The sequence below is a fragment of the Bos indicus x Bos taurus genome, chromosome 11, assembly GCF_003369695.1.
Source record: "Bos indicus x Bos taurus breed Angus x Brahman F1 hybrid chromosome 11, Bos_hybrid_MaternalHap_v2.0, whole genome shotgun sequence".
NCBI lineage: Eukaryota > Metazoa > Chordata > Mammalia > Artiodactyla > Bovidae > Bos > Bos indicus x Bos taurus.
This window is the reverse complement of record NC_040086.1, coordinates 12,676,734-12,813,395: the sequence shown is the minus strand read 5'-3', so window position 1 is coordinate 12,813,395 and position 136,662 is coordinate 12,676,734. Positions and strand designations below refer to the sequence as shown.

The 136,662-nt window shown below is 47.1% G+C and overlaps 1 long non-coding RNA gene across 1 annotated transcript; it reads left to right on the top strand.

The window, feature by feature from the left end:
- Nucleotides 1-44,295: 44,295 nt before the first annotated feature.
- On the top strand, nucleotides 44,296-131,271 carry LOC113900713. Its single transcript, XR_003513226.1, has 4 exons — nucleotides 44,296-44,582; nucleotides 61,638-61,689; nucleotides 121,092-121,221; nucleotides 130,053-131,271. It is a non-coding gene; the product is annotated as an uncharacterized LOC113900713 (long non-coding RNA).
- The last annotated feature ends 5,391 nt before the right edge of the window (nucleotides 131,272-136,662 follow it).

Sequence of the window (136,662 nt, the reverse complement as noted above, 5' to 3'; positions counted from 1 at the left end):
GGGCTAGCCAGCCCTGGAGCTGGGTGGGGGCCACTGGGGCAGTGTGCCAGGTTGGCACAGAGTCCCAGATTCCCCAGCCTGAGCTTCACTCACTGGCTTTGTAACCACTTCTCCCAGCTCCTTATTTAAAGAACAACCCACTTTTCACTTCCAATGGAGGGTGACTGGACAGGCTTCCCCTATCATGTAAGTTAGCTGAAACCCTCGCTTTCTTCTTCTAATCTCCTGACTTTGATGGCCCAGAGCATCTTCAAGGACCTGGGGAGGCAGGCAGTGATCCTTGAGTAGAACTGGGCATGGGGGTGGGGACCAGACTCTGTCACTTGGCAGGGTAGGAAGGTCCCTTCTGTGCAGGCTCTCTTGTTCTTTGGCCTGAGGCGGGGGTAACTGTGGTTGCTTGGTGGGCTGCTTGGATGGTTCTCAGCTACCCTGGGCTGCCCACCCTCCTCCTTACTCCCCCACAGCTGTCCCATCCCAGGCCCTCATTGGGCCCTGTGGTGGCTTCTCTGGGACTCATTCAAAGCCACGGCTGACCTGCCTCCCCGCCAGGGTAAAAATAGATGTTTCCACCACGGCCACCTCCGCAGCCTCAACTTTCTCCCACTTGAGTTCCTGCCAGCGCTCGCTCTGCAGAGCACGAATCTGAGAGTTGAGCCTGGCCTCGGGGCCCCGTGGAGGAGCCCAGCTGCTGTGGAGGTGGTGACCCTGTGTGTCGCTCCGCCTGGCCCAGGGCCTACCCTGCTCACCTCCAGGCATCTTTCGCTTCTCATCGGCCTTCTGCCTGTCTGGCCTCTCAGTCGTCGGCCCCTTGCCTTGTCGGATGAGAGGCATCGTCTCTCCCTTACAGGGCCAACTGGCAAGGTGACCTGTGCCCTGGGCCCCGTGCTGAGAAGAACCCCAAGCTTGGTTTAGTTTTCTGCTATCACTGCCTTGAAATTCCTAAGTAAGTTTCAAATAAGGGGCTGCGCTGGTGGCTCAGTGGCAATGCAGGAGACACAGGAGATGCAGGTTCAATCCTTGGGTTGGGAAGATTCCCTGGAGGAGCGCATGGCAACCCAGCTCCAGTGTTCTTGCCTGGAGAATCCCATGGACGGAGGAACCTGGTGGGCTGCAGTCCATGGGGTCGCTAAGAGTTGGACACGACTGAGCGACTTCACTTTCACTTTTCACTTTCATGCACTGGAGAAGGAAATGGCAACCCACTCCGGTGTTCTTGCTTGGAGAATCCCAGGGACAGGGGAGCCTGGTGGGCTGCTGTCTGTGGGGTCGCACAGAGTCAGACACGACTGAAGTGACTTAGCAGCAGCAGCAGCAGCAGCAGGGTCTGGAGCACACAATAAATAAGGAGCCCTTCATTTTAATTTTGTCCTGGGCCCCGTGAATTATGTGGCCAGGCCTGTTCCTTTAGGAGACGCACTCCGATAGGGGAGCCATGGGAGAGTTCCTTCCCCATGAAAAAGGAGGCTTCCTGGAGGAGGTGACCCACTCGAGGGGTTGGGTTTACAGGGGTTCTGAGAAAGCCACTGTTTGCCCACCATAGCACCACTCCTTTGGGGGTGCACACTGGCCTCTAAGGCTCCTGGTTTAAAGTGACCCCAGGAGTCACCCAGAGGAGAGGCTTTTCTGAACAGTGTCGGGCTCCCCTGGTCCTCTGAGGAGTAAGCAGGCCCCCTGAGCAGAGACAAACGGCAGAGAAGGTGAGCCCTGGAATCTGTCCCTTCCATGTGAAGTCGACACTCTGCCCTGGAGACCACTCCCTGCATGGAGAGCCTGGGGCTGGGATGCTGGCTTGCCTCTTGCTTCCTCCTTTGGAATGGCAAGGGCACCTGGACCAGAGGCAGCCGGGACTTGGGAAGTTCTCACGGTCTTCTCAGCACACAGAATCCCAGGCTTCTGTGTGGCTGGGGCATGAAACTCTGAGTTCTCAGCGGGGTCTCTGGGATCCTGGAGGACCCTCTCAGTGGGGAGACAAGTAGACTCTTCCACCAGGAATGTAGGAGGGAGGGGGCTGTTGAGAAGGGAGGATAAAGAGATAGTGGGGAGAGGGCTTTGAGGGATAAGGGCAAGGGCTGGGCACAGATGCTTTTCCTTCTACAAAATAACTGTGTTGACCCAGGTGAGGTGGTAGGGGCCTCAGCTGTGGGGTCCACCCAGGCCTGCCTGCCCAGCAGACAGTGACCTTTAACCAGGCACCACAGGCATGGCCCCTGCCATGCTCAGGACCTGATCCCCTAGGTGTGCCGTGCACACGTGCAGCGAATGTTGGAGAGAATATTGGGAGAACTCAGTTCAGTCTACTTCTGGGCTAGGGGAAAGCCCAGCGTCTCTCCTGTGAGTCTCCTTTACTATTCACACACAACACTTCTGATACTTCCAGTCACCAAATGCGTAGAGGCTTCGCCTACACCAAGCACCGGTCTGCAGGCGGAAGTCCTGTAATTTCATTCAATTTTGATACTATCTACCTGGTTCAGTGGGTAAAGAATCCACCTGCAAGGCAGGAGACACAGGAGACAGAGTTCTGCTCCCTGGATCAGGAAGATTCCCTGGAGGAGGGCCTGACCACCTACTCCAGTATTCTTGCCTCGAGAATCCCATGGACAGAGGAGCCTAGCAGGCTACAGTCCATGGGGTTGAAAAGAGTCGGACATGCCTGAGCGACTGAACACATCACATATCACAGCGCATCTCCCTGGAGACAGTGTCACATTCCACAGATTAAGGGCTCAGTCCCACAAGACTATTCCCACCCCACTTTAGATGCCAATTATAAGTAGTAGGTCTCCAGGTTACCCACAGCTTCTGTTCACCGTGGCTACAAATTGGAGATTCCCATGATACCCCTCCTCAGGTTGGAGGTTAATTTGCTAGGGTAGCTCACAGAACTCAGGGAAATATTTTCTTATATTGACCAGTTTCTTAAAGGACATTATAAAGGATACAGATGAATAGTTGGAAGAAGAGATACTTCGAGTGAGGTCTGGGAGGGTATAGGAGTAGGTCCTCGTGCAGTTGAGGGGTGACATCCTTTCTGTATGTAGTTTTGCTTGCGAACTTGGGAGCCCTCCAAGCCCTATACTGTGGGGCTGTATGGAGGCTTCCCTGTGTAGGCATGCTCACTTGTTAACTCCGTCGCCAGCCCCTTTTCTCTTTGTGGAAGATGAGAGATGGGGCTGAAAATTCCAAGCTTCTGATCACGGTTTGGTCTTTACGGTGATCAGCCCCATCCAGAAGGCATTCAGGAGCTCACTCAGAGTTTCCTCATTAGAACAAAAGATGCAGCTAGTGCTCTAATCACTTAAGAATTTACAAGGGTTTCAGGAGCTCTAGGCCAGGAACTGGGGGCAGAAACCAGTGTATATTTTCTATTATCTCACAGACAGTGTGTGCCATGAGTTTTTACATGCCCACAGTGGCTGAGTGGTGGGATATATGTCCCTAAACACACAGTTTCTTGGATCGGGGGAAACAGAGAAGAGCAGCAGGAAGAGCAGCCTTCCTATACTCTCTGTTCTTGTCTGATCCTTTGAATTAGGTCAGACAGCAGGAGGTAATGCAGTCAGACACCAAGAACTGGATGGCCCCAGGCACCGATACATCCTGTACCAATGAGCCAGCACTTGGGGAGTTTCTCCTTCCTGGGGGTCAAGGTCAGCCTGCATATGAAGCTGTGGACATGTGTGGACTCTGCCTCAGCCCACACATGAAGCTGGATGGATCCAGCAGTAGCCTCTTCCCTGTAGCTACTCCTACAGAAGTAGCTCTGCCCTGTCCCCTCCCTTCCACCTAGGCTGCCACCTGCAGAGTCAGCTCAACCCCCTCCCAGAAGCGCCCCAACAGCTGAGTAAAGCAGTTCCTGGGCACCTTTCAGCCCCAGCACTTCAGATCCTATCATGTAGGGGAGACAGCACCCCCACTCCTAGCTCCTCCAGTCCAACCCCTCCGGAGGCCAGAGATGGCAAGGAAATTGCCTAAGTCTGCGCAGCCCAGCAGGGGAGAGCAGAGCACGGGGCTCCTCGCTGTCTCCCAGGCTGCCGGCTGCATGAGCACTGTCCTGTCATTCACTCACTCACTCAGTCAATGAGGATTTACTGAGTGCATGCTGGGCACAAGAACTTGTGCGAGGAGGGCAGAAAAAAGAGACTGATCTGCCTTCAGGGAGGCAGACACAGGGCTCTGGGTGGGCGAGCATCCTTGTGCCCTGCAGGGTGGCTTCGGTGCCCTGGTGCGGTGGGTCCTCCCAGAGGTGGGGTTCCCTTGGGTGCTTTGGGGGAGAGACTCCTGGCCCAGGGCTTGTGGCAGGTGGAGGATGGGGTGAGGCGGGAGCTGAGACCGAGGGCTGGGATGTCTTGGGATGCAAGGGACTCACTGCCCCAATTTCCCCTAGGTCTGCCCCCACCAGGACTGTGACTCTTTCCTCTGTTTGACCTGGCCTCTCACCTTTGGACCACGGCCGCTCAGCCACCTCCTTTGCTGCCCCTCGTGCCTCCTGAGGAAGCATCCCCTCTCTTCGCCAGGCTCTCCCCCTTCTCCCTCCCCTCCCTGTCACCTCCATCCCAGAAAGAAGCCTTCACTTTCTCCACCAGCCTCTCTCCCCTCAACCCCCAGCAGCTGTGGGGGAAATTGGGCCATTTGAAGAATAAAGGAGAAGGCAGGAGGGAGGAAACTCCCATCCCAGGGCCCGGTCCACAGCTGGGGTGAAAGCCTGTTCCTCGTTAACACCCTGACTCAGGGACCAGGACTGGGGTGTCGTGTCTCCTCCGCCTCCCACGGGCCGGGAGGTGAAAGGCATGCTGGGAGGTGGTAGCCGGAGTTATTGGGAGCAGATGGGAAGGGATGGTGGAGGGGCAGGGCTGTGGGGGAGGGAGGGGCAACCTAGGGGTAGGAGGAAACCGAAAAGACCCTTACCCAGACCACTGGGGTCCTGAGCCAGTTATCTGGATGTTCTCCACGGGACATTCCTTGGTCCAGGTGACAGGTAAATCCAGATTTGAGGGATGGAGAGGCTTCAGAAAGGTCAATGCTAAGGCCATGTCTGTTTGGTATGGACCCTGGGGATCCACATCACCTGACCCTCTCCTGAGTCCCTCTGGGGTCTGAGGATCTGTGTCCAGGGGCCCTGACAGGGGTGGGGTGAGAGGTGGGAGCATGTGTTACATGTAGACTGTGCTCGAGGAAGCCAGAGGCTGCTGGACTGGGAGCAGGAGGCTGGGCCCAGCGGCAGCTGACAGGAATGAGGTGGCGTCAGTCGAGGGGAAGTTCTCAAGAGCATTGAGGGCCAATGAGCCACATTTCAAAGGTTGACTGTGATGCAGACAGGGATGCTGGTGAGTGTGGTGCTGGTTGCAGTGCTGACAGAGGCGGTGTGGTGGTGGCGATGGGGCCGTGAATGTGGAGCCTGATGTCCTCTGTGCCCAGTGACTCCACTCAGTTGCCCGCCTGCTTTTATGGGAGCCACTTGGTGAAACGTCCCTTTCTGTTTGGTAAGACCCCGCCCTCTCATCTCCAGTCCTTGGAAACACCTTGGTCTTAGCTGAGCTGAGTCCTGGTCTTCATCCCTAACCGCCTCTGCAGCCCCCAGCCCTCGGCCCAGAGCTGAGTCTGCAGAGACGAGTGGACGGTGCTGAGTCCCAACCACTTAAGAATCCAAGCGGTTTAGGGTCTGGAGGAAGAGGTGGGGCCAGGGAGGGTGAGTCAGGACTGCAGTTGTGGACGCCCTTGGCCCCTGCTCCTTAGGCACTCCTCCTTCTTAGCCAGGCCAGGCAGGCCCCCGGGCCTGCACTTCCTGCCTCGCATGGCTTGGGCCCAGATTCTTCCTCCAATATTTTAATTAGATCCCAAGCTCATTAGCTGCCCAAATGCCTTCCAGACACCCTGCAGCTGCTCTGGCCCTCCCCACACCTGCCCATCCAGCTGGGCCTCCCCCACACCTGAAAGACATCGGGGCTTAGAACTCCAGCCCCTCCCTGGGGCCTCCAACAGCCAGGACCAGGAAAGGAGAAGCAGGCTCTTCGGCTGAGGGAGGGTGGGAGGCCACAGGAGGGGCCTTGCTCTGCAGGGACGCCTGGGAGGTGAGTTGTGGCACAGCCCAGGAGATAGGACGTTGGATGCCCCATCTGCCAATACCAGAGAGCCTGGGCTCTGGTCCTCTGCCACTTCACTGAGCCTAGGTCCTTCCCTCCTGGGCCCTCTCGAGAGGACTGATCAGCACCCAGGTGTTAGCCTTCTGTACAAGTGCAGTGGCCAAGAAGGGTGTGTGAGGGAGAAAGCTAGCCCAGAAAGGGGGCTTCGGGGAGCTGGACTTTGATCTCAGCAGACTTCCTTGTAGGATTTGCCAGTCCAAATCATCGCTCAATGAGTGGCAGAAAGGGTCATATCCCAGATCGTGGTAAGTGGCCCAAGCTTGAACTCGGATTCACCCCTTGTAAGTGGCCCAAGCTTGAACTCGGATTCACCCCTTGCAGTGATTCTCCTTTCTGGTCTATTGATTTCTACCAGCTCCAGGGACTCCAGCCACATAGACACAAATGAATTCATTAAACATTTGTTCATATACACTCACGAGGAGACAGACACTGCTGTAAGAACTCTAAATTCTAACTCACTTAATCTTGCAATAACGCTATGAGATAGAAATTATTTTTTATCCCCATTTAACAGAGCAGTTGTGGAGAAGGCGATGGCATCCCATTCCAGTACTCTTGCCTGGAAAATCCCATGGACGGAGGAGCCTGGTAGGCTGCAGTCCATGGGGTCCCGAAGAGTTGGACACGACTGAGCGACTTCCCTTTCACTTTTCACTTTCATGCACTGGAGAAGGAAATGGCAACCCACTCCAGTGTTCTTGCCTGGAGAATCCCAGGGATGGGGGAGCCTGGTGGGCTGCCGTCTATAGGGTTGCACAGGGTCGGACACGACTGAAGCGACTTAGCAGCAGCAGCAGGAGTAACAGAGCTGTTGAATGGCTTGTTCAAATTCATGCAGGTTGTAAGAGGCCTATGGCGACGAGACTCTAGTCCCTGAAGCCTTTGTTCTCGGCCCCTGGGCTCTGCAGCCTCTCTAGAACAGAACATGTGTGGTGTTTCCTGGTGAGGGACAGTGGTGGCCCTACTTAAATCTTCCCTCCAGTAACCAGTAGGTTCTGGAACTGCTGCTACCCCAGGAGAGATGGAAGATTTTGATTGTGAGGCCAGGGGCAGACAAGTTAGTTCCTGGCCTCCTGACTCGTTTTGTGTCCTGTGAGATGGGAAAGCCATCCTTAGCTTGTAGCATTGCCTTGAGCATTCAACAGAGTGGCAGAGGCACTCCCGCCCTGCCCTGTCTGCTCTGTGATCATTTGGATCCTGCCTGGAGTGGCGGGGAATGAAAGTATAAGTTGTTGCTCAGCACCTCTGCTCCCAAGCTGGGTTTGGATGGGAGTGATGGTGAGAGGGTGGCCCTCAGCACTCTTCTGTTCCCCTAAGACACTTTGAAGAGCCTTAGGATTCCCCAGACCTCAGAATCATTGCCCTAAAGGGGCCAACTGACTACCTTTTGGAGAGCCAGCTGGTGCCCTGTTTGGAGGCCTAGCCCGTCCCTCTGGAGTTTGCCTTGAGGCTTTCTCCCTCCCCTCACGTGATGACGATTCTGGGCTGAATGAGCTGGTCTGGGAGGATGCATGGAAATGAGCATGCTGAGCCAGGGCTCACTTACGCAGATCGGGAGAAAGCCTGCCTGCCCAGCAGCCATCCTAGCCATGTGTGTGTGTGTGTGTGTGTCTTTAGTGCCTTAACTAGTTTTTCCATCCACCCTTCACTCCTCATCGTCAGTTTCCCCAGCAGCAGTCTGGAAGGCGCTGGTTGCCAGGACCATTTCTAAATGTCAAGGCCTGGAAAATCCAACCAGCCCCTGGGCCCAGCATCCCCACCCCAGGTGGCAAGGTCATGGGGACTGGCATGGGGAGAGAATGATGAAGCTAGCAGCCCCTACCCTACTGCACGTACCACCTCTACAGAATTATTGTGCTACTGGCTGGGATCCTGGGCCTCCCAGATCCAGGCTCCTCCCTGGCCTGGACCAGGCGATGGCTTCCTACACCTGCACCAAGAAAGACCTTGTCATGGCCCGGCTGCTCAAGGTCTACAGTGGCCCTCACTGCCCGGCTGGTCCGATAGTAGGTCCTCAACTTAGTACTTAATTTCCTGCCATCAACAGTTCTCTTCAATTTGGTTGCTGGTTACTTCAAACATGACCACTCCATGCCCCCTTCTAGAATCCACCTTCTCCGAGAAATTTTCTTTGATCAAGGACTACTTTTCTTACTACCTGGTCTTAGGCTTCCAAGTGGCTCAGTGGGTAAAGAACTTTCCTTCAATGCAGGAGACGCAGGAGGCGCGAGTTCTATCCCTGGGTTGGGAAGATATCCTGGAGGAGGGCATGGTAACCTACTACAACATTCCTGCCTGGTGAGTTCCGTGGGCAGAGGAGCCTGCTGGGCTACACTCCATGGGGTCACACAGGGTCGGACACGCCTGAGGTGACTGAGCACACATGCAGTCTTGTGCTTAGGGAGAGACCCATTCGTCATGAGGGGGGAATCAAACCAGGCACATTGATGGCAGCCTCCTCAAATGGGGTCTTGTCTGCCCATTCAGTCAGAACTGAGTTTGAATTTCGTGTGCTCAGTTCTGCCCAGCTGTATGACTTTGGGCTACTCACTTTCATGCTCTTGGACTATAGTTTCTTAACCTTTAAAATGGGAATCATAGTCCATTTCCTGTCTACATGAAACTCATAATTCTCCTTGAAGATCAGGGGAATGAAGAACACAACTCACATCCTGCATTCCTAAGATGAGTTCCATGCCGCCTTGTAGGAGGATGTACTGGTTTGCTCAGAGTACCACAGACTGGGCAGCTGAAAGAACTAATATGTATTTTCTCAAAGTTCCGGAGGCGTGGAGTCCAAGACCAAGATGCTGTTAGGATTGGCTTCTGATTCGACCTTTCTTTCTGGCCTGCAGGCGGCCACCTTCTCACCATCCTCATGTGGCCCTTCCTGTGTGCAGCCAGCTGGAGAGAAAGACAGAGCGCGTGTCTTCCCCTTCTTTTAAGAACATCAGTCCCGCAGGATAACAGCTCCGTTCTTATGACCTCATTTAGCCATAGTGATCTACTGAAAGGCCCTATCTCCAAATACAGTCACACTGGGGGTTATGCGAGTTACAACAGAGAAGTTTTGTAGTGACTTAATTCAGTCCATAACAACCGGTTAAGAAAAAGTTTCAATGTTGAGTAAGTTTGGGAACTTAAATGAATTAAATAGGGTTCTTGACTGAAGGTCTTCTCACAGGCTTTCACTGTGAACAGAACTCTCCAAGATGAGACTGTGTTTCCCCAACACATGTGACCTCAAAACTCATTTTTGATTGATTTTGCCAAGCTAGGGTTTTTAGGAGCTGTATTTGCTATCCTCTGTTCTAGTCAATTGTTGCATAGTTTTTCTAACTTGAGTACCCATGGGGAAGGAAGTCGGAGAAGGCAATGGCACCCCACTCCAGTACTCTTGCCTGGAAAATCCCATGGATGGAGGAGCCTGGTGGGCTACAGTCCATGGGGTCACTAAGAGTCGGACACGACTGAGCGACTTCACTTTCACTCTTCACTTTCATGCATTGGAGAAGGAAATGACAACCCACTCCAGTGTTCTTGCTTGGAGAATCCCAGGGACGGGGAAGCCTGGTGGGCTGCCGTCTATGGGGTCACACAGAGTCGGACACGACTGAAGCGACTTAGCAGCAGCAGCAGCAGCAGGGGAAGGAAGTTCAGCATTATTTACTCTTCACCTAGAGAACAATAACCAGACAGCTTTCCTGGTGATTTTGCATCTCCAGCGAGTAATTCCAGTTTGTGATATTGCTGAGCTCACCTGTTAGAGTGCTGCATGAGGTCTCTCAAACCTACAAATTTCTTCCTTCTTTCATTTTTTGGGAGGCTCAGACTGGCAGCTGAATCTGCACGTGGTTCCAAGATCACACTAGTTCAACCTAGGTCCCTGGAAGGCAGCTCTTTGCCATCATATGCCATCAGGCCTTTGCAACATTTCAGTTATAGCCTTGTTTGGAGGCTGAGCGGTGGACAGCTCTCAGTGGGATAACCCTCTTCCCCTTTCACTCTGCATGCACCAAACTCCTCGCCTTTTTGCTGAAACGGGTGCTGTCCAGGAAGTTGTAGTCTGGAGCCTTTTACTCCCAGATCCGAGGACTATCATGGCATCATGTTGGGAGCTTGTTAGAAACGTAGCATCTCAGGACCCATTGCAGACCTATTGAACCAGAATCTGCATTTAGCAAGCTCCCAGGTGATTTATAGGCAGGCTTATTAAGGTTTCAAAAGTACCAGTCTGGAACAGTGATTTTTCAGAAACACAGGTGGTGACTATAGTGGTTTGTGAAGATGATGCCATGACTTGCAATCACCATTAAAAAAAAGAGTAGAATTGAAAATATAGGATACCCTAAGCAAGTATTTTTTGGGGGTAAACTTTGGGTCGTGACATAAAATATGTGTCACTATCAAAAAGTTTGAAGACAATGGTCTAGAGGCAATCAAGGTAGTGAGACAGGGGACTGGCTCTGGTGACCTCTGCTGGCCCCACCCATCCCTCCCCACCTGGCCTTTCCAGCTGTACTGGCTGCCTAAGGGTTTCCTGCCACCAACCACATAGACCTTGTCACCACACCCTGTGGCCCAGTGCCTGGGTTTTGGGGTGTGGTGGGGGAGAGCTGGAACCCAAAAGAGTGACTTTTAAAATAGGTTCTTCCCCAGATTTATTTTCCCCTGGCTCCTTCTCCCTCTTCCTTTTCCAGCTCCTTGCCTTGTCCTCCTTCTCCCTCTTCTGTTCCGAGATGGAAGGCGAAGCCAAATCCCGCTCATCAGAGAGTCTCCTCCTGCCACACGATACATTTCTCCTTCCCAAGGCCCCTCACCCCATGCTGAGGAGTCAAAATAACCTGACTGACCCCGCGCCTGCAGGGCCATTCCCACCTCTGGCAGTCGGCCACCAGCCCCAAGTCTGCGAGAAAATTTATCTGATCTTTGAACTTAGCACTTCCCTGGAGATAAACCTGGGCAACTGCTAAAGGTATCAGAGCTGCTGCAGAGTCTGAGAGTCAGGCATTCGAAGGTGAGCAGGGCAGGGAGAGGGCAGGAGGCCCTGGAGCAGAGATGTTGGGAGTCAGAGGGACTATCTACGAGCCCTTTCTCCCTCCCTTCATCCTCAGATTCTGGCCCATGGCCAAAATGGAATGTCTGAAAATCTACCAAGTGATCTTCTCTTTGGAAGTCCTTCACCATCACCACCTCCATCATCACTTTTATAGGCGACATAGGGTGATCCCATGTCTCCATATGCCTGGAATATTGGGGTTGGCATATTAATAGGCCCTTGTTTGACTATTAAGAGTGTTCCAATATGGATTTTAAATTATCTCGTCAATTGTTCTGGTCTATGTAGGAAAACTAAAGAAAACTTTACCAAAGGTCATAAAGATGATCAGCAGTTCATCTGGGGCTTGATGCAAATTATATGCTCCTCCCCAGATGCCTCATGCTCTTCCTAGGATGCCTCACTTCCTGCTTCTCACTCCACCTGATGGGAAGGAGAGTGTAGATTGATGTGTGAACTTGTGTGTTGGGATCCTAAACTCCTTACAGGCCTTGAGAGCTGGTTAGAGTGACCTCATTCACCCTCTAACAATCTTAGCTAGCTGCAGGGTGCAGTAGAACCGAGAGAAATTTCTGAAGCCTCAAATTCTTCTTCATGGATGGGTGGAGTTGAGACGGAAGCTGAAGTATTACCCAGGGGTGAAGGATCTTTCCTCAGGCTGCTTTTTGATTTTTCCCTTCAGGCTTGCTCAGGTGGAAGGTGGAAAGGTGAACTTTCTGAGAGTGTTCCCTCTTCCTGTTCTCTGCAAGGGTGTGCGTGGAGAGGGGAGTCGGGCAGGTGGACCTGGGAGTTAGTGGCTGGGGAGGAGGCAGGGGCTAGTGCTTTGTATGCTGAGGGACCTGGGGTCTGGAAACAGGGTTTGGGGATAGAGGGACAGCATTAGCTGTGGGTGATATGTTTTGGCAGTAACAGCCCATGAGCTTGGACTAGTTGGGGGGACAACTTAGAGGCATAAGCCTACCCAAAGGCTCCTGTTTTCCTTGTTCCTCCAAACCACCCATGGGAATTGAACTTTTGACAGGTTCCTGGGTGTGTCAAGGCTACTGGCCACAGACTCAGAGGGCTTGAAATCTTGTCCCACTGAATGCAAACCCTTGAGATTTGCTGGGGATCTGCCGTATCTAGTCCAAGGATTGTGCAGGAAACAGGTGAGCACCTTGCTAGTCGAGGGTGGAAGAGCCACATATTCTCAAAAACATACACATATACAAAAGCACACATGTAGACAAAACCCATAAGTAACACATTCACAATACTCACTTAACCCATGCACACCCATATGCATACCAAACACACATACTCACTCCTAGACACTTCTCATGTGCTCATTCATATTCATGTATATGTACACACGTACAAACATGCACGATAACACACATTCATATACACGTGTATGTACAGCCACATGTATACATACATACGGGTAGGCACACAGCTGCATAGGGGGTGCTCACATGTGCATTGTCCCCTGGCCATGGGGAACGGTTCACTGCCACGAAAGAGGGAAGGTTCAGAGCTCTCAGAATAGGAGCTGTGTGCATGGAGAACATCATGGTTCTTAGGTACTTGAGGCTCAGGAACACTGAGGACGGATGAGTGAGTGGGACTTGGAGTATAGGTGCAGCAGATGGAATGGGGAGATGTCATAACCAAAACGCCCTCAACCAGGCTCCCACCTCATTGTCCACACAGTGTCCCAAGGGATGAACTTCTCCTTGCCCCTTCTGTCCCATATCCCATCCTGACTCACTGGAAGAGAATGACTGGATTACATACAAATAGAAACCCAGATCAAATTGACATCAGACTTCTCCCCAGCAATGATGTATGCAAGGAGACAGTGAAATACTTTTATTCAAGTAATGTTGATTTACAATGTTGTGTCAATCTGTGCTGTACAGCAAAGTGCCTCAGTTATACATACACACATTCTCTTTAATATTCTTTTCTATTGTGGTTTATCATAGGATAAACTCAAATCATAGATACTATGTATTCATATCATAGAATACTGAGTACAGTTTCCTGTGCTATATAGTAGGACCTTGTTGTTTATCCATGTCTAAATGTAATACTTTGCATCTACTAACCCCGAGCTCCCAGTCTACCCCTCTGTCTTAGCCCTCCCCCTTGGTAATCACAAGTCTGTTCCCTATGAGTCTGTTTCGGTTTATAAAACAGGTTCATTTTTGCCATATTTTACATTCCATATATGTGATATCATACGGTATTTGTCTTTCTCTTTCTGACTTAATTCACTTAGTAATGATAAGTCTAATTGCATCCATGTTGCTGCAAATGGCATTATTTTATTCTTTTTTATGGCTGAGTAGTATTCCATTGTGTGTGTGTGTGTGTGTGTGTGTATATATATATATATATATATATACACACACCACATCTTGTTTATCCATTCATCTGTTAATGAACATTTAGTTTGTTTCCATGTTTTGGCTACTGTGAACAGTGCTTCTGTGAATATAGGGGTACATGTATCATTTTGAATTATAGTTTTATCTGGGCATATTCCTAGTAAACTGTGGAAAATTCTGAAAGAGATGGGAATACCAGACCACCTGACCTGCCTCTTGAGAAACCTGTACGCAGGTCAGGAAGCAACAGTTAGAACTGGACGTGGAACAACAGACTGGTTCCAAATAGGAAAAGGAGTTCGTCAAGGCTGTATATTGTCGCCCTGCTTATTTAACTTATATGCAGAGTACATCATGAGAAATGGTGGGCTGGAGGAACCACAAGCTGGAATCAAGATTGCTGGGAGAAATATCAATAACCTCAGATATGCAGATGACACCACCCTTATAGCAGAAAGTGAAGAATAAAGAGCCTCTTGATGAGAGTGAAAGAGGAGAGTGAAAAAGTTGGCTTAAAGCTCAACATTCAGAAAACGAAGATCATGGCATCCGGTCCCATCACTTCATGGCAAATAGATGGGGAAACAGTGGAAACAGTGGCTGACTTTATTTTTCTGGGCTCCAAAATCACTGCAGATGGTGATTGCAGCCATGAAATTAAAAGATGCTTACTCCTTGGAAGGAAATTTATGACCAACCTAGACAGCACATTAAAAAGCAGAGACATTACTTTGTCGACAAAGGTCCGTCTAGTTAAGGCTATGGTTTTTCCAGTGGTCATGTATGGATGTGAGAGTTTGACTATAAAGAAAGCTGAGTGCAGAAGAATAGATGCTTTTGAACTGTAGTGTTGGAGAAGATTCTTGAGAGTCCCTTGGACTGCAAGGAGGTCCAACCAGTCCATCCTAAAGGAGATCAGTCCTGGGTGTTCATTGGCAGGACTGATTCTGAAGCTGAAACTCCATTACTTTGGCCACTTGATGTAAAGAGCTGACTCATTGGAAAAGACCCTGATGCTGGGAAAGATTGGGGGCAGGAGGAGAAGGGGACGACAGAGGATGAGATGGTTGGATGGCATTACTGACTTGATGAACATGGGTTTGGGTGAACTCCGGGAGCTGGTGATGGACAGGGGGGACTGGTGTGCTGCGGTTCATGGGGTCACAAAGAGTCGGACACGACTGAGCAACTGACTGATCTGAACTGATTCTCAGTAGTGGGCTTGCTGGATTGTATGGTAATTCTATTTTTAGTTTTCTGAGGAAACTCCATTCTGTTTTTCATAGTGGCTGTTATCAACTTACATTCCCACCAACAATGTAGGAGGGTTCCTTTTTCTCCACACCCTCTCCAGCATTTGTTATTTGTAGACTTTTTAAGGATGGCCATTCTGACTGGTGTGAGACGGTACCTCGTTTTGAGTGCACTTCTCTAATAATTAGCAATGTTGAGCATCTTTTCATATGCCTACTGGTCCACTGTATGTTTTAAGTGATCTTTTTCCCCCCCTCACTGTGTGGCATGTGGGATCTTTGTTTTCTGACCAGGGAACAAACTTGTGACCAGCTGCAGTGGAAGTGTGGATTCTTAACCACTGAACCACCAGTGAAGTCCCAAAGACAGTGGAATTCCAAACTGGTTTCCACTGAATTTGTTGGGGGAAGCAAAACATAGCTCCTGTGTCTACTCTTAGAAAAAGAAGCTCCCCAGGGACCCTTTTAGAGGACATTTCCCATGAGGATCATATGTGTCAAAGCTGTTTGAAAATCTGTGTGAACAGTCAGACTAGCCTACTCGGGCAGGTGGACTGGACATAGCAGGATTAGAGTAAGCAGAAAGGAGAAGAAGGCCTGTCTGGTGGGGAACTACAGGATAAGGTCCAGAGGCCATCAGGCATTCCAGAAAGTGCTTCTGAGCTGTCTTGCCTGGGAGCAGTCACTCAGGACCTGTTTGCTGCAAGGACTCTGAGTTTATATAGGACAGACCCTCCTCCTCCTGACCTGTCACTCAAGTACAGTCGGATGCTACACCTGTGAGGCTGTGCTATGGTTTGGTATATTCCACTAATGTTATTAATAGATCAAAGGTCAGTCAGTGGTCAGGGTCAGCATTGGTTTTGCAGCTGGGGTCAAGGCTAGTCTTAGGCCAGGGTCAGTTTGGTGGCCATTGTCAGAGGTTGGTCATGGCCAAGGCTGGAATCAGTATGAGTCAGTGTCAGGGTCAGTCTGTGGTCAGTGTGAGGTTACATTGATGTGACCAGAATTAGGGCTGAGTGTGACTGGGAAGCAATTTATCCTCAATGTAATTGATGTGGATGAGACTTGCAGGGAGTCCTGTGACCTCCCAAAGCCCCAGCTGTTGAAAGGTTGCCTGGCCCCTCCTCCAGTGGAGACATACACTGTCTCGACGTTGGTAGCTCTGAGTTCCCAAGTCTGTGGCGAGGCCTAGGGTGGGAACAGCATACCTGTCAATCCATGTGCTCCGCAGCTAGAAGGCCCCCGCTCCCCCACTGACAGCACTCCTGCACATGGCCTCAGTCTGGGAGGTCTCATGGGGGCCATGCAGATGGTGGCCCTGACTGTGGAGCTTGGCATCTGGAGGCCAGGCTTTGACATGGAATGTGGCCCATGGCAAGGGCTCTTCATATGTGTCACAGCTGGTCATGGGCTTCGTGGGGCCTCCAGCAAGTCTGAGTGACAACCTTCATCCCATTCAGACCCATTCTTCATCTGCAAAAATAACCAGCGATCCCACTTAATTCTGCTACTATGCCCATGGAAAGGGGCAGCAAGCAGTTTCTTTGCCCTGAGTTTATGCCTCTTTCAGTGTTTTGTCCTGGAAGCCGACCATTCCAGAAGGAGAAGCAAGGAAAGGAAGGGGATAGGAAAGCTAGGAAATGGCCAGGCAGTTGGCAAACTTATTCTGTAAAGGACAAGATAGTAAATGTTTTAGGCTCTGTAGGCCATTAAGGCTCTGCTGCAACAATTCTACTCTGTTGTCCTGCAAAAGCAGCCACAGGCAATACATAAATGAATGCATGTGGCTGTGTTCCAATAAAACTTTATTTTTCTTTTGATATTTTCTCAACTCTTTAAAAATATAAGGAACTGTTCTCAGCCTTTAGACTGTGCAAAAACAGGAAGTGGGCCATGGTTTGCCGACCCCTGTTTCAAGCCATTGGGATTGAGGTGGTCTGTTATGCAGCAATAGATAACTGGAATACTAACCCGGCCTTATAGATGGTTCAGTGAAATTGATGTGAAATTGAGGCACAGGCACTGAGAAACTCCTTTGAATTCACAGCCAGTCAATGTGTACTTAGCACATTGGTGCGTAGCTCATTTACAGGAGGGTGGGTGGGTTGGAATGGTGAGATTAGAATGAAAAAGACTGGAGGAATAAGAGCTGTTTGTTGCTTTCCAGCCGTGTTCAGGGAAGAGAGGCTCAGGAAACGGGGGAGGGCTCTCTTTTGTGGAGTTAAGATATTTTATTAGGCTTCCCCAGAGCACAGTAAACTTTCCCTCCAAGCCATTCCACACCCCTTTCTAGTTCCACATTCACAAGGCAATCATCTGAATAAGAATTTGTCTTCTTAGGCAGTCGAGTTGTTATTATTAACATTTATCTGGGTGCTTACTGTATTCCAAGTACTGTTCTAAGTTCTTTAGGTGCATTAACTCATTATCTTCACCATGATCAGTTATTACCCCAAATTTATAAATGAGGAAACTGAAATTCAGAGAGTTTAAATGTAGGGCTAGGACTTGAACTCAGGCAGCTTGGGTACTGACCCTGTGTACTTAACTATTCTGGTATTCTCTTCCTTATCCCAACCCTGGAAAAGGATGCCCTGGAGTGGAGGGCATATATTAGGCCTGAAGAAGGAACAGTCCCTGTTACAGAAGAATGAACTGACGTCTTGTTTGAACTCTGGCTTGTGTGAATTGAGTTAATGCACTGTGATTGTGGATTTTTCAGTTTTTTGGAAGTTCTGATAATTTTTACTTTGTATACTTTTGAGGCTATGTTATTATGTACACAGAGTTTAAACTTGCTATACCTTTCTGGTGAATTAAATCTTTTTTGATTGTGACCAGATTCTTGGTAATGCCTTTTTCTTAAAGTCTCTTTTTCGTTACTGCAGCTTTTCTTTGGTAAGCATCCTTAGGTTTTTGATATCTTATGTAAATATTTAATTAGATTAAAGTGTTATATTTTAAATAATATGATAGTGAAAAACTGATTAAAGTTATGATCGCAATTACATAAAATCTCATAGCTCGAGATTCCTTGGACTCCCCCAGTGATATAGATTTGGTCAGTGATTCCAGTGAATGACCTGTAATTGTTCTGTAAACTCTCAGTGATGGGTATCCTTGTCCTCTCTTTCTTCTCCTTTCTTCCTCCCCTCCCTCCCCTCTTCTTTTCCTTTCTTTTTCTTCTTCCCAGATCTGTTCTGCATCAAGCTAACTTTTGTATAATCCTGGGAGGCAGGATTATGTATGTGCTTGTGTGATTCCCAGGTGGTGCTAGTGGTAAAGAACCCCGCTGGCAATGCAGGAGACATAAGAGACAAAGGTTCTACCCCTGGGTTGGGAAAATGCCCCGAAGGAGGGCATGGCAACCCACTCCAGTACTCTTGCCCGGAGAATCCCATGGACAGAGGAGCCTGGCAGGCTACAGTCCACAGCGTAGCAAAGAGTCAGACAGGACTGAAGTGACTTGGTGTGCGCTCGTGTGTGTGTGTACATGCACCTGTGCGAGGATGCTGGGGAAGAGAAAGTGAGAGGCCATTTTACTCTTAATTCACCCTGGAGAGTGCAATTCTTTATAATTCCAGTTTACTGTGGGAGAGGACTGTCCGAACTTGGGAAAGCCCTGGGCTTTCTATTCTCTTCTCCTCTTCCTGAGAGGTGTGAAAAATCACAGCTTGGTTTTGAGGCTTCGTCTTACAGATTGGCAAGTGCCTTCAGGGTTAAGGTGCTCCTTTACCTTTCTGAGCAATCTCCTCCTTCTAGATTTAGCCTGCTAATTTCCATTTCCGTATGATCTCTTCTATGCTCTAAAGATTATGTTTTTAAAAGTAATCCCCTGTCGCTTTCAATTGTTCTCAGTAAGAGGACTGAGTCAAATAACTTAGCCCACCAGTACCAGAAGCAGAAGTCAATTTGCTCCTTTTTGAAACTCTGCCTTCCCCTGGCTCACGTGGTACCACTCTTTCCCACCCAATTTCCCACCTGGCTCTGCTGCCCCTTTTCAGTCTACTATGGGCTCAGGCCTAAAATGTCAGTGTTCCTTAGCAAAGAGCCCCCACATGTTGGCTTTATCTTCCCTCTACACGTTTCCTGGGGACTTCACGTATTTCCTTGACTTTACTGCCTGAGATACTCATGAACTGCAAACTGACGCCTCTAGGCCCACCTCCTCTCCTGTGCGCCACAACATATGCCTACTGGATATTCCCTAATCTTTTGGAGACACCTCAAAATCATCATGTTGAAAGCTGAACTTCTCGTTGCCTCCCACATGGGGTCTTCAGGATAACCACCTCAAGGAAGAGCATCACTGCCCACTAGTTCTTCACTAGATACTCACTGGGGTAATTACCTAAGATCTCTAGTATCAAATTATACTTACCAAGCCTAGGAGTGAATGCCAACATTTTGTGTTGAACTGTGTCTATCTCCAAATCCATATGTTGAACTCCTAACACCAGTACCTCAGAATGTGACCTCATTTGGAAGTAGAATCCTTGCAATGTAATTAATTAGGGTAAGATGAGGTCTCTAGGGTGGGTTCTATTCCAATATGACTGATATCCTTAATAAAAAGGGGAAATCAGGGCAAAGACACACACATAGGGAGACTGTCTTGTGAAGATGAAGGCAGAGATGAAGGTGATGTTGCTACAAACCAAGGAAAGCTCCAAATTACCAGCAACCCACTATGGGAAAGCCATGGAACAGATTTTCTCTCATGCTCTCAGAATGAGAGTCAGCTCTGCTGACTCCTTGATCTCAGACTTTTAGCCTCCAGAACTGTGAGACAATCAATTTATATACTAGAAGCCACTTAGTTTGTGTTTTTTGTTATAGCATCCCTAGAAAACTAATATGGCCATAGTTTTCTTTTTCATAAAGCAGTTAATCTTTTGAAAAAGTATAGATCAGATCATGTCCCTCCCCTGTTTAATTAAAAACCCTCCAGTGACTCCCCAGTTCACTTAGAATAAAATGGAAATGCCTCACCATGGCCTACAAGATCTGGGAGCTGCCCAACCCTCCACCTCATTTTCTCCAAGCTTCTCCTCATTTACTACACCCCAGTTACACTGGTCTTTCTTCTGTTCCTCAAAAACTGCAAATTCTTTCCCACTCTGAGCCTTGACTTTTGAGTCTGTCCTCTGGAAAAGGCTTCAAAGAACATTTAATCTAAGGCAGGCCCTTTCCCAAAACCACCCTATTATTTACCCTGTTTTATTAGCATCATAGTGTTTGCATGTGCTCTCAGTCATGTCTGACTCTCTGCGACCCCACGGACTGTAGTCTGCCAGGCTCCTCTGTCCATGGCATTTCCCAGGCAAGAATACTGGAGTGGGTTGCCATTTCCATCTCCAGGAGCTCTTCCCAACCCAGTGATCAAACCCACGTCTCAAGACCCTCCTGCATTGGCAGACAGATTCTTTACCTTGCCTATCATAGCGTTTGCCACTACCCAACAATGATCTTGAATTTGTTTATGTGTTTATTTTACATCATCCCTGTGTAGCTAGAATGTGAACCCTGAGAGAAGAAACCTGCTGTCTCACTTTCTGTATCCCCAGGGCTTAGCAAAGAACTTCCTGTGTTAGGTGTTCATTGTGGAGCTGATAAGTGAATATGTGAATGAATGAACGAATGAGTAAATGTTTTACCTCTTTCTGTCTCTTCTTCCCACATCCAAGTATTTACCATGTCTTATGGTGTCTATTTCCTAAATACATCTCAGGACTTCCCAGCTTTCTCCACCCACTTCCCCCATTATCTAGGTTCAGGCTACAACCATTGCTCCCCTGGGCATCTGCTAGTGTCTCCTAATTGGTCTGCCCACATCCTGTCTAGGCTTCCCCTCTGCATCCACTCTATACTTTGGTCAAAGTACCCTTCTGATCTAGAAACAGATCAGGTTACCCCCTCTTACAACCCTTCAATGGCTCCCTATTGCCCTCAGGAGGATTTCCCTGAATGGGGTCCAAGGCATGATCTGGCCCCTTCTCCTTCCTCCAGCATCCTGTACCTCCTCTCTCTCTTCCCTTTATTCTCAGCACCAGCCATACCACCCATCTCCCATGCCCTCCTCTCACTCTGGGCCTTTACACATAGGATCCTTGTTTGGAATCCCTTGCTTCACTGCCTCCAAGGCCTCCAGAGGCCTTCCTGATCCCTGTCCCCACTGGCTCAGCTTCCTGCCAGCTTCTGTCATCACTTCCAGCACATACCTGACTGTGTGACTGTGAGCAGTTGCTGGAGCAGCTCTTGGGCCTCATTTACTCGTGGCCATGGTAATTAGCATATGGTGGGCTCTTGGGCATCTTTGTGAAATGCAGGGCCAGTGCTCTGCATGGGGGCCCCAGAGTCAGCTGCACCAGGCCTGCATGACCAGCCCCTTCCCACACAGCTGTCACTGCCCCCACCCCCTTCCCCCCTGCCCTATGGCTGCAGCCTGTGGAGACTGGGGCTTCCTCCTGGTGTGCTCCCTGCTTAGTTGCATGGAGTCCTTGGACCTGACACCCTCATCTCCTGAAGTGGGGAGTGTGGCATTGCTACCCTAAGACCACACTCGAGGCGCATTGCCCCAGCTTGGAAGGATGTTGAAGGAAGAGCAAGCAAAATGTGCCAAGGGTGCACCCACACCCTTGACAGAGAGAAAACTGATGAGCTTGTGGGATCTGAGACGTAGGCAGTGATACTTGGGGGTCCACAGCGTAGGAACAGGGACACGGATGTTCTTTTTGTTTCTCCTTTCCCTGATGACACATTCTGAGGATGATCAGAAGGAAAGCAATATGGTTTGGCCCTCTGCAGGCTTGGTGACTGCCGGACATGGAGGGGTTTTCAGGGGACAGCAGCGGCAGGGGCCGAGGTGAGACTCCTTCAGGGGGCTTACAGTGACATGTAAGGTGACGAGGCTTATCCCCAACCCTGAGTGAGACACGGCCTGGGACCTCCCAGAATATCAGTGACACTGACAGGGGGGCAGGGGGGCCTCAGATCTGGCTTTGTGACCCTATTTACTATTATCAGTAACTCTTGAAAGGGGGGCACACTGACTCCCCCACATTCAGAGCAGATCCTGCTCCAGTGGAACAACTGAAGGGTGGGAGGACACTGTTAGGAGCAAAGAAACGTTTGCCCAAATTGTCACCCCTGCAAGCCCCTTGGCATCAACCTGGTGTCTGCTGGTCCAAAATTCTGCTCTAGGGGAACCCTGAGAGAAGGAGCAGCCATGGTTGCTTTTCTGAGGCCTCTAGACTCCAAAACTTTCCATATCTCTTGCTCCCATTTACACCCTGGCCTGAGTCTTCTGGAAGAAGAGGCTTCAGCATCAGTCCTGGAGCTGGCAGGGGCCTCGGGTCTTAGTCAGCTGGTTTGGGGAATGAGATATCCTTTGTTATCTGCCTCAGGGAATGGCTACTCCTCCCCATCAGAGTGGTAATTCCAGAAGATGCCAGCAGGGCCGCTGCTCTGGGTCCCCAGTTTATTTCCAATTTCTCCAGTGCCTTCAGCCCCATCACCATCAAGGTCCTTCCAGCCCCTCCCCGCCAGGCCTCTGGCTCTCACTTCCTTTGGGAAAAGGAGATCCAAGCCGATTTGGGAAACACTGCCTGCAGAGGAGGCTGGCCCCATGTCCAGGTCGGCAAGGCTATATTTAACTGGCTATATTTGCAGTCCCACTCACTTGTCCCAACCCTGGCCCCGCCTGCCACCCCTCTCCCCCCTCAGTAGCCTGTCCTGCACCATCCAGCCCCACGTCGCCCCTGCTCACCCTGCTCCAGCTGTGCAATTGTGGTCTGGGCCACAGGCTATTTTTTGCTTGGTGCCAAAGATTATTCAGTTATCAGGAATGTGTGTTTAAGTGGCCGTCTCCGGAACAAAGACTATAAATAGGAACTTGGGGTCAAGGCCTGGGCCCCAGTGTCCTCCTCTTTGTCCCAGTTCCTGTCCCGGCTCCTGGATTTTTCTTGGGGTGAACACCAGGAGGCCATGGTGAGGTTGTCTGGGGGAAAGGACCCCAGACTGGGAGGCCAGAGGTCCAGAACTGAATATTTCCTGACAGGCCAGTCTCCCAACCTCTCTGAGACTTGCTTTCTCCATCTGGGAAATGGGGAGACTCAGGTCCATTCCCTGCTTTACAAGCACAGGGTGAATCTCCATCCATCTATGGAGGAAAATCCAAGTTAGACAGATGGATGTCTGGGAGGAAACAGTTATCAATCAGTTTTTGTGAGAAGATAGAAGGGTCCTGGGGCTTCCTTGATGGCTCAGTGGTAAAGAATCTGCCTGCAACGCAGGAGACACAGGAGAGGAGGCTTTGATCCCTGGGTTGGGAAGATCCCCCAGAGAAGGAAATAGCTACCTACTTCAGTATTCTTGCCTTGGAAATCCCATGGACAGAGAAGCCTGGTGGGCTACAGTTCAAAGGGTCGCAAAGAGTTGGACATGACTGAGCGGCCAAGCAAGCAAGCAAATAGCAGAATATTGAAAAGAAAAAGCAAGAAACAGTCTTGGGAGTAAATATATAGAAGTAGAGGGGAGGGAGACCCAGAATTTGCCTTTAGGGAACTCTCTAAGGGTAGAGGCTGGGCCCAGGCATGGTTCCAGGACAAAACATAAACAGACTCAAGTGGGCAAGTGGGGGCACAAATACTTGAGATGAGGCTAATTGCTCTCTGACAGAATGAGGGCTGATCCCCAAGGTGCCAGTTCTCCCAGACAATGGGTCCAGGTCAGAGGCCCTGGCCTAGGAAGTTTAGCTGGTGAGTGTGGGAGAGGGCACCTGGCCAAGGGGGCTGGGCTACCTCCTGGCGACCAGTGGCCTTCTTGTCCTGTTGAGAGCTGCCCTCTTTGACCTGGCTCTGGCAGCTCTGACTCTCTTCACCCCAGTCAGTGTGGGCAGGGGCAAAGATGGGGCTCCACCAAAATGCGAGGCTGGAACCAGCCCCTGCAGGCTCCATGGAGGGGGTCAGCAAGGAAGGACACAATGCCATCTCTCCTCCTCAGCTACTCTACCTGTAAAATGGCAGAAATAACGCACAGCCTGCGTCCCTGGAGCTGGTGGTCATGAGAGTGACTAAAAGGAGATGGTTAATAAACGACAATGATACTCTGAGCAGAAGGGCGTTGTTGGATCTGAGTGGTGTCGCCTCATGATGTCACCAAACAGGCCAAGGCCCGCTGGTGCTCAGACTTGGACCTCCGTCTTCCCTTCACATGCGGCACTTTCATCTATCCTGGTTTCTTAGTGGTCTTTTCCCACACTTGCCCCACTTTGATAAATCTCGGGCCTAAATGACATCTGGAGCATGATTATGGAGGCCCCTTCCTCCCTTCCTGCAGATCTCTGGCCCTGGCAGGCACTGAGCTCCTCTAATTCGGGGGGCGGGGGGCAGAACCTGTGCTGCATTCTGTCACCAGGGTGGGACTGTGTTGCCAGACATGGCATTGCATCCATGGCTTCAGCTCTCCTTGTAGATCCATCAAAGAACATGACAGTCTCTTCTTTCTTATGTTGGCTCATTACATGTGCATTGTAATTAAATGTAATTGATTTCTGTATCTTTGTATGACTTTTCCTTTAAACTTGCACATAAGAAAACAAAATCTTTTGATAGACTGCAGCTGGCTTCTAAAAAAGTAGCTGTAGATGGGAGGAGGGAGGCACTCCCAGGTGGAGGTGGGGGTTGGGCAGGGGCTGCCTCCCAGGATTCACAGGGCTCTGCAGTGAGTAGAGTGGCAGGCTAGCCACCTGGCAGGATAGAGTTCTGGGTATGGCAAGCTCATGGAGCGTCTTCAGGACAGGCTCCTGTGGAGCCCTTGCTGGGTCATTGCCAAGTGTTCCCTCGCCTTTACCTTTGGGGGCTGTCCTAGCTTGGGTTGTGCTGAGTGTCCTAGGGGACCTCAGTCTGGCTCCATAGTTAACAAAACGTGACACCAAGGGGATTTTCCAGGAGGCCACTTAGTGTAGTATTCTGAGGAGGGAGGGCAAGCAGGAGATGCAGAGGGAATCAGAGAGAGGGCAAGCTTAGCCTAGTCAAGCCCTGATCCTCACCTCTCACTTATCTCCAGACCATGGCTGCTCCTCAGCTGGCTCAGCAGGTGCTTTGGGGATGGGAATGTGGACGCGTACTAGGCAGCCGCCAGGGTTCCATCGCACATACACTGAATCAAAAGGGAGCCTTGAATATGTTTCTCTGAGGGCTCAGCTGCCACCTTCTCTCCTTACAACAAGACCAGAATGACTCTCTGCCCAAAGACTTCCTGAGATCATCACTGTGTAGCCCCCAGTTGGAAGAGTCCATCCCTTCACCTTTCCCAGGATGGATGCTGTCCACATTCTTTGGCTCATGGCTGCGACGTTGCAGTCTTTATTTTGATTGTCATTCTACCTTCTTTTATTTCATCTGTTCCTTTCAGTCCAAGCTGGTAGTGTCTCTGCTGGCATCACATTCTCAAGATCCTCTCTTGGGTGATCCAGCCTGGGCTTTCCTCTCCTCCTGTCAGGCCTGCAGCTTGAACCCTGCTGACCTTGACTGCCTGTTTTGGATAATAGATCTGTAACTCAGCCTTCTGCCCTCCCCTCCAGGAGCCTGGCCTAGAGACCCCTCTTCTTAAGAGAAGATGAGCTCCTCCCCAGGGCTAGTGACTGAGACACGTAGAAACGATGTTGGCCAGCACAGCCCACCTTGGAGATGCTGGAAGTCAGGGCCAAGATTCTAGACCTGAACCACACTGCCCACAGGCAACTCCACACTTTGCAGGCAGAGGCAGGACCCGGATGCTGGCCATTATGCTTACAACAGCCCTATAGGGTAGGCATTGCCATTACTGGTTTATGAATGAGGAACTTGAGGTTAGAGAGGAAACAGAGGCTTCACTGAGGTCACATAACTAGTAAAAAACAGTTTGCCCCTCCAGAACCACCCCTCCCTGCCAGAAGTACAAGGTGTCCTGCTGAGATGTCACTGTCTCTAGCCCCAGTACCATCCTTACACCCGGGAGAGAAAGACCCTGTCCTTGAAGTGCATTTCTTAAAACTTTTAGATCCTCTTCTGTGGTTAGGACAGACAAGGTCTGGCACTGCCATCTGAGTGGGGCACCCTGAGTTTTAACCTGGACCTGTGTGGGCCCCAGGCCTTTCTCCTCCCTCAACTGCCCTCCAACCCTCTACCCTATGTGTGGGGTTGACCAGATGCTCCAATAAGCAATGCAACTTCTGCCTATGCAGTCATCCCAGGGCTTCAAAGCAGGCAGTCTGGTGAGTGGATTGCTCCTCTGGCTGGTGAAGGATTTTTCATGTGGGATCACATGAGACTGGGCTTTCAGAATGGTGCTGACATGCTGATTTTGAATGACTCAAATTGTTTACATAGATAGGAGCCTGACAAAAATATATTTTCCAAGGGTCCCACACAGCCTAGGGACAGCTCTGCATTCCCCTGACATTAAACCTTCCTGCTGTATTGTTGCTTATTGTATTCATTGATTTTCCCTTTGTTGCTTTGAAACCTCCTTTAAAAGACCTACACCAAGGGATATTTCCCAAATTCCCTTTATTACCCCCTCCTCACCATGTTTCACAATCCTTAGATTTTAAAATTGGATCCAGATATGACTTCCAGGCCCCAGTTCTTCAGCTCAAACAATCTCCCTTTGTCCTGGTCTCTGTGGACAGTGCTCAGCCCCACCCGACCCCTAGCCTTCTCGCAAAAAAGCAGGAGGCCCTCTCACACCCTGGGATTTCCAGGAGCCCAAACATGTGATAAAACCTGCTAAGGATCACAGGGCTGTCCAAAGGGGTATGGAATTGTCTCAGCTTATGCTTTCATCCTGAAATGGGGCCCTCTGGGTTGTCAGTGGAGACTGTGGCCTAAAGGGCCCCATTGGGCAGACATCTTTTGTGCTTGGCACCTGCTCCCCTTGTCCTCTCTTTTTAGTCTGCTTGCCCAGGTCCTGAGCCCCTGGGTTTCCTTCTAATGCATGCTCTGGCCTGTTCTCTCCAGTTAAGTTGGGATGAAAGGTTGGAATAAAACAGCCACAGTCCAGGGAGCAATTGTCCCTTGGCAGATAGAGGTGAACGGACCATCCCTCACCCCAGGAGGTCAATGCTGTGAACCACATTTCCTTCCCAGCAGCATCTGCCCATGGGCCCCTCTCTGAGCCTCTTTGTCTCTTTCTTCTCAGTGGGGCTGTCAAAAGCTGAGCCTCACAGGTTGTGACTAATCACTAGCAGATTTTTTTTCCATCCAAGAAGAAGAAAAAGCTGAAGGAGATGAAGAAAAACCCCAACAGTGAATAACTCGGAAGAGTTTCCAACATGTGGGTGTTTTTCTGGGACCAAAAATCAGGAAGATTCCAAATGTAAACAATCCCAAAATAGCTCAGCTCTCCCAACCCCAGGCATTCCCAGGACTGGATGTCCACACTCCCTCCCTTTTCCCTCTGGGAACCCAAGGTCAGGGAGAGGTGGCAGGATTTGGGCATTGTGAAGAATTGTTTGAGTGAGCCTAGGCAAAGCATAGGCTCTGTGAATCTGGGATTTAATCTTGTTCATTAATAACAGTCTTCTTTCTGAGAGAGGGGCGTCTTCCTGCCTCATCAGATCAGATCTCCCTGAGATCAGGGACCATGACAATGGCTTTCTTTACTCAGAGTCATAACCCATTGTGCTTAAACCAAGCTCTTGAGATTTCTTGCCAGCATAGTGTAATGGAAAGAATATGGACTTTGAAGTCACACAGGGTTGGAATCTTGGCTCCAACACTTATTAATTGTGTGGCCTTGAGTATGTTATTTAGCATCTGGGAATCTCAGTTTCCTCCTTGTAAAACTAGGGCAGTGATTCTTACCAGAGAAAATCCTCTAACTCGTGTGCCTAGTATGATGTCTATTACCTAGAAAGGGCTCAATGAATGTTCCCTTTCCACCCCACCCCTTCCTATGTATGTAGCTTGAGCTGGAGAAACCAGTATGTTCTTTTCTACCCCTCCACCCACGCAGAGAATTCTGTGTGTTGAAATGTAGATATTACTCCTTTTCTGTGTACTAAAAAATCACTGTTGTAACCCAAAAGGAAGAATATACTAAATGTATAATTTAAATGAAATTTCTGGAGGTGATAATACAGTACCTGAGGAGATAATGAAAATTTTGGTGAAAATCATGGAACTGGTAACAGTGGAGTTGATGGTGCTCGTGGCAATGAAATGATGGTGGAGGGTGTGGTGGTATTTTCAGAAGTAATGGTGGGCATGGACGCCAAGGAGTATGGATGGAGACAGTAGCGATGGTGATGGTGGGGGCGGTAGTGGAGATGGAAATGGAGGTTATGATGACGTCAAGGAAAGGATAACAGTGATGATTACTCTGGTAATAAAGGCTCTGACAGAGGTGAAGATGGTTGTGTTGTGTGGGATAATTGTGTTACACTTGACTTGGAGTCACGGTGAGTTATGGTGATTAGTGACCAGGATTACCTCCAACCAGTTATTCACTCCAGGAGATAAAGGCACAGAGGAAGCAGGCACAGCAAGGTGGAAGAAGGCTATGTGATTAACTGTTACTTTCACCCTAAACTCCAATGGAGAACATTTGACTTCTTAATCACTGCTGATTAAATGCTTATGTTTATCTTGGCTACTTCCAGAAGCCTCACTAAAGTGCTATTTTAGTGGAATTTTTTTTTTTAAATTAATAAACCCACAAGGAAAAGGAGAATGGGAGAGGAAATGGCAGCAGGCAAGAGAAGTCAAGAATTTGGAAATTAGAAAGTGGATGGATGAGTGGTACCTGACATAGCAGACCACAGAAAACTGAAACCCAAGCCTGCAACGTTGTGGGGGTAGATGGCAGAAGCAAATATGTAGCAAAACGTTTCTAGTCACAGAATCCCAGAAAAGCTTGGGAATTGGAAGTACCAGTTACTTCTGAAGGCAGGGATTGAGAATGAGGGTGAAAAACTGGGAGGGTTGGTTACAAGTTTTTTTTTTTTTTAAAAGACCTGTAAGAACCTCCCCATCTCAGACTTATTCCCTACCCCATGCAACCAGGTAATCATCCCCTCCCATGCTGGCAGAGGACAGAAGGTTTATGTTCTGAGATGTTGAACCTGGAAGGTTCTAAACACAGAGGCATCAGGCAGAGCATGTGGAGGGGTGAGGAGCCAATCTGAAAATAGGATATGTCTGTTTCCTGAAAGGTGAGGATTTCTGCTCTCTTCATCATCAATTCCCAGGTAACTGAAGTCAGGTAAATATCATGCAGGAAGGCTATTTGAAGAGACTTTCCAGAGGAAACTGGTTTTCTGTGGGAAAAAGTTCTATAGGTTCTGGTATTTGGTCTTTCAGATCAGATCAGATCAGTCGCTCAGTCGTGTCTGACTCTTTGCGACCCCATGAATCGCAGCACGCCAGGCCTCCCTGTCCATCACCAAAAGCCCACATGTCAACAACTTTATCTCTTCTTCCAACATTTTTATCAAAATTTTAGTGCCTCACACTTCAGTATGAATGGACAGCTAAGAACTACTTGATATTTCAGGAAGTTCTTCAACATGAAAGGTAGATATCAAGACAAACTAAGAGGAAAAAGGAACATAAACGAAACAAAGAAGAAGAAAGCACAGATATTATGATTGACATTTTAAGAACTATATTAAAAAGGCGATGCTTCCTTTAAAAGAGAACTGGAGGTGATTTTTTAAAAGTATCAGAGAAAACAAAGCTCTTGGGAATAAAAATATAATATTTTTATTTTATTAAAAGTAAAATTAAGGCTGGAAGATAAAGTAAGGACAAATTCCCAAAAAAGAACAAAATACCAAAGAGACGAAAATCAACAGAAATGGTGATCAGTCTAGGAGCATCCTCTAAAAAATAAGTTCTAGAGAATAAAAAATAAAGGAAGGAGGTAAAATCACCAAAGAAGCAATATAAGAAAACTTCTCCAAACTTCAGAACATGAATTTATAGATTGAAAATTTGCTATGAGTACATGGCAAACTGAATTTAAAAACAAAAACAATTTCCCTCAAGGCACAAACACCGGAAATAAAAATGTAAAAGTTTCCAGGGAAAAAAGATTACTTACAAATTGCTGAGAATCAGCATTGTATCAAAGATATCAACAACTACTACTATACAAAGTAGAAGGAAACGAATAATGCTTCTAAATTCTGAGGGAAATAGTTTCCACACTAGATTCTATACCCAGTTAAACTAGCAATTGAGTATGATGAAAAAGAAAGATATTTTGGGGGCATGAATGGTGTTTAAAAATTAGGTCCCAAGCACTATTTCCAGGAAGATATTGAAGAATGTTGTCCAACTTAATTAAGGAGTAAACCAAGGAAAGGGAAGGAGACAAAGGATGTAGCAATCAAGGTAGAGACAAAGGAAGTCTGAGGATGATGGTGAAGTAGAGTCAGGATGAAAGTTGTACAAAATATGCAGAGGACAGTAAGTCCATGTTGGCCATGAGGATGAAGGACTCCAGGTGAGAGTTCTCCAAGAAGAAAATAAAAAATGTACAGTTATGTACATTCAAAGGAAAATTTCAGTTCCACTGGAAATTTCAGGGATGAATTAGTAAATGACACATAGAAAATTAAGCAAAACAGGTAATTATTAATACCAAGAGAACCAAAAAGTCATACAAGAAAGGAAAAGTGGTGCAACTGTGAAGATAGTAATTTAGTAATAGTAATGCAAAGCCTGGATATGGCTGTGATCAAAATCAATATTGCTGTGCAAATGTGCGTGTGTGGTGTGTGTGCGCACACATGCGTATGTGGGTGGCCGTGTTGTAAGAGAGCTGACTCCTCATCTTCTATAGTAAAATGGCAGTAAATAAAACTGGAAATGGAAAAATGCAAGATATATCAGTATTACCTTTATAGGCATGGAAATAAACACTAGAAGAAAGAGTTAAAGCAATTCAACGTACTTGCCTCAGGAAAGGAGGACTCAGAAGTAAGCAGGATTGGAGCAGAAGTCTTATGGTTTTCATTACAAACCTTGTAGAACATTTTACTTTCAAAAATATGTACATGTATGACTTTGATAAAAAAAATAAAGATTTAAATAGAATATAAAAATCAAAACTCGAGTGAGCTGTGCTAGATTATGCGGAGAACTTCTTGACCAAATAAGTCAATCCAAATGGCTTGGAACCAAGATCAGCTGAAAGACCTGCTCCATCTATCGCCTCTAGGTCCAAACCCAAGTCTTGGACATGTCCACACTCACCAGAAAGCCACAAAAGGGAGCTCAAGAAACACGGAAATATCTTGCATTTGCTCCATTGCTTAGGCCCTTCCAGGACCATGTGGCTGCCATATGGGAGAGAAAGAGAGGAGTGGGGAGAAAAGGTTCAAGGCGAAAAGGAGAGATGACTGGGCTTTCTCCCCGGGGGAGCAGGCTGTAACCTCATACTGCACCCATGTGGGCCAGAAGGTAGTCTGGCATACTACCTCCTGAACTAACACAGCACATCGTAAGATATTCTTAGACCTAAATAACATTGCAACACTCCTTGATGCAGGAAGCTGGAAGAGGAGAGCTGTGAATGACCTTTAGAATCCACCAGTGAAGATGGCAGTGAAGCTGGAGGTGATAGCATGATGATGGGGCTGATAGAGATAGAGAAATTGGTAGTGACAATGGGAATTTTGTGATGAACAGAATAAAGGAAGTGACAGGAGAAGCGATAGAGGCAGTGAGGATGCCAGGGACAGTGAAAGTGATATTGATGATGATCTTGGAAGTCATGGCCAATATTCTTATAGAGGAACGATGGAAGTGGTTGTATTAATGATGACAGGGGTGACGAGATAGAAATATTAGAGGAGAGACATTAGCAGTGATAGTAAAGTGATATGGTAGTGAGACAGGTGGTAATAATGGGGTTCATGTGATGGGAGTGATACAGAGAGAGGTGAGAGTAATGCGGTTGACATTGACAATTATACCAATGAAGGTGGAAGTGATAGTGACTCTGCTTGGTGGTGAGAATGGTGAGCGTGATGGGAGTGCTGGTGGATTTGGTGTTGGAGGTGGCATTGGTGGGAACATTGGTGGGGATGATGGATTCATAGTTGTGGGGATGTTGGAGGGATTATGGCCAAGATGTCAAGTTTCATAATGGTGAGGACAGTGGTATTCATAAGAGATGCAGTGATGCTGGACATGGCAATGACAGACACAGTATTATCAGTATAGGAGTATTAATCAAGATCGTAGGACAGATACATATGTAGGGCATCTAAAGACAATAGTCAGAATAGGCTGGGTTATGCTGTAATAACGAACAGCCCCTATACCTTAGAGAGTGTACACAGCATAAGTTTAATTCTAATACTATATGTTAGAAAGTGGTTCTGTGCACTTGGTCACCCGTGGACTATGCTGATGGAGAATCCAATTCTATGTGCTTTTAGGATCACTGTGGCTATAAGAGAACGTGGAGAATCTTACACTGTTTCTGTATTGGTCAGCTTAGGCTAGGTTGTGTGTGTGCGTGTCAAGCTGCTTCAGTCCTGTCTGACTCATGTCATCTCTTAAGTCTCCTGCACTGGTAGGCAGGTTCTTTACCACTAGCACCACCTGGGAAACCCTTAGGCTAGGTTGAGAGCATGCTAAACTGCTTTGGTCGTGTCCATTATGGACTGTAGCCTGCCAGGCTCCTCTGTCCGTGGGATTCTCCAGGCGAGAATACTGGAGTGCGTTTCCGTACCCGGCTCCGGGGGATCTTCCTGACCCAGGGATTGAACCCATGTCTCCTGAATTTCCTGTATTGCAGGCAGATTCTTTACCACTGAGCCACTGGGGAAGCCCTAGGCTAGTTTAGGGGGTGGTAATGAGAGACTCCAAAATTTCTCTGGCTTTCCACAACAGGCTTTCTCACTTACTTTTATGTACATTGCAGGTTGGCTGTGGCTTTGCCCCACATCAGTTTCACTCTGAGATCCAGGCTGATGGGGCAGCCTCAAGACACCTATAACTTTGCAGTCTTGTGGCAGAAGGAAAATAGAGTATGGTGAAGCATGTTTTGGGTTTTCAAGCTTCTGCTCAGAAATGCCACCTATTATAGTCTGCCTATATTTTATTGGCTAAAGGATGACTAATTTCCAAAGAGGCAGGAAAGTGCAATCTTCTGAGGAGGTTGGAAAGAGGAGAGCTGGAATACTGGTGAATTCTTTAGTGACTTACAGCAGCTGTTTGTTCATAGAGTACAGGAGGTACTAGGGGAACGGAAGAATCCTGAGTGGCTGGTATGGTCATGGAGGAAGGACTTGGTCAATCTGGAGGGGCTCTGGGATAAGAGGAAAGCAATTTAAAGGCAGAGGGGGCAACACCAGGAGCTAGAGGCAGGACACAGCATGGTAAAGTGCTCAAACCTGCTAGCCATTGCTCCTTGATTCCCAGGGTATTTCTGGCTTCCCAGAAATTCAACAAAATCTGGGAAAGTTGTTTGGAGCGCAAGATTCATAGAGAGAGGCAGCAGAATATACGGACTGAAATGCTGGCTAGTCAGAGCAGGGAGGACTTTGAATGCCTTGCTGAGGTATTTTGCAACCTAAACCACAGATAAAATCTTCAGCCAGATAAGTTTACTGGGATGCTGCATGCTCTATCCCCTTCTTGTACATTAACTCTCTTCACACCAGGAAACCCATTGCCATTTTCAACACGTGGCTTGAACATCCCTCCCAACTCCATCCCCATCCCACCCCTCTAGATCATTACTGAGCCCAGTTTGAGTTCCTTGAGTCATAACAGCAAATTCTTGTTGGCTATCTATCTTACATACGATAGTATATGTTTCCATGTTACTCTCTGCATACATCCCACCCTCTCCTTCCTCCCCCATCAGTTGTGTTCATAAGTCTGTTCTCAACATCTGTGTCTCCATTGCTGCTCTGCAAATAAGTTTATCAGCACCATCTTTCTAGCTTTCATATATATGCGTTAGTATAAAGTATTTATTATCCTCTTTCTGACTTACTTCACTCGGTATAACAGGCTCTATGTTCATCCACCTCATTAGAACTGACTCAAATGCTTTTTTAATGGCTAATATTCCATTGTATATATGTACCACAGCTTCTGTACCCATCCATCGGTCAGTGGACATATAGGTGGCTTCTATGTCCTAGCTATTGTAAATAGAGCTGCAATGAACATTGGGGTACATGTGCCTTTTTCAATACAGCTGTCAATTTTTTGTTTTCCTGTAATGAGCAAATGACTTCCTTTGGCCAGTTTTGCAAACCACATATCTCTTTAAGGGACTTTGCGTCACACCAAAGCATCTACTTAGAAGAGGCAGATGTTACATCACTGTATCACTTCCTTAGGAGTCAGAATCACTGAAGTTAATCAGGGTGTCAGATGTTTTAGGCTTTTCCCTCCGCTGTCCATCCATTTGTCCAATCATTCAGTACCTTATCCATTGAGTTCCTACAATATATCTGACACATGGCAGGTAACGTCCTAGTATAGACCAAGGACTCAGTAACTAACAACTCCTTTCCTCCCTTCCCTTGGAAAATTCTCCCTGTAGGTAAAATGACACTTCTACCACAAGGCATCCAGTTCTGGATGCCAGGGACAGCTGTCCATCTGTGGAACTGGCTGCCCCTGAACATAGGGCCCCCTCTGAGTGTTCAACCTCCAAGGCCACTCTGGCCTATTACATCTTTGATTGAAAAAGACAGTGACCCTGACAGTCTTATGTTCCCTATACAGACAGGAAATCTAGGCCTCATTGTTGATAAACTAACAGGGTTTCTGGGTAGCTCTCTAGGGAAGTCTGATCTAGTCTCACAGGTGTCAGAGCCATTCTTATCTCTTCTGTAGTCTCACTATCTAATTAACTGAAATCTGTCTGATCTTGTCCTAATTTTGTGAGATGCAATGGGCCAGTTTCCTTCTGTAGCCTCCCTATGGGAAGCATGACCTTGTTTAGACTAGAATGTCCTAAGCAGGGAGGACATCTAGGTGTTCCCAGAGAGACCCCCAATTGTCAGGTGACCAGGGTAGCCCCACTCTCCAAGCACGGAAACTTTTGGACAGCCATTCCATCGAGTTGGGGCTGCACCACTCCCAAGAACTCCATTCACAGCACAGGGAGAACCAGGCTTATAGGCTACAGGGTGAATAGTGGCCCAGGGGTTTGGGCAGTGTGACTGCTTTGAGAACAGTACATTTTTTACCTGCATCAATAATATGCTCCCTGTGAGTGCAAAGAGCTATGAGGTTTCAAAGCCCACTTCTGTGCTTCCAAATGATCCTCAAAACCCTCTAAGGTCATATGGGAAAACTGAGGCCCTGAGGCAGAAAGTGACTTCACTTGAGTCATAGGACTATGAAGTGCTGAAGCGGGAGCCAGGGAAAGATGCTCTGGCTCTTGCGACCGTGCTCTGTCTGCAGTGTCACGTGGCAGCTCCTTGCCTCCTCCCAGGACGCCCCAGCCCCACAAGTCTCCTGCCTCCCTGACTACCTCTTCTACCCTGCTTCCTATTCCTTTTAGGTCCAGGACCCTTGTTTCCAAAGCAAATATGTGATAAGTAGTCTGGACTGATGAGAGAGGACAGAGGTGCTGTTGGTCCTCCGGGTAACACAGGTGCGTTTTCTTAGGTGCCTGATCATTAGGGCTCCTTAGGTGCCTTAAAAGGAAATGAGGAGGAAAGGTCACCCCTTTGGATCTGGTCTAGGATAGAGCCAGGCAGGCAAGAGCAGCACTGGAGTGGAGGGGAACACTGCTGGGCCCTATATCCCACCTTGGGTCTATATCCCAGTTGCCTTCTTGTTCTCTCCTCCTGTCTGTCAGATGTGCCTGACATCCAGAAATCTGAGATGCCTGGAAAAGAAGGGAAGAGGCGCAAGCAGCTATGAGCTCATCTTTGCCGGCCGGCGCCGGGCGCCCCTGCGGGACCCTTTTTCCATGGCGGGGTCCAGGCTCTTCGGGTGGTGATGACTTCAGGGCTGGAGATTCCCTACTGGCTGCCCCGGGGGATAGACACTGGCTTCTGGTGCATTCCAGCCATGCTCCCCTCAGCCCTGGAGACGTGAGAACCAGAGCTTGAGACCCTCTGTCTCCCGGCTACTCTCCAGGGGAGCCTTAGGCCCAGAATGTCCCCAGACGTCTACTTGTCACCTCCTTCTGACCCAGACCTTTCCATTCCCCACTCTTCCTGTTCCAGGGATGGAAAGTCCAGGACCAAGAGATGGGTCCCTCCTTCTTTCTTTTGGCCTGGTTTCCCTTCTGCCTTCCTCCCTCCTCCATCAGGCACCCAGTTGGCCCTGAACCCTTGACCCTGCTTGCCCAGCAGACATCAGACCAGATGGAGCCAGAGACTGGACACTGACTAATGGCTCCATGAAGGCTGTGACCTGAGAGAGGCAGTTGTGGGCAGACCTTGGATCTGCCCTTCATGTTGAGAATGGGAACTTGGCTTACCCTTCTCCTTCCCAAACCCACCATGAAATACTCCAGTCCCAGCCTTATGCAGGCATCTCTGTTGTCTAGCCTCTAGAGGGCTTTGATTCTCCCACCTCACATTGCCTTGGCATTTCTTTCCTTTCTCCCTAACCCAGCCAGCACGCTCTAGCCTAAAGGGTTTAAGGGGCTTCCTTGGACCCTTTCCCTCACTGCTGCTGCTGCTGCTAAGTTGCTTCAGTTGTGTCCAACTCTGTGCGACCCCATAGACAGCAGCCCACCAGGCTCCACCATCCCTGGGATTCTCCAGGCAAGAACACAGGAGTGGGTTGCCATTTCCTTCTCCAATCCATGAAAGTGAAGTGAAAGTGAAGTTGCTCAGTCGTGTCCTACTCTTTGAGACCCCATGGACTGCAGCCTACCAGGCTCCTCTGTCCATGGGATTTTCCAGGCAAGAGTACTGGAGTGGGGTGCCATTGCCTTCTCCGACTACCCACCCTCTACTAGCCCTTTCTCCACACTGCTGGTAATCTCGGCTCTCCCTCTCGATCTAGCCTCTTGAACTTGTCTATATCTGCTTCTCCACTATGCTTGACGTTCACAACTCAGCCCACTCCACTTGGACTTAGGCTTCTCCACCCCAATGAGTCTGTGTTCACCATGGGCACCAGTGGCTTCATGACCAAGTTCTTCTCTGACCTCTCTCCTTTAACTTCTATGGAGTCTGATTACACTGACAACCTTCCTCTTTGACTACCCTTTGAGACAAAGAATCCCCATATCCCCACATGTGGCTTAGGCCATGGAAATTTACTCTCCTCTCAAGGAAAGGGCTGGGTGCATGGTGGGGGTGGCAGTGTGAAGGCTTCAAGACCCAGTTCCTATTTGTTCTGCCATCTTCTATGTGGCATTTCCATTTCTTGGCCCCAGATGGATGCTCCAGATCCTGCCATCTGTGGGAAATATGATGTCACTTCAGCTCATAATTCACTGGCCAGAACATAGCACATGGCCATACCAAGCTGGAGACTGTGATCTCTAGCCAGGTATATTTTCCCCTTCCCATGTAAGATAGGGAGAACAGATACTGGAGGATGACTACCTGTGATGGGTCCTTGTTAATATATTTCATGGGCGGTTTTCCTCCGTCTGTCCCTTTAAATGTTGGTGCTAGCTTTTCAAGCCCACTTTCTTCGTTCTGTGTGTGTTTTCCATAGAGATCCAAAGCACCCCACAGATTCAAATATTGCCTTCCCAAAGAGCTCCCACACCTCTATCTTTAGTGCAGAAGTATCTCTGGAGAAGGCAATGGCACCCCACTCCAGTACTCTTGCCTGGAAAATCCCATGGATGGAGGAGCCTGGAAGGCTGCAGTCCATGGGGTCGCTGAGGGTCAGACACAACTGAGCGACTTCACTTTTGCTTTTCACATTCATGCATTGGAGAAGGAAATGGCAACCCACTCCAGTGTTCTGGAGATCCCAGGGATGGGGAAGCCTGGTGGGCTGCCGTCTATGGGGTCGCACAGAGTCGGACACGACTGAAGTGACTTAGCATAGCATAGCATAGCATCTTCTGACTCTACACCTCACAATGGGGTAATTCCTTTAGGAGGTCCCACTAACATCTTAAAATCAAACCTAACTCATGGTTTTCTTCCCCAACTTTCTTTTTCTTATGGGACCCTTGCTCCTGTGTGTGCCCTGACTCTTCCCCAGGCTCTATCAGTCCCCATGTAATTCAACCCTTGAACTCCCCCAAAGCCATCTCTTCTGCTTCATCTCCCTGCCTCAGTCCAGGTCTCATCACTTCTGTCCTGGTCTCACAGCTGTCTGCTAGCTGTCTCTTGTCTCCCACTTGAACTTGCCTCTCCAGGTCTATGGTGCAGCCAGATTCTTCCATACATGAACATCCCCTGCTTACACATCTTCCCTGGCTCCCTACTGCCCACAGTGCACACCCAACGGCCTGCTCCTTCTCATTCCAACCCCTCTTCTTCTTCTTGCTTTGCTTTTCCAAATGGCTCATGACCTCTGAAAACTGTACATCCTGTTTCTCAGCCTGGGTTTCCCACCCATCTCACTTTTGCCATCTCCCCGACCATGTGGCAGACACCTACTCAGTCTCCAGGACTTGGCTCAACTGTCTACCCCTTAACTGTCAACTGTGGAGATTTTTATTGCCTCTTTAATGCCTTTTAGGGGCTACTATGCCATGATTCCAGCCATGACCTCTAAGGCATAGCTGCTGTCTGTCCAAGGGCCAGCACCATAACCATCCATTTATGCATCTCTTTCTCACCTGTTCAGGAAGTGTTTGAGGGCAGGACCAAGACTTTCCTTCTCTCTGTCCCCAGCACCCAGCACAAGATCTGGAAAACAGCAAACATCCAGAAAGTGTTTCTTGTGTGAATGAATAATCATGTCACCTTGGCCCAAACATCATCAGGGGCTCCTCAATGACTCATAATAAAGTCAAAGGGCCATCAGGTCCAACGCTGACCCCATCATCCAGACATACCATAGCCACATACTCTCAGGCTCCCACATCTTTCGCAATTTGCTCCTCTTGTGTGGACTGACTTCCTATTTTTCTTCACTCACTGCAGTGCCACCTTCTTTGATCTACCCAACTCAGTCACATAATCTTTGCTCTGCACTCGTGTGGCTCATGCTGCCGTTATGGTTCTTTATTGTGACTGTCAACAGACTGCAGTGACCAGCCGTGGTGTTAATATCCAGCCTCCCTCACTCCACCTGGAGTTCTTTCCCTTCCCTGCTGTCCCCAGCACCGACATGGCTGAAGAGAGGGTACTGGCCTGGTCTTTGGCAACCCTGCCTTTGTGGTCACCATTGGGACTTCCCCAAGCTGGGTCAATCATAGCTCCTTATCCACCTGGTTCTGGTTCACTGGTTCAAGACCAGCTACCTCATTCAATTTCATATACCTGATATGCTTTTAAAAAACAGAAACTGAGGAGAATGAGGTAGAAGTGGTATGATGGAAAATTTGGAAGCTATTGGATGCTGTTTCTCTGTGTGAAAGAAGTCACTGTGCATTAAGAGAAGGAAGCTACTACCCAGACAGCCATCGATGAGAGACAGAGATGGAGATGGAGGTGGAGATGGAGATGGAGATGAAGGTGAAGATGGAGATGGAGAGATGGAGATGAGAGATGAAAGACAGAGATGGAGATGGAAATGAGATGCAGATGAGAGAAAGATGAAAGATGGAGATGAAGATGGAGATGGAGAGATGGAGACAGAGATGGAGATGAGAGATCAAAGACAGAGATGGAGATGGAAATGAGATGTGGATGAGAGAAAGATGAAAGATGGAGATGAAGATGAGAGCTGGAGATGGAAGTGAGAGAGCAAGACAGACGCACACACAGAGAAATCTGGGGGCACCTGAAGCCCAGTTGTATTCTTGCTCTTGCCATTACTTGACTGAATTCTGTGAGGCAATACTCATCTTTTTTCCTAAACTTGTTCAAGGTGTAACCAAAAGTCTTGACCCATACATATACTTGTCTGGTTCTACTTATTACTGGAGTTGTCTGGGTGCAAATTTGCCCGCTCCCCATCTGTCTCCCAGTCTGTAGAGGGCATATCCCTCTTTGGGTGCCCCCATGATGGCAGAGCCCCCACTCAGGCCTACAGCCCTAGATCAGGACTGGTCCACCTTGGTATTTCAATGACTAAATGCTCCCATACAGGGTGACTGGGCTGCTGCCTGACCATGGCTTTCTTCTCATTTTAGGCTGTGTAAACCCATCAACAATCAGCAAATTAATAGTCTGTGAGCCAAGGTCGCTCGTGGTTTGTTTACTGCAGCCGCTGTTCCCCTAGGCTGAGGCGTTCTTTCCACAGGTGTTTCTTCAGCCTGGGCTTGATTTATTCCTTTTCCCTTTCCTCCCTCACCCAGGCTAATTATTGCTTTTGTTTATAACCAAGTTAAGTAAACTGACCTCCATCTTGCCCAGCAGAAGTCTCCATGCCTACATGGTCCATTAACGCTGCTGTGGTGTGGCTGGACACTGGCCAGACTGCAGGACACCAAACATCTGGATCCTGAGGAGGTTTCAAGGTTCACTGCCAGAGGGCAAGTGTCGGGGCTCAGGGAAAGGGATGCTGCAGCAGACTTTTGTTGCCAGTGACCCAAGACTTTGCCTGGCATTCACACCAAACCATTCCTCAAACAAAGTGGAGAGGTCAGCCTGGGTGTACATTCTGAGCCATGGGCCAGGCCTGGGAGGAGAGCAACATGTCTCCCTGGGAAGAGACCATGGAGCAGATTGGTAGAAAGGGATGGCCAAATAGTTGAAAAGGGGCTGCTTTGGTGGGGGCAAGGGAGGCTCTGTGCTCTGCTTTGCTGGGAGTGCTGGGATGGCTAGTGACTTGGGTCCTTTCTGCACTGGAGCTGCCTACACTGGAATTGGAACTGCAAGGATTGAGTCCAAAGCCTCCCACTGCCCAACTAGGGCCCAGAAATTGTGGGCTGGTTTTGGTGTATAAAGACAAGCCCCAGGCACATTGGCAGGGTGTCCTCAGCAGGGAGGAGCAGGCACACTTCTTTACTCTGGCTCCCATGTGGTTTAGCACATGGGGAGCTGTCTAGGCAGGGGGCTACCAGCCAGAACTTGGCTGTCCCCCAGTCCCTTGCCTTAGGCCCTGATGTCACCAGCCTAGACGTCTGGCTGTTGGGTTTGATTGGCTCATGCTTGGAGGGAGCTGTGGGCCAGGGAGCTTAACTCCATGCACAGCCATGCCACCCAGCCATGACCACTCGCAGACATGAACCACACTGAGCCTGAGGTCCTCATATGTTCCATGAGGATAATAATAGCATCAGCCTGGTAAGGTTGTTCTGAGGATTAATAAAGATCATGAACAGAATATATTCAGCATGCAAGAACTGGAAGACTGTAAATACCCAGCTAGTGATAGCTACTACTTACAAGTTGCTCCTCTTATTCTCTGTAACACCAGCATGTTCTGTGACCTTTGGCAAGCCAGTGTCTCTGAGTCTCAGTCTTCTTATCTATAAACTAAGAGAATTTCCATTAATTTTCCTTTTACAAGCCAAAGTTTCATTATTTGTAAAATGAGGATGATATTATTTTAAAATTTATATTAATGGGGACTCGGGGGAAGAAGAGTCTCAAATGACATATGGTCAAAGTGATAAAGCTTTGAAAAGTTAAAGAGCTGTTCTCACTTGAGGGATAATAATGATAATAAGCAATAATGATAAGTACTAATTAATTCTGTGGGAAAGGGCATGGCAGCCCACTTCAGTAGTCTTATCTGGAGAACCACATGGACAGAAGAGCCTGGTGGGCTACTGTCCGAGGGGTCACACAGAGTTGGACAGGATTGAATTGACTTTGCACAGAACAATTAATGCTAGTAGTTTCCTCATGGGTTTCTATCCACTTGTCAAGGGTTGTTGGGGAGAATTTCCAGTGTCTGTGTTGAAGAGGAAGTCTGGCAAGTGGTCCTGAGCAGAATGGAAATTCTGCAGGGATGTGGCTGAACTGGAGACTTTCAGCCCACTCTTGGGATGTTTCCAAATTATTAAGTGTGTGGTTTGGACAAGCTCCCCACGTTGTGCTGATGCTCTTGACTCCCACTCTATTGCCCTTCTTGGGTATTCCTCACTTTAGCTCAAGGCTTTGAGGCTTGTTGTAAAGTCGGTACCCCAGGGATCCCATTCACAGCTATTCTCAGATCCTCACACTTGTGAGTGATTGAGATTCCTATAAGGGAAGAGTCTGGACTAAGAAGCAGTAGACTTGGGGTTGGATAATGTGGGGAGAGCTCACAGAAGGGAAGACTACAGGCAAATACCTCTCTGGCCAATAATGCTTACGTGTCTCCCTTTTGTATTATCTGAGGTTGGTTCAGTTGCTCTGTTCTCAGGGCCTAGATTCGGTTATCTTGGCCTCTTTAATACAATGTTCCCCTTCTCTCCATTGATCTGCTGCTCTCTCCAAGAAATTGTTGCATGTCTCCAGGAGTCAAGTTGAGTGTGGTAAGCTTAATTTCTTTACTTGTGCCTTGTATTGTGAGGACAATATGTTTCATTTTTTTGAATAAGAGTGCATTATAATGTTAATTAAGTATCTTTGGTTAGGGTACCCTAGAAGCAGTCCTGAGACAAGGATTTGAGTGGAAGTAGAGAAGCGATCCCAGAAAGTACTGGGAGGGCAAGAATGAGCCAGAACAGGGGAGAATCCCAGGGTGTGCCATCAAGTAGCTCTCCATGTGGGCAACTGGGGCTCAGTTCCACTGGGAACTTGGGAGACAGTCATCTCGAGCAAAGGGAAGGAAGCTGGGGTGTCTATCCACCACCTCCTCATCTTTCTTTGACTGAGGACTACTTCCAGGAGCGCTAAGCCTCCAGCACCACAGGCTTGTCCTGTGTGTAGGCTAAGTACCTGTAATACTAACAGTCTTCAGTTTGTCAAGTTGACTGCTGAGGATGATGGCCGGGCACCAAAGAGCCTGCTGCAGCGTGCTTCTATAAATGGGGCACAACCTCACCAAGACTCTGAGTGTACTTCAGAGCTGGAGATCACAGGGTTTGAGGACAATGCTAGCCAGAGATGGTCACTATAAGCTTCCTATTAGGAGATAACGTTCCATGGGTCTCTCCTGTACTCCTTGCCAGCACAAGCCAGGGCTTGCTTTGTTCTTGATGACCTTTTCAAGGTTGTTTGCATGGTTAACAGTCTATGAAGACAGAGAAGGTGTCTCCCTCTGCAGCAGAGGGCAGCTTTGTTTACTATTGAGTACAACAAAGAGAATGTCTTCCTCTGGGTCAAGTTTATACATGCTTACTGCCTATTATAAAACAGTCAGGCTCCCTAACTCAGGGATCCACCCCTGTAATTCAGCCTATGATATATGCAAGCATCTCATGGCCCTTGTTGCCTCACCCTGTAGGGATGATGACTCCCTGCACTGGTTCAAATGCTGGTGATCTGGATATTACCATCATGTTAGTAGGAAACTGTCCTTTGTCTCTGAGCCAGGAATCCTGTGTCTTTTGCCAGCATCTCTGAAGCAGTGTCAGGCAAACTTGCTAGCTTGCAAGCAGGGTAAAACATCTCTGTTCCTTCTACAGTTCTTGAACCTCTCCCACCCACACCCCAGATCAAGTGCCTAGTCATGGTGTAAGTGATGAAAAGAGAGCTTAAAATCGAACAGTAAGTCAAACAAATGGAAAGTAAGAAATCATCACATGGTCTGATGGCTTGAGCATAGTACCTGGCTAGGGGCTCTGAGGGGAGGGGTTGGGGGAAGGAAGAAGAGCTGGAGCAAATGGGGAAGTGGGAGTAAACCCAGAATGTCCATGCAGGCCTGGGAGAGGTGCCGGTCAAGCCTAATACAGAGTCAGAAGTGAGTGAGGAATGCAGACTGGGCTGGGGGGCGCTGGGAAAACCTTAAACCCTTTCCCTCCTGGGGCCTGTTTCTCCCATACTGTACTCTTACCTTCTCTGGGACCCGCTGTCCTGACCCCTTCATCTTCTTCCACTCACAGTGCCCAGGGTGCCTTGAAACCACCCCCGCCCCGAATCTGTGGCACTTTTTGAGGCATGTAGTTGTGTGGCCTGGGAGCTGGGGTGGGAGCTGAGCCCAGAGTCCACAAGCACCCCCACCCACTTTTCCTGTGGCAGCCAAAGACCACCAGGAACATCCACCAAGTAGAAGATTTACGGTCGAGCCAGGAGGAGTATCCTTGTGAAGATACCTACACAGTCGTTTCAATGGGAGAATTTACAAGCATCTTCCTTCTCTTGCTACCGAGTGGAAAAATACACTGGGCCCAGAGCTGTGAGTTCCTTGCCAAGGCCTGTGACTCATCCTCAAGTCATAAATAACGGGTCCCTCATGACAAAGCAGAGAAGAGAGCTGGGCCCAGGGCCACATATTTATTAGAAAAGAGAGTAGAACCATTATTTGGGGGGCTTGGCTTCCGGAAAACTCAAACCACGTCACATTAGAAAAGGTCAGGAGGCATTTCCACAGGGATGCAGACCTGACATTTTTTCTCATGTTCTCAACCTTTCATCTGGAGCAGAGACCACCCCCTCCCTGCTGACCCAATGCATCCACCAGAGGCATCCCTGGCCACCTAGTTCCCTGGACCAAGATGAGGCCTTGCTATGTCCCAGGCCCTGCTGGGATCCCCCTCCACCTCCTGATGCTGCTGATAGCCACAAAGGGAAGCAGAGAAGTGAACCCCAGTGGCCACCACACTGCAAGCATCAGGAAACATTTACTGCCTAGAAGGATGACCTCTGGTAAGTTACAGTCCCTCCTGGGGCCTCCATTTCGCAAGGCTTCAAGGACTGCTGTCAGAATGAGGTGAAGGAGTGGATGCAGGCCCCGTGCAGGCCCCAGGACTGGCCACCCTCGTGAGAGGCAGAGACCAGGGGCAGGAGGAGAGAGAAAGACAGACTCAGTCCTCTCTGATCACTCTCTCTCGGGCTCTCTCCCCTTCTCTGTGCCTCTCTCTGTCTCTGTGTATAGGACTCAGAATCCAAAGGATAATGAATGCAGACAGGGAGGAGCAATAAATCATTTATGAATTGCCGACAGAACCTTTTATGCTTGAAGGAAACATGGCTGTGTGTGATTCAGGGAAAGCTGAACTTGGCATCTTCTCCTAAACCCACTCTGATGTGTTCAACGTCGCCTCCTTCGTTGCTCAGATGGGAAAACCAGGTGTGTAGGATGATATCCCGCTTTCCCCAGTCCTTGCAGCAGTGGTCCAGGCCAGTGCATGCTCCCTCTACCCTTTCTTCCCTCCTCACTGCACCTGCTCAGGGCCCTGCCGTCCTTAACCTGATGGCACAAACTGGAGCAAGTTGCACTTCCAGCCCTTCTGTGGCCTCTGGCTAAAGTCCATTCCCTGCAGCGTGGCTCCCAGCCCCCTGGGATGCAGGCCTGGGGGTGCTGGGCCATTGAGGCCTCTGGTCCTTGATCACCAGCCCAGCACCTACCCACACAGCAAGGTCCAGGGCTGGCCCCTCCTTCTGCATGCTGCTCCCTCAGAGCCACCCCTGCCAGGCAGACACCAGACTCGGCCTCATGAAGCTCTCATGGCCCTTAACTTGTATTACCCATCTGTGTTCCTAGCCTGGTCATGCACTCCTCTGGGTAGAGATGGTCTTACTCACTTAATCTTCACAGATCCTGGCATATAACTGCAGCCAGGGGAAAATTCAAAGAATGAATAATGGATGGTTGATGAGCTGAATGGAGTGATGGATCAGTGCTGCCTTTATGATCACTCTTGGCCGACACAGGCATTCATGCTGAGTCTACTTCCCCGCTCTGAGCTGTGCCCTACTTCCATGGGGTTCTTCTGGCCTTCAAAGCCCATGGCCTTAACTACAACTGGCCTTGAGCACAGATGACTAACAGAAGCTCTGTGTGTGGTTTGGCTGTTTGATCTCTACCTTGGCTGTAAGGGACATGCCACTCTTCTACCCTGAGCTGCACTGGTCATTTCAGACACTGCACAAGGGCCATGAGCATTTACTAATGTGGGCTTCCAGGGCTCTGCTTTAGAGATACTGAGGTTGGAAACACATTCCACCACTGTGCACTGCAATCACAGAGCACGGGATTAAAACAAAACAGAATCCTGACGGTCAGATCTGGGAAGCCTTGTAGGAATCTTCTGGACCACCCAACACCTTCATCATCCAGATGAGGCCCTTGGAGCCAAGGGTTTGGCCCACAGGCCACAGTGCTGTTGGGAAAGGCAGCCCCGCAAGCCCAGGGCTCACCGGTGAACTCTGGCTTGGGCGGTTGTCCAGTCATCACATCTTGTTGCCCTCTTCCTCATGTCTCAGTAGCCCTGGGCTGGTCTGGCTCCCTCTCATGCAGCAGATGCCCCCAAGTCCTCCTAGACTCACACCCCAATCCTTGTTTCTTTTCTGCCTCCCTTCAAGCGCTTGGTACTCAGGGTCTGGGGAGGGGGTGGGGGGGTACAATAAGACCTCAACCCTGAAGACAATGGATTTGGGTCTCAACCCTGAGGCTTAGAGGCAGCTTCTTGGGACTAGTTCATGGCAGAAGGTCATCAAGTGCCTCCTCGATACTGTCCCAGTTTCTGGCAGGCTCAGCAAGGCCCGGAAAGAGCCCGGAGTGGATTAATACAGACCCATCCTTCTCAGAGGGAAGAACATAATCAGCCAGAGGCTATAAGAAAAGGGAAATGAGTGTGGACTAACACAGGGCAACTCGTGGGCTGAAGTCTTGAGTCCCCAGCTCCCAAGTGTTCTTGGAATCAGGAAGGGTATTTGGGGAGGACAGTCTGGAGGGGAAAACTCTGGGAAGGCTCACGGCAGAAACGGCCTGGGAGGACAAAGGCCAAGAGGGTGCTCTTTCCTCCCTGGACGGTGCTCAGCACTGGCCTGGAGCGGCAGCACACTGGGCCCAGGCTGGGCAATGGCCCACTCCTTGGAGTCCCAGGTGGAGGGAGCGGGGTTAGATATAGCCTAAAGGGGCTGTTCAAGCTGGGATCCTGGCTGGAGGCCTCAGCCTCGCTGCCTTAGTCTCCAGAGGGACATTACCACCTACAAAGAGGGCCCCCGTGTGGTCCTCAAGGGCTAGTTCTCATCAACCCCTTCTTTCTGGACGCGGAGTCTCCCGGTGAGCAGAGGAAACTGGATTCACAGCTTCCCTCCCTGCCCCAGTCTAGTTCAGCTGCGTTTGTGGGCAGTGAGAATCTGAGGGATGCTGGCCTAATGGTGGAGTTGGAGGCAGTGGGGATGAGCTTGAGCATTACTTGGAGGCATAAGGGCAGCTGGCTCCTCTGACCCCACATGGGAAACTTCTCAGGGAGAGAAGTCAGCCCCGTTGGTTTCTTCAGCTGCGTTTCCTGCCTTGGCCCACCTCCCTCCATGTGCTAGGCACATCCAGCTCCAGAACCATTGCTATGTTCCAGGTTCTTACCCAAACTGTTTTCTCTACTCAGAGTACCCTTCCTACCCACTTTCTCGCCCCATCTCAGCTGTCCCCACCATACCTCCTGGATAATAAGAGCCTTTTCACACAACAGGCATGTGGTAAGTGTTTGTTGAATGAGACACCAAGGTCAGATGCAGGGTCTTAGGGACAGAGAGATCTGAATTCACATTCAGTTCTCTTTTGCAGACAATCTTCGTACTGAATTTGCTTGTGACCTTGAGCAAATGTCTCCTAGTCTCTGGTCTCCACTTCTTTATCTGTCAATGAGAAAGCCGAACTGGCCGAGCTGTGAGCCTCCCGGCTCTGACACAAATCCTGGGTGGCAGTGAAGCCAAGGTCCTGTCCCTGTGCTCCCCGCTGGCCTGCCTCACCCTCCCCAGCTGGGAGGAACATCCTGAGCAGCGTTAAGAATAATAAACACGGGCTGATAAACATCAATAGGCCCCCTCGGTGCCAAAAGGGGAAGAGGGAAGACTATGCTTTGCTGGCTCGGCCTCCCTGGACCAAGGGAGCCACTGCCAGCTCCTTAATCATCTGGAGACAGCCGGCCGGCTCCCCTGGTCCCGCCCCGGGCCCAGGGCAAGTGGAGGCCAGGCCAGGCTCTGGGGAGTTGGCCGTTAGGTCTTCAGCCACAGGCGGGCCCCAGATGGCCCCCATCCCCTGTGCCAGGGCTTTCCTCTGGATGGGACTTATGTTCCTGCCCTACTTGAAACCTTTAGTGGCCCCCCAGTGCCCACAAGACAGAGCTTGCTTGCCCTGGCCTGGCACGAACGGCCCCTCAGACGCTGGCCTCAACCTGCCTCTCCAGCCCCGTGGCTCACAGCTGTGGAGTGTCTTGCTATTTTCTGGAAATGCCAAGCTCTTATTCCTCTGGGATGGTTCATAGACTGATCCCTTCAGGAGAAGGCAGAATCTTACTTTGATGTCCAGTTAAGGCACTAGGGCCCTGCTGAATTAGCAACCTTGGCTCAGAGTGCTCCATGTTCTGATTACTTGGTTCCTTACCCTACTCTCCCCTAGATGGTGAGCTGTTGAAAGAGACCTGTTAGTGGAGGAATAGGGTCAGCTGCTACCTGGAGAATCCCAGGGACAGGGGAGCCTGGTGGGCTGCCGTCTATGGGGTCACACAGAGTCGGACATGACTGAAGTGACTTAGCAGCAGCAACAGCAGAGTCAGCTGCTACCCAGAGCTTGAGTCCTGGAATCAGGTGGTCTGGATTTGAAATCTGTTCTCTCACTTTGCAGTATGGCCTTGGGTAAATTACTTAATGTGTTTGTGCCTCAGTTTCCAGTAAAATAAAGTTGATACGAAAGGCTGTTGTCAGGCTTACTTGACCTGACACATGCAGAGTGCTTAAGACAGTACCTGGAACCCAGCAATGCTCGCCAAGTTGTAGACTGTATTATTAACCCATTCACACTATGGCCTACCGGTGCCCAGCACACAGATTTCAGCTGTATGTGTTGAATGACTACCTGACTGTTCGACTCAGAGGAAAGACCATAGGTATGGCTCCTGTGTTGTATCCTGGTCTGTTGCGGTTACATAAACGATGTGTGTTGAGTGCCTAGCTGCGGTGACCACCGGCATGGCCAAGGACAGGGCCCTCCTAAGGGGAAGGGTTGCATTTTCTCCATCAGGGCAGGGGGATCATTTCATATGGAGCCCATAGATGCTAGTAAACTTGGGGACTTCTGGTTGCCTGGGCCTCTCCAACAGGGATGATGAACTCAGTGGTTGGTGGCTCTGGGTGCTGAGTCATGTAACACTTAGAGTCAGTGGTGACTGGGGATGGGAGTGTGGCCAAGACAGGAAGTGGGCTACTGTGGTCAGGGTGGGCTGCCCCTGTGACCTATAAGACCTCAGGGGCTCCTCCCAGAGCAGGTGACCTGGCTCATTTATTAAACCGCAAGTTCAAGGGCACCACCATTCCCAGGGAGGTTCAGTTTGCCGACTTCAGCCTTCCCGCCTCCCTGGGGAAGCTGTGTCTCCCTGCTTCGGTCCAATTTTCCATGTGGGATTTCCGGAGACACCAAATGGGTCATGTGACAGGAGACATGGTTTGGGAACTTCATACATTTCTAAAATTCCTAATCCTATTTTCAGATGACTGCTCCCCTGTGCATACCCCTCCCCAAACATACCCTTTTATTGTGAGCAATATCCTCCTCTCTGCTGGAGAATAAGCATCATTAAAAGATTCATGAATCAGAGTTCCAGTGGGTTGAAAATCGTCCCTTAGTTTGAGAAGGTCTCCCTGCTAGATTATGGCTCAGGCTTGACTGAGGGGTCCTGGTAGGAAATGTACATCAAATTTGGAATGCAAATACACTGAAGGGAACCCAAACAATTTGCTTTTGCTGGGGATCATCTACGTATGGTTATTCACAACAAGGAGCTGTCCTGCCCTGTCCTTCAGGGAACTTGGGTATGACCCCACTTAAGGCTGTCTCAGGGAAAGTTCTGTCCCAGCTCCTTGTATCTGTACTACAGCAGTGTGCGGGCACCTGTAGCTGTGGGCTTCCCATTCTGAGTAGCACAGAGCTGGGGAGTGCAGGGCAGATAGCAGGAAGAACTCAACACCTGGAAAGGGTGAGTCCTGAGGGGGTGGGGCCTCACCTAGGCAGGGGTTGGGAAGCAGCTGGGGAGACTGGGGTTCTAGGAAGAGGCAGGGCCAGTGTTGTGACCTAGGGAAAGTGGGATTAGAAAGGAAGTGGGAACCCAGGTGTATGCCCAGAGCTGCAGCAGAGACCATAACTTTGAGCAAATCAGAAAAAGATACCAGAGCACAGCCCTGAGCCAGCACGCAGGGCTCAGTGGGCAAAGCTGGGCTGGATTTCAGCCTTGTGTGTGTGTCCCTCCTGCTGGGGCCTTTCTACAATGAATGCCTGGCATATACAACGTCGCACTGTGGCCCAGAGCTCTAGGGCAGAAGTGCTCTGTGTGTGCGCATGCTGGAGCTTCCAGTGTCAAGGGCTGCATCTCTTCTCTCACCTATGTCCTTCTGTTGTTCCTTCTAGGGAAGTCGCTCCTCTATGGGCCACACTTCGGGAACTGTGAGGCTGGCAGGGAGGGTAGCCTGTTGGCTGCTGTAGCCTGGGGTCTTGTTAACCAGGCTACTGAATGCAGCTAGGGTGCCCTCTTTCCCTCTGCTGAGGTGCCCTGGGGACAGCTGATTAAGCAGGCTGGCACAGTGTCTGGGTGATTTACAGCTACCCAGAAGCTTCTGCCTGAAGAGCTGGGCTGCTGCATTATTCATGGCTGTGAGCTGTAAATCTGCTCCTGGCGCTGTCTCGGCTCTCCCCTGGAGGATGAAGATGAAGGGAAGGGTGGTGGGGGGAAGAGGGCTGAGGTTCTCAGAGCGCCAGGCCCTTCTGAAAAAGGACCTGACCTTCTCCGTCTTCCTTTGGTTACTCTGGCCCAGCCACCCTCCTCTCAGCTAGCCTGGATACCTTTTACTGTAGTTGAAGCCCAGTGCTCCTGCCTGAGGTGATTCTTAACAGGACTTTAAAGATTCAGGTCACCTTTCTTTAGACTAAACAGTCTGCCTAAAGTCCTGCCACTGGGCAGCAGGGGCCTCCATCACTCCAGAGGCTTCTGCTGGTCTTACTGCTGGCTGTGGTTACTGGCCTAGCATGCCAATACCTTTATGTGAGTAAAGACAGGGCAAGATATAGCCTTCAGCAGGAGAGGAAATATTGGTGCAGCGCTCCTCAAACCTTAACTTGCACCAGCATTACCTGAAGGGGTTGTCAGAACACAGGCTGCCCTGTCTCCAGTGTTTCTAATTCAGGAGGTCCCAGGTGGGGTTTGAGGATTTTCATTTCTCACAGGTTCCCAGGTTATGTGATGTTGCTCTTCCAGGGATCACACGTTGAGAACCACGGTCTCAGTGCAATTTAACCCAGCTTTCCTGTGCTAACATCACCTAAGGAAGGCAGGAACCAGAAGTAAAAAATGCGATTATTAAATTCATTCATTCAATAAATATTTTTTGATACCTACTAAAAACAGACATGAAGAGTCGGACACTGGCCTCCATACCAGTTCATACAGGAAGAGAAGAAAATGTGAACAGGCTCTAGGCATTTGTTGAGAGTTGAATCAAGCAATTTAACAAATTCAGCCCCTGTAGGGGGCCTATAAGCGCTTTGCTCCTGGCTCTTGCTGCTGCTGCTGCTGCCGCTAAGTCACTTCAGTCGTGTCTGACTCTGTGCGACCCCATAGACGGCAGCCCGCCAGGCTCCCCCGTCCCTGGGATTCTCCAGGCAAGAACACTGGAGTGGGTTGCCAGTTCCTTCTCCAATGCAAGAAAGTGAAAAGTGAAAGTGAAGTCGCTCAGTCGTGTCCGACTCGTAGCGACCCCATGGACTGCAACCTTCCAGGCTCCCCCATCCATGGAATTTTCCAGGCAAGAGTACTGGAGTGGGGTGCCATTGCCTTCTCCGCCTGGCTCTTGACTGTGATCTAAATACATGGAGAAGACGTATTTGTATGGTGCTTGCTCTCCTGTAGCTGACTCGAGAAATATTTCAAGATGTATGTGATGAGCTGGGAGTTGGTAAGTTTGAAGGTACCACTGTCCTAAAAAGGAGAGATCCTTGAAGATTGGGGAATTGGGAGGATTTCATGGAGGAGGTGAGACTTGAAGGATGGATTTGGGAAGGAGGCGGGCTGGTAAACATGGCTATCCAAGCTAGACCTACAATCTTCAAAAGTTAAAGACAACATGACTATCCACTTGCTTTCTGAGCTTTAGACTGAAAACTTTTTCCTCTGACCTTATTGATCCCAGATCCTTAGTTTTTATATAATTTCTCATTTTTTAATAAGTAAACTTGGGAAGTTTATTTGTTTTTTTATTCATTTATTTGTCTATACCAGTTGTGGCATGTGGGATCTAGTTCTCCGACTAGGGACTGAACCCAGGCCCTCTGCTTTGGGAGCACAGAGTCTTAGCTACTGGACTACCAGAGAAGTCCCTCTCATTTGCATTTTTTTCCCTCGGGACTTGCAGACAGCAAACATGCTGTCTCAAAGACTTAATTATAAGTATAAACAGAGAGTAAAGAGTAAAGGAGATTGTCTGGGGAGTGTTTGAGCCTGGCCAGGGGGTGAGGGGGAAGATAGTATTAATAAGGAAGGGGATTTATGACCGAGTAGAAGTGTGTTGCAAGGCAATGCCTGGCTGGGAAAGGGATGTTGCATGGGGTAAGGAGCGGATTATTTGGATGCTGTAGTAGGTAGTTTTACTGAGACACCTCACAACTGTATTCATCACCCTCCTCCCATCCTACTCCCCAGAAGGAAGCATTTTAAGCTCTTACAGTGCTTCTTTGGTATTTATATCCATGTTTCTAACTAAAATAACATATGGATTTTTCTTTATCCATTAACTTCAAACATTATTCACTTTCTATTATGACAGATACAAATATACACTCATTTATATACTCTCTTCTGTAGCCCATATTCTTTTACTATTATATCTTGATTCTTAATTAAAATCATTTTCAGAGTTTCATTATTATGACTATAAATTTTGCTTACTGTTGACACAAGTGGTATACTCTGGTTATATCTCCATTATTGTTCAACTTTTCGTTTTTCCTGGAGTTAATAATTGCCTCAGTTTTCCATCTGTTTTGTTTTCTTTGATCCTCTGCCTAAGGAATTTCACACCATTTCATAGCTCTGTAAAATACCTCTCAATACAATTTTCCAAGTAGTCAAACCTACCAGATAATTGACCACTTTCATTTCCTCCCCTTTAGAGTCTCGTCTGCTTGTGCTCCGAGATCTGCTCTCTGTCCTGACTCACATCTCTCCATGGTTGCTGCATAGCCTCAACCTGCCTCCTCCCTACCATTCTTGCATTCCTTTTATCCCCCATTTATGTTTAGTCTTTGTTGATTTGATCTCATGTCGTGTCTCCTCTCTCTTGATTTACTTCCTTGGTTTTAACTGGGTTTTAATCTGGAGGCCCTTGAGTTTCAATTCTGGAAAAATTTTGTGTGGCCCTCTTTTCCTTCCCCTTCCTTCCTGGCTTCCCTGATAGCTCAGTTAGTAAAGAATCCGCCTTCCTTCCCCTTTCTCTCTCCCTCTCTTTATCTCTCTTTCTTTCAACTTTCTTTCTGCAGTTACTTTGGTGCCATCTTCTTTTTTCACCTTGGGAACACCTAGAGGTTGGAAACTGGAACTCCTGTATTTATTCTATAATATTTGAATATCCATTATATTGTCTACATCCTTGTTATTTTGTGTATTTATCTTTGTTAATGTTATCCTCTAATTCCTCTATTCATTTTTTTGGCTCATATGCTTAATTTTCAAGAGTTCTTTGCTACTGTCTGATTGTTCTTTTTTATATATTATCTTCTTATTTCTTGGATGAAATATTTAAAAATCTCCCTGAAAATATTAATTACCTATTTTGTTATCCCTTTCACTGCTTTTCTTTTCATCTCTGTTTCTTTTGAGTTTTCGCTTTGTCTATCATGTGTGCAGTTTACTTCGGATGTCTACCAATCCTTGATTATCCATTCATATGTAGAGGTGTGGACTGAAAAGCAGATCAAAAGCTGGGAAAGGAGGAGGGGCTTGTAGACAGGTAGCTCAGAGTCCTGTTGTGAACCTCCAGAAAATGTGTGTATCTTTTCTTTAAGGTGATTCAGTTTCTCCACTGGAAAAAGTCCTCCATGCCCCTCTCTCCATTCTCTATACAGTGTGAGTATAGCCTCAGTTGCATTATATAATGGCTGCTAGTGTTCTGGACCTAGGTGAGTATGGTGCACTAAAGAAGGTCATTGAGTTTTTTTTTCCATTTTTCTCTCAGAAAGTGATATTTTTTCCCCTTAAATCTGAATTGGCTTTGTGACTACTTTAACCAGTAAAATATAGTGGAAATGATGCTGTGACAATTCTAAGGTTAGCCTTCAGAAGGCTTGGATGTGTCCACTTTTGTACTCTTAGGAGCCCTGAGATACCATGTAATAAGGCTAGCTATCTTGCTGGGGAGGCCGTGAAGAAAGGCCACAATCAGAGGACAAGCATAGAGAAGGCGGCCCTGAAACACGGGTAAAGAGAGGCCCCAACATCCCAGCAGCCCAGCTTATCCCAGCCTTCTAGCATGAACAACCAAGGCACCAGATAGGTGAGTGAGCCATTTTGGATGTTGCAGGCCAGATGAACCCTCAGATGACTATAACACCCAGTCAACTTCCTATGCTGTAGAAGAACTAGCTAGATAGTTCTTCTAGCTGGATACAGTCAACCTCCAGAATTGTAAACAATAAAAGCTTGTATTGCTTACAGTTGTAAGCATTTGTAAGCTTGTTGTCTTAAGATAGTACATTTTGGGGTGGTTATTATGTGACAGTGGAGAACCAAAACAGTGGGGAAAGAGAGCTTGGGGCTACACTGCATGATTCAGTCTGCACATTTTCACTCAATGCCCCATATTAGCTGACTCCTTACTTCTACCATCTCTATGCTGCTGCTAAGTCACTTCAGTCATGTCTGACTCTGTGCGACCCCATAGATGGCAGCCCACCAGGCTCCCCCGTCCCTGGGATTCTCCAGGCAAGAACACTGGAGTGGGTTGCCATTTCCTTCTCCAATGCATGAAAGTGAAAACTGAAAGTGAAGTTGCTCAGTCGTGTCCGACTCGTAGCGACCCCATGGACCGCAGCCTACCAGGCTCCTCTCCGTCCATGGGATTTTCCAGGCAAGAGTACTGGAGTGGGGTGCCATTGCCTTCTCTATACTTGGATTCAAAAGCATATATAATTTGGAGATTTAACTACTGATATGACCTTAACATTAAAATTGTAGCATTCAAGATCTCTGCTCATATGTTGGTCAGGCCTAAATTTGGCACTATGATGATCTCTAAATTTTTGAGGATCCAATATCCTGACTGCAGCTAGCAAAACTTTTTCATCAAATCCGCTTCTCTCTCTAATCTAGGGCATTTTCCTTAACAATCCTTTTCTTCATAGTCCACCTGCTTCCTTTGAGAAAATGGAATTAGAATTCCTTTTGCACAACATCTTCCTAGAATTACTCCCACTCATGACCTTCCTTCAGCAGGTGTGATATGGGCTTCTATCAGATACTCTATAAGATATTCTAGACTGCTAAAGGTTTTAATGGAGGCAGGGTTTGCAGTCCCTGATGTGGCCTCTATGATTTCCTTTCTAAAAGTCTTACAAAAACTTAGAAAGAGATGAAAATATATAACATCACTGAAAACTGAAGCTGATAAACAACGTATTATCAGATTATGGAAGGAATGTTTATTAAACATAATACTGATAAAGTTGTATTGAAACCCAGACAAGTGACATACTCTTGCTTCTCTTAAAATAAAGCAGGATACTTCTTTTTTCTTACTCTGGTTGCCCTAAAATATTCTGATGTGAGGTTAATAAAAACCTAGGAAGCTGCCCCACTACTCTGTGATGCCGCTTGTTCTGCCTTCCTACAAGCATTTCTACACTCGTTTGGAGACTGAAACCATGCAAACAACAGGGCAATATAGGGGAGCTCAGTGGAGGTGCTTTGCTTTCAAGGAGAACATACATGTAGGTGAAGACAGAGACTTAACATACCTGGTAACAAGACATGCTAGAAAGCATAGTTTCAAAGTTCCAGGAAGCTAGGTAGGAGGATGAGACTTCACCTTGCAACACAGCAACCACATATTACAAGAAAGCCTGGGAAACAGACCCTGGGAGTTGGGCTGAGATCTCTTTAGTATACAGAGTCCTTGAAAGTCCTGTTGCTATTAAGCCAGAAAGGAGACCCAGCTAACTTCAAAGTAGGAGGACCAGGGGAGATCTACACAATCTGTTGGTTGTTAAAACAATTTATTTAAAAAAAACCCAAAAATTTAATATATCTTTTATTTACAGAAATGAATAAAAAAGGAAAGCAGTCAACTTGATCTATTTAAAAAAGATGAACTGCAGAACATTAGAAAGAAAAATTCATCTTGATGACTCATAAGTACATAGAGTAACTAAAATTCAATTTTAGGAAATTGTTTGGAAACTGCATTAAGTTGCAAAGAAATGTGGCTTCTCAGTTCAGTTCAGTTAATGTGGCTTCTACGAACAGCTAAAGACAATCATAAGAAGAGAGAAGATCAAGAGGAAATAAGATGAGATGAACAAATGACAAAGTAAAATGAAAAGAGAACCATGTAAGATGTAGGAGTGTGTCAAGTTACCTATTGCTCAATAAAATCACACCATTTTATTTGCTTACAATTCTGTCGGAAGAAATTAAGGCAGGGTCAGCTAGACAATTCTTCCCCACGTGATGTGGAGTCTGCTTCATGAGGTGGTGGCATTCAGCTGGGAAGTAGGCCAAAGCTGGAATGTTCAAGGTGGCTTCATTTCATATCTGGCACTTGATGACTGGAGAACTGTGGGACCCTTTGCTCTCTCATGTGGCTTGAGTTTCATCATATGGCAGCTGGATTGTCAAACTGGAAAAGTGGAAGCTGTCAATCCTCTTAAGAATGAAAACTGGAAGTCTTATAATAGCACTCCTGCTGCATTCTATTGGTTATGTCAAGTCACAAGACATCCCACCCCTTGATTCAGTTTCAATTCAGTCGCTCAGTTGTGTCCGACTCTTTGTGACCCCATGAACAGCAGCACACCAGGCCTCCTTGTCCATCACCAACTCCTGGAGTTTACTCAAACCCATGTCCATTGCTTCGGTGATGCCATCCAACCACCTCATCCTCTGTCATCCCCTTCTCCTGCCTTCAATATTTCCCAACATCAGGGTCTTTTCAAATGAATCAGCTCTTTGCATCAGGTGGCCAAAATATTGGAGTTTCAGCTTCAACATCAGTCCTTCCAATGAACATCCAGGACTGATATCCTTTAGGATGGACTGGTTGGATCTCCTTGCAGTCCAAGGGACTCTCAAGAATCTTCTCCAACACCACCATTCAAAAGCATCAAATCTTCGGCGCTCAGCTTTCCTTATAGTCCAACTCTCACATCCATACAAGACCACTGGAAAAACCATAGCCTTGACTAGATGGGCCTTTGTTGACAAAGTAATGTCTCTGCTTTTAATATGCTGTCTAGGTTAGTGATAACTTTCCTTCCAAGGAGTAAGCTTTTTTTAATTTCATGGCTGCAATCACCATCTGCAGTGAATTTCGAGCCCCCAAAATAAAGTCAGCCACTGTTTCCCCATCTATTTCCCATGAAGTGATAGGACCAGATGCCATGATCTTTGTTTTCTGAATGTTGAGCTTTAAGCAAACTTTTTCACTCTCCACTTTCACTTTCATCAAGAGGCTTTTTAGTTCTTCTTCACTTTCTGCCATAAGGGTGGTGTCATCTGCATATCTGAGGTTATTGATATTTCTCCTGGCAATCTTGATTCCAGCTTTTGCTTCTTCCAGCCCAGCGTTTCTCATGATGTACTCTGCATATAAGTTTAGTAAGCAGGGTAACAATATACAGCCTTGATGTACTCCTTTTCCTATTTGGAACCAGTCTGTTGTTCCATGTCCAGTTCTAACTGTTGCTTCCTGACCTGCATACAAATTTCTCAAGAGGCAGGTCAGGTGGTCTGGTATTCCCATCTCTTTAAGAATTTTCCACAGTTTATTGTGATCCACACAGTCAAAGGCTTTGGCATAATCAATAAAGCAGAAACAGATGTTTTTCTGGAACTCTCTTGCTTTCTTGATAATCCAGTGGATGTTGGCAACTTGATCTCTGGTTCCTCTGGCTTTTCTGAAACCAGCTTGAACATCTGGAATTTCGTAGTTCACATATTGCTGAAGCCTGGCTTGGAGAATTTTGAGCATTACTTTACTAGCGTGTGAGATGAGTGCAATTGTGCGGTAGTTTGAGCATTCTTTGGCATTGCCTTTCTTTGGGATTGGAATGAAAACTGACCTTTTCTAGTCCTGTGGCCACTGCTGAATTTTCCAAATTTGCTGGCATATTGAGTGCAGCACTTTCACAGCATCATCTTTCAGGATGTGAAATAGCTCAACTGGAGTTCCATCACCTCCACTAGCTTTGTTCTTAGTGATATTTCCTGAGACCCACTTGATTTCACATTCCAGGATGTCTGACTCTAGATGAGTGATCACATCATCGTGATTATCTGGGTCGTGAAGATCTTTTTTGTATAGTTTTTCTGTGTATTCTTGCCACCTCTTCTTAATATCATCTGCTGTTGTCTTCCAACAACACAAGAGAAGACTGTACATAAGGATATCATCAGATGGTCAACACTGAAATCAGATTGATTATATCCTTTGCAGCCAAATAGGGGGAAGCTCTATACAGTCAGCAAAAATAAGACTGGGACTGACTGTGGCTCAGATCATGAACTCCTTATTGCCAAATTCAGACTTAAATTGAAGAAAGTAGGGAAAACCACTAGACTGTTCAGGTATGACCTAAATCAAATCCCTTATGATTATACAGTGGAAGTGAGAAGTAGATTTAACTGACTAGATCTGATAGATAGAGTGCCTGATGAACTATGGACGGAGGTTTGTGACATTGTACAGGAGAAAGGGATCAAGACCATCCCCAAGAAAAAGAAATGCAGAAAGCAAAATGGGTGTCTGAGGAGGCCTTACAAATAGCTGTGAAAAGAAGAGAAGTGAAAAACAAAGGAGAAAAGGAAAGATATAAGCATATGAATGCAGAGTTCCAAAGACTAGCAAGGAGAGATAAAAAAAAGCCTTCCTCAGCAATCAATGAAAGAAATGGAGGAAAGCAATAGAATAGGAAAGACTAGAGATCTCTTCAAAAAAATTAGAGATACCAAGGGAAAATTTCACCCCTTGATGGAGGGGGATAATTGTGCAAACAGGTTCAGGAGGAATTGTTGACATCTATTTTTGCAGTCAACACTCCCATGAATTTCAAGTTCAAAGGAAGGATGAGAACAAAATTTAAATATACATATATGGTTTATATAAATATATTGTATAAATATAAATTTACATGCATATAAATTATATATATATATATATATAATTTAAATATTTATATAGAGAAGACTCTTGAGAGTCCCTTGGACTGAAAAGAGATCGAACCGGTCAATCCTAAAGAAAATCAGCCTTGAATATTCATTGGAAGGACTGATGCTGAAGCTGAAACTCCAATACTTTGGCCACCTGATGTGAAGAACTGACTCAATGGAAGAGACCCCGATGCTGGGAAAGATTGAAGGCGGGAGGAGAAGGGGACAACAGAGGATGAGATGGTTGGATGGCATCACTAACTCAACGGACATGAGTTTGAGCAAGCTCTGGGAGTTGGTGATGGACAGGAAAGCCTGGTGTGTTGCCAGCCATGGGGTTGCAAACAGTCAGACACGACTGAGCGACTGAACTGAACTGATAAATAAATATATATCTATATATAAATATATATATTGCTTCTCTCGTGGCTCAGACATCTGGTAAAGAATCTGCCTGCAATGTGGGACACCCAGGTTCTATCCTTGGGTCGGGAAAATCCCCTGGGGAAGGGAATGGCTAACCACTTCTTGGAGAATTCCATGGGCAGAGGAGAGACTAGCAGGCTTACAGTCCATGGTATGGCAAAGAGTCAGACATAAGTGCATGACTAATAGTTTTCACTTTCACACACACACACACACATATATTTATACCCACACTAAGGCAGGTGAGGAGCAGCACTGACACAATGGAAAACTGTAATAGTGATGTGGAAAACAAACTTGAGTGTTTCTCCCCAAAATGTGAGTGGATACAGAGATGAAAATGATGAGCGAGAAGAGGGAGGACAGAGAAGCAAGGTCCTAGTGGAACTTCCTTTCTCTGCTTGTGAAATTTCTCATGTTAGATATCTTTACTGTCTGACACATAGAATCAGAAAAGGCCGGAATCCCATTTTCTCAGGCTGCTCGCTAGGGTACCAGCATGTGACCTGTGCCAGCCAGTCAGGCTCAGGCAGATGGAACTTTGAAAAGGGGGCTTGTAGCACAATGATGAAAGGATTGAGGAGATGTCATTCTGAGGGTGGCAGTACTGGTCCAGGACAGTGGAAGCCACGGCACAAACTGCAGTGTCTGGGGTCCAGTGCTCAAGCGGTAATGCTGTGAGCAGCCCCCAGCGTTCAGTGGTGGCATCGCTGGAGTCCTCACTGGTTGATATTTTGGTTAGATTCTCAATATCTGTTTAATAAATTAATTCATGACTAAAGCAGCAAGAGTTAGTATGGGTGCTTGCAATTAAGATCTTAGACTTGCACAGGATAGGAGCAAAGAACAAGAGGTGTTGGGTGGGAGGTAAACCAGAATAGCTGGAGGAGGCAATGGTCAGTCAGAACAAAAAAAAGTTTTCTTTTGATTTCTTAGAAGCCAAAAGGGAAACCACGTATGTGTCCATAAGTGTTTTACTATATTTTAGGCATGATAGTAAAAAGAGATCTCATCTAGACATATCATGGAAGTAATTATATTTAATAAGAAAAAGATATTCGAGAATCAAAAACTTAAAAAAAACATTATCCACAAGTTAGGATGACTTCAGATTTCCCATCTGCAACATTGACTGCCAAAAGAAAGCATGGAAATGTTTCCATTTTTCAGTTTTGTGGGTAAGAGTGTATGATCCACATTCTTCCTTTAAAAAGAATTATTTGAAGATGTTTAGCCCAGAACAGAGTGAGTGATTCTCACACTTCATTCTTCTTTCTGAAGGTTGTTTTAGCTGTTCTAGGGCCTATGTCTTCCACACAAACTTTAGAATAAGCTTGTGTATGTCTACAAAAAATCTTGCTGGGATTTCGGTAGGAATTGCATTAAATCTAAAAATCAACTTGAATAGAGCTGACATCTTTATTGTGTTGAATCATTCAATTCATGAGTTCAGTATGTCTTTGAACTGATTTAGATTTTCCTTTTTCAAATTTCATTTTAATTTTTTAACACCAACAACATTTTGTATGCTGTACAGCTGTTTAGCAAAGTTGTGATAGTCGCAGGTGAACAGTGAAGGGCTCAGCCATGCAGAAACATGTATCCACTCTCCCCCAAACTCCCTCCCATCCAGGCTGCCACATAATGTTGAGCAGAGTTCCATGTGCTATACAATACGTTTTGTTGGTTATCCGTTTTAAATACAGAAGTGTGCACATGACCTTTCAAAAGTCCTTAACTATCCCTCCCCATGCCCACCCCTGCCAGCAACCATGAGTTTGTTTTCTAAGTCTGTGAGTCTCTTTCTGCTTTGTAAGTTCACTTGTATAATTTCTTTTAGATCCCACATATAAGGGAAGTCATGTGACATTTCCCCTTCTCTGTCTGACTTACTTCTCTCAGTATGACACTCTCTATGTCCATCCAGGTTGCTGCAGATGGTCTTGGCTACTGGAAGCAGGGCTGCACTGAACTTTCAGGTATGTGTATCTTTTGTGGCCGTGTTTTTCTCGGATTCTTTACCACTGAGCCAGTGGGTAAGCCCCTGGTAAATGCATGCCTAAGCATTTAACTTTATTTGGAATCATTGTAAATGCTACTATGCTTTTAATTTCAGTTCCCATAGGTTCATTATTAGTACATAGATAAGCAATTGATTTTTTTGTGTGTGTTGAATTTGTATCCAACAAAAACAGAGAGAAAAACAGAGAGAAAGTAAGAATAGTAAGAAAAAATGTATCTTACTCCTGGATATATGCCCAGGAATAAGACTGCAGAATCATATGGTAGCTCTATTTTTAGTTTTTTAAGGAACCTCCATACCGTTCTCCATAGTGGGTGTAACAATTTACATTCCCACCAACAGTGCAGGAGGGTTCCCTTCTCTGCACACCGTCTCCAGAATTTTTTCTTTGTGGATTTTTTGATGATAGCCACTCTGGTTGGTGTGAGGCTATTTTTTTTGATTTAGTTCATCAGCATTTTGTAATATTTAGCATATAGATCCTGTACATGTTTTGGTAAATGTATGCATCTGGGCTCAGTCACTCAGTCATGTCTGACTCTTTGCGACTCCTGTAGCCCACCAAACTCCTCTGTCCATGGGATTTTTCAGGCAAGAATAGAATGGGTTGCCATTTCCTACTCCAGAGGATCTTCCTGACCCAGGGTTTGAACCTGCGTCTCCTGTACCTCCTGAACTGACAGGTGGACTCTTTACCACTGTGCCACCCGGGAAGCCCTGGTAAATGTATGTGCTGTGCTGTGCTCAGTTGCTTCAGTCGTTTCTGACTCTTTGTGACCCTATGGACTGTAGTCGGCCAGGCTCCTCTGTCCATGGGGTTCTCCGGGCAAGAATACTGGAGTGGGTGCCAGGCCCTCCTCCAGGGGATCTTCCCACCCAGGGATCAAACCCGTATTTCCTGCATTGTAGGCGGATTCTTTACCATTGAGCCAGTGGGTAAGCCCCTGGTAAATGCATACCTAAGTATTTAACTTTATTTGGAATCATTGTAAATGCTACTATGCTTTTAATTTCAGTTTCCATAGGTTCATTATTAGTACATAGATAAGCAATCGATTTTTTGTGTGTTGAATTTGTATCCAGAAACATTACTTAACTCATATATTATCGGTTTTTTGGTAGATTCCATGTAATTTTCTATATGGACAATTATATCATCTTCGAATAAAGACAATTTTATTTCTAAACAACATGCCTTATATTCCTTTATTTTGCCTTATTGCAGGGGCCAGGACTTCTAGCACCACATTGAACAAAAGCAGTGAGTGCAGACATACTTGCCTTGTTTCTGATCCTAGGCAAAAAGCATTTAGTCTTTCACCATTAAGCACATTAGCTGTAGTTTTTTTTCTTTTTTTGTAAATGCTCTTTATCAATTTGAGATAATTCCCTTCTATTCCTAATTTACTGAGTTTTAATAATGAATGAGTGTTGGGCTTTGACAAATACTTTATCACAGACTTAAGTATAAAACAAACTATAAAACATTTAGAAAAAATAGAAGATCTTGGGATTTGGGTCTAGACGAAGGGTTCTTAAATTTGACGTGAAACCATTATCTATACCAGAAAGCCACAATATATTGGACTTCATCAAAATTAAAAGCTTTTTATCCATGGGAGCTATTTGAAGGGAATAAGAGGAGCCACAAAGAGGAAATATTTGCAAATCACATCTTTGACGATGACTAGCACCGAGAATCGGAGAAGGCAATGGCAACCCACTCCAGTACTCTTGTCTGGAAAATCCCATGGACGGAGAAGCCTGGTGGGCTGCAGTCCATGGGGTCGCGAAGAGTCGGGCACGACTGAGCAACTTCACTTTCTCTTTTCACTTTCATGCTTTGGAGAAGGAAATGGCAACCCATTCCAGTGTTCTTGCCTGGAGAATCCCAGGGACGGGGGAGCCTGGTGGGCTGCCGTCCATGGGGTCGCACAGAGTCGGACACGACTAAAGTGACAGCAGCAGCAGCAGCAGCACCAAGAATATATAAAAGTCACTCAAAACTCAGTAGTAAAAAAAAAAAATCCAATTAGAAAAAGACACGTACAGATATTTTGTAATAAGCAGAACATACAGATAGCAAATAAGCTCATGAGAAGATGTTCAACATATATATTCATAATACCCCCAACTGGAAACAATTCAGAAATCTTCCAGAGAGTGAATGGTGACACCAGTTGTGGTGTACCCTGACTGTGGAATACACTCAGCAAAACAGAAACAAAAACAGCTATTGATGCACACAGCAACTTGGATGAATTGCCAGGGGATTATGGTGAAGCTGTTAAAGCCAATCTCAAAATATCACATACTGTATATATAAGTTTATTTCAAGGAAGTATAGAGAACGGAGAACAAATGAGGAAATGAGAAATGAGAAAAGTATAGGAATGGAGCACAAATGAGTGATTTTCAGGAGTCAGGGATGGGGTGTGAGGGTTGGTAAGGGGGCAGAGGCTATTGTGGCTATCGAAGAGCAATACAAGGGATCCTTGTGGTGGTGGAACTGTCCTGTGTCTTGACTGTGCTAGTGGTTACAAGAACATGATGAAATTCCTCAGAGTTAAAACACATACACATGCACACACACAAATACAAGCAGACCTGGGAAAATCTGAATAAGATGTAAATTGGATTAATATTAATATCCTGATTATACTTTTGCAAGCTATAACTTTATGGGAAGCTGGGTAAAGGATACATGAGGTCTCTTTGCGACTTATGACTGCATGTGAATCTATAATTATCTCAGAACAAATAGTGTAACGAAAAAATAAGACATTTTCCTTAAAGTCAGAATCAGCACAAATATGCTAACAATTACCATTATTAGTTGACATTGTTCTCAAAGCTTGAGCTAAGGCAATTGTTTAAGAAACTGAAAGAAGAAACTAAGAAGTAGAAAATGAAATTATCTTAATTTCATATAATAATTTTTTTTCTTTCTTGAAAATCCTAGGGAAGCTATAGAATAGGATTTATAGGGGAACCAGCTACAAGATGAATTCAGTTAACAAAATCAAGAGCTTTCTAATAAAATAGCAATAGCTAATTATGAAGGAAAAAAATTTCCCTGGCATGAACTCTTGAAAGCTGTGCAGAACCCATAGGAATGAAACTCTGAAACAGTACTGAAATTCACAAAAGAAGACTTGAATAAATGGAAGGACATGCTTCTTGTTGAGAAGATTCAATGTGTAAAAATGTTGTTTCACCACATATTAATTTATACCTTTAATAAAATTCTGATAAACATTCTCATAGCAGTTTTTCAGAACTTTAAGAGAACGCAAAGTTCAGTTGGAAAAATGAATAGGCAAGAATGCTTCATTATTAAATAAAAACATTAGCATTCAGCTCAAAAAACTCAAAAAAGAACAAAACACACCAAAGGAAATAGGAGGGAAAAGTTATAAAGAAAAGATGAATTACAAAAAGAAAAATAGAATTGATAAATATATTCAATAACACTTTCTATGAAAAATGTAATACAATAAACAAGTTCTCCCTTATATTGTTCATCATAATAAATCATGGAAGAAATAAAGTGAAACAAAAAACCTGTAATTCTTTTCTTATGTTAGGAATAAGATAGGTATATATATTTCTTCCTATTAATTTGTTCAATTGAGCCCTCTTTCTGTACCAGGTTGTTTAAATTACTCTAAGCTTTGTAAGATATTTAATCAGTATAGTAGTTAAACTTTTAAGCCCTGAAGTAATGAGTTTTGGCTTCAAATAAAACTCCTGACATTTATAATAGTGCCTCTGTGTTACTGGCAAACTTTTTAAACATCTCGAAGTTGCAGGTAATTGTACTTTGAGTTTTGAGGAGGAGAAAATAGAATCCATAGTGCATGTGAAACACTTAATTCAGTACAATGTAAGCACTCAATAGATGTAAAGGTTTTAGTATGTGATACACACACACACACACACACACACACACACACACAGGCAATATCCCAAGATTTTCCTGACTTTTATTAAGCGTTCCACCTCAATTTTAGGATTGTATCGTTAAATTCTGAAAACAACACCATTGGGATTGATTTGAATTTATAGATTTATTTAAGGCAGTTGGACATTTTTACAACATGCGTCTTCTTACCCACGAACATGCCTCTATTTTCACCAAATTTCCTTTTTATATCATCACATAAAATATTCTACATTTCTTCAATATTTGTACATAACTAGCATCAATCCTCTAGGTTTGTTATAGTCTTTCATTGATATCGTTGTTGTTGTTCAGTCACTCAGTCATGTCTGACTCTTTGTACACCAGGCTTCCCTGTCCTTCTCTACCTCCTGGAGTTTGCTCAAACTCATGTCCATTGAATCGGTGATGCCATCCAACCATCTCATCCAATATTAAGCCCTTCTCCTACTACCTTCAATCTTTCCCAGCATCAGGGTCTTTTCAATGAGTCGGCTCTTCTTATCAGGTGGCCAAAGTATCGGAGCTTCAACTTCAGCATCAGTCCTTCCAATGAATATTCAGGGTTGCTTGCCTTTAGGATTATCTGGTTTGATGCTGTCCAAGGAACTCTCAAGAATCTTCTCCAGCACCACAGTTCAAAAGCATCAATTTTTGGCACTCATCTTTCTTTATGGTCCAACTCTCACATCTGTATAAGACTAATGGAAAAACCATAGCTTTGACTATATGGACCTTTGTCAGCAAAGTAATGTCTCTGCTTTTTAATATGCTGTCTAGGTTTGTCATAGCTCTTCTTCCAAGGAGCAAACTTCTTTTAATTTCATGGCTGCAGTCAACATCAGCAGTCACATTGGGGCCCAAGAAAATAAAGTCACTGTTTCTATTTTCCCCCCATCTATCTTCCATGAAGTGATGGGACCAGGTGCCATGATCTTAGTTTTTTGAATGTTGAGTTTTAAGCCAGCTTTTTCACTCTCCTCTTTCACCTTCATCAAAAGGCTCTTTAGTTCTTCTTCACTTTCAGACATTAGGGTGGTGTCATCTGCATATCTGAAGTTATTGATATTTCTCCAGGCAATCTTGATTTCAGCTTGTGCTTCATCCAGCCCAGCATTTCACATGATGTACTCTGCATGTAAGTTAAATAAACAGGGTGACAATATACAGCCTTGATGTACTCCTTTCCCAATTTGGAACCAGTCCACTGTTCTAAGTCTGGTTCTAACTGCTGCTTCTTGTCCTGTATATAGGTTTCTCAGGAGGTAGGTAAGGTGGTCTGGTATTCCCATCTCTTGAAGAATTTTCCAGTTTGTTGTGATCCACACAGTCAAATGCTTTAGCTTAGTCAATGAAGCAGAAGTAGACGTTTTTTTTGGATTCTCTTGCTTTTTCTATGATCCAATGGATATTGGCAATTTGATCTGTGGTTCTGGAATTTTTCCCCATTGGTTTTTCGAGACAGCTGTTATTGATTTATAAGAAATTTATTGATTTTAGAATATTTATTCTTAATGGACAGATATAAAAGACAACTTTTTCCTTTTCCTCTCCAGCAATTCTTTTTGGTTCTGATTCATTGCCTTTCATGAGATAGATCTATGTGTGCAAACTTGACTTGGATTCTGTTACCTGCAACCAAAAATGACTTGACTTTCTAGAAAAGAATCTTAATCAAAGAAAAATTAATTTACTAATTTGGTTGTGTCCAGGTCTTTGTTGTGCCATGTGGGCTCTTTGTAGTGGCTCATGGACTTCTCTCTAGTCGTGGCTCATGGGCTCAGTAGTAGCAGTGTATGGGCTTAGCTGCCCTGTGGCATGTGGAATCCTAGTTCCATGACTAGAGATTGAACCCATGTCCCATGAATTTCAAGGTGGATTTTTTTTTTTATTCAACAGTAAATTTATTTCTCTTTTCCAAATTAGAACAGTCTTTTCATGTGGATAATGTTTAAAAAATACTTTATAATTTATATATTAAGAGCTTAAGTACATTTTAGTTTGGTCTTTAGTATGTCCCATATTCCAACTAATGATTTCTTTCTTGGGTTAGATTTAAAAAAAAGTTAATTTATTTTTTATTGGAGGATAATTGGCTTACAGAATTTTGCCATTTTCTGTTAAACCTCAACATGAATCAGCCATAGGTATACATATATCCCCTCCCTTTTGAACATCTGTCCCAACTCCCTCCCCATCCCACCCCTCTAAGTTGATCCAGAGCCCCTGTTTGAGTTTCCTGAGCCATACAGCTCAGGAAATTCCCATTGGCTGTCTATTTTACACATGGTAATGAAAGTTTCCATGTTACTCTTTCCATACATCTCACCCTTCCCTCCTCTCTCCCCATGTCTGTAACCATTGGACCACCAGGGAAGTCCCAATAATCTGAATTTTTTAAAAATCCATTTGATGTCAACTGGTGTCTCCATATAGTTCCTTTTACCTATTAGAGTGAAGAGACTTCCTAGCATTGAGCCATCCCTGGATTTCTGGAGTTAAATCTAGTTGCTCATACACTACTTTTAAAATGTATTGCTGAATTCAGCCTATTATTATTTATGTGAAGTTTTAATTTCTTTAATCAGATTTTGATATCAGAGTTTTACTGGGTTAGTAAAGTGATTTGAGACACTACCTAATTTTTTCTCTGGTCTTGGAACAGTTTGTGTAGCACAGGAATGATCTACTCCTTGAGAACTGGGAATAGTAATACTTCTGGGCCTAACACCTTTAGGTGGGTAAGGCCTTAATAGTTTTTCAGGTTTTTTGAAGCTTATTTCTCTATTTAAAAATATATATTTTGGTATTCTATATTGCTTGCTTTCTAGTCTGTCTCTTTACCTTTCTCCCTTCTTGAACAATTCTTTCAGAAGTCATTGGGGGATGGCTGGACAAGGTTGGGATCCAAACAAAGTAGGTGGTGTCCATAAATCTAAGTTGGGGTGTTGGGGTCTGAGTAGATAGAGAAAGCGTACATTGGGTGGCAAGGGCAATGAGAGGAAATTGGTTATAAATGGAGGGTGGGGAATTGACCTAATAAATAACTATATATTAAAGAATACTGTGAGTCAGTTTCTCACTGTCTGAGAAGGGAGTCACAGTTATGGGAAGGAAGAAAACTAGAATTAATCCCATGGTGTTGAACTGGAATTGGAAGTGTGGTGTGAGTTCATGGTTTTCAATACATAGAATAGATACAGAAATAAGTGTATGTATGTGGTTTTCTTTTGTTGTGTAATAAATTACCTCAAACCTTAGTGACTTAAAACGATAGGTCATATTTATTATCTCATAATTTCTGTGCATCAGGAATCCAGAGTGACTTAGCTGAGTGCTTCTGCCTCAAGTATGCACAAGGCTGCCAGGATTGTAGTCTCATCTGAAGTCTCTGTCAGCAGAAGCTCTGCTTCCAAGTTCACTCATGTGGTTGTTGGAAGTGTTCACTTCCTCACTGGCAGATGACCAGAAGCACCCTCAGTCCCTTGCCATGTGGGCCTCTCAATTAGGGAAGCTCATAGCAGGGCAACTGGCTTCCTTCAGAATGAGCGAATGAGAGAGAATGCCCAAGATAAAAGTCAGTCTTTTTGTAATGTAAAGTTGAACTTGAACTTCTGCCATATTCTGTTGGTTATAAATGAGTTCCTAGGTCCAGTCTATGTTTGGAAGGAGGGGATTTCATAAGTACTTGAATACCTGGGGACAATCTTGGAACTACCGACCACAGAGAGATAGATGGTAGATAGAGCGATAGATGGTACAGATATTGGTGGATTTCTCAACTCTGTTATCATTGTGCCCTAATAGCAATGAACACACCTCATACCTAGATCTTTGTTTTTAAGTACCTTTTTGCACCAAAAATAAACAGGGATTTTGAAAGAAATGGTGGATTCCTGGACTGGGGCAGGAAAATTACAAGATGAGACTGGAACATCTTGTTGTGCCAGAAAAGAAGTACTCAGAGAATGATGAGTACAGGTCAAAAGGATATAGAAAATAGTCTGAAGGGACTCCTACTAGATCTGGAATAATTTGAAAAAAATATAAGGGAATAGTAACAGAATTTTAGATTTCCCAGGCAGCACTACTGATCAAGAACACACCTGCCAGTGCAGGAGACCTAAGAGACATGAGTTCAGTCCCTGGGTCTGGAAAACCCCCTGGATGAGGGCACGGCAACCCACTCCAGTATTCTTGCCTGGAGAAACCCATGGACAGAGGAGCCTGGTGGGCTACAGTCCATAGGGTCACACAGTGTCAGACACGACTGAAGCAACTGAGCACACACAACAGATGTTTACCATTGAATAAAATAGGAATCCAAAAGTCCACATTGATATAAATAATTAAATGAATATGTAAGAAAAGAAAAGAACCTTTCCTTAAGAGCAGAATGTCAACTAATTTATAGTAGAAGGAATGGTGGGGGTTCAAAATTACCATTTGATAAAACCAATGTCCTACTGTGTAGAACAACGAACCACAATCAGTATCCTGTGATAAGCCATAAGAGGAAAAATATGAAAAAGTGTATATAAATATATGTACATGCATATATATATAATTGAATCACTTTGCTATATAGCAAAAATGAACACATTATAAATCAACTATTGAACAACAACAAAATCAACTATACTCCAATAAAATTTTTAAAAACACAAAAATTACAATTTGAAAATCATCAAGGTAATGATTGATTCATCCAAGAAACATCATTGTATGTTTGGATGTGGATGAGGAACTTGTTAGTTATATAATCTCAAAGTACTTCCCCAGTAAGTACCTATTGATTACAAAGGGTAGAAGGGTCCCTTGACATTGGAAGATATTTCCTTAATTCAGTGATCGAGGTTAAACTGAAATCATGTGACTCCTGAGAGGATGCAATGGGGAGTCAGCAAGTGATGTTCTTATTCAAAATATGAAACATGAGGAAACATCATACAAGTCCGAATTGAGAGACTTTCAACAAAATAGCTGGCCTTTATCTTCAAAAGTGTCAAGGTCAAGAGAGTCAAGAAAAGATTGAAGAATTGTTTCAGACTGAAGGAAACTAAAGAGAAATGACAACTAAAATGTAACACGTGATCCTGGATTGAATCTACTTGCCTATGGACATTGAGACAGTTGGCAAAACTTGAAAGATGTCTGTGGATTAGGTGGTAATAATATAGTGATATTATTCTCCTGGTTCCAATGGGAGTATCTATACTTCCCACCTCATGGTTGATTGTGAGATGAATGTGTGGCATGTTTAAAGTGCTCAGTGTGATACTTGGTCATCAGCTGAATACCCAGTAAAGATTCACTATTCTTCTCGTTGTTATTCAGTTGCTAAGTCGTATCTGACTCTTTGCAGCCCCATAGACTGCAGCACACTAGGATTCCCTGTCTTTCACTATCTTCTGGAGTTTGCTCTTTCTCATGTCCATTGAGTCAGTGATGCCATCCAACCATCTCATCTTCTGTCACCCCCTTCTCCTCCTTCCCTCATTTCTTTCCCAGCATCAGTCTTTTCCAATGAGTTGGCTCTTCCCTTCAGGTGGCCAAAGTATTGGAGCTTCAGCATCAGTCCTTCCAATGAATATTCAGTGTTGATTTGCTTTAGGATTGACTGGTTTGATCTCCTTGCTGTCCAAGGAACTCTCAAGAGTCTTCTCCAGCACCATAATTCAAAAGCATCAGTTCCCTTCTTTATGGTCCAACTCTCATATCCATTTTTCTGGAATTCCTTTGCTTTTTCTATGATCCAACAGATTTTGGCAATTTGATCTTTCATCCCTCTACCTCTTCTAAATCCAGCTTGTACATCTGGAAGTTCTCAGTTCACATACTGTTGCAGCCTACCTTGAAGGATTTTGAGCATTACCTTGGTTGCATGTGAAATGAGTGCAATTGTATGTTAGTCTGAACATTCTTTGGCATTGCCCTTCTTTTGGATTGTAGTGAAAATTGGCCTTTTCCAGTCCTGTGGCCTTTGGTGAGTTTTCCAAATTTGCTGCCATATTGAATGCAGCACTTTCACAGCATCATTGTTTAGGATTTGAAATGGCTCAACTAGAATTCCATCACCTCCACTAGCTTTGCTCACACTGATGATTCCGAAGGCCCACTTGACTTCACACTCTGGGATGTCTGGCTCTAAGTGAGTAACCACACCACTGTGGTTATCTGGGTCATTAAGAACTTTTCTGTATAGTTCTTTTGTGTATTCTTGCCACCTCTTCTTCTTTTTTAAATATAAATTTATTTTAATTGGAGGCTAATTACTTTACAATACTGTATTGGTTTCGCCATAGATCAACACGAATCCGCCATGGGTGTACACATGTTCTCCATCCTGAACCCCCCTCCCACCTCCCTCCCAATACCATCCCTCTGGGTCATCCCAGTGCACCAGCCACAAGCATCCTGTATCCTGTATCAAACCTGGACTGGAGATTTGTTTCACATATGATATTATACCTGTTTCAATGCCATTCTCCCAAATCATCCCACCCTCGCCCTCTCCCACAGAGTCCAAAAACTGTTCTATATATCTATGTCTCTTTTGCTGTCTCGCACATAGGGTTATCATTACCATCTTTCTAAATTCCATATATATGCATTAGTATACTATATTGGTGTTTTTCCTTCTGGCTTACTTCACTCTGTATAATAGGCTCCAGTTTCATCCACTTTATTAGAACTGATTCAAATGTATTCTTTTTAATGGCTGAGAATTGATGCTTTTAAACTGTGGTGTTGGAGAAGACTCTCGAGAGTCCCTTGGACTGCAAGGAGATCCAACCAGTCCATTCTGAAGGAGATCAGCCCTGGGATTTCTTTGGAAGGAATGATGCTAAAGCTGAAACTCCAGTACTTTGGCCACCTCATGCGAAGAGTTGACTCATTGGAAAAGACTCTGATGCTGGGAGGGATTGGGGGCAAGAGGAGAAGGGGATGACAGAGGATGAGATGGCTGGATGGCATCACTGACTAGATGGACGTGAGTCTCAGTGAACTCCGGGAGTTGGTGATGGACAGGGAGGCCTGGTGAGCTGCGATTCATGGAGTCGCAAAGAGTCGGACATGACTGAGCGACTGATCTGATCTGAATACTCCATTGTGTATATGTACCACAGCTTTCTTATCCATTCATCTGCTGATGGACATCTAGGTTGCTTCCATATCCTGGCTATTATAAACAGTGCTGCGATGAACATTGGGGTACATGTGTCTCTTTCAATTCTGGTTTCCTCGGTGTGTATGCCCAGCAGTGGGATTGCTGGGTCGTATGGCAGTTCTATTTCCAGTTTTTTAAGGAATCTCCACACTGTTCTCCATAGTGGCTGTACTAGTTTGCATTCCCACCAGCAGTGTAAGAGGGTTCCCTTTTCTCATCCTCTCCAGCATTTATTGTTTGTAGACTTTTGGGTAGCAGCCGTTCTGACTGGCATGAAATGGTACCTCATTGTGGTTTTGATTTGCATTTCTCTGATAATGAATGATGTTGAGCATCTTTTCATGTGTTTGTTAGCCATCTGTATGTCTTCTTTGGAGAAATGTCTGTTTAGTTCTTTGGCCCATTTTTTGATTGGGTCTTTTATTTTTCTGGAATTGAGCTGCAGGAGTTGCTTGTATATTTTTGAGATTAGTTGTTTGTCAGTTGCTTCATTTGCTATTATTTTCTCCCATTCTGAAGGCTGTCTTTTCACCTTGCTTATAGTTTCCTTTGTTGTGCAGAAGCTTTTAATTTTAATTAGGTCCCATTTGTTTATTTTTGCTTTTATTTCCAACATTCTGGGAGGTGGGTCATAGAGGATCCTGCTGTGATTTATGTCGGAGAGTGTTCTGTCTATGTTCTCCTCTAGGAGTTTTATAGTTTCTGGTCTTACATTTAAATCTTTAATCCATTTTGAGTTTATTTTTGTGTATGGTGTTAGAAAGTATTCTAGTTTCATTCTTTTACAAGTGGTTGACCAGTTTTCCCAGCACCACTTCTTAAAGAGATTGTCTTTCCTTCATTGTATATTCTTGCCTCCTTTGTCAAAGATAAGGTGTCCATAGGTGCATGGATTTATCTCTGGGCTTTCTATTTTGTTCCATTGATCTATATTTCTGTCTTTGTGTCAGTACCATACTGTCTTGATGACTGTGGCTTTGTAGTAGAGACTGAAGTCAGGCAGGTTGATTCATCCAGTTCCATTCTTCTTTCTCAAGATTGCTTTGGCTATTTGAGGTTTTTTGTATTTCCATACAAATTGTGAAATTATTTGTTCTAGCTCTGTGAAAAATACCATTGGCAGCTTGATAGGGATTGCATTGAATCTATAGATTGCTTTGTGTAGTATACTCATTTTCACTATATTGATTCTTCTGATCCATGAACATGGTATATTTCTCCATCTATTAGTGTCCTTTTTGATTTCTTTCACCAGTGTTTTATAGTTTTCTATATATAGGTCTTTAGTTTCTTTAGGTAGATATATTCCTAAGTATTTTATTCTTTTCATTGCAATGGTGAATGGGATTGTTTCCTTAATTTCTCTTTCTATTTTCTCATTATTAGTGTATAGGAATGCAAGGGATTTCTGTGTGTTGATTTTACATCCTGCAACTTTACTATATTCATTGATTAGCTCTAGTAATTTTCTGGTGGAGTCTTTAGGGTTTTCTATGTAGAGGATGTCATCTGCAAACGGTGAGAGTTTTACTTTTTCCTTTCCAATTTGGATTCCTTTTATTTCTTTTTCTGCTCTGATTGCTGTTGCCACCTCTTCTTAGTCGTTTCTGCTTCTGTTTGGTCTTTGCTGTTTCTGTCTTTTATTGTTCCCATCTTTGTATGAAATGTTCCCTTGTCTGTTTAGTTGCTCAGTTGTGTCTGACTCTTTGCGACACTGTGGACTGTAGCCTGCAAGGCTCTTCTGTCCATGGGATTCTTCAGGCAAGAGTACTGGAGTGGGTTGCCATTTCCTTCTCCAGGGGACCTTCCTGACTGAGGGATTGAACCTATGTCTTCTGCATCATAGGCGGGTTTTTTTTTTTGTTTTGTTAGTTTTGTTTTTTTTCCTTACCACTGAGCCATCAGGGAAGCCCAAACATTCCCTTGATAACTCCAGTTTTCTTGAAGAGATCTCTAGTCTTTCCCATTCTATTGTTTTCCTCTATTTCTTTGCATTGTTCAGTTAGGAACATTTTCTTATCTCTCCTTGCTATTCTCTGGAACTCTGCATTCAGTTGGGTATATTTTCCCCATTCTCCTTTGTCTTTAACTTCCCTTCTTTTCTCAGGTGTTTGTAATGGCTTTTCGGACAATCATTTTGCCTTCTTGCATTTCTTTTTCTTTATGGTGATTTTGGTCACTCCTCTTGTACAATGTTACAAACCTCTGTCAATAGTTCTTCAGGCACTCTGTCTACCAGATCTAATAACTTGAATCTGTTGTTATCCTAATTACAGTCTTTTCAAAGATCCAGCCCATGAATTTCTCAGATATATAGTTTTTATTTGTAATTTATTATATTCTTTTTAAAAATTTTTTATTTTATTTTTAAACTTTACAATATTGTATTGGTTTTGCCAAATATCGAAATGAATCCACCACAGGTATACATGTGTTCCCCATCCTGAACCCTCCTCCCTCCTCCCTCCCCATACTATCCCTCTGGGTCGTCCCAGTGAACCAGCCCCAAGCATCCAGTATCGTGCATCGAACCTGGACTGGTGACTCATTTCATATATGATATTATACGTATTTCAATGCCATTCTCCCAAATCATCCCACCCTCTCCCTCTCCCACAGAGTCCAAAAGACTGTTCTATACATCAGTGTCTGTTTTGCTGTCTCGTATACAGGGTCATTGTTACCATCTTTCTAAATTCCATATATATGCGTTAGTATACTGTATTGGTATTTTTCTTTCTGGCTTACTTCACTCTGTATAATAGGCTCCAGTTTCATCCACCTCATTAGAACTGATTCAAATGTATTCTTTTTAATGTTCTAATTCATTATCTTTAAATTCTTCTCTAGCATTTCATAGGTTTGCTTTCTTGCTCTTTTGCTTGCATTTTGAGTTGAATACATTGTTCAGTAAATTTCTTTCTTCCGTTTAATGAGAAAAATATAAAACTATATGCATTCTGTTCTTTAGAGTTTTGTGTTTCTTCTTTGCTATAGTTCTCCATTGTTTCTGAAACAAACATTAATTGTAATTTTGATTTCTTCTTTCACTCTAGGGCTATTAAGACAAGTTTTACTCCCTCCAGAGGAACTTCATATTTCTTTGTTTTTTTCTGTTGCTATTAACTTCTAGCATTGTTAAATTGTGGTTTGAGTTTGTGTATTATACTATTTCTGCTTTTGAAACTTTAATGAGATTATCCTTGTGGCCTAAGTTATGATCAAATTTGCAACTATTCCTTAGCAATTTGAAATGACTGTGTATTTTCTGTTTCTAGGAAACATATTTTGATATAAATCTATTAATTTAATAATGTTTAACTCTTCTATTAATATATTCTTATTAATTTATGTCTACTTGATCTCACAGAAATGGTGAAGAATATTAAGCCTTCTAACTATGACTGTGGTTTTTTTCAATTTCTCCTTAATTTCTAAACTTTTTAGCTATGTATATTTGATACTATATTCAGTACACACAGATTCCTGGTTCTTATATTCTCATTTTGTTGTTCAGTTGCTAAGTCATGTTTGGCTGTTTGCAACTCCATGGACCAGAGCACTCCAGGCTTCCTGTCTTTCACTATCTCCCAGAGTTTTCTCACACTCATGTCTGTTTGAGTCAGTGATGCCATCGAACCATCTCATCCTTGTTGCCCCCTTCTCCTCCTACTCTCATTCTTCCTGGCATCAGGGTCTTTTCCAATGAATTGGTTCTTTGCATCAGGTGGCCAAAATACTGGAGCTTCAGCTTCAGCATCAGTCCTTCCAAAGATTATTCAGGGTTGATTTCCTTTAAGATTGACTGTTTTGATTTCCTTGCTGTCCAAGGAATTCTTAAGAGTCTTCTCCAGGACCACAGTTCAAAAGCATCAATTCTTTGGCACTCAGCCTTCTTTATGATCTAACTCTCACATCCATATACAACTACTGGAAAAACCATAGCTTTGACTACATAGACCTGTGTTGGCAAAGACACATCTCTGCCTTTTAATATGCTGTCTAGGTTTATCATAACTCTTCTTCCAAGAAGCAAGCATCTTTTAATTTCATGGCTGCAGTCACCATCTGCAGTGATTTTGGAGCCCAAGAAAATAAAATCTGTCACTGTTTCCATCCACTCCCCCCACATCTCTTCACCATGAAGTGAGGGGACCAGATGCCATGATCTTAGTTGTTTGAATGTTGAGTTTTAAGCCAGCTTTTTCACTCTCTTTCACCTTCATCAAAAGGCTCTTTAGTTTCTCTTCACTCTCTGCCATTAGGGTGGCATCATCTGCATATCTGAGATTATTGATATTTCTCCTGATAATCTGGATTTTAGTTGGTGCTTCATCTAGCCCAGAATTTTGCATGATGTACTCTGCATATAAGTTAAATAAGCAGGGTGACAATATACAGCCTTGATGTACTTCTTTCCCAATTTTGAAACAGTCCATTGCTCCATGTCCCTTTCTAACCATTGCTTCTTAACCTGCATACAGGTTTCTCAGGAGGTAGGTGAGGTGGTCTGGCATTCCCATTTTTTTAAAAGAATTGTCCACAGTTTGTTATTATTCACATAGTCATAGGCTTTAGCTTAGTCAATGAAGCAGAAGTAGATGCTTTTTTTCCTGGAATTCCCTTGCTTTTTGTATGATCCAATGGATATTGGCCGTTTGATCTCTGGTTCGTCTGTATTTTCTAAATCCATCTTGTACATTTGGAAGTTCTCAGTTCATGTACTATTGAAGCCTAGATTGTAGGATTTTGAGCATCATCTTGCTAGCATGTGAAATAGCGCAGTGTTACTGTTTGAATGTTCCTTGTCATTGGCCTTCTTTGGGATATTCTCATTTAGTTTGTATAATTTACTATATATAGGATAACATTTTCCCTTACTTTAGGGTTTTTGTTTTGGCTTTTTTCTGTGTGTTCTACATTTTCTAATATGAATATTGCTATCTTTTTGTTTGTCCTTGAGTAGTGTACACCTAGCAGATTTTCTAACCTTCTCCTGGAAGGTGGTACACTTTGTGTGGAGCTCTTTAAGACCCTGTCCCTGGCTACACTTGTTTGCTTGCTGTAAGGGGGCATCTGATCCATGCTGGGCCAATGAGAATCATCCCTGAGTGGTGGAAACTAGGGTTAAGGGTATTCACTCAGCTTCACCACTCTAAAGATCAAAGGGGACATATACACTGGATTTGCTTGCTGTCCTTGCAACAGCTATCTTCCTACAGGTACTCTGAGAAACAGAGGGCATGGATTATTGCAAATGGGGAAATTAAAGTAGACCTAACAGGTCCGTCTAGTCAAGGCTATGGTTTTTCCCGTAGTCATATATGGATGTGAGAGTTGGACTGTGAAGAAAGCTGAGCTGAATTGATGCTTTTGAACTGTGGTGTTGGAGAAGACTCTTGAGAGTCCCTTGGACTGCAAGGAGATCCAACCAGTCCATTCTAAAGGAGATCAGTCCTGGGTGTTCTTTGGAAGGACTGATGCTAAAGCTGAAACTCCAGTACTTTGGCCACCTCATGTGAAGAGTTGACTCATTGGAAAAGACTCTGATGCTGGGAGGGATTGGGGGCAGGAGGAGAAGGGGATGACAGAGGATGAGATGGCTGGATGGCATCACCAACTCGATAGATGTGAGTTTGAGTGAACTCCGGGAGATGATGATGGACAGGGAGGCCTGGGGTGCTGTGGTTCATGGGGTCGCAAAGAGTCGGACACAACTGAGCGACTGAACTGAACTGAACTGAGACTCTCCTCAGCATGAAGTTCCCAGTGTCATTTTAGTCCTGGGTCATTGGAGACAGGATATTTGACCATTTATCTTGCATGATTTAATACTTTCTACTCTTCATGCTTCCTTATATTTCCTTTTTCATTTTCCCATTTGCTTAAGCTTGCTTTGCAAGTGTCTTTATATTTAGAGATTAGAAAGTCATGTTTTACATTTTGATTTCATCTCTAGCTCCCTTAACAGGGAGGGACAGGGAAGCCTGGAGTGCTGCAATCATTAGGGTTGCAAAGAGACACGACAGAGTGACTGAACTGAGTGAACTGCGCTCCTTTAATCTCACATACACACACACTATATATATACTATCTGTTTTCCAACCTCAAAAAGAACATAGTATATGTTTATTTGTGTAAGATTATTTCATGCTTTTCAAGCTTCTACCTCCTGTTTTTCCTGATACAATGACATTTTAGATTAATGTCATTATTATTATTATTATTATTATTATTATGACTTTATTTCTTATATTTATGTACCTTCTTTTTCAGTGATTATTTTGAACATTTCTATTTTAAAAATTATGTTAATATTGATTTTAACTTAATTAACCGTCAGTTCAGTTCAGTTGCTCAGTTGTGTCTGACTTTTACTAATTATCCTTTTTGTTTCTTGCTTAGCTGAACCATTATTTTGAACAAATTTTTCTTGATGGTTGAGTGTGTGGTATACATTTGAATGCTTAAATGTTTGAAAAATATTCTTTTAATTGATCTCACAAATGAGTTATAGCTTTCTTGTCTTAGATTGCAGGTTTCCCCCCCCCAGAACTTTGTAGATATTATTATATTTATCATATTTCTTTTTATTTTTAGATTTATAGAGGAGAAGTCTGATTCCAGTTCAATCCTCTCCACACTGACATTAACCTTATTTCCCTCAAATACTTCAAGGATTTTGAACTTTCTCCCTGACATCTAAAATATCACCAGGAGATATTTAAATGTGGTTCCTCTTTTACTAATAATCCTTGGTCCTCCCTGGGACCTTTTGTTTCTAAGGTTAGAGAGATTGTTTATATCTTACATTTCCCACTTTATCTATTTCCTTCTCTTTCTCCTTCTGGATTAGTGGTGAGGAACTTGGTTTACAATGCAAGTTTTATTGCTATGCAGGTGTAGTAAGGTCCAGATCTGAAGACGATTGTCACTGAAAAGGTAGTTTGTTCCTCACAGTTTCCAAGAGGAGGGAAAATGCTGCACCATCAGGCCCACATGGGGAAGCACCAGGGTCAGTCAGAAGGCAGTATGGGTGAAGGGAAAATATGAGCAAGGGACTTTTTTGTGGTTTCTGAGAGAATGGATAAGGTAGAGTAAAGAGGCTTAGGATTTTCTAGTTTGAATAACTTCAGCAGGCTCTGGGACACACCTAGCTGTCTGGTACCTGCCCTGAGATGATTAGGGCAAGGGGCAGGTGGATAAAGGAAGAAGATGGAGTATGGGCACTGGATTGGTTGGTTTGCATATGAAGGGTGCCTGCAGGTGAGTCCTTCACTATATCTAGGAATTCTGAGGGGGTCACCATGGCTTCAGATATTAAAGCATCAGGAAATATTTTAAAAAGACATGATTATTATACAGAGTAGCTACTGGAAGCCCCCCAAATAACTCTACTGTATCTATAATTATGTTTGGTTGATTGTAAGAATATTGCAATATTGAAATAATATTATTACTATTTTAACGTATTATATTATTAAAACTTACTAGAGATTTTCTTTTTTCTCAAGCAAACACTTTTTATTTCATTGATTCTATTTTTTATTTTTATTTTACTATTTTGGCTTTCATCTTTGCTATTCTCTTTTTTCTGCCTTTTGGTTTGCCCCATTATCCTAGTTTCAACCTCTTGATGTTACTCCTCAGTCTATTTATTTTAAATCTTTCTTGATTTCTGATAAATACAGATTGATCTAGACATTTCTCTCTAGGGGCAACTTCACAAATTTTGATATACTATGCTCTTGTTATTATTGTTCATTTCTAAAATTTTCACAATTTTTATTATGATTTCCTCTTTAACCTATAAATTATTTGGCAGTGGGATTGTTTTGCTTGTTCATTCCTAAATATATGGGCTTTGGGGGTGACCTCCTTTAATGGTTATTTTGAGCTTTATTATGTGGCAGTCAGAACATGTGTTCTCTATCATGCTGAGTCTTTGGAATTTGGTGAGACTAGCTTTGACATGCAGTTTCAGATCAAATATCACAAATGACCCATGTGTACTTGAGAGATATGTGTGTTTTCTATTTATTGGGTGCAAAGTACTACATGGTTTTATTATATCAAATCTATACTTTTATTATTCAGATCTTTAATAATCTTGGCAATTTTTGACTGTATGATCTATTCATTTCTGAGAGGTGGTCTATTCTGATTGTGGATTTGTCAACTTCTTTTAATACTGTCAAATTACATACTTTGAGTCTGCACTGTTAGTTGTATACCAACATTATAGTTATATCATTTTAACGAATAATACTTTTTAAGACTAGAAAGTGTTCCAGAATGTTCTTTTTTATTTCCATAAAATTAATGTTTTCTTTTATTAATTAATATTTTACCAGTTACCTTTTGGATAGCATTTTATGTGTATGTGTTTTGCCTATCTTCATTTCCATCCCTTCTGTCTCAATTTTATACAGTTCTTTCATAAATAACATGTAATGAATTAAAGTGAAAACACTGTGAAATTTGCCTTTTAATAAAGGTTTAAGCCATTTAGGTTTATTTATTAAGAATATAAAATATAATTATGTCTGCAATATCATTTTTATTTCACTTAGCATGATTTGTCTTTGCCTCCTTACCTCCCCTTCATTTATACTTTCTGTTGAATCAATTTTTGTTCATTTTTTTCTCTTCATGTTTGAAAATTACACTTTCAAATTCTATTCTTTGGGTGAACAATCTTTTTTGGGAATTGGTATTTCATGGGTGTGTTCTCCCAAATGCCCTTCCCTATAGGGCAACTTCATGGTTATTGTTCAGTTGCCCAGTCATATCTGACTCTTTGCGACCCCATGGACTGCAAGACGCCAGGCCTCTCTGTCCCTCACCATCTCTCAAAGTTTGCCCAAAGTTTGCATCAGTGATGCCATTCAGCCATCTCATCCTCTGACACCCTCTTCTCCTTCTGCCCTCTATCTTTCCCAGCATCAGGGACTTTTCCAATAAATCAGCTGTTCACATCAGACAACCAAAACACTGGAGCTTCAGCTGCAGCATCAGTCCTTTCAACAAGTATTCAGGGTTGATTTCCCTTAAGATTGACTGGTTTGATCTCTTTGCTGTCCAGGGGACTCTTGGGAGTCTTCTCCAGCACCACAGTTCGAAGACATCAATTCTTTGGCATTCTGCCTTCTTTATAGTCCAGCTCTCACAACCACACATGACCACTGGGAAGACCATAGTCTCGACTATACGGACCTTTGCTGACAGAGTAATGTGTCTGCTTTTAAACACACTGTCTAGGTTTGTCATTGCTTTCCTGCCAAGAAGCAATTGCCTTCTGATTTCATGGCTGCAGTCACCATCCCCAGTGATTTTAGAGCCCAAGAAGAGGAAAATTGTCACTACTTCCACCTTTTCCCTTTCTACTTGCCTTGAAGTAATGGGGCCTGATGCCATGATCTTCATTTTTTTTAATATTTAGTTTTAAGCTGGTTCTTTCACTCTCCTCCTTCACCATCATCAAGAGGCTCTTTAGTTCCTCTTCACTTTCTACCATTAGAGTGGTATCACCTGCATATCTGAGGTTGTTGATGTTTCTCCCGCCTATCTTGATACCAGCTTGTAACTCATCCAGCCTGGCATTTCTCATGATGAGATCAGCATATAGGTTAAACAAACAGAGTGACATCAGACAGCCCTGTCATACTCCTTTCTCAATCTTGAACCAGTCAGTAGTTCCATACAGGGTTCTAACTTTGCTTACTGACCTGTATACAGGTTTCTCGGGAGACAGGTAATATGGTCTGGTATTCCCATTCTTTAAGAGCTTTCCATAGTTTATTATGATCCACACACACAAAGGCTTTGGTATGGTTGATGAAACAGAGATAGATTTTTTTTTTGGAATTTCCTAGCTTTCTCTATGATCCATAGAATGTTGGCAATTTGATCTCTGGTTCCTCTTCCTTTTCTAAACCCAATTTGGACATCTGGAAGTTCTTGGTTCGATAATGCTGAAGTCTAGCATGCGAGATTTTAAGCGTAACCTTACTAGCATGGGTGTGTGTTAGTCGCTCAGTCATGTCTGACCCTTTGTAACCTATGGACTGTAGCCCACCAGGCTCCTCTGTCCATGAGATTTTCCAGGCAAGAATACTGGAGTGGGTTGCCATTTCCTCCTCCAGGGGATCTTCCCAACCGATGAATCCAACCTATCTCTCCTGTTTCTCCTGCATTGCAGGCAGATTCTTTACCTGCTGAGCCATCGGGGAGGCTAAAAGCTAGCACAAGGAGCTGGGCGTGTGTGGCCTGGGGCATAGGGCAACAGGAGGCAGAGGAAATCCATGAAGTGAGGAAGAGGGGAGGCGATCACCCGGCCAGACCACCTGCTCCGCCCCCGCTGTGGCTAGGATGGGCTGACTGCCCATGCTGGGTCCATGAGGGCCACAGCATGCTAACCTGGCAGTGTGGAGGAAGGAGAGGGGTCCACCAGTCGTGGGCCACATTGAGTATGGCCTCACGTTCGCATGGGAGATGAGTGCAATTGTCCAATGGTTAGCACATTCTTTACTACTACCCTTCTTGGGAACTGGAATGAGGATTGGCCTTTTCCAGTCCTGTGGCCATTGCTGGGTCTTCCAGATTTGCTGACATACTGAATGCAAAACCTTGATGGCATCATCCTTTAGGGCTTTGAATAGTTCTATTGGAATTCCATTGCCTCCACTAGCTTTATTAACAGCAGTGTTTCCTAAGGCCCCATTGACTTCATTCTCCAGAATGTCTTGCTCTGGGTGGCTGACCACACCATGCTCATCATCCATTCATCTGGATATTTTATATACAGTTCTTCTGTGTATTCTTTCCATCTCTTCTTGAATTCTTCAGTGTGTACTAGGTCTCTACCATTTGTGTCCTTTATTGTGCCCATCTTTGGACAAGATATTCCCTTCATAGCTCCAGTTTCCCTGAAGAGATCTCTAGTCTTCCCCCTTCTGTTGTTTTCTTCTAGTTTTATGCACTGTTCATTGAAGAAGACCTTCCTGTCTCTCCGTGCTCTTCCTTGGAAATCTGCATTTAGTTGGATATACCTTTCCCTCTCTCCCTTATTTTTTGCTTCTATTCTTTCTTTATCTATTTGTAAGGCCTCCTCAGATAATCATTTTGCCTCCTTGCTTTTCTTTTTCTTTGGGATGGTTTTGTTCTCTGCCTCCTGTATGACACTACGGACCTCCATCCACAGTTCTTCAGGCACACTGTTTACAAGTTCTAATCCCTTGAATCTATTCGTTACCTCCACTGCATATTCATAGGGAATTTGATTTAAGTAATACCTGGCTGACCTAGTGTTCCCCCAACCCCAACTTTCTTTAATTTAAGCCTGAATTTTGCTATGAGAAGCTGATGATCTGAGACACAGTCAGTGCCAGGTCTTGTTTTTGCTGACAGTGATAGCTTCTCCATCTTCAGCTACAAAGAATGTAATCAATTTGATTTTGGTATTGGCCATTTGGTGATGTCCATATGTAAAGCCGTCTCTTGTGTTGTTGAAAAAGGGTATTTGCTATGACCAATGCATACTCTTGGCAGCATTCAGTTAGCCTCTGCCCTGCTTCAATTTGAACTCCAAGGCCAAACTTGCCTGTTACTCCTGGTATCTCTTGACTGTTTACTTTTGCATTCCAATCCCCAATGATGAATAGAACATCTTCTTTGAGTGTTAGTTCTAGGAGATCTTCTAGGTCTTCATAGAACTGATCAACTTCAGCTTCTTTGGCATTGGTAATAGGGGCATGTGAAGTGAAGTTGCTTGGTTGTGTCCGACTCTTTGTGACCTGTGGACTGTAGCTCACCAAGCTCCTCCATCCATGGGATTCTCCAGGCAAGAATACTGGAGTGGGTTTCCATTTCCTTCTCCAGGGGATCTTCCTGACTCAGGGATCGAACCCAGGTCTCCCTCACTACAGGCAGACACTTTAACCTCTGAGCCACGGTGGCATAGGGGCATAGACTTGGATTACTATGATGTTGAATGACTTGCTTTGGAAACAAACCAAGATCATTCAGTCATTTTTGAGGTTGCACCCAAGTACTGCATTTCAGAGTCTTTTGTGGACTATAAGGGCTACTCCATTTCTTCTATGGAATTCTTGTCCACAGTACTAAATACAATGGTCATCTGAATTAAATTCGCCCATTCCAGTCCATTTTAGTTCACTGATTCCTTAGATGTTGATGCTTATTCTTGCCATCTCCTGCTTGACCACGTCCAATTTACCTTGACTGATGGACCTAACATTCCATGTTCCTGTGCAATACTGTTCTTTGCAGCATCAGATTTTACTTTCATCACCAGACACATCCACAACTGAGTATCCTTTCCGCTTTGGCCCAGCTGCTTCATTCTTCCTGGGGCTTTAGTAGTTTTCCTCCACTCTTCCCCAGTAGCATATTGGACACCTTCAGACCTGGGGGACTCATGTTTTGGTGTCATATCTTTTTGTTCTTTTATACAGTTCAGGAGGTTCAGTGTTTGTTCATTTCTTTCTCTTCATGTTTGAAAGTTACAGCCTTAACTTCTGTTCTTTGGGTGAATAATCTTTTTGAGAGTTGCTATTTCATGGGGGTGTTCTCCCAAATGCCCTTCCCTATAGGGCAGCTTTCTGGTTACCTTATCCCTAGCTCTGAACCATGGGATTCAGAGTTGTGAATAAGAGATTATGTGAACAACTTTGTCTAGGAGTCTTCTGCATGTGGATGGGGTAGTTCTGAACTTCATATCTACATAGGGAACATGGAAGAGCTTGGTTTTGTTATTGGGCTTCATCTCTATTTCTGGCCTTGGATAGACAGCATGTTTCCAGAGCCCTGCTCAAGGCTGATCAGAGTCAGTCCATCTCCCCGGTGGATGGGCTGTATGTTCATGGCTCCCTCTATGGGCTGCACAGAGGAGCCCAGTCCTGGCATAGCGGCCCAATCCCCAATGACTGGTCTTTGTACCCAGTTTTCAGCTGCACTTCAGCTCCTGTTCACCACTTTGGTTTCCTTCTCCATCATTTGCCTGTGAAGGTCTTCCTTTTTATATTCTTTTTAACATACACATATATTCTGAATTAACAAACATATCTGTTCTTCTTATATAGAGAGATGGAGGTAGACAGTTTGATGTCTTGAGCCAAAAGTCTCATATTAATTATTCATATATAAATTATAATGAGTGACTAAATGTGCTAAATGACTGACACATTTTGGAACATGTTAGGGTGAAATTCCCCTCTGGGCAGCCATCATCTGGGAAGCAGGCCCCTGTCCTTTTCAAGCAGCCCTAAAGGCCACATCTTCATTGTAGTTCATCCTGTGCCTTCTTTGGTCTCTCTGGGCTCTTAATGCGTCGTGGTGGTCCTTACTGCCTCACTCCTATTCTCACTGGCCCAGACAGTGAAACTTGACAATGTCTTCTGAAATACCCACAAGCAACTTGAAGGTCAAAGAAGGTAACTCAACAATGCAATAGCAGAGACAAACTGTGCTGACAGAGATGGATGAAGTGGAGCTTCATGAATTCTGGATGAATGCTAAACAACTCTGTTCAGATGTTTGCCCGCGGTAGTGCTGGGCTGGCTCCAGAGCTGCTGACTGGGCAGATCTGGTCCTGGAACCTCTTCCTCATCTGTGGGCACTGGCATCAGAGTGCCCAGGTCATGGGTGTTGCTGTTGACCAGGCTCCTGGGGTCCCCCCAAAACCTCTTACATGGTTCCCCAACACTTCTTCCTGCCTTTTTGAGTCAAACAAACTCACTGACTGCTTGATGAGACTGGCGCAAGCCTCTCCATTCTCACCCCTCAGGGTAGCACTTTAATGCTAAATATCATTTATTGAGCACTGACATGTGCTTCACATCAGACAGACCCTGTGCTGAGGGCTGTGTCTTCTTTCACCCTCGGCGGAATCTTACATGCTCTCATGATGTGGGGACTAACGTTATCACCATCGTAAACTCTTTTACATGAAATTGAGGATTATAGAATTTAAGCTCATGCCCAAGTTCATACACCTTGCACATGGCAGAGTTGGGGACGAAATCCAGATCTGTCTGATCTCAAAAGCTGAGCTGTTTTCTCCATGCTCTTATGCTGACCCACACAATAGGAGTCAGAATTAACGTCAAGATTCGCCTCCAGGGTAACCTCCGAGGCAGCTTCCAAATGGCCAGTCTTGGCTGGGGGAAGAGCTAGAGGGGCTCCCCAATTGCCTGCTTCTCTAGGAAATAACATAGCCCTTCCAGGGTCTTCGGGAAGGAACTCAACACATTCTATAGGATGATGAGCTCTTTCAGGCCACTCTGGCCAGGTGGGGGAGATTCTGGACAGCTGTGAGTAGGTAGATGTCAGGGAAAGAATGAGCCAAGGCTGGCCGTGACTGGAGGGAAAGGAGAAAGTGGTGAGAAGATACTTGGGGGTCACACATGCCTGGTGAGTAGCATCCCTCTACTCACCCTAACCCAGCAGTTGCCACTTAAGGGAAATTCTTTCTACCCTCCTCCCTGCTTCTACAGGCATTCCCTTTGAGCATGCAGTTCCAGTTCTAGAATCTCTCCCAGATCAAGTCCAGTTTCAGAACCACCTGATCCAGAAGGGTCTGTTCTGCAGTCTAGCCACTTTCCCTTCAGCTGTCTCTTGGAACTGTGGGATGGGGTTGCTCTGTTTGTGCTAGAGGAGGGGAAGAAATAATCTGACAGAAGGTTAGAGCTACACTCCTCCACAGGGTCTCCCAACTTCCAGGAGATCCTCTGGTGTCCTGTAGCCCAGTCCCACTGCAGCAGTTACTGTTCCACAACTCATGCCCATGGAGGACCCTGTCGACTGTTTGCAGAGTCTGCCTGGGCAGGGGAGACTGCATTCAGGTGGCGGGGCCCCAGTGCCCAGGGCCTGTCTGCCAAAGTAAGCATCCGCAGTGATGTCCATTGCTCGTCTGCCACTGTGAGAGGCCCTGCTGGCGCTTGGCCTGGCAGTGAGCCAGTTCCTCCCAAGGCCAAATTCTGACTCCTCTTCCAGGAGGCCTGGACAGCAGGGACAAGGGCCGTGTGAAATAAGACTTCCCTAACCCAGCCCTCCTAACCTCAAGTGGGCCAGATGACCCTCCTCTAGTCTGAAAGCTCTGTGGCTCAGGGCTGTTGGAATCCTTGTCTTCCCTAAGGCTTGTTTCTCCTGGGCCTTGACGTCTCTGAAACATGATGGTGTGGTGGATGGAAATGTGCCCCTGTCCTTTCCCTTTGCTGGACATTACTGCCTACATCTAAAAGGATTCACTGATTCATCCTCCCAGGAAGAGAAAAGTTTCATTCAGGATGGGATACGTTCTACTTCAGTGCTGTATGTGCTCAGGTGCTTCAGTCGTGTCCGACTCTTTGTGACCCTGTGGACTGTAGCCCGCCAGGCTCTTCTGTGCATGGGGATTCTCCAGGCAAGAATACTGGAGCAGGTTGCTGTGCCCTCTGCCAGGGGATCTTCCTGACCCAGGGATCAAACCTGGGTCAAGATGTCAAACTGTCTACCTTCATCTCAATATATAGGAAGAACAGATATGTTAATTAATTTAGAATATATGTGTATGTTAAAAAGAATATAAAAAGGAAGACCTTCACAGGCAAATGATGGAGAAGGAAACCAAAGTGGTGAACAGGAGCTGAAGTGCAGCTGAAAACTGGGTACAAAGACCAGTCATTGGGGATTGGACCGCTATGCCAGGACTGGGCTCCTCCGTGAAGCCCATAGAGGGAGCCATGAACATACAGCCCATCCACCGGGGAGATGGACTGACTCTGATCAGCCTTGAGCAGGGCTCTGGAAACATGCTGTCTATCCAAGGCCAGAAATAGAGATGAAGCCCAATAACAAAACCAAGCTCTTCCATGTTCCCTATGTAGATATGAAGTTCAGAACTACCCCATCCACATGCAGAAGACTCCTAGACAAAGTTGTTCACATAATCTCTTATTCACAACTCTGAATCCCATGGTTCAGAGCTAGGGATAAGGTAACCAGAAAGCTGCCCTATAGGGAAGGGCATTTGGGAGAACACCCCCATGAAATAGCAACTCTCAAAAAGATTATTCACCCAAAGAACAGAAGTTAAGGCTGTAACTTTCAAACATGAAGAGAAAGAAATGAACAAACACTGAACCTCCTGAACTGTATAAAAGAACAAAAAGATATGACACCAAAACATGAGTCCCCCAGGTCTGAAGGTGTCCAATATGCTACTGGGGAAGAGTGGAGGAAAACTACTAAAGCCCCAGGAAGAATGAAGCAGCTGGGCCAAAGCGGAAAGGATACTCAGTTGTGGATGTGTCTGGTGATGAAAGTAAAATCTGATGCTGCAAAGAACAGTATTGCACAGGAACATGGAATGTTAGGTCCATCAGTCAAGGTAAATTGGACGTGGTCAAGCAGGAGATGGCAAGAATAAGCATCAACATCTAAGGAATCAGTGAACTAAAATGGACTGGAATGGGCGAATTTAATTCAGATGACCATTGTATTTAGTACTGTGGACAAGAATTCCATAGAAGAAATGGAGTAGCCCTTATAATCCACAAAAGACTCTGAAATGCAGTACTTGGGTGCAACCTCAAAAATGACTGAATGATCTTGGTTTGTTTCCAAAGCAAGTCATTCAGCATCATAGTAATCCAAGTCTATGTGTTTCCTGAATTGGCAGGCAGGTTCCTTACCACTAGTGCCACCTGGGAAGCCCCAAGCAAACCTCCAATCTCACTTGTTTAAAGACTGCGTGCATGCTTGGTCATTTGGTAATGTCTGACTCTGCAATCCCATGGACTGTAGCCCACCAGGTTTCTCTGTCCATGGGATCTGCAGGCAAGAATACTGGAGTGGATAGCCATTCCCGTCTCCAGGTATCTTCTTGACTGAGGAATTAAACCCAGGTCTCTTATACTGTAGGCAGATTTTTTACCATCTGAGTCACTAGGGAAGCCCAGGTTTAAAGCAGTGAAGTTTTATTTCTCACTCATGCTTCATTGTCCACTGTGGGTTTACAGGAGGCCCATCCACATGGTCCTAATGTAGGATGCAGGCTGATGGAGCAGCCTGTTTGGAACAGTGCTGGTTGCTGTGACAGAGTGCAAGGGCTCTGAAGGGCTTCATACTGACAATGAAATGCTCCATCCTGGAAGTGACCCATGGTCCACCAACCACAAGGACACTGAGAAGTGTGTTCAGAAAGCAGAGGGGTGGAAGTATAAACCACAGGACTTGCAGTGTGGCAAAACAAGGGCATATTTCTGGAAGGGTGAGGGCTGGTGTTTCACAAATCAGTAGGCACCTGGGGAAACTGATTTCCCCAAGTGCCTCTTTATTCAACGCTATTGGCTTCGGAGCTAGACCATCCTGGTTGAAGTTTGGATACTGCCATGAGCTAGATGTGTGACTTTGGGCAAATTGCTTAGCCAATCTAAGCCTCAGTTTCTTCATCTATAAAATGGTGCAATACCACCCAAGATGCCACAGCCAGTAAATGATAGGGCTGTGATTCCCAACCACCTGGGTCTGGGTCCATAGCCAATTCTTTCAAAATCCGGAGTCTTCACTGGTTGCTGCTGCTGCTAAGTCGCTTCAGTCGTGTCCAACTTTGTGCGACCCCATAGACGGCAGCCCACCAGGCTCCTCTGTCCATAGGATTCTCCAGGCCAAGAACACTGGAGTGGGTTGCCATTTCCTCCTCCAATGCATGAAAGTGAAAAGTCAAAGTGAAGTCGCTCAGTCGTGTCCGACTCCTAGCGACCCCATGGACTGCAGCCTACCAGGCTCCTCCGTCCGTGGGATTTTCCAGGCAAGAGTACTGGAGTGGGGTGCCATTGCCATCATTGGTTAAACAACAACAAAAAAACAAAGTCCAGGTGGCTTAATAATACTCAAGTGGCACAAGATGGGAGTGTAACCTCTTCCTTGTTCTACTAGCTCATTCTTCTTCCCCTCGCCCTTCTTGTCCCAGTTTTCTCCCCAGTAATCCTGGGTGCTCCTGAGCCTCCCTCCAGCCCCAGCTCCAGTCTGCCTGAGGGTAGAGCTTGTTCCCAGCTACTAGAGAGTCGTTTGCAGGGGACTGATGATGGACCTGCTTCAGATCCACAAAGCCCAGGTTCTCACCTGGGCCTGCCTCTCATTGTACATGGAGTGACCCCCACCTAGCCAGAGGCCCTGACCTCAGCCTTCCTTAGCCCTGGGTGCACTTGTGAGGGATGTGGGGGGTCCCCTTTGCAGATAGGAGAGACATGGGGGATCCCCTTTGCAGAAAGAAGGGAAAGGTTACAGAATCACTCTAAACAAGGCAAAACAAAGCCATTTATCTTAGGACATTAGTCACTGAGCTGCTGACGCAGGAAAACATGCTGTACTCTTGGCAATTGCCATTTATGTTAGAACAGGATGATTTGTGGACTTGGAGGCCTCAGACCCTTCCAGATTCCCTCACCCACTTCTGTCTGTCCCTGCAAGTGCCAGTAGCTTCTCCTTGGGGAAGAGGGGCTGGCCTGGGCCTTGGCCTATCAGGTGCCAAAGTCCCAGCCCCATTCTCTTCCATGTAGACACGGGCCGCGGGATTACAAGAGGTGCCCCAGGCTCCCAGAGCTGCACTCGCTGGCTTCAGTGTCAGCATCACATCGCATGTGTGGTCTTTCTTTCTTGGCTATAACTGTTTAGTGTTTGGGAGGAAGGCTTTTCAATCCCCACATCTGCCTATATTCTAAAAGATGACATCACCACACACACACACACACACACACACACACACATTGCCCCAAAGAGGAATGGAAGTTGCACTCTTCAGAGATAATGCTCTCTCGTACCAGCTGAAGTGATGAAAGTGAGAGTCATCACCTCAGTCACTCAGTTGTGTCTGGCTCTTTGTGAGTCCGTGGATTGCAGCCCACCAGGCTGCTCTGTCCATGGAATTCTCCAGGCAAGAATACTAGAGTGGTTTGCCATTTCCTTCTCCAGGAGCTTAGGTGATATGAAAAAGTAAATCAGGGGAAAGGAACTTGAGGGAAGTTGGGGGCCCACTATTTCATCCAGAGTCTTCTTTTCAAGGTGAGTTGATATTTGGTTTGAAGTAAATCCTGGGTGGTGCTCTTGCCCACTTTCATCTACAGGACAGGCACTCCCCAGCCTTAGGTTCATCCATCCTCTGCCCTCCTGGCCATGGCGTCTTTCACGCCCACTCTCTGCCTATATGCTCGAGGGTGGAGCATAGGGCCTGGCCCAAGCCAATCAGATCAGATCAGATCAGTCGCTCAGTCGTGTCCGACTCTTTGTGACCCCATGAATCGCAGCACGCCAGGCCTTCCCTGCCCAAGCCAATAGGATGATCAAATTCTCCCAGTCTCAGCAACTGGTTCACAGATGGATTTTTAACCTAGTCAGAGTCAATGAGTTCCAAGAAAACATTCACTGTATTTCTGAGGGAGTGAAGCTCTAGCAAGGAAGGAAGAGAGAGTGAAAGTGAGTATGTCATTGGCACAGGATTTCTTCTCCTGCACAAGGTGATGTGTGGGGCTCGGGCACTGCTCTCTGGAAGGGGGAGCTGGGAGGTGCTGGAGGGCCACCTTGTAGAGCTGAGGATGAAGTGAAGACACAGAGAGAAACTGAGTCTCTGGTGATGTCCTTTAAGCACCTGGGTTGAACTTCTCTGGCTCAATCTGTTGAGTTTGGGGTGAAAATCAACACGTTCTTTTTGTTGCTGAGGTCAGTCTGAGGCGTCCTTTGGGACATGTGTGATGAGTAAGTGTGCACAGGGCACAGAAGACTGTGAAATCGGCCTCAAATCCTTTGCCCAGCGCATCCCACCACTGAGAACACCACTGTGGCCTAGAGGGGCTCTTGCCCTTTTTGTGCACCCACCCTCCTTAGAAGCACTCCATGACCCTGGGACCCAGCCTGCACCTGGGGCAGACTCTGTGCTGCAGCAGGACACTGCCACACTGATTGAGTCTTGTCCATCTTCTCCACCGAAAGACAAGCCTGTCCTTGCCTCCAGTTTCTGTGGCCCCAGCACATAGTGGGTAGGCATTCAGTAAGAGGCTGCCCTCCTGGGCAGCTATGCTGGTGGGAAGGCGGGGTTAGGGGGGCTGGGAGAGCAGGCAGGCCTCAGGGGTAGGACTGCAGGAGTCCAGATCAGAAGCTGTGATGACCTCAACTGGGCAGCAGAAGAGAGCAGATCTGGGACAAGCAGAGAAGATGCTTTTAAAACGTGGTGGAGGGGGGGAATCCTTGCAAGCTAGAGCCAAGAACAGTCCATGTTTGACACGGGAGGTGTGGTGAGTGGTATGGAAGTCCTAGGACTGAATCACAGAGAACAGCTTCAAAATGGAGTGTGGTCGGGGTAGGGGGCCATCTCTTGGTCTTGGTTGGGAAGTGTGTTACTCTGCACTCTCCTAGCAGGACAGACAAATTAGCAGGTGACCCTGATCCCTGCCCATACCCTGTGCTGACCTAAGTCATTAGAATGAGGGGTGGCAGAAAGTAAACATTCCTGACTAACTTTGGAACACATTTTACACTTCAAATGACAAAGAGGTTCCTGAAATCCAGGCTGTAACCTGGAACTGAAAATGAACATTGGGCTGGGAGTGGGGAATCAGTGTGTCTCCCCCACTTCAGGTCTCCTTCCACTCCCGAGCTCTTCTTCGGGGCTAATACCATTTTGAGGATGCATGGAACTAGCTCAAGTGGCATTGTCTTTTCTCTCTGAGCTATGGATGTCCTGGTCTTCCATCCTGGCTGCTGCCCAGTGGGGATAAAGAGCAGCCAGGGTGGAGTTCTCGGGGTGAGGGCAGGGGCTGGAGTAGTAACCTGGAGCAGAATGTTTGAGGCTCTAGTCCCAGCAGGGAGCAGAAATGAAAGTAGGGAACCAGAGGCACAGGCAGAAGATGGCAGGGTGAGGAGGAAGCTACCTCCAGATGTCCTTGAGGGTACTTGGGGTCTGCCCACCTGAGGCTGCCAGACAAGGCTGTGCAGATTCTGGTTGCCAGAAGAGGAAGAAACTACCAATGTCTCCCTGGGCCAGTCTTCTGATTCAGAGCCTGGCATGGCTAAAGCTGAGGCTCACAGGCTAGTACTGCTTTTCATGACCAGTGTAGGCACAGAAGTCAGGGTGGTGGAGTGTGACCTAGCCAGGAGCGGAGTCGATCTTAGCCTGGCCTCACCCAGCAGCAGCTTGCTGAAACTTTCGGCCTAGAAGCTTGATGCCACCATCCCTAGGGAAAATCCAGCCAGATTTACCCTGGCTGGAGCCCTTCAGAAGCATCGCAAGTGCAAGTGCTGAAGCTTTGAGCACTCACAGAGCTGCCGTGCTGAGGGCCTCTGGCTAATACTGGCATTGTGGGCTCCTAACCTCTGTGCTCAGCTGGCCTTAGTTCTACTGTCTGCCCAGTGCTTGGCCGTGCTGCTCTTCATTTGGGCGGGGGCCACTCCTCCCTCTCCCCTGTCCTTGCCTCCCAGCCAGCCCAACCCAGACCAGACCAGCCCTTCCCATCAGCGGGGGCCCTGCTTCACACCCATGACAGGTCAGAGTTGGGACTCAGTCACTAGCAGGCCCTCTGAGCACTGTCCAGAGCCCCGTGGCCTCCCCCTCCCGCCAGCTTCTCCCCACGAGGTTGGCATGGAGCTCCTGAGAGCTTTCGACTTGAATGAAGGAGGAAGGGAGGACAGTGAGGCAGCCCAGGGGTGCCAAGCTCTCCAGCCCATCCTGACTCTGCTTTCCCTTCCCTTGTTCTCTGCCCAGCCCCATTCATGCAAGAGTCTTTATATAGACACAGTATTTCATTTCTTTTGGGTGTATGTCTAGGAGTGGAATGGTTGAATCATATGGTAGGTGTATATTGAACTTTGGAATAAATTCTGTGAGCTTAAATGTGACAGTTATTCAAAGTACCTTTCCCACTGCATGCTCCCTCCAGCAATGTGACAAGGACTGGATGTTCCACCTGTGTGCCAACACTTGGTATGTTAGTCACGTTAGATGAGGGCTGAGGTTATGTGGGTTATAACAGCACCAAGAAAGGGACAGAGTACAAGTAGAGAGTAAACCAAGAAGAGAAATTGGATTTGGGGATGCTGTTTGCATCTTGCCTTCATTGGTTATCTGCCCTGTGACCTTGGGCAAGTACTTGAACTTGGCTATGCTTCCATTGTCTCACCTGGAAAACAAGAACATCACACCTACCTATGTTGAGATTAAATGAGGTAATGGATGTAAACGTATTTTCACAGTACTTGGCATTGGGGTTCCTGTTAGTCTACAGGGTCTTTGCATGAATGGGATAAAGCTGTCCCCTTTCCAGGTTGATACAGTCCAGGGCCATGATGCAGGAGTTGTACTTGTATACTGCTGTTCCCTAGACAAGAAGCCTTAGGCAGCACACCAACAGCACAATTATTTGCAGTGATTCTATCTGACCCACACATTCTCAGCAAAAGTGCGATGAACAAATGAAGTTGAAAGGAGGAGGTGAGTGTATTTGTCAGGGGGTCCTGTGTGTGTTGACCTCTCCCTGGCAGCCCTCTCACTTGCTCTGGTGGCTTCCCCTACCCTCCATCACCTGCTCTTTTGAGTCTCTGAGACCTTGGGCACCAATCTCCAGGCCAAATCTCCCAGCGGGGAATGTCTATGGAGTTTGGTATTTGTGTTGAGTCATACAGAGTGAGTTGTGTGTTAGTCGCTCAGTCATGTTTGACTCTTTGCAACCCCATGAACTGTAGCCTGCCAGGCTTCCCTGTCCATGGAATTCTTCAGGCAAGAATACTGGAGTGGATTGCCATTCCCTTCTCCAGAGGAACTTCCTGACCCAGGGATTGAACCCTGGTCTCCTGCATCACAGACAGATTCTTTACTGTTTGAGCTACAGGGAAGTCCGGTCATACAGAACCTTGCCTCAATTCATAGTTTGGTTCTCAGAAGAAAGCCAACATCACAGAGATATGCTTGAGGCAACAGCACTTGTGGTAACTGGACTTGGTCTTTGGAGGGGGACAGAAGCGGAGAATAATTGGGATCCCCAGGAAACACGGCCAGAGTTGACTGCAGCAGAGAGATGCTGAGGAGTGGAGACAAAGTTGAAGGATCCCAGCCTTACTTGGAAGGTTTCTGGGTTTCTGAGGTGAGGCATTGGGTAGGAAAGCAGGCATTCCTGCTGCTCTCTCTGGCCCGAACACCCAGAAGCCCGGGCCATATTTGCCTAACTTGAACTTAAGGGAGGCATGCTTCACTTAGAACACAGAACTCAGTAGATGAGCAACTCAGCTGAAGCAGGCTTTTTGCTTTATGTATTTATATCCCCGAAAGGAGCCCTTCTTTACCTGAGGGACTTAGGTCCCCTTACCTGGGCTGGCCTCCTTTAATTATGAGAACCGAACACGGGAAACTGTTTACAGAGAGGCTGTGGTGGGCCGGGAGGGAGAGGCCCTAAGAGCTGGAGGCTGGGCGGTCCTGAGGACCGCCTGGTGGAGAGTTTTGCCTCTGAGACTTCCTGTTCTCCAGCCTCACCCCGGCACACAGTAGGACTTCCTGGCGGAGTGACACATGAGTCATTTCTGAGACAGTGGTGAGTCACTGGAGAGGCAGTGTCACCACGCTGTAATGTACCAGCGACAGGGGATTTCAGGGGGTGCAGGGTGGGCGGGGCCTGCGGTTTCCTGTGTCCCACCCACAGCCCAGGGCGTCCACCTGCTTGCTGGCCAGGAAGAAGCTGGAAAGGAGCGGACAAAGCAAACACCTTCCAGCCAGGTGAAGAGGAGAGAGATAACTTCCTCTTTATGGTCTCCCCAAATAGATCACAGTGTGATCTTTCCCTTTCCAGCCTAAGCATTAGGTTAGACTCTAGGCCAGCTCTGATGAGGGAAGGAAATGCAATGGAACCCACTTTCCTCCTCTTCCTGGACAGAAAGTTTCCAAGCTTAGAAGAGCTGGCCAGACACAGATAGGACCCCAGGGAAGAAGGTGACAGTTGGGGTTAGGTGGCCTGGGTGAAGGGAGTCAAGCTTAGCGTGAAAAGGCCACCGAGAAGAGACCACGTGGGAAGGCCTGGGCAGGGGTCGGGCTGGTAGCGCTCCCTCCGTCCTTCCCTCTTCTGTGCATCGGGGATGGACACCAGGCTGCTCTGTCCCATACCGCGGCTTCTGAAGGTGAAAGTCACCTTCCGCCGTTCTCCCCACTGCCTGCCGCCGGGCTGGGGAAGCAGGCGCCATAAATCCTTCCTCGTCCCTGTCTCGTGGCGCTTGCCTGCGTGGCCGCGGGGAGGAGACTTTCGCGGCTGTAAATCAGCGTCCCCTCCGCGGGCCGCCTGCCCTTCATCACGGTGCTTTACGGCGCTGACACCGCCAGGATTTAGTGGGCCAGCCGGGCTGAGGCCGCCTCATTGAAATGCCTCCTCTACCCTCCCACCTCCTCCCTCAGAACGGAGGCCGCCCGTAAATCCTGGAGATGGCTATTTGCATATCCGTCTGCATACATTTGCCCCTCAAATTGCCTGCATCAGAACTCACAGCATCACCGGAGGAGCCAGAGTTTCTGTTGTCCGAGCTCTTGTAGAGGAAGGGGAAACTGAGGCTGGGGAGGGATGGGGCCCTGTGAGGCAGGTCCGGAGTCGGGGTTCAGTGTAGAAGGGATTTAGCAGAGACTTTTGTTGTTGTTCAGTTGCTCTGCTGCTGCTGCTGCTAAGTTGCTTCAGTCGTGTCCGACTCTGTGCGACCCCAGAGACGGCAGCCCACCAGGCTCCCCCGTCCCTGGGATTCTCCAGGCAAGAACACTGGAGTGGGTTGCCATTTCCTTCTCCAATGCATGAAAGTGAAAAGTGAAAGTGAAGTCCTCAGTCCTGCCTGACTCTTAGCGGCCCCATGGACAGCAGCCTACCAGGCTCCTCTGTCCATGGATTTTCCAGGTAAGAGTACTGGAGTGGGGTGCCATTGCCTTCTCCGGTTCAGTTGCTCAGTCATGTCCAACTCTTTGCGACCTCATGGACTGCAGCATGCCCTGTCCTTCACCATCTCCTGGAGCTTGCTCAAACTCATGTCCATTGAGTCGGTGATGCCTTCCAAATGTCTCGTCCTCTGTCCTCCCCTTCTCCCCCTGGCTTCAATCTTTCCCAGAATCAAAGCCTGGGGACATATAAACCAGGGTCCCCTCTGGCTCCTTCTGGCTCAAACTGGGCTCAGCCAAGACCAGGCCCCAGTCTGGACGTGAGTAATCTGTTGCGAAGGGTGAGGGCCTGGTGCAGCCGGATTCTTCTATCTGCATGAGCCCCCTTGCCCTACACCTCAACACCAATCTATTGACCCTCGGCCCAAGAGCATCACTCATTGGTTCAGGGATGGCATCCCTGGGCTCCTTTGCCTGGGCCTCTTCAAGGGTAGGTGAGCCCTGAGCCCTCCCTCAAGCTCCCTTCTGCTCAGGAAGGCTCAGAACTTTCTGGGCTCTCAGGGAGAGGAAGGGCCATGGCAAGGTCAACCCGTCTTTCTTCTCTTGATCCCAGGCCCCATTCAGTCTTCCAAGTAGAAGCCCCATGGGTGGGGCCCAGCACCCCGAGCTGGGCCCAGGGCTGGCTGGAGACCAGGTCAGGGAGGTTTCCTCTGGTGGCACATGTCTGCCCCCTGCCCTGTCCCTGCTCCTCTATTGCTCACCCCCGTGGTGTGTGCTTCATGTGTTTCTGATTGACTCATAAAAAATGCCTTCTCATCAGAAGCCTGTATTGCAACAGTCTGAGGAGGCGCAGGCTTTGGGGGAAACCTACTGCTCCTTCTGAGACCCAGAGTCCTAACAGGACTGATGTGGGCTCTTCCTTGACCTAGGCTGGGGGGCTCACCCCCTCCTTCCCCCAGGATAGCACCCAGAGGGGCAGCTGTCCTGGGCCCCACATGTGGCGCCCTTCACTGCCCAGCTCTCCTCTCCACCCCACCTGCCCTGTACTACCACCTGGGGGCTAGTGAACAAACCCCAGGACCGGACAGAGCTGTGGGTTGGGGACCCTGCTGGGCTGGGCCCAGCCACCCTTGTCTCTGCAGATCCTTCCTGGATCTCTCCAGAGCTCTCTGCTGGGAGCCCTGTATGTCCACATCACCCCAGCTCAAGGAGGGTATAAGTGAGCACTGGAGCCAGGATGTCCTGAGTGGGGAGAGGCAGGAAGGGGATGTCCCTGAGCACGGGCACCACCTGGCTTCCCTGAGAAATAACCCCAGGAGAAGCATGGGAGCCCACCCCGGCAGCCCTGGCTGTGTGCTGGGGGAGGGGTGGACCCTAATGCCCCTCCTTTCCGTTCTCCTTCTCCCCAGCCCCTGCCTCTCCTCTCCACAGAGATCCTGGGTTGTTCCGTTTTCTCTTCTCTGTTGAACGTCCAACAGCCTCCCCTGGTTAGGGGAGAGTCAGGTCCTTCCCTCCAACCCCTGTCTTCAGGGCAGACTGGTCCAGATGGGGTGGACAGAGAGTGTGTCAGGATGCTGAGATCCTGGACAAGGAGGAGGGTGACAAAGATGAGTCCAAATTCCCTGTCTCTGCAGCTTTTTAATAAAAATAAATAAATAAACAAAGAATAATAGTAAAGAATGAAATATGGCCTGCTATTGGGTCCAGGATAGTGGGGAGCACAGAGTCAGAGGGATGGCTTGGAAGACCTCCCCAGAGCCACCCTGGCTAACATTTGCTGGGATTCTTAGAAAGCACTGCATAGACTTTGTGGCGGCATGGCAGCAGAAGGGACCCCCATCTGGAAGCCTTTAAAGTCTCCCTCCCCCTCTTCTCCAAACAGCTTGTTCCCAGAAAACAGGAGGAGAAGTTACCCAACAACAAGCTGGGGCTTCCTGTGGGGCTGGCGGCCCCCTCCCTGCCTCTGTCGTAGCACACCAGGCCCTCACCCGCCCCCCAGGCTCTGCTCAGCGGGGCCCCTGCCTGTTACACGTCACGGAGTTGGTTCCTGACACCTCCTTGACCAGCTGGGTGCACAGCTCACTTCCCCCAGGAAGCCCTCTGGAACCGCCTCTTGGCATTCTGGGAACTGCTCCTACTCCCTGTGAACACACACACCCAGCCTTTGTGTGTGCCTTTGTTCTGGCTCAGGCCTGCCAGCCTATTTTCTATGTTGTCTCTCTTCATCCCGTCTGGGCTGGAAGAGTATTTAGGGCTTCCTGAGCCCTCCCTTTTTATTTTACATAATGGAAAATTGAGGCCCAGAGAGGCCAAATGACTTGTCCCAACGCGAACAGAGCCAGATATAGACCTCAGCTCTCTCTCTCCCAGTCCAGGGGTCCATTGCCCGCCCAGCATGTCCATTCGGTTGTGCTTGTCTCCCCAGGATGACAGCACGGCCCCAAAGGGAGCTCGTAAGTTCTGACTTGATGTGTGGTTGGGCACAGCCGAGGTATAGAAGCTGCCAGAAACTGAGGGGCAGAGACCTCAGAGAGGTGGCAGGACTGGCCAGTGACTGGGGAGCTGTGGTGTTCAGAAGGAAGAGCTGTGGCCCACCGATGCTGACCCAGAGAGCTTGGCAGCCTGGCTTGCATGCTGACTGGCCGATCTGGCTCCTGACCTTGGCATTGAGGGAATCACCTTGAAATGAAAAATCTCCAACCAAAAGAGGTTTTTAATTTTTAGATAATCAGAGAGTTCAGTTTTAAATGAGACTCTGGTCCTTGTAAAATCTTTCCAGAAATACAGTGACTGCTGGGTCTCAGTTTCCTTCTTTTTAAAATGGGGACAAAAGCACGGAGGCTTCAGGAGGAAGATGGAAATGGGCTTTGAAGGATGGCAATAGGCAGGAGAGCCTTCTAGAGCAGGCGTGAGCAGAGACTCAGGAGGAAGATGGAAATGGGCTTTGAAGGATGGGAATAGGCAGGAGAGCCTTCTAGAGCAGGCATGAGCAGAGACTCAGGAGGAAGATGGAAATGGGCTTTGAAGGATGGGAATAGGCAGGAGAGCCTTCTAGAGCAGGCATGAGCAGAGACTCAGGAGGAAGATGGAAATGGGCTTTGAAGGATGGCAATAGGCAGGAGAGCCTTCTAGAGCAGGCGTGAGCAGAGACTCAGGAGGAAGATGGAAATGGGCTTTGAAGGATGGGAATAGGCAGGAGAGCCTTCTAGAGCAGGCGTGAGCAGAGACTCAGGAGGAAGATGGAAATGGGCTTTGAAGGATGGCAATAAGCAGGAGAGCCTTCTAGAGCAGGCGTGAGCAGAGACTCAGGAGGAAGATGGAAATGGGCTTTGAAGGATGGGAATAGGCAGGAGAGCCTTCTAGAGCAGGCGTGAGCAGAGACTCAGGAGGAAGATGGAAATGGGCTTTGAAGGATGGGAATAGGCAGGAGAGCCTTCTAGAGCAGGCGTGAGCAGAGACTCAGGAGGAAGATGGAAACGGGCTTTGAAGGATGGCAATAGGCAGGAGAGCCTTCTAGAGCAGGCGTGAGCAGAGACTCAGGAGGAAGATGGAAATGGGCTTTGAAGGATGGCAATAGGCAGGAGAGCCTTCTAGAGCAGGCATGAGCAGAGACTCAGGAGGAAGATGGAAATGGGCTTTGAAGGATGGGAATAGGCAGGAGAGCCTTCTAGAGCAGGCGTGAGCAGAGACTCAGGAGGAAGATGGAAATGGGCTTTGAAGGATGGGAATAGGCAGGAGAGCCTTCTAGAGCAGGCGTGAGCAGAGACTCAGGAGGAAGATGGAAACGGGCTTTGAAGGATGGCAATAGGCAGGAGAGCCTTCTAGAGCAGGCGTGAGCAGAGACTCAGGAGGAAGATGGAAATGGGCTTTGAAGGATGGGAATAGGCAGGAGAGCCTTCTAGAGCAGGCGTGAGCAGAGACTCAGGAGGAAGATGGAAATGGGCTTTGAAGGATGGGAATAGGCAGGAGAGCCTTCTAGAGCAGGCGTGAGCAGAGACTCAGGAGGAAGATGGAAATGGGCTTTGAAGGATGGGAATAGGCAGGAGAGCCTTCTAGAGCAGGCGTGAGCAGAGACTCAGGAGGAAGATGGAAATGGGCTTTGAAGGATGGGAATAGGCAGGAGAGCCTTCTAGAGCAGGCGTGAGCAGAGACTCAGGAGGAAGATGGAAACGGGCTTTGAAGGATGGCAATAGGCAGGAGAGCCTTCTAGAGCAGGCATGAGCAGAGACTCAGGAGGAAGATGGAAATGGGCTTTGAAGGATGGGAATAGGCAGGAGAGCCTTCTAGAGCAGGCGTGAGCAGAGACTCAGGAGGAAGATGGAAATGGGCTTTGAAGGATGGCAATAGGCAGAAGAGCCTTCTAGAGCAGGCGTGAGCAGAGACTCAGGAGGAAGATGGAAATGGGCTTTGAAAGATGGGAATAGGCAGGAGAGCCTTCTAGAGCAGGCGTGAGCAGAGACTCAGGAGGAAGATGGAAATGGGCTTTGAAGGATGGCAATAGGCAGGAGAGCCTTCTAGAGCAGGCATGAGCAGAGACTCAGGAGGAAGATGGAAATGGGCTTTGAAGGATGGCAATAGGCAGAAGAGCCTTCTAGAGCAGGCGTGAGCAGAGACTCAGGAGGAAGATGGAAATGGGCTTTGAAGGATGGGAATAGGCAGAAGAGCCTTCTAGAGCAGGCGTGAGCAGAGACTCAGGAGGAAGATGGAAATGGGCTTTGAAGGATGGCAATAGGCAGAAGAGCCTTCTAGAGCAGGCGTGAGCAGAGACTCAGGAGGAAGATGGAAATGGGCTTTGAAGGATGGCAATAGGCAGAAGAGCCTTCTAGAGCAGGCGTGAGCAGAGACTCAGGAGGAAGATGGAAATGGGCTTTGAAGGATGGCAATAGGCAGGAGAGCCTTCTAGAGCAGGCATGAGCAGAGACTCAGGAGGAAGATGGAAATGGGCTTTGAAGGATGGCAATAGGCAGGAGAGCCTTCTAGAGCAGGCGTGAGCAGAGACTCAGGAGGAAGATGGAAATGGGCTTTGAAGGATGGCAATAGGCAGGAGAGCCTTCTAGAGCAGGCGTGAGCAGAGACTCAGGAGGAAGATGGAAATGGGCTTTGAAGGATGGGAATAGGCAGGAGAGCCTTCTAGAGCAGGCGTGAGCAGAGACTCAGGAGGAAGATGGAAATGGGCTTTGAAGGATGGCAATAGGCAGGAGAGCCTTCTAGAGCAGGCGTGAGCAGAGACTCAGGAGGAAGATGGAAATGGGCTTTGAAGGATGGGAATAGGCAGGAGAGCCTTCTAGAGCAGGCATGAGCAGAGACTCAGGAGGAAGATGGAAATGGGCTTTGAAGGATGGGAATAGGCAGGAGAGCCTTCTAGAGCAGGCGTGAGCAGAGACTCAGGAGGAAGATGGAAATGGGCTTTGAAGGATGGGAATAGGCAGAAGAGCCTTCTAGAGCAGGCGTGAGCAGAGACTCAGGAGGAAGATGGAAATGGGCTTTGAAGGATGGGAATAGGCAGAAGAGCCTTCTAGAGCAGGCTTGAGCAGAGACTCAGGAGGAAGATGGAAATGGGCTTTGAAGGATGGGAATAGGCAGAAGAGCCTTCTAGAGCAGGCGTGAGCAGAGACTCAGAGGGTGAGTGAGCACCAACTGCTCTCAGTCACTCTGACCAGGTGTGTGGCCTGGGACAAGCTCCTTAATTAGTCTCTGCCCTGGTTTCTCACCTGGATGAAGAGGATTACAGTAGCACCTCCCTGAGGACGCTGAGGCCATATTTGTAAACATGAGGTAATATTTATAAAATTCTTCATAGTAAGTGCCCTCTGAGAGGCGCACTTATTTAGTCATTTACTTAACAACATCGCTTTCCTTGTACTATCCATTGTGGTTCCTATAAGCAACACAAGATGGTATTTACTGGAGCTTATGACTCATGGATACTGGGCCTGGGGGCCTTTCAGGGAGAGAGATCCTGAGACTTATACACCCCGGCCTCCTCATACAAAATGTTGTCCACTTCTGGGCCACTCTCTCTCAGGACGCACCAATCTGTGCCAAGGACCAGAAACCCCACAAGCCCTGACTCTGGGGGCAGCCTGGGTAGAGGCAGAGAGGGTGTGGGGAGGGGGCATGTGTGACCATGGATTTCAGTTCCAAGTGAGAAATAAGCAGGAGCAGATGGAGCCCAGAGCACAAAGTTCCTGTTCTCATGCAAATGTCTGGGACAATAAAAGTCAGGGGGGTAGGCATTGTGGGGGGCAGGGAGGAGGTGGAGGGAAGCAGGGTAGGGGGCACAGAAGGAAGACGCCATGCTGGCAGAGTTAGCTCTTATTCAGAGTTGCCGTTGAATTGCTTGGGGATGGGGGTGGCCTTTCCAGTCTGCTGCCCAGGGCCCTTGGCCAGCCTACTAGGGCCCAGGCGGGGCCTGGGAGAGTGGGGAGGGGTCTGGGCCTGTGCCTGCTGGGGATGGCTTGACAGCAAGTGCTCTTCAGAGCTGATTGCATTTCCTGGCCTTTGATGCCCGAGATCAAAGCAGTGCCAAGCCCTCCCCGCCTCCCAGCTCCTGGCAGCTCCTCCCTGCCCTGGGGGTCCAGGCTGTGTGGTTGACATAGTGGCTGGAGGGGGCAGGCCAACCTGGCATTAGTGGCAGGCCCCAAGTGACTTAGAGCAATTGACATGTGAGCTCCTTCCCACTCTGGGGTTGCCAGGAGCTCCAGCTGTGGGTGGGTGCAGCCCACATCCACTCTCTGTGCTTGTCACACTGGCTCTGTATCCTCAGACACCCTGGAGTTAGACATGCAGGTCACCAAAAGCCAGGCCACGGGGGTTGGGTTTGGGGGTGAGGTCCACGTGGCCAGGATCAACCACAAGAGCCAAGACTGGAAACCAAGATTGGAAACCATATGGAGATGGCACGAGGTCTGTTTTGCTGTAGCAAGAAAGGATTGTACCATCGGTCATGCAAACTGACCTTTCACAGGATCCTAGCTGGGAGAGGCTTGGTGCTAGTTTAGACGAGGGCCCCTACACAGACCTTCCTTCCTCTGATGGATCCTCTAGCCTCCTACTGACCATTCGGACTCCATCCTGGAGGATCTTCCACTTCCTCGTTTCTACCTGACCTGAGCAACCCATGGGGAACTGGCCCCGGGGGCATCGGCTGCTGGGATCCTACCCTGAATGTCTAGGGATGCACTGTGTAGGTTTGTAAGGGTCCTGCACCCAACTGGGAAGCTCTCCTGGATCTTTTTGCCTGTAGTGCTCTTGGGAGGGCTTCAAGTTCAAATAGCTGCTCAGGGCAAACCACTTCTTGCCTGACTCCTTCCACCCAGGTGTCTATCAGCCTGTTTCCCTTTGGCAGAAGTATGCAAGGCCTGCTAGGCAGAGGACGGGCTGAGAGTAGAAGGTGGTCCATGTGGAAGCTCTGGAAGGAAGGCAGGAGCTTCTGTGGTTACAAACCTGCAGGTCCTAGGGGAGGGGTCCTTGGCCAGAATGATGGTGGGACTCTGGTGGTCTGCGTGCCTGCAGTGGGGCCCTGGCTCTCCATGGTGCCCACCCATGTGGAGAGGATTAGGGCCTGGAAAGACATGTTTTCCCGCTTTCCTTCTTGGAAGGAGGATCAAGGGGACCTGGTGACAGCCCAGAGATTCTGGGCATGTGGACAGGCCCACTTTCCTTCCTGTCCGTCTCCCAGGCAGCCTGAGAGATGCACACCATCTGCTGGCAGCCCCGAGCCTCGAGACCCCAGCCAGCCTGGGGAAGAAGCAGCAGGCAGACCCGCATTTCCATTCCCAGAGCCCCACCCCCAACCCCACCCGCTGAGAGGAAGCACTGGGCTGGGGCCCCGTGTAAATAAGACAGCAGGTATTATGCACAATGATTATTGGGCTTAGTGGACCTGAGCAAAGTTGGTCAGGGTTGCAAAGATGTAGGGGCTCCTTCCACCCCGAATTCCCTCTGCTCTAATGAGACAGGAGACAAAACTGCTTCAGGAGAAGGAATTACAGGACCCTGGAGGGTGGGTTTGGGTTTGGGGCTGGGACTGAGGGTGATTGTGGCATCCTGTGCTTGTCTGGGTTTGTATATGGCAAGTGGCGGAGCAATTCTTAAACCCAGATGCATGCACTCACATGTACACACATGCCCAGACACACACTCACACTCCTATGAAGACAGTATCCAGCATTGCAGTGCTTGCATTTGGTGAGTGAGTGAGAGTCGCTCAGTCATGTCGGACTCCTTGCAACCCCATGGACGATGCATTTGGTAGGTACACAAATCCCAGCTCCCCCATCGCTGGGATTCTCCAGGCAAGAACACTGGAGTGGGTTGCCATTGCCTTCTCTGAAATATTTGATGAATGGATGGCTAAATTAGAGAATGAATGGCCCCCAAGGTTCTAGCCCACTGGGCTTCTCCTCCTCTACTCAGAACCTTAGTTTTTGAGGCTTTTTCATTCTTTATTTCTGGCTGGTGACTCGGTTATCTGGAGTGGTCACTTCTCACTGGCTGGTTGTTCTCTAGTTCTTAGCATAAGAATTAAATTGTGGGTTTCTGGGATAGAAGCTTGGATCTCACACCCTCAAAATTCCCTTACACTGGGTTTGGTCTTCATCAGTCCCTGTTACTGATTTCTTGGGGCATCTGTAGGGTTGTGCAAGGTTCAGAGTTGGGCTAATCTGAGCTGTGCCTCTGGAGCATGGTTTAGGTGACCAGGAAAGGTCTGGGACTCAGGGGCCCGTCAGAATTAAGACTGGAACAGGAATTTCTAACCTGGGATTATATGTGGGGCCAGGCGCCCCACCCCTTACCCCCCAAGCTCTCATTGCCACGTGTGATCCGTGTGAATGTGCTCAAGAGTACATTCTAGAATGAAGTGAAAGATATTTAACTTTGTCCCCCACAGGGATGGAGCAGTCAGAATGGACACCAAACAGGAATAGCTGCAGGTCAGCCCTGTAGCATCCGTTGGCCTCTCCTCTCCCCTCCCAGTCTCTCCCTTCCCTGCCCCTCTCCTCCCCTCCTCTTCCCTTCCCTTGACTCTCTCTCCTTCCGTCTCCCCCATTGCTACCACGGATTGGGTGGTACTCCTTCTGTGTTCTGTGTCGAAATGGCCCTCCTAGAGCCACGCCTGTTACTAAGGGACTAGAAGCTTCCATGCTGGCCCTGGCTTCATGGGATGACCGTGTCTGCCCCTATCCTCTGAGACCTAAGCACAGGTGGACATGGCAGGATTGATCACGTGGGGGAGGAGGAGATGGAGACCTTGGTCACCCGTGAGCTGTGGGGTTGGAGACTTTCAACTTGGCTTTTGTGTGTGACTCCGTAGGAACCCTCCCTGGAAGTGACTCAGTGTGACTGAAGCCACTCTGCCACACACCCAGCAGGACTCTGAAGGGTCCCTCTTGCCAAGCTGCGAGCTTCCAGGTCACTGAGCAGGAGGGGGCACCCGCCCCCTGGCAGGCTGGCACCTCATCTGAGCCCCTCTGTGCTCCCTGTGTGCCTGGGAGTGTACGCACATTTGTGTGCACTGGAGTCAGCCTGTGTGGGCCCACGTGTGCCTGTGCACACATGCCCAGAGTGAGCGCGGGCACAATGTGCTGTGTGTGCACGTGTGCACGGGTACACGCAAGCACGTGAATCTGTGTGGGGATGACGTGCCAGTGTGTGCACGCTCACAAACGGAAGGCTTGGCTGGGAAACCCGAGTCTCCCCGTCCGAGGCCTCAACCCTGCTCCCTGGGGCCCTGGTGGAGGAGAACATAGAGTCCCCAAACCCCGCGATCTGGGACGGTGGCTTCTGTTGGATCCCGCCCCCTCCCTCTCTCTCGACACAAATAGCTTGTGGAACAAAGGGAGCTGGGGATTTGGATTATTTATACAGTCAACATTAAGCAACTTGCGGTCTATTTAAATTCTTCTTTATTAGGCCGGGAAATTCCATGGCAAACACTCAGGCGGTAAGGAAACCTCCAACAAGGCAGCTCCCAGCTCCACACTGCCCTTTGCTTCCTCATCATCTTTCCTGCTTCTGACCTCTGACCCCTGCTTCTTCCATCCAGGCTTCCCCAGGCCATGCCCAACCCTGTCTCCCCACCTGCACGCCCTCCGGATTCTCCCTCTGTCCTTCAACCTTCATCTCTCAAACCTTCACCCAGGCCCCCACCCAACACCTACCCATGCTTTCTGTGACTTGGGAGGGTCGGCCAGACACCAAGCCTTACGCTTCAGAGACAGCTCTGCGGGAGCAGCGTGGGGCCACAGGGAGGGGGAGTCAGGCTTGGGAGAAGGTGGGGAGGGGCAGGCTGTGGGCCTGTGCTCACCATCAGTGTGCTCTGAAGGCTCAGGGGACCTCTGCTCCCAGAAGTGCCTTTAGTAGACAGCTTAGGCAGCAAAAGAAGGGGTCTTACCAATAGGCGGGCCACCAGCCTCTCCCCACCCTTGGCTGCTGGGGTTGTACTTGGGGCCACACAGGGTCTGGGGCTGAGGAGGGGCCAAGGGTGGCGGAGCTCAGGGACTGCAAGAGCCCTTCGGAGGGGGCAGCCTCTGGGCTGAGGGTCCACAGGGCAGGTCTCTTCTCCCGACAGTGTGCACTCCCTCTTCTCTCCCTAGGCTGTGGCCCTGAGGGCTCACCCCGAGGCAGATGTTGCTGAGGGCAGAAGGACAGCTTGGGAAGTGGGAGGGAAGTGGGGAGGAGAACCAGCGGAGCATCCTGGGGTCTGAAGGATCTACCATTTCTGGGCAGGTGTGGGAGCCCCTCTTCTAGCCCTCGACTCCCAGGGGCCTTCCTGGCCCTGCTCTTACCTCGAGTGAAAGCTCCTCTCTCCCTGTTTCTCTCTCCAGCTAGACTGTGAGCCCCTGAGGACAGAGAATGCAGACATTCACCTTGTAGCCCAGGGCCTGGCATGCAGGTAATAGCAGGAACTTCATCTATGTTCCTTGAACTCAAAGAAATGGCACTTTGAGGGCTTGTGGCCCAGTCCAGTCTTCCACGTTCTCCCCTAACATAACCTCGGCCCAGAATCCTGTTCCGTTCCTGCCTTTCCCAGGGGACAGGGCCTTGCCCAGATGGAGAGGAGTCCACTGAGGGCTCAAGGCTCATTTTGAACCTGTCCTGATGGCGGGCTGTGCTGGGAGAAGGGGGACAGGCTGTGCCTCCCGGACTTGGGGGGCATCACCAGGGAAGGAAAGAGGTGAATGTCACCATGCCGACTCCATTCTCTGGAGATCTGACGAAGGCTCAGCTATTGTTTGAGCTGATGTTTGGGCTATGGGTAAGCAATGCGTCCAGATCGCAGTGTGACAACCTCTGTCTCTAAACGGCAGCCGGCGGAGAGGGTGGGGAGACCGACCTAGAGCTTGCTGCCGATTATCACCTCGCTGTCAGCCCTGCCCTCTGGGCCTGTCCCTGCTGCCACCTCTGGGCCCGTGTTTCTGATTAGTGGGCCCCAGCTGTGTAGCATTAGTTGCATTTTTCCAGGATGAATCTTGGTTGTGACTTCCTGCCACGGGTCTGAACCAGCTGCCTGCTTTTGCCTCCTGCTTCTCATCCCCATCCCCTAGGCTGCCCCAAATGCCCTCACTCCCAGGGGGCTCCTCCCCGAGGGGACAGTGAGGCCGCCCCTGTCTCAGGGTTTTTTTCTCCTAGGTCGGCGGAGATGTCCTTTTGCCTGCCTGGGGATGCTCAGGGCACAGCTGTTGCTCACAAGCAGAATCCAGGCAGCTTCTTAGATGTGTGGCCTTCAGTGGGTGACAGAGCCCCAGACCTTCACAGATGGTCAGATGCCACCAGACAAGGGCTGAGCAGGTCAAGATCAGGGAGGTGTTTGTACAGGGCTGAGGAAGTTGCTCAGGGAAGTCTCCAAAGACCAGAAGCATCACCTTCTGGCTTTCTGGGGTCCGTCTTCTGTGCAGTTGTGGTCTTGATGTGGTCGAGCCAGTCTCCAACTGAAGCCTTGAGCTGCATTAGCCCTTTTCCCTCTGGATTTGCAGTGTGCTTCCTGTGAGTTACTCAGTGAAGACACCAGCTCAACAGAGCATCCGCCTGAGAGGTAGTGAGTTCCCTGTTCTCTAGGTGTGTAAGTATGAGCAGTAGAATCAAATCCTTTATGTTCACAGTGGCCTTTATATTGCATGTGATCTTCATTGCATCCCTGTAACGGGGCAAGGCAGGGGCGGGAGTGATCCTTACAATCTTCAGAGAAGGAAACAGGCTGGAAGGAGGGGGTGAGTATGTGTTGAAGCCTGCATTAGAACCCAGAAGGGAGACCCACGCTAGGTCAGCATGAGTTTAATCAATATGCCTCTTCTCTGGGCCCAACCTGACTCCCAAAGACTATAAGCCCGGAGCCCAGCCTGGCTGTTGGTATGTCCCCTTCCATCTCTCCCTGCCTCCCAGTTTCCTGATGGATACCCCAAAACAGTCTGACAGCCCTGTCCCAGGCATGCCTGCCTGATTCTGACTGTCCCTCCTTGTCCCAATGGCCAGCCTGCAGCCATAGCCGCTAGTCTCTGCCAGGATCATGACCTGAGTCCAGTCTCTGGAAAGCAAAGCTCTAGAGGATTCTTGAGGCTGTCAGCATCCTGAATAGGAGTTCCATGGAGGGCAGGCTTGCTCCTGTGTCCCCAGGGCCCAGAGCAGGCCTGACACACAAGATGACTCAGGCTGGACAGTGGGTCCAGCAGGTCTGAGATTTGGAGTCCAGAGTGACCTAGAGAAGTGGCTACAGCTGGCACTGGGGACCCCGGGGAGTCAGGGAGACCTGCTCACTCTGGGAAGGAGGCAGAGGCTGGAGGCAGGAGGTGTGAGCTGTCCTTAGGGAGAGGGGACTTGTGTTCCAAGAGCATGGGGCTCTTGAAAACACTGATCAGAGAAGGGCTGAGGGCAGCACTGGGTGCCAGACACTCTGGGTGGGATGATGTTCTCTTGTGGCCTTGGGCAGGGCTGCTGAGAGGGGACCAGATGCTGCTGGGAGCTGGGGGCTGCCAACGGGCTGCTTCTTTTCTGGACCACTGCAGGGGTGCTGCATTACAGCCCAGAACCCATTCCAGGAGCCCCAGTCAGCAGCAAGGCCCCGGAGAGATGGGCCCATCAGTTCTCTCAAACACCCTTAGAGAGTGTTCTGGACTAATGTGTTGGGTGGTGTCAGGCAGGGGACAAAGGCTCTGCCCTGGGGAAGCCTCTGTCCCAACCAGGGAGACGCTGCCTCTGCCCTCGGGCTCCTCTTCAGTTTATGATGTGTTGACATATCATAACCCCCAGGTTTCCTTTGCCCTGGAACTAAAGGTTTTATTCCTTCAATTCTTTAGTTATTTTAGGCAAATGTGAGCTGTCTCTCTAATTACTGCAAGGAACTGCCAACAGCTACATTTGGCTAGATTGAGACTATGAATGAAACTTGTGTTTGTCTCTCACGGGCTTGGTTGGTTTTAGCCTTCTCTGTCTCTTGGATGGCTGGTGGCAGAGTGCTGTGTGTGCCGATCAGCTAATGGAAACACAGTGTCGGTTTGCCTGGGCCATGTCAACAGGATCTTGGAGCAGGGTGGACCCGTGTCAGACTTTTGCATGAGAAACGAATTCCCTTGTTGAAGGATGACTCCTTTAGCCTCCATCCCATACCTGTGGAGACAGGGAGCGCTCTCTCTACTAGCTGATTTTAGGTTCTGTCATTTGCTCTAGGGCTCCAGGCCAGGCAGGGGGGTCACTGAAATTTCTCTTCCAGAAGTAGCTCTTGCGGGGTCCCCCAGAGCCCCCTGGTGGTCACTGTGAAGGTGTGCTGCTCTCCCCAGGGGTTCTCTTACAGCCTCAAGTGGACAAAGGGAGCCTCTTCCTTTGGCAAGGGCTCCCTGTGCTGGCCCTGCGACTGGCAAAAAGCCCCGAGTTAGAGTTTCCTTGCTGTTCGCCAGGCATAAGGTCAAGGCCCATCCCCCACTCCATGCAGTGACCCTCTTTGGGTACCTCTTCCTGGACATTCTTACCCCACCCAGCCAAGTCCTGGCACACCCAGAACCAGACTGCAGAGTGCTCAGGGTAGACCTGAGCTTCCCTGTGCTGAAAGGCCCTCACCTCCTAAGAGAGGCTCAGCCATCATTACAGGGAAGAAGTGACCATGGACTGGGGAAAGACAGAGCGAAAGCAGGAAGCAAGGCAAGGTCATCCTCACCTGCCATCAGGCCAGGGCCTCTTTCACTGTCTAACTAGATAGCTCTGCCTAGAAGCAAACCTCTCCTGGGCTGAAGTGTCCTGGTCTTTGTGGGTTCAAAAGAGAAGAGGCCTTTATCATACCTAAGAGACCAGGGGAAAGGGTATAATTCTCCTGATGTCTTGCTTTGGAAAATGGCTACCTGTAGCCCCAGTGATGGGGATTCTGAAGAAGGACCCTCCATCTTCCCCCTCACCAACCGTATCACCATGGCCATATCCATCTTTCAAATCTAAGTCTTTGAAAGCCATGTCTTGATAGGAAGAGCAGGAGGTGGCTCTTCTATAACAGTAGAGTCTAGGCTGTGATTTTAGACTCATCGAAGAGTTGAGGATAATGGAAGGGAAGTAAGGGGCCAGTGGGGGTCCAGTCAGCCCTTTGGCCAATTCCATTAGACCAGGGTGATCTAGCCCAGCAGCAGGCCTGGGAGCACAGGTGGTCTCCAGACTTCCCTCATAGTCTATGCTCTGTCCCACCATAGACAACAGGCAGTGTGGGCTTGTCCCATGGCCCTTGCATGGCAAGAGAGCATCACAGAGCACCATAGCAGGAAGCTGTGGGCCTGTCCAGTTACTTTATACAGCCTCCCCTAGCCTGAGCTGAAACCCATGCCTGCAAGTCTTTCCTGCAGCCCTTGGGGTTTCCTCTTCAGCCTTCTGGCAAAAAAACCATTCCAACAAAAACCTCCATAGTCCCTCAAGAACTTGCTATAATTTATAGGCATAAGGCAGCCCAAATCCATGCAGAGAAAAGTAACATTCTTCCCCAAGAAGCAACTCAGCCAGTTGAGAGAGAGAGGGAGGAAGAGGGAGCATGGAGAGAGAGAGAGAGATTTTGCTAAAAGATTAACTCACTTACAAAATAAATTGGTGAAAGACAAAGAGGAAAGCTGAAAGTGAGCATATCTCATCCTCACAGCATTCAGTCTAAGGATGACCAGTTGTCTCCAAGGACAGAGGGTGTCTTAGGACAATGAATGGCTACTAGTTTTTATTTGCCAAATGGTGTTTTTTTTTTTTTTCCTAGAACAAAGGGACACTTTTTCTCAAAGGTAATCAAGCCACTTCCTTTAGAGAAGCCCAGAAAGATTTGCAACTTTTTAACGAGTTTTTCCAGCATTTACGCCATCATACAATTTAACTTTTACAATAAACTGGGGAGATTCGGTTTTATCATCCCCAGTTTATGAATGAAGAAACTAAGGTTCAGGAGGTTATGTGGCTTCTACTCTGATGAGGTAACAAAAGGAGGCAGAAGGCAGAGCTAGGTTTGCAGCCTCCAGAGCCCACACTGGGGAAGGGGATACCAGAACTTAGAGGATGTCAAGTCAAGAGAAAAGGCCACTTGGACTGCACAGGGATGGGAGGGGTTAAGTGCCATACTGTGGAGGTAGTCTTTTCAACACCACCCCCTCCCCCTTTTTTCTCTTCCTTTTCCACTGAGTTGACCTTTAAATTATGGCATCAGCTGCCGTGCCAGACAGGCTGCGATTTCCCCTCTCTCCATCTGCCTAGGCTTCCTCCTGGCGCAGTCTCTCCTCTTGCTGTGCTCCCCTCCCTCTTTCCCGCTCAATCCTTCTCTCTCCTCTGCCCATCCCATTCACAAAATCCCAGGATCACAGGAGCCCTGCTGCAGGTGGGCAATACCGCCCCTCTGACTTCCCACTCCCTGGCCCTGCTCAGGGGTTGCCATCAAGAGTTTCTCCTCTGCACAGACCTGTTTCCACCTCCCCATGCTCTGGCCCCCAAACCTTCACGCCAGCCCCTCCCCGCCATTTCCCCATCCCCAGCTCTTTCTGCTCCCCCATCTGCCCCAGCCTAACCCCTCCAAAAAGCCTCACTGCAGGGATGTACCCTCTGCTTAATGTTCATTTGCATTTGGCCCAAGGCCTGAGCGATATTTTTTACCATGACTGTAGAATATAGCAGACATTAAATCTTATCGGTTTAATTTTCTTCCAGATAATAGTATAGCCTTTGATTTTTTTCCCCCAAACTATGGAAAAAGTGTCAAAGAGAAGTGGAACATTAATCAATGCACTTTGATGAAAAGAATGAACGTGTTTTCCTAAGAGCCCAACATGTGGTGCAGCTGCTGGTGGATATTTAAATGACATTTTTCATATGTTGCTGTAAAAAAAAAAATCTCTTTGAGTCGATTCTGGAAATATATTCCAATTTGCTACAAGGCCAGTGGTTTTAAAATTATTTAGAAATAAAACGTGTTTATGATTTCTGCTCTACTTTGTATATTTGTCTGCTGCAGGCCTCTTTCCTTTGAGGAGGGCCTTGCCTGTTTCTCCCAGAAGCTGCTGGCCTCTTAAAGGCAGCAACATTCAGCTTTGGCCTAGCACGTCGCTCAGCCCCAGAGGCTTAAACTGTGATGGGAGGGATTTAGATGAGGAAGAAAAAGAAGGTGATGGGAGAATGTCATTATGCTTTGAAAGGTCTGGGGAAACTTTTATAAAAGGCATGATTTCTCCCATAAAAGAGAAAATTATTAACTCATTCAACTCCTAGGTTCCCTTAGAACCTGAACACCTACCTGAGTGAGGGAAAGCCAGGAGCTGGAAAACCTTGGCCTCCAGACTCTCATGTGTGGAGGGAGCCCCAGTCTCACCTGTACTGGGGAGACCTGAGTTTTCACTTTATTTTTGTGCCCACTGGGCTAGGAAATCCTTGGGACGATGCTTCCCTCTCACCCTGTTGGGATTCCTCCCTTGCAAGATCCTTTAGAGCTTTCCAGACTCCTGATTGCTGAAGGACCAGTTTCTTCTCTCTGAACTGAGCCATATTTGGGAACTTCACCAACCCTGATATCAGGGGAGGGAGAGAGACCTCTGAGAGACCCTCTTTGGAGTGGGACAAGGTGGTTCTGTCCCCAGCGCTCTGATCACACAGGCAAGGCCTGGCCTGCAGCAGTGGGAGACCATAAATGAAGTTCCAGATAGGGAGTAGCCCACAGACCCTCCCCAGGGCCAGGAAGGCACGTGACCGGGAGGTTTGCTGACTTTCCCGAGGCAGGGTGGCTCCTGGGTGAGATGAAGAAAGGCCCAAGACTTTCTCTGGCCTGGCCTGGGCTCTGCACTCCCAGTGGCCCTGTCCTGGCTGGCCAGTTGGGGGCACACTCTCCCTAGTTTTCCTGTCTCCATGGAAGTTATGATGGACCCGAAGGGATGTGCAGGGGTGCTGGGGCTCTCCCTTGCTGGAAGCCTCCTGGGGGCGGGGTGTTCACTGTCTGCCGGGGCCATCTCCACACTCCCAGCTGCCCCGTCCTCCTGTACCAGCCTTTGGCTTCCCTGCCCTGTCCTCACAGGGTCTTATCCGGAGAAAACCTTTTCTGGGATATCTGTGGTTTGGGCAAGGGTACATGTCTGCCCAGACCCAGGGCCGAGAGGGCAGTGGCTGAGTTTCTTCAACTCTGAGCTCAAACCCGAACTCAAGCCTCCCCTCCTTTCAGATCTGCCCCTCCTTCCATCCCAATCTTTTGTCCTCCTCTTCCTACTCCACTTGCTCAGTTCCATAAGGTCCCTCTTCTCCAGCCCAATCCCATCGCTGTGTCTCGGTCCCATTGAAAGGCCTCTGGCAGGCCCAGCAGAGGCCCCACCTTCTCTCTAGGGCCTCTATGTCCAGTTCCTAAGCACTCACTGAGTGAAGCTGGGAAGGAAGGATCGGAGTTGGGCTAGGCCACTTACCCATCTGTGTTGTCTCATCTTGCATTCTTGTTGGACATGAACTCCCAAGACAGACCATGGGGGCCCTTCCTTTGTTTTCCCAAACACTGTTAGGTGTGAGCTGAGACTTAGAGGAGCTGTTCTAGGAGGGTTTGGAGGCGCCTCTTAAAAAAAGCCTACAGTATCAAAGAGCCCGATTCTAGCTGTTGCTCTAACTTAGCTGTCACGCTAGTTTCATTATGTAAGAATGGGTTATGAAGGATGTCTGTTGGGGGCTTCCAGGAAATGATTCCTCACTCTTAAGACAGAGGAACAGGAAGACAGGTCCTTTGCCTTCCTCTGGGCATAGCCATACCTGGATGGGGTGCCAGGAATTTCCAAGCATCTGGGCATGACACTGAGACATGGAAGAGAAGATCAAAGGCATCACATAAACAGGGAGCAGGAGCCCTGGTGAGCCTCCTTAGAATAGGAGACAATCAATTTCTCTCTCCGCTTGGAGGCGGGATGCCATGTTATTTACAGCTATAAGGCAGTCTGCTGGGTAGGGCGAGCATTGGGGTGGTGTCTGGGGAAAACCCTACTGCTGCCACTGAACTGGGACTCCTTGATACCAAAGGTTTCCCCTCTCTGGGGATGGCCAGCCTGCCTCATCAGGCCATTCTGAATATTCTCTAGGATAACATACTTACCAAAGGCTCATTAGATGGTCCTTCCCTTCCCCTTTCCCCTGCTGTCTTACCTGCAAAGACGAAGGTCTTCACTTGTCTTCCTTGCTGCTTGCTAAAGGTAGTCATTAGACTGGAAAGGGGAGCTGAGGGCTCTAAAGTGGAAGAATCCTGTGTCTGCGCTTGAGCCCAAACCAATCAGATCCAAGTATTTTCAATAGGGACAGGGCATTGCAGAATCCCACCTTGCCCTGAGCTCTGTATTTTATAACTTAATACCATCGGGCGATGGACTGCATTTAACAAAGGACCTGAGAACACAAGAGTTGCCCCTTGTGCTGCATGACCTTGGTTGGTCCCAAGGAGCCCATACCCTGCTGGTCTCATCAGCCCAAGCCATACCCTAGCAGCTGCCCTTGAGGATACTGGGAACCAAAGACCTGGCTGAGAGCATGCCAAGCAGGAGAAAGGACAGAACCTGGCCTCTCCTGGCCAGTGCTCTTCGACTTTTGAGTGTTAAGTAAAACTCAGTGTTAACCAGAGCTCCAAGGAGTCAGCTAAATCCTGTGTCCCTGCAAAACAGAGCCAATGAATGAAGCATGGCAGCAGAGTGCCAAGTTTCACTATGAATTGGCAGGTAGAAACAGGCTTGAAATGCAGCCAGCAGGGTGTGGGTGAGCTGCAAGGAGAACTCCTGAAAAAGTGGCTGGGCCATGGGTAAAACAGGCAAGGAGTGATATTTACTCTCTTTACTGTTTTAGACCCAGGTGTCTTCATAGACAGGAGAGTTGTTCAAGAGACAGGTGTAGAGTTTATGCTGCCCTAAGTTAGAGACCAGGGCCGAGTGACCACCCATCCCTCTCCATGCATGGGCTTAGTCTCAGTCCTGCAACACAAGGATTGAAACATTACACAGCCTGTCTCTGGTTTGCTGGAACTTTAGGAAAACCCAAATTCAAAGTAATGAGTTGGGTTGGGGGAAAGGTTAAATGTCTTCAAACAAATAGCATATTTTCCTACTATTTCCCCTTTGGGGATTACTTGCTTTCCCTGTTTTGTCTCCAACCTTGTTGAAAACTCATTCATCCAGTTTCATGAACACACAGAGAGAAGGACAAAGTGGGCCACAATTCCATGTACACGACTAAATCTCAGACCACGAAGACTGAGGAGAGGTTGGTGGTGAGCTCTCTAATGAGAGCTGGGCCCTGGGAAGGAGAGAGGAGGCCAGGACACAGTCGGGGAAGTGAGATGATCAGAGGAGAGAGGAGCAGACAGTGTCCACCTCAGCTTCATGGCTGGGCTCTGTTCTTGTGACCAATTGAGTCATCTTGGGCTGGATTTCAGGAGAGCCACATATTTCCTGCCTTTGGGAAACCCTAGACTGATGAGGGAGTCAAAGTTCTGGTCTGCAAGGAACTGGGAGGTGATCTCTGGATGTAGGAAGCTTCATGCTCATTGGCTGAGATAGAAAGCAGAGACTAGTCCTAATACTTAGCACAACTAAGAATCTTTGAACCTGATTCTGAATACTTATGGAAGGGCAAAGGGAAAAAAAGGAAACCCTTTCTCTGGGGAACTGGGACAGTAGGGACTTGAATTCCTAGACCCTCATCCCCAAGCCCTAGCTTCCTAGAAATGGGCTACTTTTTTTTTTTTTTTTGATGAGGGGGACACAGATGTCCCACTACTCCCACTGTCTAACACCACAAAAAAATCTGTCAATTTTACAGTCTTCTTTGGCTAGAAGGCATAACTACTTAGCCCCCTGATGTCCTTGGCTTCCTCTTAAAACATCCTGGTTATGAACTCCTTTAAGATGATGTCTTTGTTTGGGTTCCCTAGAAAGCAGAGCCTGAGGCAAGGCTTAAGTGCTAATGTTTTATTTGGGAGGTGCAAATTCAGCAGCAAGAGTGAAGCAAAGTGGAAGTGAAGCATAAAGGCTGGGAACCAATGCAAGACAACAGTTATCACATTGACCCTTGCTTCCTGACGAGTTACAAAGAGACACAGCTCATCAAGATATAAGTGCATCAGCCAGGCAGGACATCTTTGGACAGACTGTACAGAAAAAAATGTGTCTTAGAACAATTCATTAGAAAGGAAAAGCAGACTGTTATCTGAAGTTCTCTCCCATCTTCTCTCTGCCAAAATCCATTTCATAGGGAGTTGTCTAACCTGAGCTTCCTGACTGTGTCACTCAGCTCCTTCAGTAACTGCTTATGAATTCAGAGCCCAGACTCTGTGCACTGATGTTTCTTCTAAGAATGGAAGTATAGCAGGAGCCTGAAACTGGCAGGGCAACTGGTCAACCTCAGATGGCAGAGCTGCACAAGCATGTGTGGAGTCGGCTGACTATTTCCCAGGTGGTGCTACCCCCCTGCCAGTGCAGGAGACATAAGAGACTCGGGTTTGATCCCTGGGTTGGGAAGATCCCCTGGCGGAGGGCATGACAACCCACTCCAGTGTTCTTGCCTGGAGAATCCTACAGACAGAGAAGCCTGGAAGGCTACAGTCCACAGAGTCACCAAGAGTTGGACACAACTGAAGCGACTTAGCACGCATGCACAAACGCAATGGAGACTAAGTGGCTGAGGGTCTGATGGAATCAGAAGTTTCATAAGCCGTGTCCAGCAGGAATCGAGAGAGTCCCTGGAAAAGGAGGATAAAAAGGGGTCCACGAGGACCATCAGGCCAGTTTACAGTATGGTAAAGTGTAAAGTGGCTATAAATTCTTCCCTTCCTTGAGTTCCTGACCTTGCAAAGTGATTTTGTAGATACTCTCATCAGGAGGTGGTCTCTTTCTCCATCTCTAGAGTCTGTGCCAACCTTGTGAGTTACTTTAGACAATGGGATATTAGCAAGCGTGATATAAGTAATGGCTTGGAAACCACCCTTGTGCATGGGGGCTTGCCTTTTTGCTAAACTTAGAACCCCAAGACCACTGTGTGTATGAGCCTGAGCGAGCCCACTGGAGAGTGAGAAGACACATGAGGCGGAGCTAAGGGGCCCCATCGATGTGAGTCGGACCACCCTTCATCTGGTTGCTGCCTGACCTATCAGCTGATTGGGGACACATAGCAGCAGCAGCAAGGAAGCCTAGTGGCTTCCATCCCAGACTGGAAGGACTACCCAACCGACCCATGACTCATACACTAAGTAATTAAATATTTGTTATTTCAAACCACTTATTTTGGGGTTTCTCATTATACCTCGAAAGCCAACTAATTCAACCTGAATAACCCATTGTGTGTTACACGCACAGGTTGTGTTTAGTATAGATTTTTAGAATAAAGAAGAATTTCATAGAATCTATTACAGAGAAAAATCATCTGAATAAAGAAGGACATGGACAAGGACGAGGACAGTGATGCTTGGTGGTGATAATGGGTGTTGATGATGGCTGGCGATGATGGGTATGAATACCATCATAATGGTATTGATGTTGGCGGGTGATAACAGTGCCCACGGAGGGGATGGCAGTGGGTAATGGTGTTTGTGAAGGTAAGAGTGATGAGATGCTGGTGATGCCTGATGATAGCAGTGCTGACGTGCCGTGAAGGAGATGGTGAGTGTGTAATTGTTGTGGTGTTGTGCTAAAACTGACGGGGATGATAATCTAGAAGTTGGTGAGGATGTTTGTGAAAGTGGAGCAGCAGTGACAGTGGTGGACATGCTAATCATAGCAGTAATGTTAAGTGGGATGATTGCGCGGCGGTGGCGGGGGGTGGTCATGGGTCTTGGTGACGGTGATAATAACCATGGTGAAAATAATGGAGACGGTGATAACGATCAGGGTGATGAGGAGGGCGACAGTGTTCGTTGGATGGTGGTAATGATGTAATGGTCGTCATGACTGTATTACTCATGGTGGTGATGATCACAGTGTTGAAGATTATGGTTTTGATGGCAGTAAGTTGATGTTGCTAGCTATGTCCAGATCTTTATGGTGAGGAAGTCTCTTGGCCTGGATTTCTCAACACCAAAACCTAGCTGTCAAGGAAAGAGGGGTTTTCTGAGCAAATTATTCTCAGAGCTGGGAAGATTAGAACCCCTGGCTTCAGTTCCTTTCTTGACAAGAACTGATGAGCTTGAACCAGGATAAAGTGGAAGAAGAATGAGAGGCCTCTGCTGTTAGCACCGGCTGCCTCTGTAAAGGCAGAATGGAGAAAAGGCCCAGGAAAGGCTGGGCAGCTGGTGCAGGGAAGAGGAGAAGGAAGTTATCACACCACCTCAGGCCAGAAGCCATAGATCTGGGTCTCCAGGACCTCCAAGAACATGCCCCTTCAGTCCTGTAGAGAGCCAGCAGCCAGGGAGCAGGACACAGACAGGGAGGTGTCCCCAGCCTCATGTGGCCAGACTGAATACCTATGGCATGTGTGGGAAAGGCCTCAAGGGGTCAAAGGCTCAGTTTTGTTGGGGCTTGGAGTGCTTATCACCTGCCACCTGAGTTGGGAGGAGCCCGTGGTACCCTTGCTGTTTCCCAGACACCCTGGGAATATGAGCTGTGGCGTGCACACTGGAGGAAGGGGAGGCGGGGAATAAGACGCTGATGACAGGCTCCTGGCCTGGGAGGCAGTGTGATCCTTGGAGCCATGCAGAAATCAGATGAGCGGAGGACAGGGAGGGCCAGAGCTGTCCCAGCTGCAGCGCAGCTGCTCACTGACTGGTCAGCCAGACCTTGCCGAGGGCTGGGGATGCTACAGTGGTTTTATCACCCAACGTGGGCTCTCCTGGTGGTCAGCTGGATGTGGTACTGGCTTCTCTACTACCTCCCAGAGCCCTGCTCTCAGAACTCATACCTATGTCTGTTTTCCCCCTAGCAGAATGGAGACCCCCCGTTACCCCTGCCACCTGCTATCACTAATCACAGAAGCATAAGCTCAGTGGAGTTTCATGATGATAAGGGTGATGATGAGAATGTACAGCAGGGCACTGACTTCAGCTGAAGGTCAGGTAAGATGTTCCTTTCTGAAGAAGTGCCACTTACAGTGAAATGTGAACGTTGGCAAGAAGCAGAGAGTGAGGGTGAGGACAAGTGTGGTGGGCTCGAGGGGCATGTGTGTAAGTTGTGAGGGAGGCATGTGCAAGCTGACACAAAGCCAGTCTTGAAGAAAACCAATGTGTCTGTAGCAAGCAAGGGGACACACAAACTTAAGATGGGATGAGGGGGACATTGAGGTCCAGATCAGGCAGGAGTTTGTAACCCTTGAAGGATGTGATCTGAGGTGTGTTCTGGAGACTCTCCCTGGCTTCTGAATAGAAGTGGACTGGGGGCAGGGGGTGGTGGCTGCTGCTTGATGATAGCTTCTTCAGTGAGCCAAGGGGGGGCAGGTGCCCCTGGGGTCCTCACTCAAAAGAGGTTCTTGGGATTTACTCTCTGCTCTGCACACCAAGTCCTGTGCCTCACTCAGTCCTGGGATGGACCACCTATATCCTTGTTTAGACTTTATCTTGGCCTGGGATCCCTGGCTCTACTTCATAAATTATTTTTTTTAATGGAAAAGAAGAAAGAAGATAGAAAGTGCCCATTACTTTGTATATTGCGGAGTCTTGATTAATATTTGGCAAATGACGGACCAGTGAGAGAAACATAAGGAGGAGCTGGTGAAAAACAGCAATAGAGACACCCCATCTCTGTGCAGTTTAATCAAGTTCTGTGAAGGTTAGAGGGCAGAAATGTGAGGTCAATATAAGGAAGGGAAGGAAGGGCCTAGACTTTGCAGAAGAGCTTACATTTTAAAAAGAAAATTATTATTCAAACAAATCCATAAGAGGCACGTTTTTTTTAGGCAGTTGGGAAAAGGGAAGGTAAAGAATTGAGGCTAGAAGTGAGGTATTTTGGACTCTGGCCAACTCTGGGATCACCTTCTACAGTGTTCATGCCATGCAGGACCCATCAGAAACCAGATATATTTAGAAGGACAGGCCATGACAGCGAGTGGTGTTTCAGGAGCAATATGCTCCAGGGATGAAATGAGTATGAAAGAAGCAGGGACATCCACACTTAAGAGAGACTTGGCATGCTGGTGGGATCCAGGCGAGGGTCAAGAGAGCTCATGGAGACCTCAGGAACACTGAATGTGAGCAGAGGCCTGAGAGAGGAGCACAGCTGCAGAAGGGATACTGCTTGAATACACCCAGTGGTAAGGCCAGGGGACTAACTGGGGACATGGTAAATAAATCACCCTCCAAACATTGACACTGTTAGGCTACCATCTTAGGCTTCTAGCTTCATACTTGGAGCCAGTGGGACAGAGAGAAATGGACAAAGGATGAGAGTAAGCCTCGAAGGGCTCTGGGCCAGAGAGCTCTTCCTGATGGCAGAAGAGTATCTACGAAGCAGTGAACTGTGGGTGACCAGCCCCTCCCCACCCAAGGTGGGCTGTGAGGAGGGTCTCCAAAAGCCTCTAACATCAGCTCCCTCAAGTGCTTCATGTCCCATTCTTGAGAGTTGGCTGGAGGGGCCTGGGGTCGTTGTGAAGGGACTGCTGCTGCTGCTGCTAAGTCGCTTCAGTCGTGTCCAACTCTGTGCGACCCCAGAGACAGCAGCCCACCAGGCTCCCCCGTCCCTGGGATTCTCCAGGCAAGAACACTGGAGTGGGTTGCCATTTCCTTCTCCAATGCATGAAAGTGAAAAGTGAAAGGGAAGTCGCTCAGTCGTGTCCGACTCTTCGCGACCCCATGGACTGCAGCCTACCAGGCTCCTCCATCCATGGGATTTTCCAGGCAAGAGTACTGGAGTGGGGTGCCATTACCTTCTCCTGTGAAGGGACAGATGATGTCAAATGAGGACCAGAGTTAGAGACCTATCTGTGTCTAGGGCAGGACAGTCTGAGGCTAAGGAGACAGCCCGAGGGAGAGTCTCTCACTGGAGTATGGTCTCCACACTGGCTTACTGTCTGTGGCAGGATGAAGGGAACAGTGCCAGCTTGAAATCCCTCATATGGCAGGGATGATGTAGAGCCCCAAATTCATTAGAACTTTTCTAAGATCTCTCGGCCAGCAGGGACAAAGGAAAGGGATGGCAGGTTCATGGGGAGCCTGCTGTGTTAGTGAGGTCCTCAGGGTGAGGTCCTCAGGGCCTACCAGCAGGGAGAGGACGAGGCGACCTTGGAGGAGGCTAAAGGAGGGGCTGTAAAGATTTGAGCCAAGATTCCTTCAGGCAGCTTAGAGCCAGAAAGCTTGAGAGGGGATGGGAAGGCAGAGTGGAGTGGAGGGAAGAAGCCGGGCTGTTCCCGGGAGCTCAGACCACCTTGGTGTCCTCCCTGTCTCTCCCACCAGAGTCTCGCCTGGAATGTAGCAGAGGAACACAAGGCCCTGGGATCTGGAGGCCCAGGAGGGAGAGATAGCGGCCTTCCTGCGGTCTGGGTGCTGGCAGTGGGAAATGGCCTTGAGTCTGGACCCCTGGGAAGCCAGCAAGCGGAAGAAGATGCTAAAAACATGGAAAGAGAGGCAGGGGCGTGGAGCTGGGGATGCATATGTGAGAGAGGATGAAGAAACTTGCTTTCTCGATGATCCAATAGGTTTTGGGAGCTGGGTCCAGCCAGGACTCCCACCCTAGACAACCTCCAAGACAGGGGTGAGCTCTGAGCATGCACAGACCAGGCTGGGAGGATAGACCCGCCAAATGGGACCTGGTGAGCTCCATATGGATGCTGAGCCGGCAACCTGATGGCTTAGGGACTGTCCTGGGGCTACTGTGACACTGAGCATTGAGGAAGAAAGAAGAAGGCTGGAAGAGTCCACCAGGCAATGGAGAGCTATAGGACCTGAGCTGGTGGAGGGAGGTGGTCCTCTCTGGAGGGACTGATACATTTTGAGAGGTGGCAAATAGTGGTGGGGCTTCCCTGGTGGCTCAGATGTTAAAGAATCCACCTGCAACGCAGGAGACCTGGGTTCAATCCCTGAGTTTGCATGGCAGCCCACTCCAGTATTCTTGCCTGGAGAATCCCCATGGACAGAGGAGCCTGGTGGGCTACAGTCTATGGGGGTGCAAAGAGTCAGACACAACTGAGTGACTGAGCATAGCACACAAACTGTGGTGAGGGGCAAGTGAGGTGAGATGCATGTGGCCACCCCAGAGTGTCTTTCCTGATGGGTTTCCCTTTAATCTGTGGGCTGGATTTTCCCACCAATTCTTTTATAGTAGGTTCTGGCCTCTGCACATTCAACAAATACTGGTGTCTCCATTGTGCTATGTTCTAGGGGCTTTGGATTCATCAGTGAACAGGAGACCTAAGGTCCCTGCTCACAGAGTGTTTACATCCTAGTGAAAGCCCAGCTAGCCAGGAGGCGGGAGGTGTCAGGGATCTGGGAGCAGTGCTTGGGCACTGGCTCTTGGGCTGGAGATTCAGAGGGAACTTGAGCCTCTGGGAGGAGAAGCAAAAGCAAGCCCCAGGTCTGGGCTTCCAAACGGTGCTAAGACTATCTCAGGATGGAGGTTCAGAAATGGGGAAAGGGTTGAGGTGGCTCCTGGGTCTCAGGCACAAGGTAGACCCCATTTATCAGAATCCAGGCATAAGGTCGGGGCTGCTAGGGGACGGGGCTTCCTCTCCCCTGCTCTCCTTTCTCTGGCCTGCCTAAGGGGTCTGTGAGCCAGGTGGGCCTCCGTCCTCCCAATTGCACACAGGGATGCTGGAGCAGACGCTCTCACGGGTACATTTCAGGCTGTGGACGGAGTCAGCATCTTCAGCAGAAAATTACCAAAGAGATTTTTCAAGGTCAGCTGTAATTCCAAGTTCAGTAACTCAACATTCAGTGTCACTACATAATACATGCCATCTTACTTGATTCTGTTTTTCAGACTTCCTTCCAGAGAACATTGTTGAAAGTGTCTCAGAGATAATGTGTGCTTTAAACACTCATTAACAAAATTCAAAATTCAGAAAAAATATAAGATTTTGTTTTTGCCCAAAAAACAAAGGTGTTTGTGAATGTAAGTTAAAAATTATATTTGATTTAAATCCAAATATTTATAGATTTACACTGTATCTATTTTGTCAAAATGTACTGTACAATATTTAATAAAATCAAATACATAAAATAAAGTTTTCAGTACTATCTATACAAACCCCCAAACAAAAAGAAAATTCCCAAAGAGAGACCTCTCTCCTGGAATACTTTAGATGTGTTAGTTTGCTTCCTGGGTGCTCTGGCCACTCTGGTTTCTTGTTAACCCTCAACTGTGAGTGAGGTGAGGTGAGGGGAGGTCAGGATATACCTCCATTTTTCAGAATGGGGATATTGAGTCCTGACCATTTACAGTGATCCCAATGCTACAAAGGGAGTTGCTGGGAAAACTGGACCTGGCTGGCATAGCCCAGCTTTCCCACACAGCTGGGAGCCAGAGCAGAGAACATCTCAGACTCTGTCAGACACACAGGGAGAAGGAGGAGCAGGTGAGCTGCACCTGTGCTCTCAAGGTCATGGAGGTGGCTTGGAGGAGGAAACCCCACACCTTCCCCTCAGGCCCTCCCCTGTTTCCAGGGGCTGTGGCAAGCTGAGAACCAAATCTGGGCCCAGCACTGCCTGCTGGCTCCTGCCCCGTGATAGAGAGGTGAGGCTGGGACACGTCATGGATTCCTGAACAGCAGCAGTGTGGGGTCAGCCTCAGTACATCAGAGGCCTCCTGGGGAGCCAGAGGGCTGGGCAACCTCAGTCTAACCTGGACTCTCATCCACTTGGTCTCACTTGGCCACTGGCCTGGGGCCAGTCCCCACCCTGGCACTTTTTCTCCTCCCAGGGACCATTTTTCCTTTCTGTGTATCTACTTCTAATCTTATTCTTCCTTGTACTGATCTCCATGCCAATCAGCGGCCAATCCCTGTAATTATTGCCACATCTATTCCACAAAACTGGCTTCTGGAAAATATGGGCTGGACCTTTTAGTAGGCAAGCTGAGATACATGTCTTTCTGTACAGTGGGGCCCTCCCAGCCTTGGGGCACATCTCTCCCTGCGGGCTCTTTGCCCACCCCCAGCCCCAGGGATATGACGGCCTTGGACCCTCCCCGTGTCTGGCCCCTTCCCCTGCTCTGAGCCTCTGATCCTCGCCCCGCTGCCTGCCTCCCTCCCTCTGCAGGCAGCCTCCTGGCTGACTTCACTCCTTGTCACATTCCTGGCTGTGAAAGGGACCTCTTCCAGGACCCTGGGGAGATGACATGAGTTTGTTTGTTTTCCTCCTGTCTCCACTTCAAGGGCTCCACTGGCAAAAACAACACCCTGATGACTTCCAGCTCTTCCCCTCCTTTGCCCCGAACATGGGAAAGACAGCCTCCACTCTCAGCCATGGCAGCTGGGGAGAGATGAGCACAGGCTCTGGCTTTGGGATGGCCACTTCCTTCCACTGCCCTTTGGAGGAGTAGTCAGAGAGTCACCTGGCGTCCACAAAGCTCTCCCATGGGACCAGTCCCAAGCGCTCCTCAAGGGAGGGAGGAAGACCACTGTTTAAAAAGAAGGGTCTGTTTAAAAGGAGGGCCAGTCTCAACCCAAAAGAATGAGTCTAGTGGGAAACACTGACTCAGATTTGAGGCTTGGAATATCTTTCCTGACACCTCTCACCAAAGTTGTGTGCCATCAAGCCTCCTTGTAGCAGACGTGTGTTCCTATACAGATGAACTGTGCTGAAGCTTTCAAATCATGACTCTAAGAGACTTTCCTCTGGTGGAAGGGGTGTCACACACAGAACCAGTGAGAAGGGATCATCTATGGGGCATAAGGTGTGCCCACCTGCCAACTTTCAAAGATATGTTACTGAGGGCCAGGTTCTCTTTCAGGGGACAAAGGGAACAGCTGCTGATTGCTTTAAAGGATAGTGTTTGGGTCAAAGAAGCTGGTATTAAGAGCCCAGGAGAAGGACAAGGTGAATGATTGAAGACATTCTAAATACTACATCACCCTCTACAACCTTCCTATTGGTAAGGCCACTATTTGGGGATTTGGGCCTGTTGTTGAGAATGGCCTAGTTTCTAGTGGGAAAAGAAGCGGAACTGTCTACCAGGGCAGAGCCAAACTGTACTACCACAGCTTTGCACATAAACTCCAGGGGACCGCAGAGAAATGGCCCAGGCTAAGAGCAGGATTATAAGGGCCCAGGGCCAGAAGAGCCCTTCCTGTTGGCAGGAGGGTCTCTGAAGTCATGGATTTAGGGAGAGCTCTTGGGTCAAGAAGGAATCCACAGAGAGCTAAGTCAGAGCTACAGAACTGCTCAGTATATCTTTCCTGGATTCTCAGAAAGCAAAGGAAGATGATGAGTCTCAAGATGCTGAAGTAGGAGCTGATACAGGCAAACACAGGGGGATTCAACTTCCGCAGATCCTTAAGGTTCAGGCCCGTGTTCCTCACTTCTCCCAGAGTCTAGCCACTGCCCTGAAGAGAAGCTGTTGCATAAAGTCCACTTGAGATTGCACAGGAGAAGTAGCGTTGTCTTGAAATCCCTCAAGCCCCTGCTCTGTGTCTGCCATGGTGGGCAGGACTCTGGGTAAACAGTTTCCGTGAGATCAGATCTCGGGTCCTTCCCCTAAGTGGCCTGCCTGTTAGGAAAGAGCTTCTTGGGCAACCCTTACTCATCCTGATCAGTAAAATCTTACCCCTAGGGAGCCCAAGTCTTAGGGGGTCTCATCCCTGGGGATCTGTTGCTTAGTCAGCCTGAAGGACAGAGCAGAGTTACGGACATAAGACGTATGCACTGGGGCACAAAATGGACAGTGACTGTAGCTGTCAGACGGAGTTCCTTCGCACTGTACTTGGGGATGCTGGACAGAGCATGGCAAGTAGGACCAGCTGGGGTGGGTCAGGAGAGACTTCTCAGGGAATTTCAAGGACAATGAGGGGACTGGATTGACAGAGAGGTAAACAGAGGTGTCACAGAGGAGAGGCTGATAGGATGAGCTGTCCTATGCGACTATGTGTGATTTAATGGTGCTATTGAAGGACACTGGCAACGGCATTCTAGTGTCTCGGGACACAGAAAGGCCACCTTGCTCACACTGAGCTGTCCTCTCTGTCTTTCCCCTAAATCATATCTTCTCTTGGTTCCTGTCTTTGGAGCATACTTCATGCAGGTCACCCATATTCTCCTTCACACATGGTGTCCAGAACTTATCCTCTCATCTGCTCATTCAGTCCATACATATTTAGCATCTTCTATGTTCTGTATTCTGTACCGGGTGCCAAGGGCACAAAGAGGATAACACCCAGTTTGGTCATCAGGGAGTTCTTAGTTTAACACAGTGCTATTCTACAGATGGAGAAGGGGCTCTCAATCTGTGATGTTTAATATGGGAGCCACTGGCCACACATGGCTACTGAGCACCTGATCATGTGCTAGACCAGTTGAGGAGCTGAAATTATATTTTGTTGAATTTTAATTGATATAAATGTAAGCAGCCACATATAATGGGTGGGCGCCATATTAAACAGCACAGATTTAATGGAAAGAGAGACATAACCAGACCGTTTCATTATCAGTACATCAAGATCAGACCACCATTGCGGTCCAATTAAAGAATTGGAGGAGAGAGAGAGACTAGATGTGCTTGGGAATTCGGAAGCCTGCCCAGATGAGATGGCCTTTGAGCTAAATCTGGGATGATGAATAGGACATGTATGATGATGGGGAGAGGATGTGTGGGACAGAAGGCTCAAACTAGTGATTCCTGTGTTTTTTTGTAGACTTCCTGGCTGGGTTTCTCCATAGATTAACCAGCAGAGCTGGCCTTGAGCAAAGGGATACAAATGTACTCTGCCCGCTGGCCTGGCTCTCTGCCCTCCTCAGTTCCCAGGGAGGTGGGTGATGACAGATGGACTCATGATTCTTCCTACGCTGAAGGATTCAAGGAGATGAGCTGACCCTCGGAATGATGATCGCACCCCAGGGAGAGGGTGCGGGTTATCTGGACACCATCTGGGAAGCTGGGAAGCATTTAGGGGAAAAGGACTGACGCAGGGGGAGGAGGTTGCTGGGAGCCAGTTTCCCAGTAGAGGCCAAGAATCGCTCCCAGGGTCAAGTCCATCCTCCTGTCCAAATGGAGACATGGGGAAGGGGTACTTGGGGCCTCATGGGGCTGTTGGAGAACAGGCATTGTGGGGCTGGGGCAAAAAGTGGGTGAGGAGATCTTCTAGGCCTCCCCCGCGCTTGAGTCCTTGGTAATTGACTAGTAGAGGACACACCAACCCATAAGACAAGGAGCTCCCAGGGATAAGGCACAGTGTGCGACCATAGACAAAGGAGAGTTTTAAAAGTAGATGTTTAATTTCTATATGCCTGAAATAGAACTCTTTTTTTTTTTAGTAAGAAATTATTTATTTATTTCCATGATCTCAACTAGTCATTTTGACTGCTGATTTTATTTTATTTATTTATTTTTTACTTTACAATATTGTATTGGTTTTGCCATACATCACCACTCACCCTCCCCTTTGTTTTCCCATCTCAAGGCAGCATCACCATCCAACAAACTGCTCTATTCAGAAACCTGGGAGTAATTACAGATTTTCCACATTTCCTTACTTCCCACATTGTCTTCATCAGCAGGTTCTATTGATTCTTCCTCAAACATACATCTCTAGTCCGCTTGCTTATCTCCATTTCCACTGACACCATTCTGGCCTAAGCTTCTTTAATTTCTCACTTGGGAACTTGCCTTTAACCAGTTTCTCTATTTCCTATACTGCCCTTTCCTATCTGTTTTACACATAGAAGTTAGAGCAATTAAAAAAAAAAAGAAACCAGATTTTTCACATGCCTAAAAACGTTTTTTGTCTTTTTTTTTTTTTTTTTTTTAGAAGAAAATCCACACTCCTCAACATGGTCCAAGAGGATCTGCATAATTTGGCCCCAATACTTCTTCAAGGTCATCTCACTTGAGTCTCTCCCAGCACATGGTGCTCCTGCTATACTAACCTTCCAGGTCCTTGAACAAAACAAGCTCTTCTCTACTGTGAAGACTTCACCCATGCTGTGGCCTCCCTTCCTCCTCACTGAGACGGCTTCTTCTCACCCTTGACATCTCCACGTGTGTACCCCATCTTCCCTTCCATAACACACACTTCATTTTCCTCTTAGCAGAATTTGAAATTTGTTCTCTTATTGACTGTCTTTTTTCACTAGATTCAAAGCTCTGCCAAAGCAGGGGACATGTTTACTCTGTTCACCACTGTGTTTGCAGCAAATGGTAGGCTGCCTTGCATGCAGAAGGAACTGGGTAAATACTCATCAAAAATATGAATGAATGGTATTTCTCCTTATTCAGTCCCATGAAATCAACACCATCCTCTGTTAGGAAGAGCTGGCTAACCCCAAGGGCTTCCAATGTTGTCTTCAGCTTTTACTAAAGTTTGTCCTCCATTTCCCACTCTCCCTTTGTCATAACTGAGACAAGTTACACTTTTAAGGGATTACCAAAGCCCTGTTGGCTTCCAAGTAACCTTGGTTCCATTAATTTTGATGTCCACTACAGCATTTTTGAGCATCAGAGCTGTTAACTGCATGAACATTGTGATGAGGACAGTTCTTTCCCATCTGAATCTGGCTGGGATTTCCATAAACTTTTCTTTTTCCTAAAAACTCTATCTGTCTAGAAAACTGTGAGTTATGTGAGAATCAGAGGGCTTCATCTTTGAGAACCCATTTGGGCAGGATGTGGACCAAGCATCTCATACTGGTGAAAAGGGTTCTGTGGCCCAGAAGAAGCCTCAGACCCAGACAGGAACAAGGATATTGGTTCCTCCTTTCCCCAAAATTTCTGTTCCAAGGATTTAGAGCCCCTGTTCTGAGCAGTACAGACCAACCTTTGGGATAGTATCGTGGTGAGGACAGGAACTAGACTTTGGAGGTTATTCCACATGGACTCAAAACCTGTGGAACTGTAGGTAAGTCACAGGCTTTCTGCACTTTGTCCCTCCTTATCTGTCTTCTAAGTACTTCTTTCCTTCTATCAGATCTTGATCCTGTTTTTTTACCCCTATCCAATTCAGTTCAGTTGCTCAGTCATGTCTGACTCTTTGCGACCCCATGAACCACAGCATGCCATGCTTCCCTATCCATCACCAACTGCCGGAGTCTACCCAAACCCACATCCATTGAGTCGGTGATGCCATCCAACCATCTCATCCTCTGTTGTCTCCTTCTCTTCCTGCCCTAAATCTTTCCCAGTATCAGGGTCTTTTCAGATGAGTCAGTTCTTCGCATCAGGTAGCCAAAGTATTGGAGTTTCAGCTTCAACATCAGTCCTTCCAATGAACACTCAGGACTGATCTCCTTTAGGATGGACTGGTTGGATCTCCTTGCAGTCCAAGGGACTCTCACGAGTCTTCTCCAACACCACAGTTCAAAAGCATCAATTCTTCAGCACTCAGCTTTCTTTATAGTCCAACTGTCACATCCATACATGACTACTGGAAAAACCACAGCCTTGACTAGATGGACCTTTGTTGACAGACCATGCCTAATAGAAATTATATGAAAGGAGCTGTTGGTGGACTGGGCTATCCTGCACACTTGCCTCTTATATGATTACTGCCAGTGTGTTGGGTCCAAGAAAGGAAAAGGCCTAAAAGCTGGGCCTGAAAACAGAGCCAGCTGCCATATCCTTTTCCCATATTCTTGAATCCTGGCTCATATACTCCCTCAATGGGTACCCAAATTTTTTTCCCTTAACCAGGAGCTCTCCTGAAATAGAAAATGTCACAACTTACTTGTTGATTTTTTTAAGAAAAATAATCTGTTTATCCCCTCCATTATAAAGCAATTCATAGAAATACAGAAACTGTCCAATGTTAAAAAGTTTATTCATGTAGTTTGGACAAATAAAAGAGAGTAAATTCATGATTATAGCAGTTGACATTCACTATAAGTCAAATTAACTCTTAATTAAGAAATTTCAGCCAGCTAGGCCTATAATGATATTTTTCTTACTTGGTAAAGAGCATCAAATTTTATCCAAACCATTCTGTCTAGAATAGTAAAATATTAGAGGCACTCCCATTAAAGTCATGTAATATTATTGCTATAATTTTCCTATATAGTTCTGGACACCCTAAACAATGCAACAAGAAAAGAAAAATTGGGTAGCAAAAATACTGAAAACGAAAATGCAGAAACACCATTATTTTCAGATGATTTAATTATCTCCATATTGAATGTCTGTTACTATCTGTTGCCTCTTCTTCCTGAATAGCTCATAAATGTCACTTGAGAATCCACTTCCTTATACATGTTTGTCTCATGTGATCTGGATATAGTTTCTCCCTCAGCACCAGGAGTCAAGCATGTGATCCAGCTCTGGTGAATCAAAACACTCCACACTTCTGGGTTATTTGGTGATGGCCATGTGACCAACTCCAAAGAGTCTGAGGATAAATTTTATACATCCGAAGGCCAAGAAGAGAGACAGACAAAGCCCTAAACCTCTCATGTCAGTCATTGTCCTGGACTTTCCATTGTTAGGGCAAATAAATTTCCTTTTCTTTTAAGCTGGTGGAAAAAAAAAACCAGCTTTATTGAGACATAATTCAGATACTATACAATTTGCTCATTTGAAGTGTACAATTCAACAGCCTTTACTCCAGTGTTCTTGCCTGGAGAATCCCAGGGACAGGGGAGCCTGGTGGGCTGCCGTCTATGGGGTCGCACAGAGTCGGACACGACTGAAGCGACTTAGCAGCAGCAGCAGCAGAGTTATACAACCATACCTCTGCTGCTGCTGCTAAGTCGCTTCAGTTGTGTCCGACTTTGTGAGACCCCATAGATGGCAGCCCACCAGGCTCCCCCATCCCTGGGATTCTCCAGGCAAGAACACTGGAGTGGGTTGCCATTTCCTTCTCCAATGCAGGAAAGTGAAAAGTGAAAGTGAAGTCGCTCAGTTGTGTCCAACTCCCAGCGACCCCATGGACTGCAGCCACCAGGCTCCTCCGTCCATGGGATTTTCCAGGCAAGAGTACTGGAGTGGGGTGCCATTGCCTTCTCCGAACCATACCTCTAGGCAACCACTAATCTACTTTCTGTCTCTATAGATTTGCCTATTCTGTACATTTTATATAAATGGAGTTATATAACATGTGATCTTCTGTGACTGGTTTCTTTCACTTGGCCTAATGTTTCCCTGGTTTATCCATCTTATACGATGTGTCAGTATTCCAGTCCTTTTCACTGTCAAATAATACTCCATTGTATGGAATACCGTATTTTATTCACTTACTCATTATTTGATGACCATTTTGGTTGTTTCCACTTTTTGATTATTAAGAATAACGTTGCAATGAGCGTTTGCGTACAAGTTTTGCTTGGACATTTGTTTCCGTTTCTCTTGGGTATTTATCTAGGAGTACAGTTTCTGGGTTGTATGGTCATTCTATGTTTAATCTTTTGAGGAAACGCCATACTGCTTTCCAAAGTAGCTGAACCATTTTGTATTCATATTAACAATGTATTAGGGTTCTGATTTCTCCATGTGTAATGAATGATCAGTCTTTTTGATTGTAGCCATACTAGTAGATACATGGTGTCTCATTGTGGTTTAGATTTGCATTTTCCTGGTGGCTAATGATGTTGATCATCTTTTCATGTTCTTGTTGGCCATTTATATATCTGCTTGGATAAATATTTATTCAGATCCTTTGGATTTTTTTTTCTTCTAATTGTGGAATGGGGAAAACCTTCCCAGGCATTGCACAATCTCAGAAATGTTAAAGGAAAATATTGAAAATGTTGAAACTACATGAAAATTTTAAACATCTGTAATTTCAAAGAAACAGTTAAATGCAAATCACCTTCTCTTTACTTAAGAGGAGAAAGTGTATGAAACATATATAAAGGCTAGCATACAAAATTTTTTTCTACAAAACAATAAGAAAACTCAAATAACTCAAAAGAAACCTGGGCAAAGAGTTTGAATGAGCCTTTCACAGAAGTGCCAATAGCTAATGCACATATGAATACTATCCTGCAGCTCTGGGGCTACAAATTAAATCAACAAGGAATTACATTTCTTCTTAACCATCAGTTTGGCAAAACTTTTTAAGATCAATATTATCCAGCATTAGTATTAGGTCTCAGGAAATAGGAGTTTCAAGCACCCAGTTGACATCTACATCATTACGACCTTCTTGAAGGTCTTGGCAGGATCTATACACATTGAACTATTAATAGAAGAAATTTCAGGGTGGTAAGATTGAAGATCGTTTTAGCCTGCTTTTCAAGCATTCTGCATTAGGTATATTTTAGCTTTGTAGATGGAATTGGGGAACACTATTTAAAAATAACAAAGGGCAATGTTTTAGAGAAGATTTATAGAAGTTACTTGTCTTGCATAAATGAAACTTTGTAACTATTAAACAGCAATTCCCCATTCCCCCCCTTCTCTCAGCCCTTGGCAACTGCTATTCTCCCTTCTGTTTTATGTAAGTGGAATCATGGAGTATTTGTCTTTCTGTGGCAAGCTTATTTCACTTAGCATAATGTCTTCAAGGTTCATCCATGTTGTCATCTATGGTGGGATTTCCATCTTTTTATGTGTGAATAATATTCCATTGCATTGCATATTCCATCCCAGTAGTCATGTATGGATGTGAGAGTTGGACCATAAAGAAGGCAGAACCTCGAAGAATGGATGCTTTTGAACTGTGGTGCAGGAGAAGACTCTTGAAAGCCCCTTGGACAGCAAGGGGATCAATCCAGTTAATCCTAAAGGAAATCAACCCTGAATATTCATTGGAAGGACTGATGCTGAAGCTCCAATACTTTAGCTACCTAATATGAAGAGCTGACTCACTGAAAAGACCCTGATGCTGGGAAAGATTGAAGGCAGGAGGAGAAGAGGGTGACAGAGGATGAGATGGTTGGAAGGCATCACCAATTCAATGGACATGAACTTGGGCAAACTCCAGGAGATGCTGAGGGACAAGGTGGGCTGGTGCACTGCAGTCTGTGGGCTCACAAAGAGTCGACATGACTTGGCAACTGAACAACAGCAATATTCCATTTCATGTATATATCATGTCTTCTTTATCCATTCATCCACTGAGGGGACATTTAGGTTGTTTCCACATTTTGGTTCTTTTGAATGATGCTGCAATAACAGAGGAGCGCAAATATTTTTTAAAGATCCCAATTTCAATTCTTTTGGATCAGTTCTTTTGGAACTGCTGGCTTATATGGTGGTTCTAATTTTCAATTTTTTTGAGGAAACTCTAAACTTTTTTACATAATTGCTATCATTTACAATCCCATCAACAGTGTTCAAGGGTTCCAAATTCCCTGCAACCTTATCAACGCTCATTTTTTTTTTTAACAAAAATAATGGCTATCTTAAAATGTTCGAAGTGATATCTCATTGTGATTTTGATTAGCATTTCCCTGATGATTAGTAATGTTGAGCCTCTTAACACACTTTTTGGCCACTGTTACATCTTTGGAGCAATGCCTATTCAAGTTCCTTGCACATTTTTAAATTGGGTTATTTGTTTTTTGCTGAGTTCCTTTTATATTTTGGGTATTACTCTTTGTGAGATATTCAATTTACAAATATTTTCTCCTATTCCATAGATTGTCTTCTCACCCTGTTGATAATTTCCTTTGCTGTGAAAATGCTTTTTAGTTTGATGTAGTCTCAAATTGTCTAAATGCAGAGTTCCAAAGGATGGCAAGGAGAGATAAGAAAGCCTTCCTAAGTGAAAAATGTAAAGAAATAGAGGGAAACAATAGAATGGGAAAGACTGGAGATCTCTTCAAGAAAATTAGAGATACCAAGGAAAAATTTCATGCAAAGATGGGCACAATAAAGGACAGAAATAGCAAGGACCTAACAGAAGCAGAAGATATTAAGAAGAACTGTACAAAAAAGATCTTCACGACCCAGATAATCACGATGTGTGATCACTCACCTAGAACCAGGCATCTTGGAGTGTGAAGTCAAGTGGGTCTTAGGAAGCATCACTGTGAACAAAGCTGGTGGAGGTGATGGAATTCCAGTTGCGCTATTTCAAATCCTAACAGATGATGCTGTGAAAGTACTGCACTCAATATGCCAGCAAATTTGGAAAACTCAGCAGTGGCCACAGGACTGGAAAAGGTCAGTTTTCATTCCAATCCCAAAGAAAGGCAATGCCAAAGAATGCTCAAACTACCACACAACTGCACTCATTTCACATGCTAGCAAAGTAATGCTCAAAATTCTCCAAGGTAGGCTTCAACAGTATGTGAACCCAGAACTTCCAATGTTCAAGCTGGATTTAAAAAAGGCAGAGGAACCAGAGATCAAATTGCCAACATCTGTTGGATCATAGAAAAAGCAAGAGAATTTGAGAAAAAAATCTACTTGTGCTTCATTGACTACTCTAAAGCCTTTGAATGTGTAGATCACAACAAACTGTGGAAAATTCTTCAAGAGATGGGAAT